This window comes from Mytilus californianus, unplaced genomic scaffold (genome assembly GCF_021869535.1).
Source record: "Mytilus californianus isolate M0D057914Y unplaced genomic scaffold, xbMytCali1.0.p SCAF_3, whole genome shotgun sequence".
Lineage (NCBI taxonomy): Eukaryota > Metazoa > Mollusca > Bivalvia > Mytilida > Mytilidae > Mytilus > Mytilus californianus.
Genome location: NW_026262679.1, coordinates 31,811,241 through 31,938,376, shown reverse-complemented (window position 1 = coordinate 31,938,376; position 127,136 = coordinate 31,811,241). Strand labels below are relative to the sequence as shown.

General features: G+C 33.3%; 4 protein-coding genes across 4 annotated transcripts; 3 read left to right on the top strand and 1 right to left on the bottom strand.

Moving 5' to 3' along the window:
- The first annotated feature begins 7,630 nt into the window (after nucleotides 1–7,630).
- LOC127734399 (purine nucleoside phosphorylase LACC1-like) lies at nucleotides 7,631–11,647 on the top strand. Its single transcript, XM_052244249.1, has 2 exons — nucleotides 7,631–7,760; nucleotides 10,415–11,647. The coding sequence occupies exon 2, from the start codon at nucleotides 10,431–10,433 to the stop codon at nucleotides 11,580–11,582; it is 1,152 nt and encodes a 383-aa protein (XP_052100209.1). The 5' UTR covers nucleotides 7,631–7,760; nucleotides 10,415–10,430; the 3' UTR covers nucleotides 11,583–11,647.
- LOC127734396 (uncharacterized) lies at nucleotides 11,596–67,648 on the bottom strand. The gene is made up of 6 exons (XM_052244236.1): nucleotides 67,551–67,648; nucleotides 30,839–30,927; nucleotides 19,890–20,044; nucleotides 14,331–14,933; nucleotides 13,013–13,169; nucleotides 11,596–12,093 (listed from the first exon to the last, which is right to left on the bottom strand). Exons 3-6 carry the CDS (start codon nucleotides 20,020–20,022, stop codon nucleotides 11,784–11,786), a joined length of 1,203 nt encoding a protein of 400 aa, XP_052100196.1. The 5' UTR covers nucleotides 20,023–20,044; nucleotides 30,839–30,927; nucleotides 67,551–67,648; the 3' UTR covers nucleotides 11,596–11,783.
- On the top strand, nucleotides 63,684–75,608 carry LOC127734386 (fatty acyl-CoA hydrolase precursor, medium chain-like). The gene is made up of 3 exons (XM_052244224.1): nucleotides 63,684–63,733; nucleotides 71,841–73,407; nucleotides 74,713–75,608. Exons 2-3 carry the CDS (start codon nucleotides 71,855–71,857, stop codon nucleotides 74,891–74,893), a joined length of 1,734 nt encoding a protein of 577 aa, XP_052100184.1. The 5' UTR covers nucleotides 63,684–63,733; nucleotides 71,841–71,854; the 3' UTR covers nucleotides 74,894–75,608.
- Nucleotides 75,609–87,318: 11,710 nt separating this feature from the next.
- LOC127734401 (neuronal acetylcholine receptor subunit alpha-10-like) lies at nucleotides 87,319–97,695 on the top strand. The gene is made up of 5 exons (XM_052244257.1): nucleotides 87,319–87,403; nucleotides 92,861–92,970; nucleotides 94,336–94,871; nucleotides 95,178–95,368; nucleotides 96,730–97,695. The coding sequence occupies exons 1-5, from the start codon at nucleotides 87,395–87,397 to the stop codon at nucleotides 96,886–96,888; spliced, it is 1,005 nt and encodes a 334-aa protein (XP_052100217.1). The 5' UTR covers nucleotides 87,319–87,394; the 3' UTR covers nucleotides 96,889–97,695.
- Nucleotides 97,696–127,136: the final 29,441 nt, after the last annotated feature.

The window sequence follows — 127,136 nt, the reverse complement described above, 5'->3', positions numbered from 1 at the left end:
ATGGCATACCGACTTAAAAACTTCTATTTGAAACTGGGCCACCTACCTTCCAACCTATTGCATCGGCAGTTCTGTATGGCTAGGGATTATAGACTCTGCTCTAATAAATAGCTATTGGAAAGAACTACAGTGGGACGGTAAAGAATTTCTGGGGTAAGCATTCTTAAAGGCCGAAAATTTCGCTCGAAACATAGAAATAAAGCCAAATTCGACAAAATAAGCTTTGGGGACACCCACTTTCCGACCCATTGTCTCGGTTGTTCTTTATAGCTAGGGATTATAGAAGCTGCCTTAATTAATAGCTATTGGAAAGTACTACAACGTGAGGATAAAGAATTTCTGGGGTAAGCATTCTGAAAGGCCGAAAATTTCGTCAGTAACATAGAAATAAAGCCAAATTCGACAAAATAAGCTTTGGAGACACCCACTTTCCGACCCATTGTCTCGGTGGTTCTTTATGGCTAGGAATTATAGACGCTGCCTTAATTAATAGCTATTGGAAAGTAATACAACTTGAGGATAAAGAATTTCTGGGGTAAGCATTCTGAAAGGCCGAAAATTTCGTCCGTAACACGGAAAAAAGTCAAATTTGATAAAATACGCATTGGGCACTTTCCAACCTATTGCCTCGGCAGTTCTGTATGGCTAGTGATTATAGACTCTGCTCTAATAAAAAGCTATTGGATAGTACTACAGCGGGAGGGTAAAGAATTTCTGGGGTAAGCGATCTTAAAGGCCGAAAATTTCGCTCGAAACAATGAAATAAAGCCAAATTGGATAAAATACGCGTTGGGGACACCCACTTTCCGACCCATTGTATCGGTTGTTCTTTATGGCTAGGGATTATAGACGCTGCCCTAATTATTATCTATTGGATAGTACTAAAACTAGAGGATAAAGAATTTCTGGGGTAAGCATTCTGAAAGGCCGAAAATTTCGTCCGTAACACGGAAAAAAGTCAGATTTGATAAAATACGCATTGGGCACTTTCCAACCTATTGGCTCGGCTGTTCTGTATAACCAGGGATGATAGACTCTGCTCTAATCAATAGCTATTTGATAGTAATACAGCGGGAGGGTAAAGAATTTCTGGGGTAAGCATTCTTAAAGGCCGAAAATTTCGCTCGAAACATAGAAATAAAGCCAAATTCGATAAAATACTCGTTGGGGACACCCACTTTCCGACCCATTGTCTCGGTTTTTCTTTATGGCTGGGGATTATAGACGCTGCCCTAATAAATTGCTATTGGATAGTACTACAACGTGAGGATAAAGAATTTCTGGACTAAGCATTCTGAAAGGCCGACAATTTCGTCCGTAACACGGAAAAAAGTCAGATTTGATAAAATACTCATTCCAACCTATTGCCACGGCAGTTCTGTATGGCTAGGGATTATAGACTCTGCTCTAATAAATAGCTATTGGATAGTACTACTGCGGGAGGGTAAATAATTTCTGGAGTTCGGATTCTTAAAGGCCGAAAATTTCGCTCGAAACATAGAAATAAAGCCAAATTCGATAAAATACGCGTTGGGGACACCCACTTTCCGACCCATTTGCTCGGTTGTTCTTTATGGCTAGGGATTATAGACGCTGCCCTAATGCATAGCTATTGGATAGTACTTCAACTAGAGGATAAAGAATTTCTGGGGTAAGCATTCTGAAAGGCCGAAAATTTCGTCCGTAACACGGAAAAAAGTCTGATTCGATAAAATACGCATTGGGCACTTTCCAACCTATTGCCTCGGCAGTTCTGTATGGCTAGGGATTAAAGAATCTGCTCTAATAAATAGCTGTTGGATAGTTCTACAGCGAGAGGGTAAAGAATTTCTGGGGTAAGCATTCTTAAGGCCGAAAATTTCGCTCGAAACATAGAAATAAAGCCAAATCGATAAAAGAGGGACGAAAGATACCAGAGGGACATTCAAATCATAGATCGAAACCAAACTGACAACGCCATGGCCAAAATAAAAAGACAAACAGACAAATAATAGTACAGATGACACAACATAGAAAACTAAAGTCTAAGCAACACGAATCCCACCAAAAACTGGGGGTGATCTCAGGTGCTCCGGAAGGGTAAGCAGATCCTGCTCCACATGTGGCACCCGTCGTGTTGCTTATGTTATTACAAATCCGGTAAATAGTCTAATTCGTGAAAAAGGGAAGGGTATTGTAGTTACGACATAAGGAACATATCCGATATCATCTGTGAAACGGTTATTCCATAATGGTCAACCAACTCGTGATGGCGTCCGTAAAATTTACGAAGGGATGATTTCAACTTCACCATTTGGAACTCTTGGTTTAATAGCTTCCTTGTGAGCAGCAATCTTCTATCAAGGAAATCATGATAGGAAATACAAGCCCGGGAATATCAATTGGGAGATATATACTCCGTATGCAGGCGCTGCTGGAATGTTGCTACATAGGAATGGAAAGTTCACAGTTGGGAAGCTGAAATCATCTCTTTTGTCGTAAAGTTTTGTTTTCAACCAACCCTCATTGTCAATTTCTAGATGTAAGTCAAGATATGAAGCAGATTTAACTGTATCTGTAGTATCCTTTATCTCTAGTTCGATGGGATAGATTCGTTCAACATAGTCACCAAATTTTGTATTATTTAGTGAGAGAACATCATCTATATAGCGGAACGTAAAGTTAAAGGATATTGCTAACTTCTTATCTTTCTTCCTAAGAAGTTCCTGTATGAATAATAATAAAGAAACAAGTCGGCAAGAAGAGGGGCACAATTGGTTCCCATTGGAATTCCGACAGTCTGTTGAAAAACACGTCCTCCAAACGTAACAAATATGTTGTCAATCAAGAAATCAAGCATCTTGATAATGTCAATTTAAGTGAATTTTTTGTTTGAATCAGAGTGATTCTTTACAAAGTAGGATCCCTCCCCAAGATAAGATACTTGTATCTACGTTCGCCATTCTTTTTAATGAAACTAAGTAATACCAACTCTTTCAATTTGTCTTTTAGTTTTGAATGGGGAATACCTGTGTAAAGTGTGGAAAAGTCAAATGTTTTAATACTATTGCAAGATGAGAGAGTCTTAGATTGTATGTACTCTAAAAGATCTTTGGAATTTTTTAGTATCCACATCTGATTCACGCGACCTCTAGAATAGGCAGTTTCACAATAACTTTGGAGCCCGGCTTTGATTGCTGATAAAATAGATGTTAATAATTTAGAAAGAGGTTTCTTGGAGCACTTGGAAGACCCAGCAATATACCGTTGTTTGTAAGGACACTTATGTAGTTTAGGTATCCAATACAGTAATGGAAGATCCAGTTCTTCATCTTTGGTTGAAATTCCAAAGGAACATAGAACAGACCTATGATTATCCAGGATTTCCTCTTTGGTAAGTGTCGTGAGGGTATATGTTGAGTTTCCAAATGAATTGTCAATACCTAATTCATTTATCAAGCAGTTTATGTAATGATATTTACACACAAAAACGATGTTGTTTGTGGCTTTATCTGCGGGGACAACAACATATTTGTCATGGAGGTAGGACAAGTGTTTTGCAACATTTGGGTCTTTAAAAATTGACGTAGCGTAGGTATTGATAGACCCATTCAGTTTCTTAATTCGGATTTGTATCAACGACCTCACAGCCTTAAGCCATTCGGAAATAGTATCTACGTCTTCTTTCTCGCGTTTAGCCCATTGCCTGGCATAATCCTCGACTGAATCCATCAGTATTTTGAAGTTGTATTTCCAATTGATGCATTTAAGCTCACGATATTTCGGACCTTTGGATAACAAATTTCGCAGGGAAGTGTTATTGACAATGTTGAGGTCTCTGGTAATAACGTGGCCAGCCGGAATATATGTGAATTTGGAACTAGCACAGGTGCAATCAGGAGGTTTAGACTTGAAGTCGTCAATGTTAAGATCCTGCAAAACGTGTTTGTAATTGAAAATTTTAGTTGCAATTGGTTTGGTATAGGTATAAGAAATTATTGGTACAGACTTATCTTTAAAATAAGGAGGTATTTTTGACTGAATAAAATACGCGTTGATGACACCCACTTTCCGAGGATAAAGAATTTCTGGGGTAAGCATTCTGAAAGGCCGAAAACTTCGTCAGTAACACGGAAAAAAGTCAAATTTGATAAAATACGCATTTGGCACTTTCCAACCTATTGCCTCGGCAGTTCTGTATGGCTAGGGATTATGGACTCTGCTCTAATAAATAGCTATTAGATAGTACTACAGCGGGAGGGTAAAGAATTTCTGGGGTAAGCATTCTTAAAGGCCGAAAATTTCGCTCGAAACATAGAAATAAAGCCAAATTCGATAAAATACGCGTTGGGGACACCCACTTTCCGACCCATTTGCTCGGTTGTTCTTTATGGCTAGGGATTAAAGACGCTGCCCTAATGAATAGCTATTGGATAGTACTACAACGTGAGGATAAAGAATTTCTGGGGTAAGCATTCTGAAAGGCCGAAAATTTCGCTCGAAACATAGAAATAAAGCCAAATTCGACAAAATAAGCTTTGGGGACACCCACTTTCCGACCCATTGTCTCGGTTGTTCTTTATGGCTAGGGATTATAGACGCTGCCTTAATTAATAGCTATTGGATAGTACTACAGCGGGAGGGTAAAGAATGTTTGGGGTGAGGATTCTTAAAGGCCGAACATTTCGCTCGAAACATAGAAATAAAGCCAAATTCGATAAAATACGCATTGGGGTCAACTGAACGGATGTAAAATTAATTGATGATTTTCTTGTATGCCATACATTGATTACAAAAAATAAGCCTACAATCTTATTTATATCAAGCGCAAGCCACTTACACAAAACATGCTTAATACACTCTTTCAGTTTTGTTTACGAGACATTTGCTTTAATACAGATAATATCAGTTGCTCATTTAGCTTAGACATACAATGTATTGCTATTTTTTAGGAACTACTTAACAGAATGCCGAGAGTATGACTGCCAAAATTTATCACTAAAAAGTTATTAGATAATACTACATTCAGATATTAGAGATTTTTTGGCGTAAACATTCCTAAGATGCGAACATTCGAATCTTTGAAATATAGTATGTGCTTGATGAAGATCTACCACACAAAAGACATTAACGTACAGATATGGGATGTACGATCGGTCTTGTAAAGTAGTTCCTAAAAATATGTATAAGTTAAATGAGCAACTGATATTATCTGTATTATAGCAAATGTCTCGTAAAACAAATCTAAACGAGTGTATAACGCATGTTTTGTGTAAGTGGCTTGCGCTTGAATTTAATAAGATAGTGGGTTTATTTTTTTGTAATCAATGTATGGCAATCAAAGAAATCATAGATTAATCTTATTTCCGTTGCAATTGACAATGGCTGGCCCTTATGCTTGTTTTATCGAATTTGGCTTTATTTCTATGTTTAAGACGAAATTTTCGTCCTTTGAGAAGCTATAATCCCTAGCCATAAAAAACTACCGAGACAATGGGTCGGAAAGGGGTGTCCCAAACGCGTATTTTATCGAATTTGGCCTTATTTCCATGTTTCGGACGAAATTTTCGAAATTTCAGGATGCTTACCCAAGAAATTATTTGCCCTCTCGTTGTAGTACTATCCAATAGCTATTCATTAGGACAGCGTCTATAATCCCTAGCCATACAGAACTGCCGAGGCAATGGGTGGGAAAGGGGGTGACCTAAATGCGTATTTTATCAAATTTAACTTTTTTTCCCCGTGTTACAGACGAAGTTTTAAGCCTTTGAGAATGCTTACCCCAGAAATTCTTTACCCTCCCGTTTTAGTACTATCCAATAGCTTTTCATTAGGGCAGCGTCTATAATCCCTATCCATAAAGACACTACCGTGACAATGGGTCGGAAAGTGGGTACCCCAATGCGTATTTTATCGAATTTGGCTTTATTTCCATGTTTCGGACGCAATTTTCGGCCTCTAGGAATGCTTACCCCAGAAATTCTTTGCCCTCTCTTTGTAGTACTATCCAATAACTATTTATTAGAGCAGAGTCTATAATCCCAAGCCATAAAGAACTGCCGAGGCAATGAGTGGGAAAGTGGGTGACCCCAATGCGTATTTTATCAAATTTGGCTTTATTTCCATGTTTCAGACGCAATTTTTGGCCTCTAGGAATGCTTACCCCAGAAATTCTTTGCCCTCTCTTTGTAGTACTATCCAATAGCTATTCATTAGAGCAGAGTCTATAATCCCTAGCCATACAGAACTGCCGAGGCAATGGATGGGAAAGTGTGTGACCTCAATGCGTATTTTATCAAATTTAACTTTTTTTTCCCCGTGTTACAGACGAAGTTTTCGGCCTTTAAGAATGCTTACCCCAGAAATTCTTTTCCCTCCCGTTTTAGTACTATCCAATAGCTTTTCATTAGGGCAGCGTCTATAATCCCTATCCATAAAGACACTACCGAGACAATGGGTCGGAAAGTGGGTACCCCAATGCGTATTTTATCGAATTTGGCTTTATTTCCATGTTTCGGACGCAATTTTCGGCCTCTAGGAATGCTTACCCCAGAAATTCTTTGCCCTCTCTTTGTAGTACTATCCAATAACTATTTATTAGAGCAGAGTCTATAATCCCTAGCCATACAGAACTGCCGATGCAATAGGTTAGAAGGTGGGTGGCCCAGTTTCAAATGGAAGTTTTTAAGTCGTTAAGCCATGAAAAAATTATTTTACTTCAAAATTCTTTATTTTTAGTCGTTAATATGAGTTTTGAAAAAATTGCAAATGTTGATTAAACATGCGTAAATACGAATCACATCCTGTATAATACTTTATTTGAATCGTCATAATGATTTTTTTTTTATTGTAAATGCTTATTACAAAACCGTAAATATGAGTTAGAAATCTGCAAAACTAAAGTTAAAATTTTGTTAATCGGAAAGACAAATCTTTTATTTTCTATATTTATCTTGTTTTCGAACAAAAAAGTCAAAAACTATGATTTCAAAGAAAAATAAAATTGTCGCTCAAGTAGTTTTCCAAACGCAATTGCAGGATGACGAATTGCAGGATAGCTTTTTATAAAGAGAATTGCAGGATGAGAATTGCTGGATAGCTTGACACTAGTTCACTAAACTCCTACTTAAAACCTAGCCAACATCAGTATCATTTCATTTACAGATCGGCTTTAAACACACTGTCAATATGCACCAATGAAATTTACAATGATACAGCCATTTTGGGACGATGTCAATATAGTATACTTGAGCGATGGGTCGCTGACCTTTTTAAGTTATTCAGATAGATATAGATATTAACAGTTCTTTCCTACCTACTTAAAAGCAAGATGAAAGAACTTTTCCATTGTGATCAGTTTCACAGAAAATCTTGCGACTAAAGTTGATCGTTAGTCATGAACAATTCTCTATACTTGCGATCAACTTTAGTCGTAAGATTTTGTTTTTGTGAAACTGATCACAAATCTCTAAATAAGTCATTTCGATCACTACTTTTATATTCAACAAAACGGTTTAAATAAAATATATGTGCCACAATCCTCTTCTTTGTCAGGATCAGAAAGGGGGAAAAGATCAATACAGTTTTGTTTTTTTTTAAATTAAAAGGGTATTATTATTAAATTTTATCAGTCTTTCGATACTTCCGGTAACACAAAATATGTCAAATATTTTATTTATTACTTTTTTTAAATACGGCTTATCGCAACACTTCATAGTACTGATTTTACTTCCGCATTGCTCGTTCTATTTGTTTACATTTTAATTCTGACGGCTGAACAGGTAAGATGTTTTCTTTTAACTAAGTAAACGTTATTTTTTTTTCTGTCGTTCACTCGTTTACAATTTCTATGCACATTCATCGTATAATTTATTTTATATACATGTAATTGTATCGTGTATATGTATGTCAGTATGTCAAGCTCAAAAGCTTAAAAGCTCGCTAAAAAGGAAACTGATGGATGATAAATCTAAATCGATTGTTGTTGACGTTCAGTGGTAAATCGAACATGTTACATCAGGATATTACACTTCTAAAAAGTATCCTGAAAAGTAAGTACATCGGGAAATAGACTGATAGCTTACTAGACAACGTAGGCAGTGTTGGATTCTCTCACAATCTGGTTTTGCAGCAGCTGACAAAGTAGCACAGCACACATAGAACTGAGAGTTAGTTGTAAACGCTTCTTTATGCATTAATTTCCGCTTCAAAAAACTTAAAAAATGGTTTTGAAAATACAGTCCTTGAGTTGGATTGCTGTCTTTCTTTGCATGTAAAGAAATTTTGCCACAATAATTCCCCTTCAAGTTCAATTATTTCAAACGTTTGTTCCGTGGTCTAGGAAAAACTACGTGAAAAAAAAACATGCATAAGAGTGCAGTAAAATCTTGTTACAAAATTGTGAACAAAAGCGTGTGTAGAGACGATGAGACGCAAAACGAATGTATCATAAGGAAAAACGAGAAAAAAAAACAATATGAATTAAACAAGGCTGGGGTAATTTCCATGCAAGTCATGACTTCGACCTTAAAACTGTTACGATGATTCGAATATAATCTTTAAAAAAGCATGTTGTTCTGTCAAAAAAACCAAAAGATTCAAGATAGGAAAAGTAACTATTGTAAAATCATTTTGTCATTTGTCGTATACCTTTGTATTTAACCGTATTTTCCATATTCATTGACGGGAATATGTTCACTTTGCTGTCTTTGTGGTACATGCATCTGGAATAGATTATATATTCTTTCTTTTTTAACTGGTGGTTATTTAGAGATCGAGCATATTCTATGTAACGGAAACTGAGACTAAAAGCATTGGGTCATTTTCTCTCTCTCTCCAACATTGGATGTACTCTTTTTTTTTCTCCTTCAAACATCTTTTTAATATGAATACAAAAAATGAACACGACAAATGACACCTAAGGTCGTTTTAAAACCATAATACTATCAACCGAAGTACTACAAGTACATTATCATCTTGAAGGTCCAGCATACTTACTTTGTCCGTCTCCTATTACTTTTTATTTAAATCAGTTTAGTTGCATCCAGAATATGATTATTGCCGTACTTGTTGTTAGATGTATAGAAAAGAACTTCTTATGGTAAACAAAGCACTAGTCTAGTCAAAATATTTGATTTGAAACTACAAAAGTATGGAAGGATGGACACAAATAAAAAGGAAAAGCACAAACAAACACCTCACTTGAGAGTGAAGTGCTTTCATGTACTGGTTTTCAACGTGAGTTAAGTTTTGTATGATTTTTTACTCTTTTGCGACAAAAAAAAACCGGAGTAGAATTGAATCTTAAAAAGAACAAACTAATTTAACTTTACCAAAATCTGCAGAGCCTATCCCGAGTCATGAAACTCGTCATTAATCATCGTATGTCATATCCTGCACAATGTTTTTCGTTATCTTGTGGAAAATTAGGGGTAAATGGTAGATCCGTGATAGTTTCTGTTAAGTTTGGAGCAGAGTCAATCTCAACTTAAAATCATAATGAGTACTTTTAAGATCTAACAATATTTTGGCCTATATCTAAACAGGTAATCAAATAATAAATGTCCGAAGAATGTTCAAATCTGCAATATTGATTATTTATCTCAAACATGTACAAGAAGAACATCTTTAACCAAAATCAAAACTATGTTGGAAGTAAATCTGTTTATTGTCTTTTGGATACAAATTAATTCATTTTGGTTAACGATATCCTTTGAAGCAAAATTTGACAAAAACACGTAAAATTTGCAGTTTTTTTTTATGAAAATACTTTCAACTACAACATGTAACGCTGAATATGTTTTTTATTTTTTTGAAATATGTAAAGTTGTGAAACACTATTTTAAGTGTATTTTATAGACAATCTTAAATTTAATTTCCAGTAGGATTTTGACTCGGTGAGTGAAACGAGTACAAGGGAAATTGTTCTTACTTGTTACTTCACAAAGCATTGACCGTTATGGAATATCTGTTTCACAGATGGCAACGGATATGTTCCAACTGTAACCAAAATCCCGCCCCCTATTCCCCGAATGTGACCTACCGAATTAGACTTATCACCGGGTTTGTACATACATAAGTAACAAGACAGGTGCCACATGTGGCACAGAATCTGCTTACCCTTCCGGAGCACTGAGATCACTCCCAGTTTTTGTTGGGGTTCGTGTTGCTCAGTCTTTAGTTTTCATGTTGTGTTTTGTGACACTGTTGTCAGTTTTTTTTCTACTTATGAGTTTGGATGTCTCTTTGGTATCTTTCGTATGTTTCCTTCTCAATGTTTTGTTGTTGGGTTGCAGTCTCATTGACGTATAACTCAGATCTTTTATCCATATTAGCTTCCTATAGCTGTCATAATACTCATTACTGTTCTAGGCTAGAAAAGCAATTGCTGTGTTCATGTAAGGCATCCTTGTTATACATGTATTACTTTTTACAGACAGTCGTATCTCATCATGGACAAGAAAACTGTTTTGGTTGATGGTTTTGATGGATACAAAATCGATAATATTGATGAAATAACTGACAGTACTGATGACGTATTACTAATAAAAAATTCCAAAGACAACAATACAGAACAAAATTCCATATCAACTGTTGTTCAAGACTCATCTAGATTAGGAGCATTCTACCAAGTTAAAAAACGGATTGATTCAAATATGTCTTCAGATATAACAATACTGTGTTCCAAAGCAAAAGGCAATTTGTGGTTTACTATTTGTAAGGAGATACTTACAACATCATACAAATTGGAAATAAATACAGGAGACGACTGTGCATCTACATACGACGAAAGCTATTGTTCCGAAATTCAGAAGTTTTTATCCTCGTATGAAACAAAAGATGAAGTAGAAATTTTGAAGTCAAACATCATAAATGACAAATTTATTCACGGTTTCTCTACAAGGAAAGGTGGAATGTCAACGGCAATAGGAGTTTCATCTTTAAATATGACAGCAGCGAGCATTAAACGTGATTCGGAAATGATCGGTAGAGAAAATATACACCGCCTTGGTACAAAAGCAGGATTCAACCCTAAAAACTTTCTTCGCGCTCGTGCAGTCCATGGTAATACCGTGTATGTTGTAGGTAAAGAAGAGCCTAAAGACGGGTATGACTGTATTATATCTAATCAGAAAGATATTACAGTTGCTGCACCAGGAGCCGACTGTGTAACTATGATATTTGCTGACCACGAAACTCCTGCTTTTGGAGCATGTCATTCTGGTTGGAAAGGGACACTGGCAAAAGCTTGCGTCGAAACAGTAAAGAAAATGCAGGATGAATATGGCTCGAAATTGGCGAACATACGAGTAGCACTTGGACCTAGCATTGGTTCATGTTGTTTGGAATTTGCGGAAGAGGATGCTGCTTTGTTTAAAAGCATAAACGAAAACAGCATCAAACGAAAGGAAGGTAAAGTCAAGCCGTTTATAGACTTGCATCTAGTGAACCGGACACTACTCGAATCGCATGGTATTGCACCATCTCATATAGATGATACAAGTGCAACATTGTGTACATCGTGTAATCCAGAATTATTCTTCTCTTATAGAAGAGATGGTATTCCTTTCGGAAACCAAGTTGGATTTATTGGACTTAAGTGAACTAAAAGGTGTGTAAAACAATCAATTGAAAGATTTTTATTATTTTCAATAAAAATACAACTTCAGACTGAAAATAAAATATATATACAAAAACATAACAAAAACAAGAAAATAAACAAACAAAAAAGAAGCAAACAATATATACACGAATAGTAATAAACAAACCAATAATGATGGCTGAAAATTTGTTTTGATTGTATTTTAACTCTTGTCCATTTGCCCAAACGGTGCAAAAGACGACTTTAATTTCATTTGATCGTTTGGGGCGGATTTACTTGGTAGTATGCTCCGATACTCCTTGTAAAGGTCACACACCAAAGCTTCCATTGGAGAAAGATCGATTCTAAAAAATCCATCGAAGGGGCTGTCAAGATCACTGACTGTAAATACCAATAGTGTGATCGATATCACACTGATCAAACATATTGTTAATTCCATTCTGTACGACTGTGCCTTGACCATCAACATGCCGAGAAATGTAAAGCCGCCCAAAGTTTCTAATAATATCCATCTGTAAGACGAATTTACATTTTATAAATACGCATTCATATGTGATCATTACTGAGATTTTTAAAATACAATAGTAAGTGGGTTCATTTAGTATCTAATAAAAGTAACTGTACTACATAACGGATTTCATACATCACAGAGGTTTCATTCACTTACAGTAAACACAAACGTATGTTTATCCCTTTTAATTGTCTTCTCAGCTCTCAATTAACCGAAAAAGAGATTTACCACGATCAATTATGTTTCTGTTAATCACTTTTAAACAAACCAAGGAAAAACCGGTAACGTTTGATACTAATAAGCAAATTTTGTTGTTAAGGAAGTTCGCTACTCTTTCAAAATAACAAGCTTTTTAGAAGACTGTAATAATTATTATACATTGCTAGTATTCCAATAGTGGAACTGAAATAGCAGGAAAAAATGAAGGGTCCGTGTCCTTGTTTCCGATATATAAGCCATTGATAATTTGGCGGGAAATGATTCTCTCTAGAATTATCATACATTTAGCATTGACACCATTTTCCTTTCAAAAACTATGAAAAAGTAACAAGGATTTTATAAGATTTTCAAATATAGCTTTTCAAACTATATATATAATAAAATTATGAAAAGAAAAGTAGAGCAATTTTTTTTAATGGCACTACATGGATAAAACCAGAGGATACAAATATCTGACAAACAAGAGGAGCAAACATTCTTAATCGATTTTAGTCTCTGTTTAATTCACATAAGAATGGCTAACAATGTAATATTTACAACTAAATGATCCCCGATCTTAACTAAGCATTTTTATTACCAATGCGCTCATACCCCCCGATTCCCAATCTTAACTATTCGCTTGTATTACACATGCGCTCATACCCCCTTTTAACCTGTGACAGTATAAGTATCATATATAATAGAAAAAGATAAATACTAACTGCAACGGGTTAATGTGTTCGTACAGTGGTCCGTTGTCTGGAATCAAAGAGAACAGTCGATGTACATTTTCATATACCACCCGTAAAAGTGCTTTTGTAGTTGCAGTCTGTTTCATGCTGCTGTAATTGAGAATATCTGATATTTCCCATACATTCACTGAAATTAAAGATAACGTGATCAGTTTTGTTTTCAGCAATATTTTACGGATGTTCCTGATGACTTTTATAGTATCCCATAAACTTCATCTTAAACTAGCTCTGTTCAATCGAAGAAAAGTATCTATATGGTATCATTTTAAAAAAGTTATTTGTCTAACTACTTTCGTTTCTCACCCGGCAGTGTAACCCATGCTAAAAGAGGCATCCGTTTGTGCGGAATGTATAGCTACGCACCCAAATCTGGTCTGAATTAGGACGTTAAATCGAATGCGCAAATTATGGATTGAACGAGTTAAACGGTTTATACTTACATGAGCAACACGACGGGTGCCATATTTGGAGCAGGATCAGCTTACTCTTCCGGAGCACCTGAGATCACCCCCAGTTTTTGGTGGGGTTCGTGTTGTTCAGCCTTTGGTTTTCTATGTTGTGTTTTATGTACTGTTAGTCTTTTTCTTTTTAGCCATGGCGTTGTCAGTTTATTTTCGACTTGTGAGTTGGAATGTCCCTTTGGTATCTTTCGCCTCTCTTTTAAACAGGTGGTGTATCCAATTCAATTTAAGAGGACCACAATTTTATTTTCCGGAGATGGGGATGTGCAGAATGGTATTTTTGTGTACGGAAAATTCAATCTCACTTGTTGCTAAGCCGGCTTTAGATGTTTCATTTTCACTTTTGCATACAATTATGTATTTTGTGGGACAGAGTATTCATTGTCATCCTGCCTTGGATACGATAATGTTTTAGTTCTTACCAGGCAAGAATATTTATTGCCAGAATTCTACTGACGCCTCCCCCCGAAAATCAAACGCTCGTTTCCTTATATAGAACATCTGTTATTCACACATGGACAAAACAAATTCGACCATTGTTTCGTGAGAACGATCAAGTAAAAAAGCTTATTATAATGGTCTTTATTAAGATAATCAATTTTCAAATACCGTGTATAATCATTTACATAATACTGCAAGCTTAAATAACACATGGAAATGATACTATGAATTACCAAAAATGTTAGACAGTACAACAGACTGTACCAGTCTTTTATAGAATTAATTGAAAAATGCTTGATATAAAAGCTGCATTACACTTCTCATTTCATGGTTATCATACAAAAATTAGTCATCATGCACACTATAAACCTATCTTAAATAATTACCATTTTCGACGCCGTCAAAATTGTTCTGAACTTGCAATATCCTATTCATAATATTAGTCTTCAATATACGACAAAGCGTTTGGCGGACTTTCGACGGTATAGCTTCAATTTGATTGATCAAACATATGATTTCTCTTGACAGAACAACTTCTTCCGACAATCTATCTCGTAATGCAAAATGCTTCTGTTGAACTTCTTCAATTGCATATCCAAAGGTTATAGCATAAACCATACCAGCAGGAACCAGAAAACACCCAAGAGCATCGTTTATATTTGGAGTGGATGAATCACTTGGCCAAAAGTAGTTTGCCATCGGTGAATATATAAACAATGTCATAGGACAAAAAATTAAACCTAAGAATGGCGGGAGTGAAATAAATGCAAGTTTTCTTACGCTGTTTTGGAAATGAGATATTTGCCCCAAAGCGTGAACTTCATATTCCGTAAAGAAAGGGACCTTTGGTAAATCGTTCCTTTCGGGTTCGAAGTCCTCGAGGAACAAGAATGAGTTATCCACCTCCTGAAGTTTTTCATTGCAGTGTATGCGTTTGTCACGTCTGCAACATTTGATCTTTTTAGTAAGTATGTATAACGTCATCAAAACTGAAAACAAAATAATAAACATAAATCATGAAAGGATTATTATCATCAACAGTATTTTTAACATTTGTATATAGGCAACAGTGGTTTGTAGAACTTGCATTCAATGTTTTTTTCAGCTGTTTTTTATTTATAATTCGATAAATTTGTTGTAAATAAATAAACCCTTTCATGACCAAATGTGTACTTAAATATGACGATTTAATAACAATTACATGTACAGTCATTAATGGTCATTTTTCAATTTTTAATTTAAAATTAAAAATAAAAGTTACGTATTCTAAATATAGATTGTAGAATGTCTGTTTGTCTCGTAAAATACAGAAGAAAAGACGTAGGTAAAGCCAAGACAGAAAATAACGACAGGATAGATCTACAGGGAAAACGTTGTACTTTGAACAAATATTGATAGCGATATTATTTATAAGGAATGCCGAAAACATCCCATACCTAATTAAGTAATAAGGAAAATATGAATGCTTCGAAAAAATAAATAGTCGTGTTTTAAATAGAGAACATATATTATGCTAAATGCAAATAACACTATGAATTTCGTGCGTCCGAAGTGCTTTTCTAAATTTACCTTCATCAGAAACGCTCAACCCAAAACATTTAAAAGCCAGGAATGAATAAACACGTAGAAACGTTATGAGCTATACACCAATCTCGAGTTTTTTTATGTATTAGATACAATACAAAGGTAACAAAGAAACAGGCCGGTAACAAGCGTTGCCGGATAGTTTTTCTGCACGAGTAGTCAGGTCAAGGTCCGAGGCGATAGCCGAGGACCTTGACCTGACTACAAGTGCAGAAAAACTATACGGCAGTTTGTTTCCGAACTGTTTTTTGTTACCTTTGTTTTGTATCTGACTTGTACGACGTTTCAAGAAAGAAGTAGTACATTTTTCATTTAGAAGAGGTAGCAAAATTAAACAGATTAGAAACTTAAATGACCATATACAAGTTAATGTAAGTTACAGTTTAAACAAACTTTTTTTTTCACTTACCTTCAGCCGAGAGTTTTTTTTCTCAAGAAATTCAAAAATCTAATAATTTTATAAAAAAGAACCATATCAAGTAAAAGATGAATGTCGTACACATTTGAGACTTTTTTAAATGCAACTTCGCAAGTAAGTAATGTAGGAAAAAGATTTAACAGGTAAGCAAGCTAACATTTGATTTTTATTTGGGGGAAAACGGAAAGGGGGGGGGGGGGGTTAAACATTTAAAATAACAGGCTTGATCCTTTTTTGTTGAAAAAATGCAGGATGTGCCATTCCATTCCCCATTCCCCCTTAAAAAAATAATAAAAATCGTCCGTTTGCTCCCAAATATATGAATTCAATATATATGATTTCAATAACAGTATAAATGTATAAAAAGAACGAAGTTCTTATTTCATTAGTGAATGAAATGTTATGAAAAAATAGATTTTGGCTTGTTATTAGATATATATAGGCATATATTTTGGGTTTTTTTTAAATTTTCATGCTTGTAGGTCTCTAATAGTATTGATCAGGATTAAACACGTGTCACAATTATGATCCAATCGCAGCTTACCGTCCAAAATTGGTGACATAAGTTGAAAGATTTTCTTCAAGATTTGCTGCCTATTTGGACGTGTATTACACGGACACTTATTATTTATAGGATCAATCGTGCATTGGTGAGTTGATAGGGATTTTATCTTTTGATTAGATTTGATTTTTTTATATATATTTACTGTCTTTTATATTGAAATATAAACGTCGGTACCAGCATTTCTTTACTTTCAGCATTGTCCAGAATACTATTCATGTCCATATATTGAAAAAATACATTTACGGACCGACCATTTAGCTTCAAAAGGGGTATGTTTTTTTTCTGAGTAAGAAAATTATTTACCTGTTCAACGCTATCACCAAATATTTTTTTCGAAATTAGCACTTTAATATACTGTACTCGGAAAATCAGGAATCAGAACATTATTTTGTCATCTGCTTGACCACACTATATTTTTTCTCATAAAATTGGGGATCCGAATATTTTTTTTGTGGAAAAAACCGTAACCCCCCTTTTGAAGTTAAATGGTCAATTCCGTAGTGTACTGATATGAATAGTAATATACTGGAATTGTTTGATAAAAATACAGTTATTTGATGCCAACGTAAATATTTTAATAAAAAAGACAGGAAATATGTCGGTGAAACAAAAAGTTCAAATCTAATCGAAATTTAAAGTGCCCATGAACTCACTGATCATGCACGAGTGATTCTATTCATAAAAAGTGTCCGTGTAACAACTAAAAAGTGTCCGTGTATCATCTATAAAGTGTCCGTGTATCATCTATAAAGTGTCCGTGTAACACCCGTTAATGTACTGTTTTTCTATAGCTCTGCTGGGGGCAAAGTCGTACAAGAATGAGTTACACCGGTTGACACGGGTCAATCGGCGTAAACAACGTCATCGAACAATCGGTTCTTATTGTGACGCAATACCAATTAAGTAAGAAAATAAATTTCATGAAAAAAAAATAATATTTAAGGAATGACTGTAATATTTTTTCTGTCTATGAAGAAATAACATCAAAAATGTGGTGCACACTGAATAACCCGCGTAGCGGGTTATTTAAAAGTGTGCACCACATTTTTTAGGTTATTTCGAATAGACAGAAAATATATTACAGTCATTCCTTATAATTCAATTCTAAATTCCATTTTAAAGGAGTAAATTTTGAAAAAAAACGTTGGTGACGTCACGGTCAATGATAAAATTATGTCTATGAGCTGATAGACAAAACACTTTCAGCCAATCAGAAGACGTGTTACATCCAAAATTAAAGTATATACTAATGAACTCAAAATCGTTTTAGTTTAAACATATTTTATTTGCATAAACACAAATTGGATGAGACACAAGTCAAACTGACTTATGAAGTCTTCTCCATTTAACATATCAAACAATACAATATAAGAGCATGCATACATTACATATAATATCAACATTTGTATAAATTGGACAGAAAAATTAAGTGGCACAAAAGAAGTAGAGAGAAAAAGAGAAAAAAAATAATAGAACACAATAAAAACAAGGAAATATATTAATGAAAAAAAACCAAAAAACAGAAACACATAAACATAACAAAACAAACAACACAAAACAAAACAAAACAAAACAAAAAAAAAAACCAAAAAAACAAAACAAAAGCAAAAAACAATAAAAAAACAAAACAAAACCAGCTAAACTTAGATGATGATGATGTGTGTGGTCATGTTTTAATATCTAAACAATAAGGAATCTGTTCGACCCTCTAACAAACTCAAACACATGTTGAAAGATATTTTCATTTTGCTCCTGAGTAAGTCGACTACTTCCCGAGGTTAATAGTTCTATATTTAATGGACAGTTATTTGGGTGCCAGCTAAGATTTTCTAAAAGCTTACTTCGTATTTCTGAATATAATATACATTTAAAAAAGAAATGATGCGAATCTTCGCGATACACACCGCAGCGGCAAGATGCATCAGAAATAATATTAGCTCTAGACAGATCATAATTTAGGAAGGAAGCAGAACATCGAAGAGCTTGTAAAAATATGTAAACCCGTTACTATACGAGCAGCTTGAAGCTGTAATTGTCTCCAGCTTATTAATATTACCCAATCCCATATTATCCCAAACTTCACTGGCATATTCAAATAAAGGTCTTATAAAAACTAGATATAGTTTTTCTAAATTTTTTCTACTTAGTCTATATTTCTGTTTCCTAAGCATATTTATATGTTTAGATACACTTAAAATAATATTGTCAATATGAACATTCCATTGAGCATCATTGCTAAATGTAACCCCCATAGTGTTTATGAATATTAGTTACTGGTATGTTTTTTCCATTAATGTAAAATTCATTTCTGGGATGTCAGCATTCGAAAATAACATAATTTTTGTTTTATCAGGATTAAAAGACATTAACCATTTTTTAGACCATTCTTTCAGCTCATCCAGGTCGTGATTTATAACAGATTCTATCCGCAATTCATCGTGATTTGCATAGCTGACCGACGTGTCATCTGCAAATAGTCTGCAGAGAGAATTAAGAGTTTCCGCAATGTCATTTATGTAAATTATAAAAAGCACTGGTCCGAGGACAGACCCTTGCGGAACCGCAGCAGAAATATTGCAAAGTTTTGAGGAAGACTGTTTAATAACCACTCTTTGTTTCCTATCATTCAGATAGCTTTTAAACCATTTTAATAGATTACCATTTATACCATAAGCCTTCATTTTATGTATAAGTCCATCATGCCAAACTTTATCAAAATCGTAAACTCGCATTTGCGCAGAAATCTCTTTCTTTCTTCCGGTCTCAATTGTCACGAGACTTTGAGTAAAATATAGGAAGGAACATCATTGTTTTTCGCAAATTTATTGTTTTTGATTACCGAAAGAATACTGCCAGTTAAACAATTAAAACAAATCCTCACATTTAAAATGAATCTGGAGCTTATTCAATATACGATTGTATAGCAAACAAAATGTGTTCTCTTGGTAAACTCACCTGATCAATCTATCAGATTTTAGTATCTGATAAGAATAACAAGCCGACTTGGTATCTTCCTCGTTTTAAAGATATAAATTATAACAATTTTATTTAAATAATTCTTTGATATGAAAAAAAACCCGTTTCCTGATGATAGCGTTTCTTTGTTAACCATAAAAATGACGTCACAACAAAAATCCCTAACAACAGAACTAACATCGGGAATATTTCCGTATTTCCGTTTCTTTTTCAACAGATTCGAAGTTAAAATATGCTTGAATTAAAAAAAAATATTTATACGGACTTCTTCCCCTTTCACAGGTAACACCTGCCTCATATTAACATAAGCATTGTGACACAGGAAATTACGGAAAAGTGCACGAATTCAAAAGTCCTCTATATGACCTATTCATCTTAGGTCAGCTTAATACTTGATCTTACCCAGAATTCCACAGAATGCTAGAGCTACTGGTGGAACAATTATTTCTACTGCAGAAGCTTCCGGTTCTGTTTCTGGTTCTGTTTCTGGTTCAGCTCCGGGAGTAGTTGATGTGTTTACAGTGGTACTTGCCATTGTTTAGATACTGAAAAAAAACCTGAAAGAGATGTTCAGCTAAACTAAATTTAGAAATATAAAGTTACAAAAACTCATTACAGATACTAGGTTTATTATTTGGCATACCAAACTCGTCTACATAAAACTCATCAGCCGCGCTCGAATGAAATCTGTTGGAAGACGAAATCAAATACGAACTTGAATAGTGTAGAAAATCAGAATTTACAAAAAAATGTGTCAAATACGGCTAAGGCTATCTATGCCCGGGTATATAAAAACTTTACTGTTTAGAATTAATTTAATATTTCATAAACAGCACTGAACATATCAATAGTATCTCATGTCAGCACACAAACGAGCTGACTACTGGGCTGGTGATACCTTCGGGTACGAAACGTCCACGAACAGTATGAAATAGTTCCACTACTAAAACTCAAAGCCAAATTGTTTTTAAACTTTTATAGAAGCAAATTATTAATCATCTGAATTATCATTAACTTAATGTATGATACAGTGTAATGTTGATTTACTTGTAGCTCTGTCATTTTTGTTGTTGGTACTATTCTCTTTTTTAAAATCACTAACTACATGTATACCGATATTATCAAGATAAGTGTTTTTTTGTTTTTTTTTTGCGAAACTGGGGTAACTGTGCGTTCTTATTTCAGCGACAGAGAAACAAATACAAAAGTTCAGTTATTTCATAGCTGATTTAGCACAACGATGAACTAAGTCAGTTGTTGTCGTTGCTTTTGACAAAGTGTTAGGTCCTCTATCAATTGTTTTGTTATTGGCAGGTTCTTTTTTTCAAATTGTCCTGACGCGTTGACACTGATTTACTATTGAAGATCGTATGATTACCTCTATAATTCTCTTTTTAAACGACTTTTTCAAGTTATAAAATTTTGAAACATGGCAGAAACTAATTCACGAATTATCAACAAAAAATATGTATTTAAAAAGGAAAAATGTAATTTACTCATTGATTCACGAATTATCAACAAAAAAATATGTATTTAAAAAGAAACATGCAATTTACTGATTGAATCAGTTGGATAAATTTAAAGAAAAGAAAAAACACACAACACAATAATATGAGCTCACCTTAGGCACCGAATACTCACAACATTCCAATATTCCATAAATAGTCAAATAGGAGAATACTTTATTTTTATTCTTTAAGCAAATATTATAGTATTTATATAAGAGGTGCAATTAAATATATTTTGTGGACAGAGCGTTTACAATTGATTGAGTAGTTGAGACAGTAAACTGTTCTAGAAGTAATTGGTATTAATATAAGATTGATTGATTAATTGTTGGTTGCTATTAATCTAAGAGAAGTGTCGTCTGTTTACAGAAGATAATTATCAATCGACTTTTCCAAAGATCGAAATTTAATGTTTAATTGTAGCATAAATTTGTTAGACCACTCAAATAGCTCAAATTATCCTTTCAAATAAAAAAAAATTAATAACGGGTGAAATTATTTTTGTGTGTGGACAATACAGCAATGACTCGATTGCTTTTAACTAATTAATGTAATATTTGCCTATTGAATCTGTAAAATATCAAGTAAAAAGATGAAAGTTCAAAATCTGACTTCACAGAATCTATATAAAGAAAATATGAAAACTGCTCAAACGGATTGGCTTATTCCATTTTCAGGATCAAGAGTTGATGAATTTTGCCCAAACCTGGCAATGTCGAGTCTGAATAATGGCGTCGGTGATAAATTTGGGTCAAAGTTATTAAAGCCAGATTAAACTTTGACATCACACGGCTTTATATATCAAATTTTACTAAGAGATTCACAGGATGATTCAAACGAAAGGTTGATAGTATAACTATTTCGGTCTTTGAACATTCATGATGAAATCAAATCAATGAAAGCGCTTAGAGTCAATACATTTGGTATGGTTGACTTCTGAGTCCATACACTTATATAAGCTGCTGAACTCGCGTGGTCCTCCAGAACATTATATATAATACCAACTTACCTGTAATTTAAAACATATGTATTTAGTGTGATCGTATGAGTAGAATATAACGCTATCGTAATAATAGTAAACACCACAACGATCACTAGTGAGGAAGACCCAAAAAATGATAAAATCACGAGAACAGCAAAAATTTAGTACAGTAAATAGCAATGAAAGAAGAAAAGTAGAGCAAGTAGAGTTAATGCCAGGACAATATCAACGTATAAAATCAAGAGACGGTGTAAGGTTATAAAACTCAGGCTGTATGGAATAGGAGTAGACACTTACATGTATACAATAGAGCGAAAATATTGTTTTCAATCTGCAGATAGTCGGTGTCGCTTTTGGTGGACTATAAAGAAAAGTCGGTCATTGCTTTAGGTACTTTTATTTGAATATCGAAATATATGAAATATACATTTATACTGCACTATAGTAACCTCTAATAAATAAACAAAGACACTTCTTCACGTTTTCCCTTCCGTCAATGAATATTCCACTTTCCAGCACCAAACTGCGCGAGGGCAAAATAACTCTTTGGGAATGTGCACGTAGTAAAATAACTTCGGTAACTAGATGTCGTCTTTTTCTCGGGATTTTCTCGCTGTGCTGAAGACCCATTTGTGGCCTTGGGCTGTTTTCTGCTCTTTGTTCGGGTTGTTGTCTCTTTGACACATTCCCCATTTCCATTCTCAATTGTATTGTAAAAATGGAGGAAGCAATATATTCGGTTACAGTTCTGATTTATACAGTAATTATTTTTTAACATAAAGACTCTTAAGACACAAACATACTACAGCAGTAGCAATACATCTTATTAAATTGAGTATAATTGAACAGTTATGATCTTCATAAAAACTTTATATCAAAATGATTAAATCTGTAAAACTTTTTGACCATTTCTCTATTTGAAAAAAAAATTAAACATATATCATTTTGATGTAGGTAATACCGTTATATTACTTTCGTTTGTTTTATTCCAGATATAGCAGATAAAATAAGTAAATTTAAGATATTAATATATAGATTTAACGTAAATATAGTTAGTTTCACCTTTACCTGACAAAAGAACTTAAATCTCTGAAGATCACAAAAACGTGGTATACAATTACTGGTATGTTACTCGTGTTACCACTAAAAGAAATTTAAATAAAGGTTCAATTTATCAATGGTGTTATTTTAAAATCGGCAATGCCAGATAAATGATAGGTAGATCGAAGTAGATCTAATAATTATATTATTATATACATGTACTAGTTTTAAAAATCGTTTAAAATGTATTAGTTAAAAAAACATTTACTTTTCATAACTTTTGAAAGCTTTTGAAAATGCGTATACAATTAAGCATAACCGTGACCACAATGTGAACCACAACTTGATTGGTGAAAGATTATTTAGCACTCATTAAAATTAACAAACGTTTTGTCAATTTAAACATTGATACATTAAAGATAATTTCAGAGAAGCGCTTCGTAAGACAGACATTATTTTATTAGCTACTTTAAGTTACTTGGTCAGTTTAGAACTTTTCTAAAATTCACCAAACTCAGGTTTAATTATAATATTTTATTCACATTTCAAAAAGAAAACTCTTCATCACAAGATGGCATTTAAGCGTTTCAAATTCCTTTACCTCTGCCGAATTTGTTAAACGCACAATCCTTTTTTCATATATAATACATATATATTTAAATAATTTTGTGTCATGTTTAGATTCCGGTATTTGTGATATGTATTGTAATTAGAGCTTGATAATATGTTTACTCGATAAACATAAATCTTAATAATCGTATCAAGTAACACATACAACTAAAAGATAAAGCTAAGAACATTTGCAGTATAAGGAGCATTCTATACATGTATCAAACATAGTTATAACGTCAAGTCTTAGAAGCTTCAAGTCTACCTTTTATTATACAAAACAGAGGAAATATAATTTGGTTCTATCCAATTTACTTCAAAAACTTTCGAAATTAACAAAAAAAATTATTTTTGAAAATATAGTTATTATATAATATATTAATAGAATAAAATTTGATGTCGAAAGTCTTAAAATCTGTTGTTAGTTCTGGAATTTTCATTGTTTTAGACGTGATTTGAATTGACATATATTTCAGTTACAAATAATACATGATTTAAATTAAACATTTAAGATATCACCAACAACTTAATCTTTGTTTTCGACTTTCCCAATGCAGTTAACAATATTACTCTCGTTCCAACCGAACTAATGTTAGATTTTATGAAATAATGTCAAAAGTAATCACTAATTATATGCAAAGTTTAAACTGAAATATCTTTGTAATATTATATAGATACAGGAAGATGTGGTATGAGTGCCAATGAGACAACTCTCCATCCAAGTAACAATTTATAAAAGTAAACCATTATAGGTCAAGGTACGGCCTTCAACACGGAGCATTGGCTCACACCGAACAGTAAGCTATAAAGGGCCCCAAAAATTACTAGTGTAAAACCATTCAAACGAGATGCATATTTATGGAGATTTTACAGTCGAAAGATAGCAGAATTTGCATATTTTAACACATATTTGTAAGTTGAAAATATCGTGCGCATCCAAGTACCACAAAAATATTTACCTGAAAGGTGTTGTTCTTATTTACAAACATTGTTGTAAATTAATGAAATGGTACTCACATGCGCTCTACATTTGCTGGTTCAAAAACTATTTAAATAATGACAAAAACAATGTTTTTTTTCACAGAACACGTAGAAAGGCTTTTGTCGTGACTTCACAGCTGCATATATTGTGATTATATATCATGGGTACAACCTACTCGGTTTTTTTTTATTTTCTAAAATTAAAAGTTCTAATTTCAGTAAAAAATATAGACCAAAATGGCCCTTGTAGTATTCTGTTCAAATTTTTTTCTAGCACTGGATCTATACCACTGCTGGTGAACTGTTAATACCCGAGGGTATCACCATCTCTGTGGTAAGTGCTTCTGTACTAAACATGATGTGTAACATACCTTTCTGAAATTCTCCGTTGATAAATTTAGAAATTATTAAGAAACTACGGTCCAACTCCTCAGGCGAAAATGACCCCACGCTAACTTCTATGTCATTTGGACTCTGTTGGAAGTGTCTTATTGGCAATCATACCACATCATCTTTTTCTAATTTAGATTGATTTTAGCACTTTTTTAGGCTTTCCTAATTATTTTAATAAAGCTTCTCACCTATTCACCTATGTGGTTTACATGTTGTAATGTACTATTATATTATTCATTTATGAATTTATCTGTCCTGAGTGTTCTTGCGTTTATTTGTACTATATTCCTGTCACGTAATGTTGTCATTTTAGCGGTATTTTTAACATTGCCTTATAAGCGGGAGGTTTGGCTAGCAATTAAACCAGGTTCAACCCACAATTTTTTTCTTAAAATGTCCTGTACCAAGTCAGGAATATGGCAATTGTTGTCAAATAATCCGTTTCTATGCATGTTGGCGTTTGTTTTTGTAGCAGTTCAGTGTTTCTGTTGTTCCGTTGTTTTCCTCTTATAGTTGATGTGTTTCCCTCGGTTTTGGCTTGTGACCCTGATTTGTTTTCGCTTATTCGACTTATGACTATTGAACAGCGGTATACTACTGTTGTCTTTCTTTATCTATTCAACACTAATACATCCTTGGCTTTGAAATTTTTAGGTTTGAGTTTACCTGATGAAGGTAAATCAAGGCAATTCGGATGCAGCAAATTCATAAAATGTTATTATCATTGCCGTTATAATTTGATTGTCTTTCCGAATAAAAATAAATTTTGTTTTCTTATCATTGGGTTGAAGTCAGATCATAGTTAACTTATGACTAGACAATTCAAACAATATGTCAGTTTACATGCAATGGGATTTTTAATCAAGAGATATAGACAAGAGACTTCAAATACCATTATATTGTTTAATATGTTTCTTATAAGTCTTATTCCCATCTTGTCTTAGTGCAAATTTTTCCGATTGTCATTAGGCGAAAAGGGAATTTGTATTACTATAAAACTAAATCCAAGTAATGATGATTATTGTGTTTATTGCAAGTATTTCATCTATACTGTATCATAACATGGTTTAATATGTAGACTAATCTAAATAAGATATAAAACATTTAAAGAAATAGATGTATTTATTAGTTTGTTGTAGTGTACATGTTACATACGCACCATTCACTTAAACAATTAAGAATTTGTTTACGAAGAGTTACATAAACTATTTCACAATATAAAATGAAGTCAATATGAAAACACAATGCACCACCGCCGTTAATATGAAACTAAGGTTCATAAATACAACAGAAAAAAGACAAATGCTATACCGTTTAGATAAAAATACGATTTGTCAGCGATTTTGAAGCAATGATTTGCTTCCTCTCAATCGATTTAAGACTTTTGAACACCGGTATACTACTGTTGCCTTTATTTGACAGCAAAGATTCAAGTTCGTAAATGAAAAGAATCGTGAAAATATTTATTTTTCTTTAATCATAAAGAAAAACTATTCTTTAATCCCAAAAAGGTATTTTTATGATACTTGAAAAAAAGTAAAATAACAAAAATACCGAACTCCAAGGAAAATTCAAAACGAAAAGTCCTTATCAAATTGCAAAATCAAAAGCTCGAACACATCAAACGAATGGAAAAACCACTGTCATATTACTGACATTTCCTTATGTAGAAAACCACATAGATGATTTGTTTTAGTTTTCCTTTCTAATGACATTGATGCCCAATGAACATCCTAAAAATGTCAAGGCTCATACTTTTATTTTTAAATTTTGCAGATGATATCAACTCTGATATAAAATAAGGAGATGTGATATTATTGCCAATGAGACAACTTGCCAACAGAGTCCGAATAAAGCGGATTAAAGCACATATAGGTTACAGTACAGCATTCAAAAATTAGCAAAACACATACCGTATATAGTCAGCTTTAGAAGGCATCGACAAGACAAAACGTCCTGTGTGTTGAATTCGTTTTTGTGATAGCATGCCTTTGAAAGTAATAAGTTGTGTGCATTTCATTTAACTCAAAGTATTCAAACTCTCGGTGGTGAACTCCGTCAGATTGAAGATAGCACATGACTTTTTTTGTATGTAATGGGTAGTTTTATGGACGCGATGTGTACGCAAACTTTACTACCTTAACAAATAATGTTGAGATGTACTCGCGAACGTTTAGTTTGATCGGTTATGTTGATGTATATATTTATATATGTATATATGTCGTTATTCACAAATATTTCAGGAGTAGGGGTTGAATATGAAATGGTAACTTTGTAAAAGATATTTGAATATGTATCGTTATTTCTTTTAATATACAGTGGTTTACAAAAATTAACAACCTAAGCAAACACACACAAATACGAGGTTGAATATTTCAATAAAATTATGAATTTGTCAATAGTTTGCTATGATTCAATTATATCTGAAATGTTTAAGTTTTATAAATGTTTTTAAAAAGTCAGGAAAAGATTGATGACATATTTGTTAACTCATCGTTTACGACTCTTAACAAACGAGGAAAATTATATTTGCAAATATTTTGTTGATTCTGTTAGGTTTTAAAAAAAAACGTTTTACCAAGTAAATATGATTTAGAGGACACCTGAGAGGAAGTTTGACGTAAAAAAAAAAAATTTTATATATCAAGGTTTATAACATTTTGTTTGAGTGTATTTTGAACTTCTCGTTTTTCAAATAAGATTGAAGGACACAAACACGTTCCGAAATATTTGTACAATTTGCTTAAAAATATAACAGGTATACCAGATATCTTTTATAATTCATCCCATTCTATTAGTATTCCTTGTCATGGGCAGTGAGTCAGAATTTGCATTAAGCAGACGGATGATTGAATAGAATGCCAACAAACCACTGTATAACACAAAAAAAAATATAAAAAATCCATAAAAAGTCTTCGGACGCACCAAAGTTATGAAATGTATTTTGTATCATTTTTCAGTCTAATTTCCAAGAAGGATATGTATGGAAACTGACTTTTAAAAGCATATATACATGACCCTATGCACAGTCTGAATAATGTTGAAGGAAATCCTTTTCAGTTACACGTACCCGACTATAATTAGGTACACTTTATATAATTCAATGATAAAAATAACTAAGTGGAACACGTGAAAACATTAAAAAAGCTATTTTAAAATAAATGTTCGCATCTTTTAATCTGTGTGCGATAACTCTTCAAAGTTTGAATAATGCTGAAGAAAAAAACTGTCGGAGCAAACTAGATGTTTTATGTTCCACACTAGGGAAGGTTTAAGAAATACTAATAAAGACAACTGTTCAAATATAAGATAAACATATGTATTCTGTGTGCGATAACTGTGTGAAGAATAAATAATGACAACGTACAAATCGAGTGTTCCAGGAAGATAGATTGATTTGAGCGGTAACTAGACCTGCTTTCGCGTGTTGCTACGTAAAAAAAACCCCAAATATTCCTTGGAAAATCAATTGTATTAAATTTGGGTATACACAATTACCTTTAATACAACTGAAAATAATAATAATAATAATAATAATAATAATAATAATAATAATAAATAATAATAATTCATCTTATATATCCAACAAATTAAACTACATCTTTCTTTGTTTTGCACGTGTAAAAATTCTATTTTTCAAAAGTGCTACTACAGCACATTCCAAATCACACACTAGTACAACTTATTAATGTTTACTTGAACAATTTATGAAAGATAACATTGTTCAACTTATCGAAGATTACCTAGTGAAACTCATTAAAGATTACCTAGTACACCTTATCAAAGCTAATCTAGAACAATGTATCGAAGATAACCTAAAATAAATTGTTTGTTTATGAATTTTGAAATTATAAAGAAACTACGGTTTCAACTCCCTCAGACAAATTTGGCCTTATACGGATTTGGCTATTTTTAGGTCCTTTTTGGTCATATAGCTCTTCAACTGTTTCGGTTTTCATAAATATTTGTCTTTGAGAGTTCCTGGTGAAGGTAAATCCAGAAAAAACGCTTCGGACGCATATATTCATAACTTGTTTTCATTTTTATGAAATATTACCGAGTGCAACTTATCAAAGATAACCTAGAAAAATTTATCAAAAGTTACCTAGTACAACTCTTCAAATTTTACCTAGTACAACTTGTCAAATGTTACCTAGTACAACTCTTCAAATTTTACCTAGTACAACTTGTCAAAGAATACCTAGAACAACTCATCAAAGATTACCTAGTACAACTCATCAAAGATTACCTAGTACAACTCTTCAAATTTTACCTAGTACAACTCTTCAAATTTTACCTAGTACAACTCGTGAAAGGTTGCCTAATACAACTGATCAAAGATAATCTAGAGCAACTTATCAAAGGTTACCTAATACAACTGATCAAAGATAATATAGAGCAATTTATCAAAGGTTACTTAGTACAACTTATCAAAGGTTACATAATATAACTGATCAAAGATTATCTAGGGCAACTTATCAAAGATTACCTAATACAACTGATCAAAGATAATCTAGAGCAACTTATCAAAGGTTACCTAGTACAACTTATCAAAGGTTACCTAGTACAACTGATCAAAGATAACCTAGAACAATTTATCAAAGTTTACATGGTACAGCTTATCAAAAGTTACCTAATACAACTGATCAAAGATAACTTAATGCAATTCATCAAAGATTACCTAGTGCAATTTATCAAAGTGTACCTTGAACAACTCATTAACAATGTTCTTCAATTGCCATTAAAAATTATCCAGTAAATGATAACATTCAAAACCTTTAAAATGTAAAATGTAAATCTTTGCATAGAGTTATTTTTCTTTATGAACTTTTTGCAGTTATATAGGTTATTTAAAAACTCATCAGAGAAATCAGGCATATAACTCATTACACCAGATGCGCGTTTCGTTTACATAAAACTCATCAGTTGTGCTCAAATCAAAATATTGGAAATCGATGCTATTTCATGCCAACAAAGAAGTCTTGCCAAGCCAAGTGGGCGGGTGTATACCTCTTGGACGAAATGCCTACCAGCAATTGAATTGACTCATCGGTTCTTGAAACTCATCCACAATATCAGGCTTATAGTTGAGTACCTAGATGCGTCTTTTCATGGTTTTCTGCATAAGATTTGTCAGTGATGATCAACACAATTGATATTTTTAATAGCTCATTGAAAGATTTTCACATCTGAAACAACTTAATTTACATCAAACTTGAATCATTAATATTTACGCATGCCTCAAGAGAACACTCTCAGATTGAGTTCAGTTGTATATGCAAGCTGAGCGATACAGGCTTCTATAAACCCTTTGCATAGTCACTTAAATTATAGTTATCCCTTAATGAGCGCATCAAAACTATTGAACTATCTTGATAGTTGATGAAACACTATATTAGTAGACCGTTTTTGTGAGCACTAAACTACTCCATGGACTATAATGGTATCCAGTTAGGTCTGGTGTTCGTTCAAGTGCTAAAAGTAAACAGCAAAACATCATGTACTGGAAGCCGAAAAATAAGTTTAAAGAAAATATTTAGATGTCAAAACGAAAATATGACGACATGGGATGCACTTGTTATCACTGGGCTTACGGTTAAAATAAGTCATTATCAGACTATAATGAATCGAAACTCAGTAAACAAAGACTGACAGGAACAATAAAATTGAGAATGGAAATGGGGAATGTGTCAAAGAGACAACAACCCGACCAAAGAGCAGAAAGCTATCATATTTGTGCTTTAAAAATTCTTAACAGTTTATTGTGACATAAGGACAACGAAATTAATGTTACAAATAAAAAGTGATCTTGGATTATAAAACATATATTTACTCACCCAGTTTTATTCAACAGTTGCAGATTTCAAAATAATCCTTTGGATAACAGTACTGCTAGCTTGAGTTGGTCACACTGTGGGAGACAAACCTATAATCAAATTCTTGACGATTATTAAACTAGATTGTGACTGATCTTTTTGAAATCATACGCTACTTAAAATAAAGTAAATTATTAAAACAAAAGACTTGACAGTCTGTGTACATACGGTTATTTGAAATCAATTGTTCTTAACAGTTTATGTCGACAAAAGTGGACTAATTACGGCTAATTAAGATAACCTATAAAGCAATATTTGACACCTACTAAAGTTTATTATTTGAAAACTTAAAGCATGGTAAAGGAAATTACAGGCATACTTAACAAAGAGTACGTGACCATGTCAATAATACGATCAACAATAATAACAAAGTAAAGTTTTTGTATATGATATGTATACCTACGTTCTGTTTATGACATTTTAGCTTCATAAAGCTTTGAAAACTTTGAATACGACCATACATGATAAACGTTTTTAATGAAACACACCTAGTGCATATATATATGGTCCAAGGACACAGTTATCGTCCTTTGGTTTTTGTTGTCTACAAATATAGTCCCTAGTGTGAACAGTGTATAACTTGCATTTTTTTTTGATACACTTTCCCAATTTATTTCTTGATATTTTATGCATGAAATATTGAGTAAGGGGATGAAATTACATGTTAAAAAATTTGGGTGCTGAATCTTTATGTTAAGTAGTGATTTGGTCCAGTTAAAAAAGGTCAAAAATTAGAATGTCTGAAGCTGTCAAACTGAATTTTAGCCCCCCTTAACACAGAATTGTCAATATTTTGAGTTAGAGCTGGTAGAAGTTTCTATAATTTTGATATTATTTGTATCAATAGTAGTACACTACACTGTAAAAATCTTTTTGAGATAGAGCAGGTGCGATTTTTTTAATTTGAATTTATTGTCTAAAAGAAATGCACTACGAAATAACTGTGTTCTTGGGCCTAAGAGATGAATTCCGTAAATGTAGATTCTGTACTTTGGCAACTTTCCTGAATGGTTTGCTGGTTTCAATTTGTCAAACTCAATAAAAGTAAAGGATTTACATCTTTGTTTGACAGAAATTCTGTTAAAATGTCCCATTTTGCCATTATACGGCTAAAATAAGCATTTTAAAGCAGTTTCCATTTTATGCCTAAGAGCCATGCTGACTTTCTATCTGACAGCTTTTTATGTTCCTGATATTTGTGTTTCTATGCTTAAATCAAATTTAATTAACCATTTGTGAACTCTGAATCTAAAGAAAAGTAGACTATCACAGAAAAAATGTGCAGAATATTTGTATTTATGTCCCTGGTTAAACGGCCTGTTTGATGTATGTGAAATGTGAATAGCTTTATACATAACATCTGTAGTCCATCACAAATATTTCACTAAATCTGTAAAGAAACTATTTTACAATGATCAGTACACCCTATTCATTTCATAGGCTACCATAATTTTCTTCTTTAGGATAGTAAGTGGTTCAAATATATGCCAATTGAGACTAAAACTACATGCAAGTTTACCATTGAAATGTGAAAAACTGGTCATCAGACCATACTGTCTGCAAAAAAAAGTTGAATTCAAGAGTCCTTTTGCAATTAGACTTCTTGTATCATGACAATTTAGCATAGAAATGAGCAAAAAGTAACAAATTTCCATTTCTTATAGCCTCTGTGTGCATTTTTATATGTAAATATGGGCTACGGCCTAAATCGACTCTAAATAATTCTCAGTCTTACATGGCCTAAGACCATTTTATACTCATGTGGTATGCTTTTTGTAACTTTTCTTTACATTTAAAGTACATTTAATATATATGAAAGAATAATGTATGGTTAAAAAACTTCCAAGACTTCAAATTGGTTGAAAAAAATGCATGTTTATGTAAGGCTTCCCTTAATTCGAAAATCTCTATTTTCAGGCACAGGCTCATATAAATTTGACTTTTGAATAGCTGTAATAGATCTGATAAATCAAATGAGTGTTCCGTTGCTTTTAATACTTATTATATTATATTCAAGAGTATTTAAAAAGCAAATGTTTGCAATATTTAAATTTTTTAGGCCAAAATTTTGACAGTTGAAAATATTTGATTTATACGTCAAAAATAAACATCCAAATTTCAATATTAAAATGGCCCTAGTTTCTATAATATAGATCCTATGGCCATGAAACTTGGCAAACTATCTTATAATTTCCTAAGCTTAGGTCATGCAAAGTTTTATTAAAATTGGTCAAGTCTTTCTATCCTATTAGGTCCAAGGACACAGTTATCGTCCTTTGGTTTTCGTTGTCTACAAATATAGTCCCTAGTGTGAACAGTGTATAACTTGCATTTTTTTTTGATACACTTTCCCAATTTATTTCTTGATATTTTATGCATGAAATATTGAGTAAGGGGATGAAATTACATGTTAAAAAAATTTGGGTGCTGAATCTTTATGTTAAGTAGTGATTTGGTCCAGTTAAAAAAGGTCAAAAATTAGAATGTCTGAAGCTGTCAAACTGAATTTTAGCCCCCCTTAACACAGAATTGTCAATATTTTGAGTTAGAGCTGGTAGAAGTTTCTATAATTTTGATATTATTTGTATCAATAGTAGTACACTACACTGTAAAAATCTTTTTGAGATAGAGCAGGTGCGATTTTTTTAATTTGAATTTATTGTCTAAAAGAAATGCACTACGAAATAACTGTGTTCTCGGGCCTAAGAGATGAATTCCGTAAATGTAGATTCTGTACTTTGGCAACTTTCCTGAATGGTTTGCTGGTTTCAATTTGTCAAACTCAATAAAAGTAAAGGATTTACATCTTTGTTTGACAGAAATTCTGTTAAAATGTCCCATTTTGCCATTATACGGCTAAAATAAGCATTTTAAAGCAGTTTCCATTTTATGCCTAAGAGCCATGCTGACTTTCTATCTGACAGCTTTTTATGTTCCTGATATTTGTGTTTCTATGCTTAAATCAAATTTAATTAACCATTTGTGAACTCTGAATCTAAAGAAAAGTAGACTATCACAGAAAAAATGTGCAGAATATTTGTATTTATGTCCCTGGTTAAACGGCCTGTTTGATGTATGTGAAATGTGAATAGCTTTGTACATAACATCTGTAGTCCATCACAAATATTTCACTAAATCTGTAAAGAAACCATTTTACAATGATCAGTACACCCTATTCATTTCATAGGCTACCATAATTTTCTTCTTTAGGATAGTAAGTGGTTCAAATATATGCCAATTGAGACTAAAACTACATGCAAGTTTACCATTGAAATGTGAAAAACTGGTCATCAGACCATACTCTCTGCAAAAAAAAGTTGAATTCAAGAGTCCTTTTGCAATTAGACTTCTTGTATCATGACAATTTAGCATAGAAATGAGCAAAAAGTAACAAATTTCCATTTCTTATAGCCTCTGTGTGCATTTTTATATGTAAATATGGGCTACGGCCTAAATCGACTCTAAATAATTCTCAGTCTTACATGGCCTAAGACCATTTTATACTCATGTGGTATGCTTTTTGTAACTTTTCTTTACATTTAAAGTACATTTAATATATATGAAAGAATAATGTATGGTTAAAAAACTTCCAAGACTTCAAATTGGTTGAAAAAAATGCATGTTTATGTAAGGCTTCCCTTAATTCGAAAATCTCTATTTTCAGGCACAGGCTCATATAAATTTGACTTTTGAATAGCTGTAATAGATCTGATAAATCAAATGAGTGTTCCGTTGCTTTTAATACTTATTATATTATATTCAAGAGTATTTAAAAAGCAAATGTTTGCAATATTTAAATTTTTTAGGCCAAAATTTTGACAGTTGAAAATATTTGATTTATACGTCAAAAATAAACATCCAAATTTCAATATTAAAATGGCCCTAGTTTCTATAATATAGATCCTATGGCCATGAAACTTGGCAAACTATCTTATAATTTCCTAAGCTTAGGTCATGCAAAGTTTTATTAAAATTGGTCAAGTCTTTCTATCCTATTAGGTCCAAGGACACAGTTATCGTCCTTTGGTTTTCGTTGTCTAACAAATATAGTCCCTAGTGTGAACAGTGTATAACTTGCATTTTTTTTTGATACACTTTCCCAATTTATTTCTTGATATTTTATGCATGAAATATTGAGTAAGGGGATGAAATTACATGTTAAAAAAATTTGGGTGCTGAATCTTTATGTTAAGTAGTGATTTGGTCCAGTTAAAAAAGGTCAAAAATTAGAATGTCTGAAGCTGTCAAACTGAATTTTAGCCCCCCTTAACACAGAATTGTCAATATTTTGAGTTAGAGCTGGTAGAAGTTTCTATAATTTTGATATTATTTGTATCAATAGTAGTACACTACACTGTAAAAATCTTTTTGAGATAGAGCAGGTGCGATTTTTTTAATTTGAATTTATTGTCTAAAAGAAATGCACTACGAAATAACTGTGTTCTCGGGCCTAAGAGATGAATTCCGTAAATGTAGATTCTGTACTTTGGCAACTTTCCTGAATGGTTTGCTGGTTTCAATTTGTCAAACTCAATAAAAGTAAAGGATTTACATCTTTGTTTGACAGAAATTCTGTTAAAATGTCCCATTTTGCCATTATACGGCTAAAATAAGCATTTTAAAGCAGTTTCCATTTTATGCCTAAGAGCCATGCTGACTTTCTATCTGACAGCTTTTTATGTTCCTGATATTTGTGTTTCTATGCTTAAATCAAATTTAATTAACCATTTGTGAACTCTGAATCTAAAGAAAAGTAGACTATCACAGAAAAAATGTGCAGAATATTTGTATTTATGTCCCTGGTTAAACGGCCTGTTTGATGTATGTGAAATGTGAATAGCTTTGTACATAACATCTGTAGTCCATCACAAATATTTCACTAAATCTGTAAAGAAACCATTTTACAATGATCAGTACACCCTATTCATTTCATAGGCTACCATAATTTTCTTCTTTAGGATAGTAAGTGGTTCAAATATATGCCAATTGAGACTAAAACTACATGCAAGTTTACCATTGAAATGTGAAAAACTGGTCATCAGACCATACTCTCTGCAAAAAAAAGTTGAATTCAAGAGTCCTTTTGCAATTAGACTTCTTGTATCATGACAATTTAGCATAGAAATGAGCAAAAAGTAACAAATTTCCATTTCTTATAGCCTCTGTGTGCATTTTTATATGTAAATATGGGCTACGGCCTAAATCGACTCTAAATAATTCTCAGTCTTACATGGCCTAAGACCATTTTATACTCATGTGGTATGCTTTTTGTAACTTTTCTTTACATTTAAAGTACATTTAATATATATGAAAGAATAATGTATGGTTAAAAAACTTCCAAGACTTCAAATTGGTTGAAAAAAATGCATGTTTATGTAAGGCTTCCCTTAATTCGAAAATCTCTATTTTCAGGCACAGGCTCATATAAATTTGACTTTTGAATAGCTGTAATAGATCTGATAAATCAAATGAGTGTTCCGTTGCTTTTAATACTTATTATATTATATTCAAGAGTATTTAAAAAGCAAATGTTTGCAATATTTAAATTTTTTAGGCCAAAATTTTGACAGTTGAAAATATTTGATTTATACGTCAAAAATAAACATCCAAATTTCAATATTAAAATGGCCCTAGTTTCTATAATATAGATCCTATGGCCATGAAACTTGGCAAACTATCTTATAATTTCCTAAGCTTAGGTCATGCAAAGTTTTATTAAAATTGGTCAAGTCTTTCTATCCTATTAGGTCCAAGGACACAGTTATCGTCCTTTGGTTTTCGTTGTCTAACAAATATAGTCCCTAGTGTGAACAGTGTATAACTTGCATTTTTTTTTGATACACTTTCCCAATTTATTTCTTGATATTTTATGCATGAAATATTGAGTAAGGGGATGAAATTACATGTTAAAAAAATTTGGGTGCTGAATCTTTATGTTAAGTAGTGATTTGGTCCAGTTAAAAAAGGTCAAAAATTAGAATGTCTGAAGCTGTCAAACTGAATTTTAGCCCCCCTTAACACAGAATTGTCAATATTTTGAGTTAGAGCTGGTAGAAGTTTCTATAATTTTGATATTATTTGTATCAATAGTAGTACACTACACTGTAAAAATCTTTTTGAGATAGAGCAGGTGCGATTTTTTTAATTTGAATTTATTGTCTAAAAGAAATGCACTACGAAATAACTGTGTTCTCGGGCCTAAGAGATGAATTCCGTAAATGTAGATTCTGTACTTTGGCAACTTTCCTGAATGGTTTGCTGGTTTCAATTTGTCAAACTCAATAAAAGTAAAGGATTTACATCTTTGTTTGACAGAAATTCTGTTAAAATGTCCCATTTTGCCATTATACGGCTAAAATAAGCATTTTAAAGCAGTTTCCATTTTATGCCTAAGAGCCATGCTGACTTTCTATCTGACAGCTTTTTATGTTCCTGATATTTGTGTTTCTATGCTTAAATCAAATTTAATTAACCATTTGTGAACTCTGAATCTAAAGAAAAGTAGACTATCACAGAAAAAATGTGCAGAATATTTGTATTTATGTCCCTGGTTAAACGGCCTGTTTGATGTATGTGAAATGTGAATAGCTTTGTACATAACATCTGTAGTCCATCACAAATATTTCACTAAATCTGTAAAGAAACCATTTTACAATGATCAATACACCCTATTCATTTCATAGGCTACCATAATTTTCTTCTTTAGGATAGTAAGTGGTTCAAATATATGCCAATTGAGACTAAAACTACATGCAAGTTTACCATTGAAATGTGAAAAACTGGTCATCAGACCATACTCTCTGCAAAAAAAAGTTGAATTCAAGAGTCCTTTTGCAATTAGACTTCTTGTATCATGACAATTTAGCATAGAAATGAGCAAAAAGTAACAAATTTCCATTTCTTATAGCCTCTGTGTGCATTTTTATATGTAAATATGGGCTACGGCCTAAATCGACTCTAAATAATTCTCAGTCTTACATGGCCTAAGACCATTTTATACTCATGTGGTATGCTTTTTGTAACTTTTCTTTACATTTAAAGTACATTTAATATATATGAAAGAATAATGTATGGTTAAAAAACTTCCAAGACTTCAAATTGGTTGAAAAAAATGCATGTTTATGTAAGGCTTCCCTTAATTCGAAAATCTCTATTTTCAGGCACAGGCTCATATAAATTTGACTTTTGAATAGCTGTAATAGATCTGATAAATCAAATGAGTGTTCCGTTGCTTTTAATACTTATTATATTATATTCAAAAGTATTTAAAAAGCAAATGTTTGCAATATTTAAATTTTTTAGGCCAAAATTTTGACAGTTGAAAATATTTGATTTATACGTCAAAAATAAACATCCAAATTTCAATATTAAAATGGCCCTAGTTTCTATAATATAGATCCTATGGCCATGAAACTTGGCAAACTATCTTATAATTTCCTAAGCTTAGGTCATGCAAAGTTTTATTAAAATTGGTCAAGTCTTTCTATCCTATTAGGTCCAAGGACACAGTTATCGTCCTTTGGTTTTCGTTGTCTAACAAATATAGTCCCTAGTGTGAACAGTGTATAACTTGCATTTTTTTTTGATACACTTTCCCAATTTATTTCTTGATATTTTATGCATGAAATATTGAGTAAGGGGATGAAATTACATGTTAAAAAAATTTGGGTGCTGAATCTTTATGTTAAGTAGTGATTTGGTCCAGTTAAAAAAGGTCAAAAATTAGAATGTCTGAAGCTGTCAAACTGAATTTTAGCCCCCCTTAACACAGAATTGTCAATATTTTGAGTTAGAGCTGGTAGAAGTTTCTATAATTTTGATATTATTTGTATCAATAGTAGTACACTACACTGTAAAAATCTTTTTGAGATAGAGCAGGTGCGATTTTTTTAATTTGAATTTATTGTCTAAAAGAAATGCACTACGAAATAACTGTGTTCTCGGGCCTAAGAGATGAATTCCGTAAATGTAGATTCTGTACTTTGGCAACTTTCCTGAATGGTTTGCTGGTTTCAATTTGTCAAACTCAATAAAAGTAAAGGATTTACATCTTTGTTTGACAGAAATTCTGTTAAAATGTCCCATTTTGCCATTATACGGCTAAAATAAGCATTTTAAAGCAGTTTCCATTTTATGCCTAAGAGCCATGCTGACTTTCTATCTGACAGCTTTTTATGTTCCTGATATTTGTGTTTCTATGCTTAAATCAAATTTAATTAACCATTTGTGAACTCTGAATCTAAAGAAAAGTAGACTATCACAGAAAAAATGTGCAGAATATTTGTATTTATGTCCCTGGTTAAACGGCCTGTTTGATGTATGTGAAATGTGAATAGCTTTGTACATAACATCTGTAGTCCATCACAAATATTTCACTAAATCTGTAAAGAAACCATTTTACAATGATCAGTACACCCTATTCATTTCATAGGCTACCATAATTTTCTTCTTTAGGATAGTAAGTGGTTCAAATATATGCCAATTGAGACTAAAACTACATGCAAGTTTACCATTGAAATGTGAAAAACTGGTCATCAGACCATACTGTCTGCAAAAAAAAGTTGAATTCAAGAGTCCTTTTGCAATTAGACTTCTTGTATCATGACAATTTAGCATAGAAATGAGCAAAAAGTAACAAATTTCCATTTCTTATAGCCTCTGTGTGCATTTTTATATGTAAATATGGGCTACGGCCTAAATCGACTCTAAATAATTCTCAGTCTTACATGGCCTAAGACCATTTTATACTCATGTGGTATGCTTTTTGTAACTTTTCTTTACATTTAAAGTACATTTAATATATATGAAAGAATAATGTATGGTTAAAAAACTTCCAAGACTTCAAATTGGTTGAAAAAATGCATGTTTATGTAAGGCTTCCCTTAATTCGAAAATCTCTATTTTCAGGCACAGGCTCATATAAATTTGACTTTTGAATAGCTGTAATAGATCTGATAAATCAAATGAGTGTTCCGTTGCTTTTAATACTTATTATATTATATTCAAGAGTATTTAAAAAGCAAATGTTTGCAATATTTAAATTTTTTAGGCCAAAATTTTGACAGTTGAAAATATTTGATTTATACGTCAAAAATAAACATCCAAATTTCAATATTAAAATGGCCCTAGTTTCTATAATATAGATCCTATGGCCATGAAACTTGGCAAACTATCTTATAATTTCCTAAGCTTAGGTCATGCAAAGTTTTATTAAAATTGGTCAAGTCTTTCTATCCTATTAGGTCCAAGGACACAGTTATCGTCCTTTGGTTTTCGTTGTCTAACAAATATAGTCCCTAGTGTGAACAGTGTATAACTTGCATTTTTTTTTGATACACTTTCCCAATTTATTTCTTGATATTTTATGCATGAAATATTGAGTAAGGGGATGAAATTACATGTTAAAAAAATTTGGGTGCTGAATCTTTATGTTAAGTAGTGATTTGGTCCAGTTAAAAAAGGTCAAAAATTAGAATGTCTGAAGCTGTCAAACTGAATTTTAGCCCCCCTTAACACAGAATTGTCAATATTTTGAGTTAGAGCTGGTAGAAGTTTCTATAATTTTGATATTATTTGTATCAATAGTAGTACACTACACTGTAAAAATCTTTTTGAGATAGAGCAGGTGCGATTTTTTTAATTTGAATTTATTGTCTAAAAGAAATGCACTACGAAATAACTGTGTTCTCGGGCCTAAGAGATGAATTCCGTAAATGTAGATTCTGTACTTTGGCAACTTTCCTGAATGGTTTGCTGGTTTCAATTTGTCAAACTCAATAAAAGTAAAGGATTTACATCTTTGTTTGACAGAAATTCTGTTAAAATGTCCCATTTTGCCATTATACGGCTAAAATAAGCATTTTAAAGCAGTTTCCATTTTATGCCTAAGAGCCATGCTGACTTTCTATCTGACAGCTTTTTATGTTCCTGATATTTGTGTTTCTATGCTTAAATCAAATTTAATTAACCATTTGTGAACTCTGAATCTAAAGAAAAGTAGACTATCACAGAAAAAATGTGCAGAATATTTGTATTTATGTCCCTGGTTAAACGGCCTGTTTGATGTATGTGAAATGTGAATAGCTTTGTACATAACATCTGTAGTCCATCACAAATATTTCACTAAATCTGTAAAGAAACCATTTTACAATGATCAGTACACCCTATTCATTTCATAGGCTACCATAATTTTCTTCTTTAGGATAGTAAGTGGTTCAAATATATGCCAATTGAGACTAAAACTACATGCAAGTTTACCATTGAAATGTGAAAAACTGGTCATCAGACCATACTGTCTGCAAAAAAAAGTTGAATTCAAGAGTCCTTTTGCAATTAGACTTCTTGTATCATGACAATTTAGCATAGAAATGAGCAAAAAGTAACAAATTTCCATTTCTTATAGCCTCTGTGTGCATTTTTATATGTAAATATGGGCTACGGCCTAAATCGACTCTAAATAATTCTCAGTCTTACATGGCCTAAGACCATTTTATACTCATGTGGTATGCTTTTTGTAACTTTTCTTTACATTTAAAGTACATTTAATATATATGAAAGAATAATGTATGGTTAAAAAACTTCCAAGACTTCAAATTGGTTGAAAAAATGCATGTTTATGTAAGGCTTCCCTTAATTCGAAAATCTCTATTTTCAGGCACAGGCTCATATAAATTTGACTTTTGAATAGCTGTAATAGATCTGATAAATCAAATGAGTGTTCCGTTGCTTTTAATACTTATTATATTATATTCAAGAGTATTTAAAAAGCAAATGTTTGCAATATTTAAATTTTTTAGGCCAAAATTTTGACAGTTGAAAATATTTGATTTATACGTCAAAAATAAACATCCAAATTTCAATATTAAAATGGCCCTAGTTTCTATAATATAGATCCTATGGCCATGAAACTTGGCAAACTATCTTATAATTTCCTAAGCTTAGGTCATGCAAAGTTTTATTAAAATTGGTCAAGTCTTTCTATCCTATTAGGTCCAAGGACACAGTTATCGTCCTTTGGTTTTCGTTGTCTAACAAATATAGTCCCTAGTGTGAACAGTGTATAACTTGCATTTTTTTTTGATACACTTTCCCAATTTATTTCTTGATATTTTATGCATGAAATATTGAGTAAGGGGATGAAATTACATGTTAAAAAAATTTGGGTGCTGAATCTTTATGTTAAGTAGTGATTTGGTCCAGTTAAAAAAGGTCAAAAATTAGAATGTCTGAAGCTGTCAAACTGAATTTTAGCCCCCCTTAACACAGAATTGTCAATATTTTGAGTTAGAGCTGGTAGAAGTTTCTATAATTTTGATATTATTTGTATCAATAGTAGTACACTACACTGTAAAAATCTTTTTGAGATAGAGCAGGTGCGATTTTTTTAATTTGAATTTATTGTCTAAAAGAAATGCACTACGAAATAACTGTGTTCTCGGGCCTAAGAGATGAATTCCGTAAATGTAGATTCTGTACTTTGGCAACTTTCCTGAATGGTTTGCTGGTTTCAATTTGTCAAACTCAATAAAAGTAAAGGATTTACATCTTTGTTTGACAGAAATTCTGTTAAAATGTCCCATTTTGCCATTATACGGCTAAAATAAGCATTTTAAAGCAGTTTCCATTTTATGCCTAAGAGCCATGCTGACTTTCTATCTGACAGCTTTTTATGTTCCTGATATTTGTGTTTCTATGCTTAAATCAAATTTAATTAACCATTTGTGAACTCTGAATCTAAAGAAAAGTAGACTATCACAGAAAAAATGTGCAGAATATTTGTATTTATGTCCCTGGTTAAACGGCCTGTTTGATGTATGTGAAATGTGAATAGCTTTGTACATAACATCTGTAGTCCATCACAAATATTTCACTAAATCTGTAAAGAAACCATTTTACAATGATCAGTACACCCTATTCATTTCATAGGCTACCATAATTTTCTTCTTTAGGATAGTAAGTGGTTCAAATATATGCCAATTGAGACTAAAACTACATGCAAGTTTACCATTGAAATGTGAAAAACTGGTCATCAGACCATACTGTCTGCAAAAAAAAGTTGAATTCAAGAGTCCTTTTGCAATTAGACTTCTTGTATCATGACAATTTAGCATAGAAATGAGCAAAAAGTAACAAATTTCCATTTCTTATAGCCTCTGTGTGCATTTTTATATGTAAATATGGGCTACGGCCTAAATCGACTCTAAATAATTCTCAGTCTTACATGGCCTAAGACCATTTTATACTCATGTGGTATGCTTTTTGTAACTTTTCTTTACATTTAAAGTACATTTAATATATATGAAAGAATAATGTATGGTTAAAAAACTTCCAAGACTTCAAATTGGTTGAAAAAAATGCATGTTTATGTAAGGCTTCCCTTAATTCGAAAATCTCTATTTTCAGGCACAGGCTCATATAAATTTGACTTTTGAATAGCTGTAATAGATCTGATAAATCAAATGAGTGTTCCGTTGCTTTTAATACTTATTATATTATATTCAAAAGTATTTAAAAAGCAAATGTTTGCAATATTTAAATTTTTTAGGCCAAAATTTTGACAGTTGAAAATATTTGATTTATACGTCAAAAATAAACATCCAAATTTCAATATTAAAATGGCCCTAGTTTCTATAATATAGATCCTATGGCCATGAAACTTGGCAAACTATCTTATAATTTCCTAAGCTTAGGTCATGCAAAGTTTTATTAAAATTGGTCAAGTCTTTCTATCCTATTAGGTCCAAGGACACAGTTATCGTCCTTTGGTTTTCGTTGTCTACAAATATAGTCCCTAGTGTGAACAGTGTATAACTTGCATTTTTTTTTGATACAATTTCCCAATTTATTTCTTGATATTTTATGCATGAAATATTGAGTAAGGGGATGAAATTACATGTTAAAAAAATTTGGGTGCTGAATCTTTATGTTAAGTAGTGATTTGGTCCAGTTAAAAAAGGTCAAAAATTAGAATGTCTGAAGCTGTCAAACTGAATTTTAGCCCCCCTTAACACAGAATTGTCAATATTTTGAGTTAGAGCTGGTAGAAGTTTCTATAATTTTGATATTATTTGTATCAATAGTAGTACACTACACTGTAAAAATCTTTTTGAGATAGAGCAGGTGCGATTTTTTTAATTTGAATTTATTGTCTAAAAGAAATGCACTACGAAATAACTGTGTTCTCGGGCCTAAGAGATGAATTCCGTAAATGTAGATTCTGTACTTTGGCAACTTTCCTGAATGGTTTGCTGGTTTCAATTTGTCAAACTCAATAAAAGTAAAGGATTTACATCTTTGTTTGACAGAAATTCTGTTAAAATGTCCCATTTTGCCATTATACGGCTAAAATAAGCATTTTAAAGCAGTTTCCATTTTATGCCTAAGAGCCATGCTGACTTTCTATCTGACAGCTTTTTATGTTCCTGATATTTGTGTTTCTATGCTTAAATCAAATTTAATTAACCATTTGTGAACTCTGAATCTAAAGAAAAGTAGACTATCACAGAAAAAATGTGCAGAATATTTGTATTTATGTCCCTGGTTAAACGGCCTGTTTGATGTATGTGAAATGTGAATAGCTTTGTACATAACATCTGTAGTCCATCACAAATATTTCACTAAATCTGTAAAGAAACCATTTTACAATGATCAGTACACCCTATTCATTTCATAGGCTACCATAATTTTCTTCTTTAGGATAGTAAGTGGTTCAAATATATGCCAATTGAGACTAAAACTACATGCAAGTTTACCATTGAAATGTGAAAAACTGGTCATCAGACCATACTGTCTGCAAAAAAAAGTTGAATTCAAGAGTCCTTTTGCAATTAGACTTCTTGTATCATGACAATTTAGCATAGAAATGAGCAAAAAGTAACAAATTTCCATTTCTTATAGCCTCTGTGTGCATTTTTATATGTAAATATGGGCTACGGCCTAAATCGACTCTAAATAATTCTCAGTCTTACATGGCCTAAGACCATTTTATACTCATGTGGTATGCTTTTTGTAACTTTTCTTTACATTTAAAGTACATTTAATATATATGAAAGAATAATGTATGGTTAAAAAACTTCCAAGACTTCAAATTGGTTGAAAAAATGCATGTTTATGTAAGGCTTCCCTTAATTCGAAAATCTCTATTTTCAGGCACAGGCTCATATAAATTTGACTTTTGAATAGCTGTAATAGATCTGATAAATCAAATGAGTGTTCCGTTGCTTTTAATACTTATTATATTATATTCAAGAGTATTTAAAAAGCAAATGTTTGCAATATTTAAATTTTTTAGGCCAAAATTTTGACAGTTGAAAATATTTGATTTATACGTCAAAAATAAACATCCAAATTTCAATATTAAAATGGCCCTAGTTTCTATAATATAGATCCTATGGCCATGAAACTTGGCAAACTATCTTATAATTTCCTAAGCTTAGGTCATGCAAAGTTTTATTAAAATTGGTCAAGTCTTTCTATCCTATTAGGTCCAAGGACACAGTTATCGTCCTTTGGTTTTCGTTGTCTAACAAATATAGTCCCTAGTGTGAACAGTGTATAACTTGCATTTTTTTTTGATACACTTTCCCAATTTATTTCTTGATATTTTATGCATGAAATATTGAGTAAGGGGATGAAATTACATGTTAAAAAAATTTGGGTGCTGAATCTTTATGTTAAGTAGTGATTTGGTCCAGTTAAAAAAGGTCAAAAATTAGAATGTCTGAAGCTGTCAAACTGAATTTTAGCCCCCCTTAACACAGAATTGTCAATATTTTGAGTTAGAGCTGGTAGAAGTTTCTATAATTTTGATATTATTTGTATCAATAGTAGTACACTACACTGTAAAAATCTTTTTGAGATAGAGCAGGTGCGATTTTTTTAATTTGAATTTATTGTCTAAAAGAAATGCACTACGAAATAACTGTGTTCTCGGGCCTAAGAGATGAATTCCGTAAATGTAGATTCTGTACTTTGGCAACTTTCCTGAATGGTTTGCTGGTTTCAATTTGTCAAACTCAATAAAAGTAAAGGATTTACATCTTTGTTTGACAGAAATTCTGTTAAAATGTCCCATTTTGCCATTATACGGCTAAAATAAGCATTTTAAAGCAGTTTCCATTTTATGCCTAAGAGCCATGCTGACTTTCTATCTGACAGCTTTTTATGTTCCTGATATTTGTGTTTCTATGCTTAAATCAAATTTAATTAACCATTTGTGAACTCTGAATCTAAAGAAAAGTAGACTATCACAGAAAAAATGTGCAGAATATTTGTATTTATGTCCCTGGTTAAACGGCCTGTTTGATGTATGTGAAATGTGAATAGCTTTGTACATAACATCTGTAGTCCATCACAAATATTTCACTAAATCTGTAAAGAAACCATTTTACAATGATCAGTACACCCTATTCATTTCATAGGCTACCATAATTTTCTTCTTTAGGATAGTAAGTGGTTCAAATATATGCCAATTGAGACTAAAACTACATGCAAGTTTACCATTGAAATGTGAAAAACTGGTCATCAGACCATACTGTCTGCAAAAAAAAGTTGAATTCAAGAGTCCTTTTGCAATTAGACTTCTTGTATCATGACAATTTAGCATAGAAATGAGCAAAAAGTAACAAATTTCCATTTCTTATAGCCTCTGTGTGCATTTTTATATGTAAATATGGGCTACGGCCTAAATCGACTCTAAATAATTCTCAGTCTTACATGGCCTAAGACCATTTTATACTCATGTGGTATGCTTTTTGTAACTTTTCTTTACATTTAAAGTACATTTAATATATATGAAAGAATAATGTATGGTTAAAAAACTTCCAAGACTTCAAATTGGTTGAAAAAAATGCATGTTTATGTAAGGCTTCCCTTAATTCGAAAATCTCTATTTTCAGGCACAGGCTCATATAAATTTGACTTTTGAATAGCTGTAATAGATCTGATAAATCAAATGAGTGTTCCGTTGCTTTTAATACTTATTATATTATATTCAAAAGTATTTAAAAAGCAAATGTTTGCAATATTTAAATTTTTTAGGCCAAAATTTTGACAGTTGAAAATATTTGATTTATACGTCAAAAATAAACATCCAAATTTCAATATTAAAATGGCCCTAGTTTCTATAATATAGATCCTATGGCCATGAAACTTGGCAAACTATCTTATAATTTCCTAAGCTTAGGTCATGCAAAGTTTTATTAAAATTGGTCAAGTCTTTCTATCCTATTAGGTCCAAGGACACAGTTATCGTCCTTTGGTTTTCGTTGTCTAACAAATATAGTCCCTAGTGTGAACAGTGTATAACTTGCATTTTTTTTTGATACAATTTCCCAATTTATTTCTTGATATTTTATGCATGAAATATTGAGTAAGGGGATGAAATTACATGTTAAAAAAATTTGGGTGCTGAATCTTTATGTTAAGTAGTGATTTGGTCCAGTTAAAAAAGGTCAAAAATTAGAATGTCTGAAGCTGTCAAACTGAATTTTAGCCCCCCTTAACACAGAATTGTCAATATTTTGAGTTAGAGCTGGTAGAAGTTTCTATAATTTTGATATTATTTGTATCAATAGTAGTACACTACACTGTAAAAATCTTTTTGAGATAGAGCAGGTGCGATTTTTTTAATTTGAATTTATTGTCTAAAAGAAATGCACTACGAAATAACTGTGTTCTCGGGCCTAAGAGATGAATTCCGTAAATGTAGATTCTGTACTTTGGCAACTTTCCTGAATGGTTTGCTGGTTTCAATTTGTCAAACTCAATAAAAGTAAAGGATTTACATCTTTGTTTGACAGAAATTCTGTTAAAATGTCCCATTTTGCCATTATACGGCTAAAATAAGCATTTTAAAGCAGTTTCCATTTTATGCCTAAGAGCCATGCTGACTTTCTATCTGACAGCTTTTTATGTTCCTGATATTTGTGTTTCTATGCTTAAATCAAATTTAATTAACCATTTGTGAACTCTGAATCTAAAGAAAAGTAGACTATCACAGAAAAAATGTGCAGAATATTTGTATTTATGTCCCTGGTTAAACGGCCTGTTTGATGTATGTGAAATGTGAATAGCTTTGTACATAACATCTGTAGTCCATCACAAATATTTCACTAAATCTGTAAAGAAACCATTTTACAATGATCAGTACACCCTATTCATTTCATAGGCTACCATAATTTTCTTCTTTAGGATAGTAAGTGGTTCAAATATATGCCAATTGAGACTAAAACTACATGCAAGTTTACCATTGAAATGTGAAAAACTGGTCATCAGACCATACTGTCTGCAAAAAAAAGTTGAATTCAAGAGTCCTTTTGCAATTAGACTTCTTGTATCATGACAATTTAGCATAGAAATGAGCAAAAAGTAACAAATTTCCATTTCTTATAGCCTCTGTGTGCATTTTTATATGTAAATATGGGCTACGGCCTAAATCGACTCTAAATAATTCTCAGTCTTACATGGCCTAAGACCATTTTATACTCATGTGGTATGCTTTTTGTAACTTTTCTTTACATTTAAAGTACATTTAATATATATGAAAGAATAATGTATGGTTAAAAAACTTCCAAGACTTCAAATTGGTTGAAAAAAATGCATGTTTATGTAAGGCTTCCCTTAATTCGAAAATCTCTATTTTCAGGCACAGGCTCATATAAATTTGACTTTTGAATAGCTGTAATAGATCTGATAAATCAAATGAGTGTTCCGTTGCTTTTAAAACTTATTATATTATATTCAAGAGTATTTAAAAAGCAAATGTTTGCAATATTTAAATTTTTTAGGCCAAAATTTTGACAGTTGAAAATATTTGATTTATACGTCAAAAATAAACATCCAAATTTCAATATTAAAATGGCCCTAGTTTCTATAATATAGATCCTATGGCCATGAAACTTGGCAAACTATCTTATAATTTCCTAAGCTTAGGTCATGCAAAGTTTTATTAAAATTGGTCAAGTCTTTCTATCCTATTAGGTCCAAGGACACAGTTATCGTCCTTTGGTTTTCGTTGTCTAACAAATATAGTCCCTAGTGTGAACAGTGTATAACTTGCATTTTTTTTTGATACACTTTCCCAATTTATTTCTTGATATTTTATGCATGAAATATTGAGTAAGGGGATGAAATTACATGTTAAAAAAATTTGGGTGCTGAATCTTTATGTTAAGTAGTGATTTGGTCCAGTTAAAAAAGGTCAAAAATTAGAATGTCTGAAGCTGTCAAACTGAATTTTAGCCCCCCTTAACACAGAATTGTCAATATTTTGAGTTAGAGCTGGTAGAAGTTTCTATAATTTTGATATTATTTGTATCAATAGTAGTACACTACACTGTAAAAATCTTTTTGAGATAGAGCAGGTGCGATTTTTTTAATTTGAATTTATTGTCTAAAAGAAATGCACTACGAAATAACTGTGTTCTCGGGCCTAAGAGATGAATTCCGTAAATGTAGATTCTGTACTTTGGCAACTTTCCTGAATGGTTTGCTGGTTTCAATTTGTCAAACTCAATAAAAGTAAAGGATTTACATCTTTGTTTGACAGAAATTCTGTTAAAATGTCCCATTTTGCCATTATACGGCTAAAATAAGCATTTTAAAGCAGTTTCCATTTTATGCCTAAGAGCCATGCTGACTTTCTATCTGACAGCTTTTTATGTTCCTGATATTTGTGTTTCTATGCTTAAATCAAATTTAATTAACCATTTGTGAACTCTGAATCTAAAGAAAAGTAGACTATCACAGAAAAAATGTGCAGAATATTTGTATTTATGTCCCTGGTTAAACGGCCTGTTTGATGTATGTGAAATGTGAATAGCTTTGTACATAACATCTGTAGTCCATCACAAATATTTCACTAAATCTGTAAAGAAACCATTTTACAATGATCAGTACACCCTATTCATTTCATAGGCTACCATAATTTTCTTCTTTAGGATAGTAAGTGGTTCAAATATATGCCAATTGAGACTAAAACTACATGCAAGTTTACCATTGAAATGTGAAAAACTGGTCATCAGACCATACTGTCTGCAAAAAAAAGTTGAATTCAAGAGTCCTTTTGCAATTAGACTTCTTGTATCATGACAATTTAGCATAGAAATGAGCAAAAAGTAACAAATTTCCATTTCTTATAGCCTCTGTGTGCATTTTTATATGTAAATATGGGCTACGGCCTAAATCGACTCTAAATAATTCTCAGTCTTACATGGCCTAAGACCATTTTATACTCATGTGGTATGCTTTTTGTAACTTTTCTTTACATTTAAAGTACATTTAATATATATGAAAGAATAATGTATGGTTAAAAAACTTCCAAGACTTCAAATTGGTTGAAAAAAATGCATGTTTATGTAAGGCTTCCCTTAATTCGAAAATCTCTATTTTCAGGCACAGGCTCATATAAATTTGACTTTTGAATAGCTGTAATAGATCTGATAAATCAAATGAGTGTTCCGTTGCTTTTAATACTTATTATATTATATTCAAAAGTATTTAAAAAGCAAATGTTTGCAATATTTAAATTTTTTAGGCCAAAATTTTGACAGTTGAAAATATTTGATTTATACGTCAAAAATAAACATCCAAATTTCAATATTAAAATGGCCCTAGTTTCTATAATATAGATCCTATGGCCATGAAACTTGGCAAACTATCTTATAATTTCCTAAGCTTAGGTCATGCAAAGTTTTATTAAAATTGGTCAAGTCTTTCTATCCTATTGGGTCCAAGGACACAGTTATCGTCCTTTGGTTTTCGTTGTCTAACAAATATAGTCCCTAGTGTGAACAGTGTATAACTTGCATTTTTTTTTGATACACTTTCCCAATTTATTTCTTGATATTTTATGCATGAAATATTGAGTAAGGGGATGAAATTACATGTTAAAAAAATTTGGGTGCTGAATCTTTATGTTAAGTAGTGATTTGGTCCAGTTAAAAAAGGTCAAAAATTAGAATGTCTGAAGCTGTCAAACTGAATTTTAGCCCCCCTTAACACAGAATTGTCAATATTTTGAGTTAGAGCTGGTAGAAGTTTCTATAATTTTGATATTATTTGTATCAATAGTAGTACACTACACTGTAAAAATCTTTTTGAGATAGAGCAGGTGCGATTTTTTTAATTTGAATTTATTGTCTAAAAGAAATGCACTACGAAATAACTGTGTTCTCGGGCCATATGTAGGACTCAAATCTATGGTGGGTTCCAGATCTATGGCAGATCCCTAATCTTTGGCAAATATGACGACATGCCATCCCAAATCTATGGCAGATTTGTTACAATCCTAATCTATGGCAAGTTTTGTAATTTCCTAATCTATGGCGGATTTTTATTGTTTCCAAATCTATGGCAAATTTTGTGCAAATGGAAAACAATGCAGTACATATACGACCAATGACTTGTCTTAAACAAGTGAAAATGTATGAAAACGGAAGCATGTTTATAAACATTTTTGAAAAAACATTCCTATACCATAATACAGACCTCAGGATTAAAATGATGCACCCCGGAAAAATAAGAATCTGCTCTTTGGTCGGGTTGTTGTCTCTTTGACATATTCCCCATTTCCATTCTCAATTTCATTGATTTTATGGTACCTGATTAGTCTATTTATTAAACCAACTAATAAAAATGGAAGTCCCATGACAAACAAGAAAGCAGTTTTTTATGAAAAGAATTAAACAGTTTAATTTTTCATATAATATTTATTTGAGCGTTAATCAATTTTTTTTTAACTAATGACGATTTAAGTCAAAGTGGTATCCTGTAATTTCATCTCTCACTTTATATACTTTGCCAGGCGTAGATGCTAAAATATTAATTATAACTCCTTTCCTAAAATATCCACTACTAAAAACAGTTGTGCCTTTATTCGTCGCGGGATTCGGACAGTACAGCACATCTTCCTTTAAACCATCCGCAAATTGTTTTTAAAGGGAGAGTGTTTCCCTGTGTTTTTGTTTGTAAAAAAATGAAATCTGTGAGCCCCGTGTAAAATATTTGTTTTTGGTTTACATCATACAATTAAAAGAAAAAAATTATAAATGGTGTTCAAATCTATGCCGGTTCGGCCAACGTTAGCACCGGCGACGACCACGTAATTATGGCGTTATTTAATTGTGACACTATATGTTACTCTTTTCCCTGGAAAATTACGCAATTTCAAGATCTGCAATAGATTTGAAGAAAACAAAAAACTGCCATAGATTTGATTTGTAACGTCATATTTGCCATAGATTAGAAATCTGCCATACATTTGGAACCCACCATATATTTGAGTCCTACATATATGGAAATCAAATGATTTTTTTTCAGATTGCCATATTAAAAGCTATTGGATACATATCTTGACTCTTTAGCAAAAGTCAATAATGTTTCTTTATTGTTCAACAATATAGGCTCTGATGATCATCCAGCAAGTGTTGATTGTCGTTATAGTTATGCTATCGGCGTGTCTCATTTAATATTATAAAAAGACAGACATGCTTTCTTTATACGAAAGTCTCGTCTAGGTGTGAACTCATAGCCCCAAAAAATTCTTCTATGGAGTTGTGAGAAATATTGAATAAAATCAATATGAAAAAATAATTTTACAAGTCCTTGTATGTCTTTCTGTGGTTTGTATCTGTATTATCAAGCTACTAATCTTGTTTACTACGAGACAAGTTTGAAAAAGTAGACAGTTCTAGACAAAAGATAGTTCTACGTCCATTTTTCTTAATACTAGGAGGAACTATTAAAGAGGGTTTCGCTTTAAGTTTTCAATATCTTGATTGATATTTACATTTTTCGTATCAAATATTTCATGTATATTCATGTAGACAGATTCAGGAATATGTAAGGGCGAGAAATTTCGGCTGCCATTGAAAAAAATAATGCATGTAGTAAGGTACAAATGAACGAAGTGCAGAAAGCGTGACACTCTCACCTCACGAGGCATCGTATTCAAAATTGAATTTAAAATCCTAATTCCAACAGGACATGGTTACGTATTTAAACGTCCATAACAGCAAAACAAAAGCACCATCAACGCATGATTTTTAACTGCCGGACAGCATAAATTCAGATAACCAAATTTCTATAACACCGGTACCTTTGGGTGTACTTCTATTATAGTAGTCACTCCAATAAAATAGGCAGGTTTTAGACATTCTAGGACACGGAATTGTTCCAAAAACAACTTATCTGATCTTGAGTTCAAAGATCAAATTCAGAGGTCATTTAGATTCTTGAAATTATGCAACAGTTTTCTAAAATCTAAAAAACCTATTTTGGCCCTCACGCCTTAAGATTAAAGTGTCAAAGGTTGATTTCAAAGGATAAACTATGTCCGTAATTTTTTTTTAAATTGGATCAAAGGGCGAGGTAACAAATTATTTGCCATGCAAGATATGCTCACATGACCAACACATCAAAAGCCTTTGTCAAACGATAAAATGCTATGGCCCGACATGGAATGTCCCACTTAACTTGAGATCAAAGGAAAAGGTTAATTTTCCGACATTTTTTGCCCTGTAATTTAATAAATGATGACATCAATTTTCTAAGCATCAGAAATAAAAATATTTTCAGAAATCTAGAATATAAGCCCAGCATTGATTGCACAATTTGTCTTTAACGTCATAAGCAAGATTGGTTAGATTTCAAGAAAAAAAGGGCTAATTGTAACACCATTTTGTCTAAATTAACATAGCGCACAAGTGTCCCAAAATGATATGTTGTTACTATTGTTAGTGAATAGAAGTCCAAAATACACTTACTGTTTAATATATTTTTGGGCGTTGACTGTGTGCGCATACTACATATTATTTCTAAGCAATTTCAAGTTACATAATTTTGCCATTTTACTGAATTCACTGTCATTTCATGGCTGTTTAACTCATGAAGCACCAGCTCACCATGGCTCCTTATTCACTTTAGGTGTCAGGACATTTTCAATGGCACGCGTCTGATTCTTTTTAAATAGAGCATTTACGGGTTCATTGACAATATCAAAAGTATTTGTCAAAGATAACAATTCATAACCATGAAAAAATAATCCCAAAGAGGCTTTCAAGATCACCTTGAAATTATGATGATACCATGTGTCTTGCTAAAAAAATTGTTCACCCAGGCAAGGATGTTCGAACAAAAAGAACTACAGGTAGAAGAAGAAAACACAACTCGTCCATCTTTGAAAGGGAATCAAAATACTCATATCAAAACAAGAAAATGGGCGGCACTGGGAACTGATCAATTGTAAAATAAAATTCAAAAAATGGCACATGTAGTTTAGCATGAGGTAATTGCATCAGTTATTGTGGTGAAGTTGAAAGGATCTCTTCGAAATTATACGGACGCCATCAAGAGTTGGTTGACCGTCATGGAATATCTGTTTCACAGATGACGACGGATATGTTCCAATTGTTTGTAACCTCAATAAAGTCCTCTATTTCTCGAATGTGACCTACCGAATTAGACTTATCATCGGGTTTGTACTTACCAGAGCACAAAGACGGGTGCCACATGTGGAGCAGAATCTGCTTTCCCTTCCGGAGCAACTGAGACCACACCCGGTTTTTGGTGGGGTTCGTGTTTTCAGTCTTTATTTTTTAATGTTGTGTTTTGTTTACTGTTGTTTGTCTTTTCTTCGTTTTTCGGTTTTTTTTTGGCCATGGCATTGTCAGTTTGTTTTAGACTTATTAGTTTGAATATCCTTTTGATATCTTTCTTCTCTCTTTTATTAAAGAGACATTAATTGTCGAAATGCGCATCTGGTGCATTACAATTGATATCGTTAATGTTATTACTGTTTACTGGTATGTAGTGTTTTGTAAACTGCTGGTTCTCTTTTCATCGTTTTTTATTTTGTTTTGCCATCTCTTTATCGGTCTCTTATCGAGTTTTGTTTTAGATCTCAACCGATAATTGTTAATTTTCTAGATGTGAATCAACATGTTGCAAAGTAAATCAAGATACTTAGCAGTATCCACTGTATAGATGGTAGTAAGCATCCTTCGTTTAAAATACAATACTTCGGGACAACTTCCGTCTCCAAACTTTATACCCAGTCACTGGTCATCACGTATATTACCGGCTTCCTTTCATTCATTATGAGCAGACCCTATATGGAGTGTCTGCCTCATAAAGATAGAAGAGAATGAGAGTTGGTTCTGGTTGAAAACAGACTTTCTGTTGACAAATCACGTACATCAAACGTAACAAATATATCGTCCATTTAAAAAGTATCTTGACGATTTCAGTTTCAGAAAATTTTGTTTCAATCATAATAGATTTTTTTTTACAAAGAACGATTTTATTTCTTTCTGAAAACAAATTTGCATCCACATTATGTTTTAGTAAACACAATTAGACGTTTTGTCCTATTCTAAGACAATATTATAAAATATAATTGTTTTGTAGAACGAGCGATAACTCAAAAACTTTTTTTGTTTTCGTGATGTGTAAATGCCTTTTCTTCTTATGTGTCAATAAGGCACGTTTACCCTTTGCCTATAGCAGGATAAATTAGACTTCACTCTCATACTGTTTCTGTTTAATTGTTATGACAGATACTAAATGATTTGATGTCTTTGGTAAATTCTTTGTAGTCTGTTTAAAAGAATGGAACCAATTGGGTCCATATTTGGCGCAAAATATGAAATTCATTGAATAACTTGAAAATTTCAAAATATTAGATGAGAAATTGTCATACTTTTCCTTCTCAAAATCTATGTAAACTTTGATTGTGGTATTTTCAACATTCATTATGTCCCCCGTGCAACGTACCTTTGTTCATCCATCCCTCCGATTGGTATTGTAAGCGCTGTCACGTGTACAATTCTTGCCAGATTTTTATGACATGCATATCAAAGGTTTATATCAGATATGTCTCAGACAAGGTAGAAAATCAGTGCCAACTTTTTTAACGGAGTTGTGCTCATGGAAATATAAATGATATAAAAATGCATTGTAAAAACTTACATTTTCATTTCTTTATATGATTGTTATGAAAGTTTACGAAAGCGTATTATCGCCACACAACTTTTTTTTTAATATTTCTTCCTATGTTTGCGTTATAACGCAAACATTTGCGTTATAACGCAAACCTTTGCGTTATTACGCAAACATTTGCGATATAACGCAAACCTTTGCGTTATAACGCAAACCTTTGCGATATAACGCAAACCTTTGCGATATAACGCAAACCTTTGCGAAATAACGCAAACATTTGCGATATAACGCAAACATTTTTTTTATCTTATTTCTTATTTAAGATTCAAAGGAAGCAGCAGTTATAAATGGAGGAGGCTGCATACATTAAAATGTATCCTCCTTTGAACTCATAACAAAGAAAATGCTTCAATATTTAGAACATATCATTGACTAATAATGAGTAGGATAATAGATATAAGAAGATGTGGTATGAATGGCAATGAGACAACTCTCCATCCAAGTCACAATTTCTAAAATCAAACCATTTAATATAGGTCAAAGTACGGCCTTCAACACGGAGCCTTGGTTCACATCGAACAGCAAGCTATACAGGGCCACAAAAATTATATACATGATAATACATGTATATATATTACAAAGAAAATTGAGTAAATTGAAGTTGTATCGAAGAATATAAAAAATCAACCCTGCTAATATAGCTATAGCCAAATATAAATATACTTCCAAAGTAAGCTCTCGTTTAAGGATTGTGTAAGGTTGGATAGATCCAAACAAGCTACCTTTTTGCAATAAAATGAAGATGTTTTATTATTTTAATAAAATTATGTTCTCTACATTTAAATTGCTACCAAGTATCTTAAAGTTACTTCACTAGATTGAAATGAAAATTTCATGAATTTCTATCAAAGAATCTTGATCATATTCTGAGATTTAAAAAAAAATCTTGCATCAAAATAAAAAAAAAAATGATGTTTCTTTATTAATAATTCATTTTAAAGCAGAAATATCATTTTGTCTATTTGACTTGAAAGTTTCACAAATGTATGACATTAGTTTTGCTCTTTCAATTAAAATATGCCTATATCATATCTATTTTCTTGTTAAATTATATACTTTCTGATGCACAACATTCTTAATTTATGTATAATTGCACTTCAAGTATTCCATTATTCCTATGCAAATTTATTATAATGAGTTGGCCTTGTATTTATGGTTCTTTTCCTATCTACTAGTAAATCACAACCGAAATTAATGACAGACGGACATATATACAAAACTAAATGAATAATTAAAATCAAGATGCTTGCGTTATATCGCAAATGTTTGCGTTATTTCGCAAAGGTTTGCGTTATATCGCAAATGTTTGCGTTGTAACGCAAACCTTTGCGTTATTTTGCAAATGTTTGCGTTATAACGCAAAAGGTTTGCGTTATTTCGCAAATGTTTGCGTTATAACGCAAAAGGTTTGCGTTATTTCGCAAATGTTTGCGTTATAACGCAAATGTTTGCGTTATTTCGCAAAAGTTTGCGTTATAACGCAATTGTTTGCGTTATTTCGCAAAGGTTTGCATTATAACGCAAAGGTTTATAATAAGCGTAAAAAAACCTCCCACTTATCTGTATCAATTATCTTCAAATAAAGTTGAAACTTCCTTCGCCAAAATAAACATAAAAATAGAAATGAAAACAACACGTTATAAATTTCGTGCGTCCGAGCGCTTTTCTGGACTTACCATCATCATGACCGCTCAAAGCCGAATATCTGAACGCCAAGGATATATATGAACCGAAAAGATCAACTTTGCCGGAGGGAGTTGAATCCTTAGTTTCTTTACAATTCAAATAAATTTAACATTCTATTGTTGGTGCTCGTTTCGGATTTGACGTTTCGACATGGTTTATGTTTTTGTCTTCCTAACATTGGGATCTCAAATGAACTTGATAACAGTCAAGCAAGAAACACGTAAAATTGGTATCATACAATATTGGCACATTATTAATGTATAGATGTAATGAATTTATAATGATGTATCTAAAGAAATATAGAGTTGAAACTTTTGTAAACAGTACACAAACATTTTGCTGTGAATGCATTATTATTTTAAAACAATTTAAACTAGTTTTAAATTTTGAAGGATTTGTTAAGACATATTCTAATGAAAAAAGATGAAAGATTTAATGTATAATAATTGAGTAGAAATTTCCCTCTTAAATATCGTACAGCTAGTCGTCGTTATGTGTTGTGATTGTTTTGAATAACCTTGCAGTTGTTTCACAGAATTACCTCAATTAAAATTGTAAAGCATTTAAGAAAAAATCCCGTGAAAAAGAACTCATGAATAATATGGAAAAACATGTATTCGTTTCGGAGAATAGATTTTTGCTTTTGCGAACAACCCGTCAAACCATCACTTTTTAATTTTCTTTACTATTTTTTTTAATTTCCTTAAGTCTATCAACAAAGTTTTTTCGATATCTTAGAAGTTTAAACTTTTTAGTTTTTATTTTAATTTTAATTAACCTATTTCATTCTTTTGTTCTAAAATCTTCCCTAAGAATTATAATTTCAAAGCCTTATACACTGCGAGGTTTTTGTCAAGTGCTTTTTACTTGTTTTAATATCATCGTCTTTCAGGTATCTAAAATATTTATCTGTCGCGCTTGCATTTTTAAGTCTTCTTTCTTGATTAAATCATAAAATTGTTTGCATAGGCATATTGTATTTCAATAAAGAACTTTCAGTCTGAGACATCCGTCATAAATCAAATAATCCCATAGTTACTTTATTACTTCTTGAGTAGTTTGAACTTGTTTTCATACTTATTCAAATTATTTATCACACATCATCCCTTTTAAATGTACGGAAATAACTCTTAAATTCTCCCAACAAGACAGTTCAATGCAGTTCATTGAATTTATTGTTCACCAGCAATCAACAGTCTCAAATGTAGGAATGTGATCGTAACAGGCTGATATTCACAGAACCAGTTGAAATTAAACAAAAGGAAGGAAAATGGTCAAGCTGATATATTTGAATTGTTTACATCTGTTTCTATGGGCTTTAAAAGTTTGAAGTAGGTGCATAATTTAGGATTTTTTTGCATCTTATATACGTGTGTGTAGTGTAATTATAGTATAGAGTTTCGAGATATTTGTAAACTTTAAAAGTAAAGAAAAAAATTTCACAAAACAGTAGGTGCAAATACATGTGGATCTTTTTTGTGCATAAGCATAAATTCCGCCGAAAAAAATTCCACAGAAAGAAAAAAAGATTGCTCTTTTTAAAGCATTAATTTACGTTCCTGCGCCCGGCAACAATATTTTGGGAAAACAATCATCATCGAAAAGAGAAAGTCGGGTACACCTTTTTATGTTCAGGCATGTTTAAGTTGACTGTTTTGTCTTGAAAAAGTACAAAAGCAAAATTTTTGCTACATCATCTCGTAACACTTTATTGTATATGCTTTACGATAATAACGATTATTATCTTTCAGTCCGAGACATCCGTCATAGGTCGGGAAAAATCCCGTAGTTATTATTACTTCTTGCGTGATTTGTACTTTTCTTATTTAAATCATTCATCTCACTCCATCCCTCTCAAATGTACGGGTACAACTCTTAAATTCTTCCAACAGGATGATTCAATACAGTGCATATTTGATTAATTGTTCACCAGCAATTGATAGTCTATGTATGAATGTGATCGTACACTTTATGAAATTAGATACCTGTAGTTTGCGACAACTGTTTGTTAAACATATATTGTCCTTGGTCCGTGTATATTTGCGTCCATTCGTTTTCCGTTTTGAGGTATCAAAAAACGAACAATAAAAGTGTTTTCAATTTCGTTTTTGATTTCATAAAACAAAAAAAACGAAAATCGAAAGTGTTTTCGTTTTTCATATTAGATTTCTCAAAAACCAACAGGAAAAAAACATGTTATTAATGTCTTAATAGATTAAGTAAGCAACTTGTCAAAATGAGTGTATCATTATACATAAGAAACTTGTCAGAAATTTTTATGGGATGGGTGAGTAAGGTATAACAATAATTTATTGATTAATTATTTGCAAAAACGTGTCGCATGTTACAAAAGTTATCATAGTCAAAAACTATGCCTTAATCGACTCTGTTGAGTGTTAAAATAGCACACAATCATAGAAGGGGCATACATCTATGAAAATAGTTGAATTAATTGTTCATGCTCAGTAGTATATGAACATAATGTAAGTGATCAAGACGCGTACATACACAATTCACATGTGTACGGGATTTATTATAGGAACCTAGTTTCGAGTTGATATGATGCAAATGTTATATGCGCATGCAGGGGCCGATCAAGGCTTTGACGAAAGGTCGCGGAATTGTACGAAACAATCAAAATCTCCCCGAGCGTAGCGTGGCGACTTATTTTAGACCGTTTTGTGAAGGAAAAGAATCCAATCAAAAAGGGAGGGGTATTGTACCCTTTGTGTGTAATATGAGTTTTTAGTGGGTGCGGGTGTATATTTGTATATAGCGCAGTAGCCATCCTACTATGTAGGAGTGCGCCGATCTACAACGGCGATTCATACCTGTAGAAAGAAGTTCGATCTTATGCACCTCCCCCTTAATCCGCCGATGGCATACACTGTGCAGATTATTTAAACAGCATTTTGAATTGTCACTTCGCAGTACACTAAATCTGTGCTGAGGCCACACCAATTTGATTTTTAGTTCTTCGGACAAAAGCTCCAAAAAATATGGGGCGAGCGAGCGAAATTTTTTTGATTGTATTTATTTCTTGAAAATGAGTTTTGTTGAGGCAGGTGCTCTACAAGTGGAGCGAGCGGTATATTTTTTTTTAAATTGTGCGATTTTTAGAATATTTGTACATGTTAAAACTGGGTTACTTCAAAGAAAAGGGAAGATAAACATGCTCTTATGCATATAATTTGATGTATTTGTGCCTGTAGTACAGTCTGTACCATACCCAACTTTTTGGTTCGCTTTGGTTTAGTACAATTTTGATTATTTTAGTCAAATAAGCTTTGACTGCGTGAATTTTCATTTAAATTCATACATGTGTATATATTAAGGAAGCATATCAGATGCAGTTTAGCAAGAGGAATTATGTTAGTTAGGTAAATGAAATGTGTTGAATACAATTAAAATATGTGTATGTATTCCAAAAAAAATGCCCATGAAAAATATTAAATATCTTTTGATATAGTTGTTTTCATTATATGGTAATGATTGTTTATTGGCTGCTTGACATCCAGTTGGAACTATTTATCCATAATAGGATCAACATAATGAGTGAGGTGAATATTTCAACAACATCCTGAGTAAGATAATTATATTGCTATGCATGCAGATCTCAATGTATTAAAACATTTAATCCCGCTGCAAATGTTTGCACCTGTCCTAAGTCAGGAATCTGATGTACAGTAGTTCATACGTGTTTCTCGTTTCTCGTTTTTATATAGATTAGACCGCTGGGTTTCCCGTTTGAATGGTTTTACACTTGTAATTTTTGGGGCCCTTTATAGCTTGCTGTTCGGTGTGAGCCAAGGCTCCGTGTTGAAGGCCGTACCTTGAGCTATAATGGTTTACTTTTATAAATTGTTACTTGGATGGAGAGTTGTCTCATTGGCACTCATACCACATCTTCCTATATCTATTCCCTTAAAATACATTGAACCACATTCACATGCATTTTTCTGACTTAGCAAAATACTTTTTCCTTTTGCCCCTGAAACCTGCAATGTATTTCAAACTGGAAGTGGTTGCACCAGTAACACATCCCTAATTATTATTAGCATGCAAATCCCAATACCACCACTGTGGTCTCAAATGTTGGAACTCTTAAATTTTCCCTTACAAAAGAGTTCTGATTGCATGTCAATAGACTAACAAGGGGATATGGAGTTTTCATTAAAATAAGATAAATCTGCCATTTTTCAAAAATTCACGTGCATTTAATATTAATTTCATCCAAGACAGATAGCTCTAGATATCTATGTCTGTTGTAGTCCGAGATTACTCTGACGTCCAACGGCTGTTTTGCCAGACAAATTAGGACCGTGGGACAACAGCCCCCCCCCCCCCCCCTATCTTGTCTGGCAACAGCTGTTGGACGTCGGAGTAATCTCGGACTATGTCTGTTGAAACAATGATCGGGGATGACAATGGTTCTAACAAGTACTGATGTGTTCGTGGTCATCTAACGAAAGATATTTTTTTATTTTTGTCTCCTAGAACAGGTAAAACGAAATGCATTTCAAGTAATTGTCTGTTAAATAACTACGTGTCATCGGCAATGATCTGACACAACTTCATGTTGGCATCCCGATTTTTGACCTTTTATTTACATTTATCGATTTATCACACGTGCGTTTGAATCGCTCGGAGCAATATATGCACGAGAAAAACGTCTAAGAGAAAAAAAAATGTCAAGGATAAACTAATTTTGGAGCGGCATGCGGCCCAAAAATTGGCGGAAGCGGTAATTATTTTTTTTTATTGAAAAGTCAATTTCTCCAAAACAGGAGCGGGAAAATCCAAAGAACTATTAATCAAATTGGTGTGGCCTGAAATACTTTTTCCTACTCGGGATTTTTTTCTAAATTATGGGATCCCTTATACAATTACAATTACAATACAATATTTTTATTTTTCCAAATTATAGGGCCCATTAAGAGCATAACATTAATAACAAAATGACATAAACATTACAGAGTGATTAAAGAAACATAAAATAATAGTTCAAATGTATGAGGAAAGGGTCAGTGGTCAAGGGGAGATAATTTTGCTATTTATTAGAGTATTTAACTAATTTTCTGATTTTCTAAGTTGCAGGCCTTTATCAAGGTATGCACATAAAATAGATAAAAAAACTGCTATTTTCATTACTCATGATTCATGTAAAAAGATCATTTCTGTTTAAATTAACTAAATTGGGGTATTTTTTGTTATAATCAGTCATATCTCTTCTGAGGTTATTGTAAAGAGGGCATTCCAGAAGAAAGTGCATTTCATTTTCAATAGAATTTGAATTACAATATAAACATATCCTCTCATGTCGAGGTAATATTTCATATTTACCACATACATTGATAAAACGTTCATGTCTGCCAGTTTCTATTCTTAAACAGTGATTGCTGAGTCTGTATTTTGTTAACAAATGTTTTTGGGGGTGCTTTAAATCTAAATAATTTTCATAGTCAAATGACCCGCATTTTCTCCCAATCATTTTGAAAATTTAATTTGAGCTGTTTTTTCAGTAAATTTTTTAATTTATTTTTGCCTAAATTTTTACATATATTTAGGTCAATACCCAATTTTTCGCTGTAGAAAATGATATTAGAGAGCCATGAGTTATTGGAGATACTTATAGCCAATGTTCTATGGATGATAAGGAAATACTGTCACTACTTTACCTCACGTGCAGCAATCACTACTCATGACATTTTGTCATCTTGATTTCAAAATTAAATACAAAAACAAAGAAATAATCAAAAGTATATCCGATATTTATAAAACGTTGAAAGAAAATTTTAAAACACAAAACAGTAATAGCTAAAAGACAGAAATGGCGTTAAAATTTTTCTGTTTTTTGTCAAGGCTTGTTGAAATAAGATTAAAACATCCGATTTATATAAAATCAATATTTAAGTTTTTTAATAAATGATCAAATCAAGTGATCACATTTCATTATTGTCATATGAAACTACTGAAGATCTTGCAACATTCGACTTTTCTTAACTGATGTAATGTCGTGTAGATTTTTCTTCATTTATCATATGATATCACTATCGTCCCTTTATTTGACCTTTAACGGGTTTTCTTTAAAAGTACGTTTATATTATACTGTTTGCACAATATACATATTATACCACGTGTGTACACTTTTATTAAGCGTTCATAACCGGCAAGGTAAGCGATAATAAATTAACAATATTCAATGTATTGCGCTCATCTTTTTCTATATATCTTTATGCATTGTGTGTACTGTACACATTACATTGATATTACCATGAACAGAATGTTAAATGTTGGATGCTGAATGTCCAATCCCTAATTAGAAATAAATGTCTTGCCAATGGGAATGGGAAGAACATGCATTTGTGACACTGTCAGGATGATTTGTTAGTTGTAAATAGACAAGTTGTCAAACGTGTATTATTTTTTTTCCGCCTAACAGAAGTTCTACACAACTGAAAACTTTATTATAAACAATACCGTAATATCTGTTCCTGTTGGAACTAATATTCTATACAATTTATTCCGTATTAAAGGAAGAAATACTGTGATATTTGTTCTAGTGAAAATAATATTCTAGAATCTTTTTTTATCCATTTGGTACTTATATCATGAAGGAACCTCTGTTTCATGACAGAGTAATATACATTTGCCAATACTGTGTCATACAACTATGGATTAGGTTTACAATTACACCTACAGGTAACATTTATAAATCTTGGGTCGTCTCAAAGTGAAATTATAAACGTCATAAACCGTCGTTCCAAAACAATGGCTGATCCCTATGATGTTTTGTGTACACAATAAGTATTGTACATGGTGTTATCAAGGTTGAACATGATGAAAATTTACGGAATCGCAGTGGCTAGGTTGGGAAATTAGAAATTAATTTCAGAAAGACTTAGTGTTAAGAAAGGAACGATCAACTAAGGAGCACGTTGACAATGCTAAATATTTATGCTAAGACATACATTTTTCATTTTTTTGAAAACAGAATGAGGGGAAACAGCGGGTGGGTGTTTAAGATCCTATTTATTCATCATGTCATTTCACTTGAAAAACATAGTACTTCTTTTTATTTTATGACTACTATCGTATCCGTCTTACATGTAACATATGCTTTCTGTCATATTTAGCGCTGTTAGTGTTCGACTATAAATGATGAAATACATACATGTATTGGCTTTTGCTATTTTCAAAGAAATATAGAGCTGTCTTATTCATTGGCCTTCTTTGAGTGAATGGAACAACTTTCCAAATGGGTGGCAAAAACTTCCGTTTGCAGTAGGGGCTATCGACGAAACTTCAACTGAAATTTATTGGCCGATAAAAGAACCACAGGAACAGTATTATTCGGGAAACATACTTTATCAGTGCATTCGCACCAAGTTGTTATATCGAACGAAGGCAGGATATGCGATGTTAAGTCACGTTGATTTCTCTTGACAACTAAACGATGCTCAGCAATATATGATGATGAGAAATATTGGACAAGAACTATACCTTTCCCGGTTGAGATATTTATGCTGTGCGACAAAATAAGTCCGAATATATATACAGTATTGACACATAATAAATCCCAGAATGTGCAGAGAAAGTGTAGAAAATTAAACAGACTTATTACACACACTGGAGTAGAGGTTGAAAACGCCATTGGAAAATTAAAAAAAAAAACACAAAATTATGAGGACTTTGTGGCGACATACACGACAGCAATTAATATCTGTTGTTACCATTAGCGCTGCATTTGTGTGTCGTCGAAAAGACTTATTTACATAATAAACAAGAATGTTTCCATAGTACACGGATGCCCCACTCGCACTATCATTTTCTATGTTCAGTGGACTGTGAAATTGGGATCAAAACTCTAATTTTGCATTAAAATTAGAAAGATCATATCATAGGGAACATGTTTACTAAGTTTCAAGTTGATTGGACTTCAACTTCATAAAAAATTACCTTGACCAAATACTTTAACCTGAAGCGGGACAGACGGAGGAACGGACGGACGATCGAACGGACTCACAGACCGAAAAACATAATGCCCCTCTACTATCGTAGGTGGGGCATAACAAATCATTTGGCTTTACTGTGTTTCTCTATTGTTTTTTTTTATATTTTGAGACCTTGTTTTTGGTCAACCGCAAATTTAAGTGTAATCCTATGTATAACCTAATTTCTGCAAATGTCATGCATTATGCTATATAAAGACTAATCACAAGGAAATCATACTTAGTATTTTGTAGAGCATAACTTTAATATATGCTACATGTATATGCTATGAGACTATTCTGTAAACCCCCATCCACACCCTTATAGATGACATGACAATTGTTTTCTGACACCCAGAGGACTCAGCCATTTTAATATTGTTTACATAAGCAACATTATCACGTTGCTGGTTCCGTGAATGAAAAGAGTAGTTTCTGGAACGGAATATAGCTACAAAGTGATTATTAACCTGTTTGTATAATACTTTTTAATTTATTACTTTAGTTTTATTCTTACTAGATTTACCATATTTTTATTTTTGTCAAATTTTCGATGTGTACGCAACTGCGTTTTTGCGTACGGGTTGCATCGCTCCTGTATCGTGATTGTTCTTCCGGCAAGAACAATTATGTTCAGCACTGAATAAAATTGACAGCTTTTATGTTTAAATAAGTTTTGTTTATTTCTATTCGTAAGTTATCTTTAAAATTGATCTTAATAAACAATATGCGAGACCAACTGTTTTGAGATTTACTGGATAAACCAGATTTTATACATTACATGTTAAAAGTAACAAAAGAAGCACAGAAAAAGGATTTCTAATCATTTTGTAAAACAAACAATGCCAGAAAGCTAGCTGGACACCGAATGAATACATTATCTAAATTAAATTTTACATAAAAAACATGTAATTTCGTCATGCTTAGATTATAACGTTGCAGTTTCTTTCCTTTTTTTTTCATTACATTGTAATTATTCAGACTGTTTTTAGTGTAAATATGCGTTCATTTGACTAATAAAATGCCAGTTTTATATAATACACACTTGAAATTGTATTAATAAAATATGGTATATTCAACTAATGGTAAGATATTTTTGGAATTGAAAAAAAGTCAGATTAGATTTTTCATTTCAATAGTGTCACTTGAATATAAATCGAGCACTTAATTCAAAAGTTTTTTAAGGTAGCAACTATACTTTTAAATTAAACATTTGGTTTATGTCTGACAGCCATACTTTCTGTTGAAAGCCTATTTAATAGTCTATTAGGGGTTAAATTGAAGGCACATTCTTTTCGGGGTGGGGGGGGGGGGGGGGGGGATAAACTCATCATAAATACCAGGATTAAAATTTTGTACGCCAGACGCGCATTTCGTCTAGACAAAAGACTCATCAGTGACGCTCGAATCAAAACAGTTAAACAGGTCTAATAAAGTATGAAGTTGAAGAGCATTGAAGACCAAAAATTCCGAAAAGTTTTCTCATATACAGCTCAGAAAATCCTTAGTATTTCGAAAAAGTTTTGTAAACAGTTAATTTATAATTATAACCATATCGATGATAATTCATGTCAACACAGAAGTGCTGACTACTAGGCTGGTGATGCCCTCGGAGAGGAAACCTCCACCAGCAGTGGTATCGACCTAGTGGTTACAATAAACTCATCATAGATGATCATAGATACAAAATTCGAAATTTCTTTACAACAATACTGCAATCAATTTCACAAAAAAAACTTACGAGAAAAAATACTCTTAAGTCATGATCGTTTCAGTATAACTTACGATCAAGTTTTCACAAAAAAATCTTACGATCAATTTATACTGAAATGATCATGACTTACGAGTATTCTTTCTTCTTACGTAAGATTTTTTTGTGAAATAAGTCGCAGACCTATTACTTTCACTTTCAATTCAGATATTATCAACCTAAAAAATGTAAATAGAAATTGTGTATCATAGTATGGTCAACATATCAAAATTTAACTCACACAACTTACGTTTCAGTGTCCAGTAGCTCAGTCAATAACTGACATTTTAAGCTGGTAATAAGGTCATTGTTAAATACTTTCAAAAGTAAATCCCAACTCCAATAAAAAGATAATTAATTTTTTAAATCTACACCTTATTTTTTAAGCAGAACGAAAATCTGATAAATATAAATTTATTTTTAATATTATATTAAATATTATCTCATGGTCGTCTTACTTTTCTCTCAGTAAAGAAAATATTAGCACGTGATAAAGTACATTTAAACTCTCAATCATTACCTGCAATTTATTTTTTTTATGTACAGCTTGAAAGTATTTGGGTATATTTGATTTGTACAGACAGCTGAAATAATAATGCCTAATTGATATTAATGTAAACGTCCAGTGGCAAATACAGGAATATCACCGACTAAAACATACAATTTAATATACATAAACTCGACCAACACTTGAACTTTTTATCTTGCTTATTACAAGAAAGATACGATATGTTATTCTGACTCCTGGCCAAACAGTATTTGCTCTTAGTTCTAATTTACCATGCTCCGGAAATATTCATCTTTAAGACTGGTCTGACTCGAAGGGGAATCGAACCCAAAACCTCTCGCACTGGAAGCGAGTAACCACGTGACCACAGAGAAAATTAACAACAGTAGTTACAAGAGATATGGCGTAGATGTAACATGCATTGTACAAATAATAGTGCAACTTCAGGAAAGGGTGATTTTCAACTTGTTATTTTAATTGATAATCCGCCATGCTAAATCATACATCATTGTTTACACGAATCTCTTAAGTTTATGTTTCTGTCAGTGATATAGTAAAAAAAAAGAAGACACGGAACGTTTGAATACTAGTATGAGGAAGTCGATATCCGAGTCTTCAAAATGTTTGTATTTGTTTCGTATTAAGGATTAGAAAAAATGAAATGATAAACACATTGTGTGAAATATAAAAAAACAAGAATGTGTCCATAGTACACGGATGCCCCACTCGCACTATCATTTGCTATGTTCATTCAATTGGGGTAAAAACTCTAATTTGGCATTAAAATTAGAAAGATCATATCATAGGTAACATGTGTACTAAGTTTCAAGTTGATTGGACTTCAACTTCATCAAAAACTACCTTGACCAAAAATTTTAACCTGAAGCGTGCACTATCATTTTCTATGTTCAGAGGACTGTGAAATTGGGGTCAAAACTCTAATTTGGCATTAAAATAAGAAAGATCATATCATAGGGAACATGTGTACCAAGTTTCAAGTTGATTGGACTTCAACTTCATCAAATAGATATAAGAAGATGTGGTATGAGTGCCAATGAGACAACTCTCCATCCAAGTCACAATTTGTAAAAGTAAACCATTATAGGTCAAAGTACGGCCTTCAACACGGAGCCTTGGCTCACACCGAACAGCAAAAACTACCTTGACCGAAAAATTTAACCTGAAGGGGGACAGACGGACGGACGAACGGACGAACGAACGGACGAACAAACGAACGGACGCACAAACCGAAAAACATAATGCCCCTAGGTGGGGCATAAAAAGATAGTTTCTATGTGACATACTAGTAAGTAGTTTCTCCTTTTATGACATCAAAATAAATGACGTCATTTAATGTAATTCAAAATTCCCAGTTTCTATCGATTTTTATAATTTAGAGAGAAAATGAAAGTTCTGCTTTAAGAATATCCTTACATGTTATAAGTTGATCATATATTCAGAATAAAGTTACCCAGTAACGAAATGCTCATAAATTGATCTGGAGAATTCGAGTACTAAAAGTCAATTCATTTTCATGTAACGTCATTCTACCGTTGACCTAAATATATCAAAATCGAGAAAAAGCTAATGACTTTTCCATAAATAGATTAACAAATGTTATTAAGAACCTAAATTAAAGGTTTTAATCCCTCAGGTTAAGTTGACCTCGAATGATTTTGGCTGTTTTTAGGTCCCTTTTGGTCGTAAAGATCTTGAAATATTTATACATCCCTGACTTTCAACTTTTAAGAATATGAACCTGGCTTTGTTACATATATAAACTACAAATTCATCACAGAAAGTTTATTATTAGTCCCTGTTTTTCTGACGGAACAGTATTAAGAAGGCCATTTTCCTACTTTTTAATCTATATTCAAATACACAGTTGATCTTACATATACTTGTACATTTTGTGTGTAAGTAGCGCGTTGTTCGTGATTAATCAGCAGATTTTTTTTTTATATCTTGCAAGATGACATAGCTGCTGCCCGAAAATTCACAGTTTCGGGGAGTACTTGCTATTTGGGGAGAGGGGAAAGTGTTATATGGCTTTAATACTAAATATGAATTATATATCATATGCTGATGTTTGGATTTGAAACTAATCATCCCCTTGAAAAATGAAATTTAAGTAATTGATGAAATATTTCAGATGATTCACAGTAAAGAAGTATGGAGTAAATTTGGCAGTATTAGATAATAATATAGAAACATGTTATTACCCTCTGTATTCTAGACAATTACTTGAATATATTGAACAAAATAATGTTTCCTATTAATAAACATATCCTTTTAGTGTGTAAGTGTACTTATGGAATAATATGCTTGATGGGTTTAAAGTAATATGATTCTTCAATTTAAAAAAAAAGAAGTTTAATATGTTTTATATACTTGAATGGCTTAGTTTTACCATAAAACATGCATACATGGACTTGAGTGTAAAAAAAAAAAATCCTTTATCTTATCAAAGTCTTCAGACATTGAGACCTCTCGTTAGAATTTCGGCAACCGAAGAGCGCAAGTGGGAGAGAAAACGTGATGAAAGAAAAGGTAAACAAACGTGCCCTAGGAGCTCGAGGTAGATAGTGTTGATTGTTTCTGAAAAATTAATACACCAAATAATTTATCAACTGTTAAACAAAGTTCAATTAACAAAATGTAAACGCATAGACAATATAAAATATATAAATTAAGATCGCTCTATCAAGTCTTTTATTTTTCACGTGCTCCATGATCATTGTTTATCAAGTTCACGATCGGTCATCTTAATGGATTCGTAATAAATGTAAAAAAGTGCATCAAGGACTTGGTTGAATTTGAAGGATAATATGATTTTAATATTGTCACTTTCCACACATTGTTCCACGAACTGCACTAAAGTAATACTTTACGCACGGACAAAAGGATAATAAGAAAGTGTTGTTTGAGCTTAAATATTATTTATAGGTATGACAGTCCATTAGTCTCGAATTTTCCCCCCTAAATTTGTCACTGCACAATAAAAAAAAAAAATTCTTGAAATAAAAAAAAAATCGAAAATAACGCTACTCCATTTTATTTTAGTTCCTGTAAGGTATTTTAACGATAATTTAAGATAACCGCATCTTAATTAAATATTTTACAAATCTATTCACCTTTTAAACTGAAATTACATTTTATATTCATGAAATTTGACTCCGCATAGAAATATTTAATTAACGAGACGATTTAGATACATGTATTTCATTTATACATACTGTTTTCTCTCAACCTAAGCAAATTAACCACACTTATTCATAATTAGTTATAATAACATTAACGGTACCAATTTTACTGCACCAGATGCACATATCGACAATAATGTCTCTTCAGTAAAGCTCGAGGCCAAAATATTTGAAAAACCAAAACCTATACAAACGTTGATAATATTTGACAACTCGTAATTTGTGAATACAGTATAACATATAGCATTTCTTATTGTGAAATCGTAACTAGCTGGGTTTCCTCTTACGGTAACTCTTTTTTTGCAAAGGTTAAAAAATCACCAGTTCTTACATGTATAAAAGCAATACTTTTGATAGAATATGCACAGTCTTAAATATCTCTGAACTTGACGTGAAGTCAAACGACCAGGTAGGAGTACCAGAGCAAGAGCAGCATTACTTTGAATTGTTTTTATAAGTTTGTTCTTTTCTTCCTTATATCTTTTTATTTCTTCATCTGAATGGTAATCTACATTTTTTCTCGATGTACGTACCGCATAATTGACTTAATTTTATAAAGGAAAATGGTGGTTGAAAATGAAGTAAAAGGGAAGAAAGGCTAGAAAAAGGGAAGAGGAGGAGGAAGAAAGAAAAAAATAAGATTAACAAGAAGGGATTAGTTGAAGAAACGGGAGTTATCAAGATAAAAGAGGAAAAGAGGAAAGAGAAAAAAGTTGAGAGGAAGAAGGAAGAAAAGGAGAAACTTAATATTCTAATATTCTTATGTAAATGTTGCACAAGTAGTAATTTGTTAGATGGTCAGATATACACATTTTAATTTATTTTACAGGCAAGGTTTTTAAGATGGCTGAAAGAACATTGAAAACGCTCTTGGTTATTGGTTTGTTCACGATTGGATCGACAACAGACGAAAAAGATAACATTGTAGTTGATACAAAATTAGGACCAATCAAAGGCACAGTGTGGAAATACGAGCAAACAGGAGAAAACTTATACGAATTTCGTGGAATTCCATATGCAAAACCTACTACAGGTGCAAAAAGATTCACTAAACCTGAACCTGTTGACCCGTGGAAAAATATCTTAGATGCTTCTGCATTTGGTGCATCATGTCCCCAGTATGTTCCAGAGGTAATGGCGGAGTTGAAACCACAAAAAATGGCAGAAGATTGTCTTTTTTTAAATATATTTGTTCCTAGAAAATTGAAGCCAGGAAAAAATTTATCTGTCATGTTTTGGATACACGGTGGTGGACTTATGAATGGAAACGGAGATGCATATGATGGAAGTTTGCTTTCCATGCAAGGCGACGTAATTCTTGTCACAATTAATTATAGACTTGGAATATTTGGATTTCTCGCCTTAGATCATCCGGCCGCAATGGGTAATTACGGGATATGGGACCAAAAACTTGCATTAGAATGGGTTCATGACAATATTGAATCTTTTGGCGGAAATCCAGACTCGGTTACAATTTTTGGTGAATCAGCTGGAGGTTGGAGCGTATCCTTCCAGTCATTAATTCCATCGAACAAAGGCCTTTTCCACAGGGTCATAGCACAAAGTGGAGTTGTTACAAGAGCAGGTGTCCTGAGTAAGCAAATGATTCGAGATGCTTTCAAAGATTTGTCTGAGAAAGTTAGTTGTCCAGTTGATGATATGTACAAATTCACCGACTGTCTTCGGGATACGTCTGTTGAAAAGCTTCTTAATGAAACGAACTTTTTTGCATCGATGTCAAACGAAGTAGCAAAGTTTAACAGTGAGTATCAACCAGCTGTCGATGGAGAACTATTTAAGGAAAATCCTCTCTTTCTATTAGAAGACAGTTCATCGGAAGTATCACAATTTTTCCGTTCTCTAGACTTTATGGCTGGAACTACATCAAATGAAGGAAATTTGGTGCCTATGATAACTCATCCTGGGTTACAAGAACGATACGAGTTTAATGTGAGTGAAGGAATCCCAGCTAAATTTGTCTGCCAAGGAATGTTGAATTCTTATGTTGATAGGAATTTTAACACGGACAAGGAGCAGCTCAAAGAATCTTTATGTCAGTTTTATACTACTGACCATTCAGAAGATGCCCAGAGCTTAAAAGTTACACACTGCTACGCTGATTTGAGTTTCGTCTTTCCAACCCTTAAAATGTTGGAAAACCATGCAGCTGGGACTGGTACAACATACCAATATCAATTTTCTAGAGAAAGTAGTAAACCAATGCATATAGGCGGTCCTCCACCAAAATGGTTCCGTGGTGCTGGTCATGCCGAAGAGCTAAAGTATATGTTTGATATTAGTCGACACTTCAAACATTTAGATGTTGGGTTAACAGACGGAGAGAAGACTCTCTCTCAGAATATTGTTCAATATTGGACTTCCTTTGCAAAAACTGGGTAAGTAAGAATTCGAAATTAACAAAACGAAGGGTAAACAGCTATAAATACATTTAAAGGATATAATGGATATTTGTCAATATGACAGTAACAGAACAACACAACTAAACATGATGACATATGGCGGTCAACATACTACCTTCAACAATAGACATGTTTCTCCATTTGAAATATCTGTGGAAAAATAAGGAAAAAAAAACAACTACTGAGGGTATGATTTTATTTTATTGTGGACTAAGAGGTCGAAGAATCATAAAAAAACGGAGATAACCAACGCAGTCATAGACTGTAGCTAAAACAAGTTGAAGTGTTTTCAAGTTTTGTTTACTGTTTAACCATCTTTTGACACAGACAGTTAAACTCACGAGGTAACAAAAGAACTATTATAATATATAATGGTGTTTTCATATAAATATAAAAAAAAAATGTTTACAATTTTAAGAAAACAATTAAGAAACCTTACAATGTGTTCTTCAATGCACATATGAAGCGTGCTCCACATCTATGAAGAATTCCACTCAAACGGATGCCAGGGGCCTTCTTGATCTAGCAGTGAGGTGAGCGTTTTTGCTCCATGTTGAAGGTCTCACTGTGACCTTTTTTTTATAAATGAACAGCTATTATAGCACTGTTTTGTTTTGTTTCTTATTTTTCAAGTGCGTCTATAGATTTTGTGATATGAATTAATACACCATGTCCTTTATTTTCCATTACTAGTTTGTTTCAACTAACAATTCATGTAAATTGAAATTGGAATGCGACACTAAATTGAGAATGTAAAAAGAAAATATTGAGACAATATTGAAATTAAAAAAAATAAATTCATTTGATTGAAATTGATTACTAATATACAAAATCTTACATTTACACACCATACAAACGAGTAAAAGGAAGTCAATGAATCTTCCGCATAATTTGTATTACACAGTGTCATGGTGAGCTTTAAATTCTGAATCAGTCAAATATAAAGTAAAAACATAAAAAAATGCAAAAAAACAAGAGGAATAAGATGTTAGAATGCGATTTACAACATACAAATAGGGACACAATAAAGGGAAGGCAGACAACTCACATGACTAAAGCTTTTTGCAATACGAGATCTAACAAAATCGCAATATCAGATAAACTATAGAAAGGATACGCACGTCACTCTCATGTCCTTTGAATTTTTTTAAAACAAAATTTATTAAAACAGTCAAACAATATCAATTCCATGGTGCATTTTTTTAATAGAAAAAAACCCAGGCGACTACATTATATTATAGAAAAACAAATGTTAATCATTTTTATACATACTTTTTTCAGACGCCCAGACGCTGGTGAAGAGTCAGTTCAGTGGAAAGAATTTGACCTTCAGGACAGAAGCTATATTGATCTCGATGTACCTACCACAATGAAGAAGTCATTGAAGCCGGACATGTTTAAATTTTTGAACGAAATATTTCCTCCGTTAGCATACGAAAAACATGAACGCGACGAGTTATAGACGATGTTCGTCATTTTTCTTTATTTAAAAGTACATTTGTTTTCATTATTATTTTATAAGAGATCCATGTTCAACAACTTTTCATGTATTTGAGTGAACAGTTACTTATTCTTTCATAATTAGATTTAGTAGTTAATGTCTAAATGTGCCATCAAAGTCCTTTAATATCCAAGCTTTTTTAATACATGGTCAGCTTTATTCAGAGCATGAAAATAGACTTAATGCACAAATTGCACGGTATTGAATTTTATTAAACGTTCTTATATGTTCACATTTTGTATTCCATTGAATAAGATTGAAACAGGTTAGATTGAACACTGAAACATTATTTTAACTCCGTCACATGTCCGTATGTCTGACCGAAGTAAGACATCTCGTTCATAGGGGATTTTTTTTATATCTGTTGACGGCTTTTTTCATACCTTCTGTTATAATTACTAGTATTCAGATTTGTCTCGACTCGGGTCGGTTTAAAGCATAGAAGCTATGAAATAATGCATAAACGTGCACTTGTCTATAAATAATTTTTTAAGAGTTTAAGACCGATGTCTGATTATATATTTTGTGATTTTATGTTTCGTTGGGTTGCTGTCTCATTAACTTTTATCCCACATTTTCTTTAATAAATACTGAATTATAAATGCATGTATCAATTTGTTATTAGAACTTTTATATGTACTGTACACACTTTGAATTAATTACATTGTGAAACAACTTTTATTTTAAGTTGATGTTGAAAACCTAGACATCTCAATGATTTCAGTTTTCCTGATGCTTAGTTGACATTCTTGAGAAATGGTTACATACCATCTGCTGCAGTCCGGCATTTACTTATCTCCTTTCATATAATAAGGAGTCTTTGGTTTGACCCGGCAGTTCTCTAAAGTCGAGCACGGTATTACGAGATCACTGAGGCGTTCATAGAGGTTTACTCTTTGACTAAATAGCAGCAACAAAGTTATGAGATCGATCGACAAATTATTTGGTGACCATCATGAATATGCTTATCTTAGTGAACACTACACTATGAATGTGATGTAGAAATACTTGAATATGTGATGACATTCATGACCAAAAAGGACATAAATTAACAAGCATGTACTATTTGACTATTCTGTGTGGTTGACGAATCCTTTTGCTTTGAACGTTTTATTTATAACTTAAAGGCTTCCTTAACTTTTCTAGAGTGTATCAGAGGTTGGCTATTAAAAATGTTTAGTGCGCGATGGCCATCGCCAGCAGTAATCTGTTTATGCCACTGTGTTGGTTTCGCTGCTAATGGATTGACAGTCCCAGAGTATAGTTTTTCCATGCGCCTTGGTTAATTATATTAAATTTTTTAATGATTTGAAGGTCGTGTTTAATGAAATCGGTATATGTTTATTGAAGAGAAAAACTCTTGACAAGGCTGTCAATAAGTTTGGTTTAAATACTAACGGTCCTGGATTCCATAAAATTACTCGATTCATTACGTAATTTAAGGTACGCTATCGTTAATTCTGTTTTGAAAAATGAGGCAACTCTCCACCAGAAACCTAATGACGTAGAAGTGAGCAACTATTCGCCATTTTATGGCCTTCAACAATAAGCACAAATGATACCGCACAGCAAGCTTTAAAAGACCCCGAAATGACAAATGAAAAACAATTTAAACGTGAAAATTAACGGCTTGATTTATGTACAAAACAATAAACATGTTTGCAGGCGCCCAAACCTCCTCTTAACTTGGGACAGTGGTGCAACAGAACAACACAAGATAACACTACAAAACAACGAAAAACAATTATGATAACGAGCAACTAACTACAACCACCAAGTTACAGGTTCCTGACTTAGGACAGACACATATAGAATGTGGCGGGGTTAAACATTTGTTCAATATCCTGGTAAAATCAAACAAAAATAAATTGCTTGAGGTATCAATGGTCTGTTGGTAATGGCAAAAGCTTTAAGAAAATCTAACACGTTTTGGAATTTAAATAATCTAATTCCTTAAGGCATGCTGTCGCTATAAAAGCTTTCTTTTTTGCGGCCAAATTAGCATGTTTTCTGTTCGCTTTTTTTGTATGGCTTGCTTTTTTCCATATTCTGATTGGTAAATTAAATGTTACAAGCTTGAATTATTGCATTTTAAGAGGGGTCTTAACGTAAACGACTACAATATGTCCAATAATAAAATTGAGAATGGAAATGGGGAATGTGTCAAAAAGACAACAACCCGACCAAAGAGTAGAAAACAGCCGAAGGCACCAATGGGTCTTCAACACAGCGAGAAAATCTCGCACCCGGAGGCGGGCTTCAACTGGCCCCTAAACAAAAATGTGTACTAGTTCAATGAAAGTAGACATCACACTAAACTCCAAAACATATAAATGAACTAAAATTAAAAAAACATACAAGACTAACAAAGGCAAGAGGCTCCTGACTTGGGACAGCCGCAAAAATGCGGCGGGGTTAAACATGTTTTGTGAGATCTCAACCCTCCCCCTATACCTCTAGACAACGTAGAATAAACAAACACATAGCAATACGCACAGTAAAACTCAGTTTAAAAGAAGTCCGAGTCCGATGTCAGAATAGGTAAAAGAAGAAACTAAGCAAAATGACAATGATACATAAATTAACAAAGGACTACTATTAAACTGATTGAAAGATTATGTCTTCAATCAAGCACAATCCCTCCCGTTAGGGGTTTAGTATCATACCATCATAAAATATATGAGAAGAACATAACCCGTATCATGCCAACAACTGGTTTTAGAATAAATGTGTTTATTTCCGATGCAAAGACCCTGAGTGAATCAATATAAATACCAAAATATGCCATCTTTAATGACCTGACAATAGTATCGTAACTATATCTTTTCTGTATAAGTCTGTTTAAAGGTTTGGTTAGCTTTTGAGGTGAATGTCGACATTTTTGTGCTTTGTATCGAATATTACAATAAAAGATTGGATGTGAAATACCTGAACGTATTAGATGTCTGCATGTTGTTTTATATTTACGAATGATGTCCTTATAACGATGATAAAATTTAGTAAATGTTTTGACTAGTTTGTGATATTCAGAGCCCTGGTGTAATAATTTTTCAGTAATACAGAGGTTTCTTTCGTTAAAATCAAATACGTTGTTTCATACGCAAGTGAATCGAACAAATTGAGATATATAAACATCATAAGATGGTGACAAAGGAACATCACCATCTAAAAATCATAAATTTTGGTATTAAGCTTCCCATAAAAGATATAGATATCAAGATCCAGGATAGGGCAGTGTTCATTGTTAGTATTAACTTTATTTAAAGTCAGTTCAGCAGGATAAATCTCTTTAGTGTAGATAATGAAGTCGTCATTATTGAGAGCCAATATTTCATGCAAATATCTAAAAGTGTTATTAAATTTTTGTATCAGATGTTGTTCCGATGGGTCTTTGCTGATTTTAGTCATAAATTGTAACTCATAACAATACAGAAGCAGGTCCGCAATAAGTGGTGCACAGTTAGTCTCCATTGGAATTCCGATAACTTGACGATATACGAAATCTCCATAGCGAACAAAAATGTTATCTAGTAAAAATTCAAGGGCAGTTATCGTATCAAAGCAGGCCCAATTGACATAGTTCTTTTGTCTGTTGTTACTAAAAAATGACCTAATGGAATAATACATGTATTTAGGTCTACACCGCAGTCAGAAAAAGCTCCGAAGCGATCAGTCACAATTCGGCCCGATTTCTCAGAGGACAAATCAATAATTATTGCAAAATAAAAAAAAAAAAAAAAAAAAAATGTATGCACCTGACAGTAAGGGCATTACACTTGAAAACCAAACAGACTAAATACATACAATTGTTATCAAAAAGTGGATAATATGTGACAATAGATCTTAAAAATTATGTTCGCAATCCATCTAGAATGGCAAGACGGAATTTAAAAGGGTATCAACTGTCTATTTAAATAATATTGTTAGGAACTTCAAAGTTAAATTAGAAATGAAATAAGTAATACATTTTTAAGTTAATATATACCTGTAAATAAAAAACAATCTTTGAACTTATGTACCGTTCTACGGATGAACCGTTTGACGGATGAAGATATGAACTTGTCAAAAAGGGTATAATAAATATTGAAGAATAAAAAACTGAGGATTCCAAACTTGTATTTATGATTTATGATATCTCTATAAAATTCAATACAGAATTTAATAATAAAAAAATGTATGTCAGTGACCTAATTTTTTGTTAAAATATGTCATGACTGGAGAAATAACTGTAAGGTGACTATTAAGATAATTTAATGTATATAGAAATTAATTGAAATACTATACTTCCAGAAATTAATGGGGAAAAAAATGAAACCACAGTATTCTAATCGTTTATTTTCGACTTATGAGTTTAAATGTCAGTTTGGTATATTTCGCCTCTCTTTTAAATAAATTTTTAAAATTTAATCATAATTAAAAAAAAACTTAAAATCGTTATTTAGTTCTTCATGCGACATGACCTTGTTTCCTTCTTTCCGTGTTGTAGGGCGTATTACATGTGCGCGGATTCTTGGATGAACGGACATTACTTTCGCGTGAAAAAAAAATTATATTTTCACGATTTTAACCTATTATATATATCTACCTGTATATCCAGAACTAATATATAAATAAGGAGATGAAGTAACATTGCCAATGAGACAACTATCCACCAAAGTTCAAATAAAGTGGATGTAAGCAACTTTATAAAAGTCATATTATATACTTTGCTTGGCAAATATCCATTTAGTTTGCTGGTGTCATTTGGACCATAAGTACGTTTATGATAGAACCAGAACTAGAAATATCGCTCAGAAATAAAGGGAAGAAGTCGTATAAGGCGCAACTTAGAACTGATGAACATTCTACCACCTTTATGTCTGGGACTACTGAAATATAAAGCCACCTGACGAATCCTTGGCAGGAAGGAAACAGTTTGTAACTGTCATATTTACCTGTAAATTACTATGTTTAAATCTACGCAAACGTAAAGAAATTTCTCGCGTAAATGTAACATTCTTTTATTTCCCGCAAATGTAATACAAATTAGCGCATATGTGGTGCATGGCTTGATCATTTAACTTTTGTAGACTGGAGTAAGTCGGGTCAAAAATCTTTTCTTCTATCAATGAATTGGTTATAAACTATATTTCTAGAAACGCCTTAATTTTACATACTTTATAAGGCATCAAAAGTTTTATACCCATTGTAAATACTTCATTTAACGTCAAAACTGAAAACAAATATATTAACATGAACTATTATAAGAGTCTTATAATTATGGGGTGCCCGCCCGCTGCCGCCCCGCCCGCCACTCATCCGCCCCGATAGGGGCGTAGCTACCTTCTAATGAAGTGGAACCACAAACTAAAGGGCGAGGGGTATGGGGGCGCTTAAGGCCCCCAGTAGGTCAAGGTCAAAGTCAGCTCCGCATATTTAGCGTTTCAAAACAATCACAACCGTTATAAAACTTGGACATTTTTGTTGTGTTTTGTAAGTCAACTATTTGTTTAACTTCGAGTCGAATGAAGACTTAAACATTTTTGTTTGCGTTTTTTGTACGTCGCGAGATCTTTTAAAATCACAGAGAATTGTTCCATATGCTAGTAATTGTATTGAGCAAAGTAGGTGTATAAAAACAAACAATAAACATAAACACAATACTACAACACAACTAAATACACAAAAACAATATGTGGAGTTTCTGTTAGCATAAATATCATTGGATACCAAATACTTGGTGGACACATTCTCCAATAGTTTGCTTAACATATGTATTAAGATGTTTAAAAATTGTGTGGTTAAACTCTACAAGAGAGAGATAGGAATTTCTAATTTTACGCAGTTAGGAATTCTCGACTTTGAAATTAATGAACCTTTTCAGAGGTAATGGTACTTTGATCACGATCTTTTTCATGATCTGCGTTTGTTAATTATTCAGCTTATTAACAAATACATATGCATTCGACCAGTTGTATGGCAATATCTAAATTAAAACAGTGAAAATACGTGTATTTAAAGTTTTGTGTATCTTTCGAACAAGAATCAGCAGTTAAGTGTCCGACTTGGACAGAAAATTCATAATAAAATTGAATGAACAAATGGTCCAGTAAAACGAGCTAGAATTAACAATCTATTTAAATGCTTTTACAATCAACCATTCGTATAGCCGGCCAATATAGAAACGACTTCGAATTATCGAACCTATATACAAGATGTTTTTTGGTAAAATAAATAAAAACGTAATACATGTATAACCGGGTTTTTTTCGGCTATAGTAATTCAAAGACGGAATACCAATACTTTAAACTTTATAAGCAAGGTCCGGACAGTACCAGACCTAAGACCTAAACTGACGACATAATAACATACAAATGTATATATAAAAAACAGTATCTATAGAAAAGGATTAGTGTCCAACGGATTAACTTTTTATCGTCAACGTGGTTTCCATTACGAAAAAATATATTTAACAATAGAATTAATTGAACACAAAGAAATGTAAAAGGTTAGATAAACGGATTAACAAATTGTCACTATAGCACTTAAAATATATTGTCTCAATTTGATTTATTTCTAATTCACATTTGTCCAAATCTTCCGGGTTATACATGTACTGGAAAATGTGTACTTTTTTTTAAAATAACAGCAGTTCCAACTTCTTATCTACTAGTATATAGATCCTATTGATTGATTGAATGGTTATTAACGTCCGGTAGCAAATATTACATGCACACCAGTACGAAAATACGCTGACATGATGTAAAATGAACCATTCGCGTGTTGTCAAGACCTACATACTTAGTCAATTTTGAACTAGTTCACAAGGTAACAGTAATTATTCCCAGAAACGAGTTGAAGAGTCTTCGTTCTAGTAAGATGTGTGCTTTGTGGCGAAGCCGAAAATAATAATTTTCAAGTTTTTTTGTTAACCCTTAAGGGATGATGTTTTTTTGCACTCAAGGCGAGTATACGTTATGGTGGTGGTACCGGCAATTACATGTATGTAGGTGGTATTTTCTAAACAATGCCCATAATATAAAAAGTTCCTCTAAGTTTATACACTAGCTGTCTGTATTTATTGTACACATACATGTCTTACAAGAATAGAAATTCCGCTGCATGTGTATTTCTCTTGCTTTAATTCTTTGTGTAGTTTTTAAAATGCATACATAGAAATACCAATTCCTATATTGTTAACTTTCTCTCTCTCTCTCTCTGTTTTTTTTTTTGTGGAAATGACGTGGATGCACGTGCTGTCGTGCCTCCGGGTAGTTACGCCCCTGCTATTATTACGTTTCATAACGAGTTAGAATTGGATATCGCTTGATATCAACTCGAGTTATCTAATTTTAATATGATAATAAACGAGCCTTTGATATCCAATTTTCACGAGCTGTTAAACCCATTTCTCTTAATATGGCCAACACTCGCATTCTGTTAAATTAAGAATTACGGCGAATCGTTGATGTAGTCTTTTGCACATACTGGTATGTCCTGTTCCGGTGTCAAACTTTAACATCAGACATTTTAAAACGTTTTGTTACTTCAGAATTAATAAAATTTGACAAAAAAGAAGATTTTCAGGTAATCACATATGTTCGTTGCCATGAACAAAATGTGCATCGTCTTAACCTTTGAGAGTCATCAATGACCTTATGAATAGTCAATGAAAATGTCGTAATCTCTTATCATGATGCTGGATAAGCCTATCAAATTAACGCAATTTTCGTATCACACTCCGAGAAATATCTGTTCATGCAAGAAATAGATAATTGGCCACAACAATAAGAGAATAGTTTGTTCATGTATCAATTTATATTCCTATTTGAATTGAGTAATCGAATTTTGACCTTTATTTATTTATATAATTTGTATTTTTGACAACTGAAAAGAGTAGCTTAAACGACCCATGAATATCTTGACTCGATTTATTTTGATCCTACTGTGTCGAATCATCATTGATGATTTTATATATTATATTTGATATTACATTTGCACATCACTGGTTTGGAATAAATCCTTGAGGTATTCGAATTATTTTCCAGGAGACAAAATAAAGAACTCTATTAGTAATGCGATGTCACCTGGAACACAAAACGTATAACTAATGAATAATATCAATAGTTTGATTAAATTTCAAAGCAATTAATATTTATGAAGTTTAAAGTAAACACACTATATGACTCTTCGTCATCAGTTCAAAGACATCATTATGCGTGGTAAAAGATAAAGATGGAATTATACTATCATTTAAGGACATTCTGTTTTTTCCGTTATTCATCCATGTACTGAATAACGTTTTTTTTCTCTCTCTCGAATACACATTCGAAAATGGATGTTAAATACTATATTTTGAAGAGCATCATATGTATTTTGGCACTTGCGTATGTTGGTAAGTAACTTTTATTCATCAATTAAATTTTTAATCAATTTATTTATTTAATTGATACTTTTAAATAACATGTACAATATATTTGTTTCATTGATTTAGCTTAATTACTTCAAAGATTTTATACATATTTTGCATCCAAAACACCGGAATCACACGATTATAATACCAGCAGAAAAGTTGTAATCAGAAATAACAGTAGACTTCTAAAGGAGTACCACAAGGGACAGTCTTATGATCTTTTGTGTTCCTTTGTGACATTAACGACCTTCAAGTCGTAAAAAAATCACCATGTGACTGTTTTGCAATATAGAAACAATGAGATGTGGTATGATAGCCAATGAGACAACTATCTATCAGAGACAAAATGACGTCGAGGTAAGTTACTATTTTAGGTCACTGTGTGGCCTTCAACAATGAGCAAAACCCATATCGTATAGTAAGCCATGAAAGGCCCCTATTTGACAAAATGTAAACAATTCAATCGCGTAAACTAACGTCCTCCTTTATGTACATAACAATAAGCAAAAAATCAAAAATGATCGACAGCGATCAACGACAAACACTGATTAACAGACTCCCGACCTGTTTACATTACGAATGATATCCAAGTGTTCACTTGGGTATAAAAATATGGCCATTCCTGGAATTTTCCCTTCAAGCAGTAAACCACATACTAGAGAATGGAATTGGTTTTGCTCTGGGAAATGTATAATGAATATGCAGCGGCCGAAACAGATGGGGAAATTGATTCCGATGTATTGTGAAGTGTCACGCTTTCTGCTCGTTTATGAACCTTTGCAACATTAAGATCGTAGATTGGTTATTGCATGGCAAAATATCTTACCCTATCCTTCATACCTTTAAAAATCCAATGTCCCGTCAACAACCTTGTCTACCCACTTTGGTGACCCTTCATGTACTCCTCATAAATATTCCTGAAATATTTGCTACTGGAGACTAACAACAATCGATCAATCATAACGACTAACGAACAGAGAAATTATTATAGTTCTTTCAACAAAAATAATATGTTTGTCAAATAAGCTTAAATACAATACTTCTGAGTATTTTCACAACATAAATGTGATATCACATGTACCTGTCTATTTTAATGTCTAATTATATGTACAAAATCCATTGCAACCAAATTTGCATTAACTGATCTAACCATCATCGACATATCACAAGACTGTTCGTGTCTTCTCCATTCTCGTATAGTCTTTCTGCAGAGACTATTGCTAGGGACATAAACACAAGGGACAAGTTAGTTGAGTAGCATTGTGGCCACAGTGACCCCTAATAACGAACTGAAAGCTTAAGTTACTGCTGGGTGCTTGGGAGAACTATGCCAAACAGTGGATGACAAGTCAAGGAAAGAGGGCGTTGAAAATACTTTGATTAAATCACCTAAGAAGATCAATGGTCACCAGTGTTATTTAAACCATTATGTTGCCAAAACATCTTTTTACAATGAAAACTCGTTATTATAACTGAAAAGGCTACTGACACAAAAAAAAGAACATTATATTAAATGGCCAATTAAAGAGTTAGACAATACCAGTATACTTGAATACCTCAAATGCTCTTCCACGATTAATCCTATCGCGATTACATATGCTTGTAAATTACAAGCCTGTAACTTTACTGCACATCCAGTTTAACTTTATTTCTGATGTAAAACGGTGTATATTCTTAAAAAGATTAATTAACATTTTATTTATATGTAGACCGGAAGATTTTAGTAGTAATTGTACTCAAGATATTGTTAGAAATCTTGAACTTCAATATGTCTACTGATTTCGTTGGACAGATTTTCCAAAATGGGAATTTGTATTGCAAAAGTTTCTATGATCTGTGTTCGCATGCGTATTGTTTTGTTTTATTCGTAAATCTAGAAGGCTTAGATTGCAGTTTTTTTTCTACCATTCGACATAGTTCATTCGCAATTTCTTATCTAATGTATAATAAGTGAGAAATACATTTTCACCAGTAATGATTATACTAAATGTATAGTTTAGGGTAGACAGTGGAAATGAGGAATGAGTCAAAGGGACAACAACCCAACTAAAGAGCAGAAACAACCCAAGGCCACCAATGGGTCTTCAAAGCAGCAAGAAAATCCCGCACGCGGAGGCGAGCTTCAGCTGGCCCGTACATAATAGTGTACCAGTTCAGCAAATAGACACCACATTAAACTCCGTAAAATACAAAGGAACCGAAATTAATAAAAACCCACACAAGACTAACAAAGGCTAGAGGTTCCTCGAATGGAACAGGCGCAACAATGTGATGGGGTTAAACATGTTTTGTGAGATCTCAACCGTCCTCCTATACCTCTAGCCAACGTGGAATAAACTAACACACAGCAATATGCACAGTAAAACTCAGTTTAAAAGAAGTCCGAGTCCAAACATTTAGCTTACTAAATTTCATTAATAATACTGCCGTTTTATGTTAATCTTAGCAACATGCGGACGCTTTTGATTTTGTGAAAAGGCATTATTTTCTATAATCAAAATTTTGTAGATTGTTCCAGTATTTCTAAGAATATTTCCGATGCCATCTTTGAAGGTTATGATAGTGGACTACGACCAGCATGTGAAAATGTCACACTTGTAAATATGACAATGGGGATAGCCGTACGCCAGGTTATTGGTTTGGTATGCACATTTTAGGCCTATTTTAGTATTAATAATGTTCAAAAGATAGCAATAACAATTGTAGAATTTTACTTTATCTTTTACCGACAATTATTATACGTGCATTATTAAGGACTTTCTGAACGCATGAGTAAGTAAATGTTAGCTATTAACAGGTGTAGATTGATTGGAATAATATTTATGGGCAGCTCTTGTTATGTCAGACATTAAATTGCAATTACGCTTTTAAAAATATTCCAACGAGCAGTTGATAAATGTTTTCAAGGACACAATGGACTATGATAAAATCATTAATGTCATACTGAACGCATATATGGTTCCATTATTTGTCCCAAACAATTCTCTTTTTTTGTCTATTGATGTCAAATATATTATTGTTTTACTATACTCTTGGGCTTATGATTTATGCAATGTTAATATTTTATTAATTAACAATGAACTTAAGATACAATATGTGGAAAATCCTTTTTAATATTCTATTTTCAGATTCTCCATTAATATTGAACTTATTCTAAACCATTTAATTTAAGAAATAGTAATTGGGTTAAAATATCTACCACATTATGAAGAGATCACGACTTTGTAGTGTGAAACATTTACACGACAAAACAAAGACACATTTTATAGGGTAACTAGAATAATCATATTCAGGTCAAGATAATGACATCAGTTTTTACTAAAAGTAACCAGTAAAGTTTATACTGAAAATCAAGCTTGTGTATGTGATGAAATGGTTGATTGTTGTTCTTGTTCATTCAAACGGTCGATTAGTGTTCCTACAGTAAACAAGAACAAACCGGGTCTGGTCCTGTGTCGCTACATGCAATTAGTTGAGACAACATGTATACCAGAGCATAATTAATCATCAAATATCAAAATCATTCACTTCAATAGGAGCCAAAAAAACTTTTCTTGTACAAGGAGTGTTTTAAAATTCAAACTATCGACAAACAGGAAGCGGCTACACGGCACATGTTAAAATTGCTCACTCGCTACATCTCAACATTATCAAGCAGCAGACAAAATGATCAATCAATCCCTTGCATAGAAGCCGAGAACGCTTTGACGAAAATTTTCATTGTACAAAGAGTGTTGTAAAATTTCAAGCTATCGGCAAATAGGAAATGGCTACACGACAGATTAAAAAATTGCTTACTCGCTACAACCCAACATTATCAAGCTACAGATCAAATATGAAATCATTCCCTTCCATAAAAATGTTTATGTTTGACAAAGTGTTCTTTTGGGTGGACAGACGGACGGAGTCGAGCGGTTGTTAGACCTGCCTCCGCCTTCAGCGACGCAGGTAAATCAATCAATAACTTCTCCGTCATCACTTTCCGTACATTGATTAATTGTTTTAAATTTCAACTATTGGTTTTATTTTTCTAGGACGAGCCAAATCAAATTGTCAAGTTAAATCTATGGATGAGATTGGTAAGTAATAATGAAAAATTCAATTGCACTTAGTATAATGAAGGAAGAGAAAACACAAAGGGGATGATCAAAAACCGGAAGTTGAAAAAAAAGAGGCAACACCAGATTCAAAAGGAAACAGACAAACAGCAGAATGAAGGGTAACAGTTTCCCTTCCGACTGTTACCTTGTAAACTATCTTTTGAATAATCAATCTCAGATGGTCGTTCTAGTCAAGGTTTTCCATACTATAGAAAGTCCCTGTTCTAGTGCAAAACTATGTTCATGTTTAAGTCACATTAATATTGTGTTGTCCTTGTAATCGTTGAATTTCCCTTTTTTGCACGTTAAGGTAGATCAAGTGTCTTCCGCCATCTTGGATTGTAAAATAACAGAAAGCAATCGGTCTAGATCTTTAATGAATTGTTTAATAATACTGGAAATACCCAGTAGATGTCAGACGAGGTTCGTTGAAAGTTTAAAGCTTGAATTACGAACAATACAAATAATAAACGAATTCCATTTTTTACTGATACTTTGAAATGAACACATTAATTTCATTTGAGATTTAATGTGTAAAAAACTCTAATGATGCAAGAAGTTAACAATTAAAAAACTCATTATTTTGATTCAGTTTTCCTCTACACAACATAATCACGCTAGATAAATTATTCATTTTATATAAACAAAAATAAAAGGTAATAAATGGCGATTAAGATAACTTTTAATTTCCAAATAAATTCATAATTACGGGAAATTACCATTAGTTTATTAATTCTCTATTTGAAATAATCATAGTTATATCCATGCCAATATTGTTCTTCCAAATATCTATTAAACAAACATAAATTCCCAGTTGTGAATCATATCACATGTCCAATTACTATCTGATTGATGTACAATCATTGTTTTTAAATTATCGTCTGTTATGACACTTCTAAAGTTTACTTTGCAAATTTTATTTATTCGTCCTAAAAATCGTATTTTTGTTGTATTTGGTCCATTGCTCCCCAATTAAGTTTTTGTTATATCAGCCTTAGCTATTGATATTACACACTTTGATGAAGATTCATGGGCGTACAAGTAACATCGACATCAATGATCCCATTGGGTTTACATTCTGCTTCATTGTTTACGTTCGTTTTTATGTCTTCCGATCTATGTAGAATCACTTTGATATAGCTACGATACACTTTGGCCTGTAAAACCAATTCGGAGCATATCACCGGAAAATAATTAAGTTTACATGATAACAGTTAGATAATCATAATAAAAGAACGTGTTCCAATCTCCCCCGAGTTGCATATATTTCATCTGTGCAAAGGCAATAACAAAAAAATAATCTTTTTTTGATGTTTTTTAAAACTTTTTACAGATATCTTGAAGAAATGCATGCTCGAAAGCCCGCACTTAATGCAATTTTCCATATAATTTATATTTCCATGGGGCAGAACTTTTTTTTCCAGTCGATCTGCAATGATTTTTGAAACGGTCCGAGACATTGCTGATATTAACGTCTGATATAAGTTTGATGATAATTTGGCAAGAAATCTTTGATCGTTCCAGATGAAGGTAAATCCAGAAAACGCTTTGGACGCATGACATTTATAAAGTGTTGTTTTCATTTTTTGTAAACGTGAGAGCGCATACCAGTCTTTTACATGTATTTTTTTAAGCGTATGATGAGTTTGTTTTTGTTAGTTTCAGAATATGTTTTGTTTGAATCAGAGTTGTTTTTATAAAGTATGATTTATCCCTCCTTAAAACAAGATATTTGTATCCACGTTGGCCATTCTTTTTTTATGAAACAAAGTTTGAATACTAGAATTAAGGGTAGAGACGTCAAATAATTGAAGAGGAAAGTGACTTTGATTATATGTACTACAACAGATCTTTCGAAATTTTTAGTATCTGCATTTGATTCACACCACCCCTAGAGGAGGTAGTTTCACATTATTTCTTAAAACCGGCTTTGATTGGTGATAAAATTGATATTAATAGTTTTGAGAGAGGTTTTTTAAGCACTTAGCAGACCCAGCATTATAACTTTGTTTGTAAGGACACTATTGTAACACTCCTCTTTGTTTTCAATTCAAATGAAATATAGAACAAACCTATGATTGTTCAGGATTTGCTCTCTGGTAAGTCTCGTGGTTTTGTATGTTGAATTACCAAGTGTATTGTCAATACATCAATTCGGTATCAAGCAGTTTATGTAATGTGATTTACACACAAAAACAATATTATACGGAACATTATCTGAGGAAAACACCATATTTGTCACCGAGGTGAGACAGGTGTTTAGCAACGTTTGGGTCTTTAAAGATAGATGGACAGTTGGATAAATTATGAAGTTAGGAATGCGAAACGAAACTAAAGCAAATACGGAACACGTATTTCCATTTACTTCTGCTAAAGTAATACCACGGCTTGAGAAAATAATAGTTGCAGAAGGTATAATCCGTCATCGGTCATATAACAAACATAAAGGTTAACTTGGTAAATTTTACAGAAATAAAGTTTGGAATTCCTTCAGGTAGAGTTTACCATTATTGGTGTATTTTATGGTATTGACTTTTTTGTTAGGTCCCTTTTAGTGGTACTAGGCTGTGACGACTTTCGAATCGGAGTTCGTTTCCTCTTGATATATAATACTGGGTTAATACCGTTTGTAATAGACTGTACGTCTCCGGAAGTATCAACTACTAGTAAATATGGTCCTACCCCATTTCAATATTTTATTTTACTAGCACTTGATCGATACCACATTTGGTGGACTGTTAGTCCCCAGAGTATCATAAATTAGTTCTCCACTGAAATGCATTATAACATACATTTCTTAACTTTTCCATAGATGAATTAAGAAATTTAAAAAAAACTATGGTTCCATCAAAATTCATTTTAGGTACCTGATTTCTTTTAATGCCGTCTAAACATATATCTCCATACATTTATATAATATACTGTTCGCTTTTAATTTTTGGGTTTTAAGCGTTCCAAATAAAAAAAAAAAACCAGAAAATTGATTCGGACCTATTTTTGTAATATTTTTTTAAATCTCCATCAGAGAAGACGATTTGGAATATTCGGTTTGTTTGCAATTAGTTATGTTTGTGTTTGTACACTGAACCAACAAAAGTAAGGATCATAAACTTAAGACATTTACTATTATAATTACATTAAGGTTCTTAAGATGAAACGATTACTTCAAATTAAGCTATTAAAAGTAAAACTGTTAAAATTTTAATTGCAATGGATTAGGAGAAACTCGGTGGAAAAGTCTATGAATTTGACACTGAAGGTTTTGTTCTTTTTAGGAGAATGCACATGATTAAAATCTGTTTGGCCCAAAATGTTTATCCGTCGGGTAAATGTTCTCAGTTACGATTGATTCTGATAACAAAAGGCAACTTCATTCGAACAGTCGGAGTTGAAAGTTCAAAACCTTAAATTGAAATTACATTAAAAACGCACGTGTCCTTACACACGACGTTATATTGTTTGGTCTTCCAAGCGCTCCACAAAACATCATTCTAAATTATTAACATCAATGTTATCAGCAATCAAAGCCGGACTTCAAAGTTTTTGTGAAACTACCTATTCTAGAGGTAGCGTGAATTATAATGATGTGGATACTAAAAAATCCCAAAGATCTTTTAGAGTACATTCAATCTAATCTAAGACTCTTTCATCTTTCAATAGTATTAAAACATTTGTTTTTTCAACACTTTACACAAGTATTCCCCATTGCAAACTAAAAGACAAATTGAAAGATTTGGTCCGGCTTTGTTTCATAAAAAAGAATTGCCAACGTAGATACAAGTATTTTGTCTTAGGGAGGGAAAAATTGTACTTTGTAAAAAATCACTTTGATTCAAACATATAAATCTCTGAAACACATGATCAAGATGCTTGATTTCTTTGATTGAAAACATATTTGTAATGTTTGGAGGACGCGTTTTCAACAAACAATCGGCATTCCTATGGGAAACAACTGTGCTCCTCTTCTTGCCGACTTGTTCCTTTATTCATATGAGGCTGACTTCATACAGGAACTTCTTAGGAAGAAAGAAAGAAAGAAAAGAAGTTAGCAGTATCCTTTAACTTCACTTTCTATTATATAGATGATGTTCTCTCACTAAATATTCCAAAATTTGGTGACTATGTTGAACGCATCTATCCCACCGAACTTGAGATAAAGGATACACCAGATGCAGTTAAGTCTGCCTCATATCTTGACTTTCATCTAGAAATTTACAATGAGGGTCTGTTGAAAACAGAACTTTACAACAAAAGAGATGATTTCAGCTTCTCAATTGTGAACTTTCCATTTCTATATAGCAACATTCCAGCAGCGCCCTCATACGCAACATTTATCTCCAAGTTGATACAATATTCCAGTGCTTGTATTTCCTATCATGATTTCCTTGATAGAGGGTTGCTGCTCACAAGGAAGCTATTAAACCAAGAGTTCCAAGTAGTGAAGTTGAAATCATCCCTTTGTAAATTTTACGGACGCCATCACGAGTTGGTTGACCGTTATGAAATATCCGTTTCACAGATGACAACGGATAGGTTCCAATTGTCGTAACTACAATACCGTCCCCTTTTCCTCGAATGTGACCTACCGAATTAGACTTATCAACGGGTTTGTACTAACATGAGAAATACGACGAGTGCCACATGTGGAGCAGGATCTGCTTACCCTTCGGTAGCACATGAGATCACCCCCAGTTTTTGGTGGGGTTCGTGTTGCTCAGTCTTTAGTTTTCTATGTTGTGTTTTATGTACTGTTGTGTGTCTGTTTGTCTGTTTTCTTTTTTTTTTTTTTTGCCATGTCATTGTCATTATATTTTCGACTTATAAGTTTGAATGTCCCTTTGGTATCTTTCGCCTATCTTTTTTCCTTCTTATTTTTGAACGTGTCAGGAGAAAAATAATGACATTGATATAAACTGAAATTGGGTATTAGTCGCAAAGAGTCACAATGTCTTCCATTTTGTCATCATATTTGTTCGGTACATAGTTATGGAAATATCTCTTAAGGTCTATTATATTTATTTGATATAAATATTTATTTTGCCGAAAATTTGATTTAATAAAATCATTGTTGTTTGTCGGTTCGTCCTGGTTTTGCTATGGACTTGTTTCAACTTTCTTCGACCTTTGATTTGTTCCCTTTTGTCTGTCACATTATACATATGATAAAATAAATATGTATATATTTAGCTTTAATCATAGTACTTTCTGTGTCAAATAATAACAATTTCACGATTTAAGCTTTAAAAAATATGCATCCTAAAATCTATGTGATATGCAAACAAGTTCCCACATTTATTAAACATTACTAAACATATTTCATTTAAAAGTACCCAAAGTCAAAATAGCATAATCAGTGTTTATATGATGATCTGAACGTGCTTTATTGAATCTTACACATAATATACCTTGTTTAATATTATGTGTGTTATATTTAAGAAATGGAATGACTGCTTGCTAAATTGGGACCCAAAAGATTATGGTGGATTAGACAACATCATAGTGCCAATCAAGAGAGTCTGGATACCAGATCTTACATTATATGACAGGTAAGTACCATGAGTTTAAATGTATATTTTATAAGTCGTATCAAATGTTACTTTGAACTGATTATCACGAGGGTACCCAGTTTGCACCTACTTTGACAGTGTTTTAAACTATAGCAATGTTTATTTAAGAAACAGACAAAATTTTCATTTTGTGTTTATTTTGTAGATGTATCCTTATTTACTATATATTTCCACAAGGGTATTTTTAAATCCATACTGAATTATAGAAAAATAAATTTGAACGGACCTCCAAAATGATTAAAGATTCTGCAATGAGGATCGGAGTACATAAATTGCACTTATGCTCAACTACACACCAATAAGAATCGAATGACTAACGTTTTGTTTCATTCTCCACTTTTTTTGAACAATTTGACAATAGTCTATCCCAACTGTTCAGTTTGTAAGAGATGGATGCCTGTGAATATTTTAATTGTTCATTTTTAAAAGTTGTCTTTTAGTAAACGTCACATGAGACGTTTCGGTTGATTTCACTTTTATTACTGGATACGTCATTTGTTTTTATATAAAGTGACTGTTTGTCAACATTTATATATATTTAGCTACGTTAAAATAGGTGTATAAAGGCAAATTATAAAAATACAAATTGTTTAGTCTCTAAGAAAATCTGTGAGATTTTCGCTGCATTTTTTTGCAAATTTTGGTACTTGGTGCAATTTCAGTACTGTGAAATTACATATTTTACCTCTTGTTCAATTTTGCTGCTTTCATAATACATATTCTTCTCCTTGATTGCATTATTGGAATCTCCATCCCCTATTCTTTGACCCTGTGATTTTTGCGATTTCTGCATTTTGCTGTTTTATTATTTTGTTACTCGTTAAAAATTTTGGCCATTTTGTAGGAGCCTGTTGGCTTTACAATTCCTTATTTATTATACATTTTTCCTCACTGGTGGCTCTTATCAATCAAAATTTTAGTCAATCACTAAGTACATATTGAACTCTCAAAAAAGGGGTACGTTTTAATTCTGATGGTTCACATCATTCCAGTTTGTCTGATTTATAAAGTAATCAGTTCTAATATTCAAAGTTAAAGTCGTGTTCATTCATGTTTTAAACACTTAAATGCAGCATATTTTTCGATTGTTTTGCAGAAGTGATGGACGTTTAAACATGTTTAATGGCAAATGGTCAAATATTATTTTAACATGTCATGTTTCAAAGGGACCACAGATGTATAACTAACAATTTGAAGCTATATTCTACATGTATAGTATTTTTCGATTTATGTGTGCTTAATCATTTATGTGATTTATATTAACTGTGTATTCTTCATTTTCTAAGCAACAACCTGTAATTAAATAATGAGTATGGATTATTTGATTTAATATATCGTTTACAGCACCACTACAGAATTCGGCGGAATTAAAGACTATAGGGCTCTTATTTATTCTGATGGAACAGTTTATTATAACTTCCCAACCGTCCTAGAAGGTCTGTGTCCAATCGATGTCTTAAACTTTCCTTTCGATACTCAAGTATGTGCATTAGTATTTGGCTCCTGGAATCACCATGGACTAGAAATAGACTTATATCCCAGACACAACCCTGGGGATCTCTCAACTTTGAGATCTAACGTTGAATGGTTAGTTCCAAAGGTTGCAGTAGAAAGACACAACATAAAATATACGTGTTGCCCGGCGCCCTATCCAGATCTCACTTTTAATGTACATTTGCAGCGCAAACCTGCTTACTACGTCATCAACATATTGGTACCGTCAGTGATGATAACAGTTTTGGCTATACTAGGATATTTTCTTCCGGTTGATTCTGGAGAAAAGGTTTCACTGGTTATCACAGTAATGCTTGCAATGTCGGTTTTTCAACTGTTAGTTGCAGACAAACTTCCACCATCAGCTGAATCAACACCTTGGATAAGTAAGACATGTTTGAAAAATAATTTAGATACACTTATAGCAACACAATATTTATATATTTCAGTGTCTTAATGTGTTTTTATGTGGTAGCCATTATTTCATTTTAAGAAAGAGTTAAAAAGAAAATAAAAAAACGTTTTGAGTCACCGTACACTGGTATTCAATTCTTTTAACATTAACAATCTTTTGAGAGCACAAAACAAAAAAACCCAATAACATTGTTTGAACTGTTCTTTATACTTGCCTCAATGTTAAGTAAGGCAACAAGATTTATTATTATACACAAATTCATAATTTTAATTTTCAGTGTTTTTCTTCAATTTTATCCTTGGTTTATCAGCGGTATCCACCATACTACAAGTGCTTGTTATAAATTTGTATTACCGCGGTGAAAGAGAGATATCAACATGCCTGAAGTATTACGTCATCAAACCTCTTTGCCATATCACAGGTGTTTCTATACCTGGAGAAGATCCACCGTCTTATTGTAGTAGAAAGGTAAGGAGGGGTACTTTTATATAAGGAACAAATATCCCTTTGTATTATAACAAATAACAAATTAATTTTGTTCATTACATGAATTACATTCACCATTTATTCCCTACAAGAGATACATATGAGTTAACACGGAAGTTTCAGTTAAAGTCAAATTATACTTCTGAATCAATTTTAAAAAAAATTGAATATGTTTTATATACTTGAATTGGTAAGTTTTACTATACAACAAAAGTACGTGGACTATTTTGTAAAAGACAATCCTTTATCATAACAAAATCTACAGAAATATACTCTAATTCGTCAATATTTATCCGTATACATATGCAGTAACCTTAACTACGATACCCCTGGTTAGAAATTCGGCCACCGCACAGCGCAATTGCGTGGGAAAATCCTTGATGAAAGAATGTACAAAAACGTGCACTGGAAGGTAATAAGTAATAGTTGAATCTTAAAGAACAAATTTTATACAGCAAATGATTTAACAATGGTATGGAAAAGTTTGATAAACAAATGGAAACGCATAAAACATATCAAAAGATTAATATCGCTTTAGTAATTCACTTATTTTTCACGTAATCCATGATTCTCTGTTGACTGTTTATCAATGTCACGATCCGGTAAACTTCGGCAACAATCTCGAAAGTTAATTAGCTTGCGATCAACAATCACTGATTAAATAGTATTTGTCGATAATATGTTATAGATTGACAATAAATCTTAAAAACGTGCATAGAGAACTTAGTTTAGTATATATACATGCATTAGTTCACTAATTTCCTTAACATAATAATTACATGAAACTCGTTTCGTATGACTTTAAAATTAAGGTATCATTTCTAAAAAAGCTGGAATATATAAATAAAAGGAAACAGTTATTTGCGTATGTTGTAAACTCGTTAATCTATTTCTAATATATCAACCAAGAGAAAAACGTGAGGAAATCGCAAAAAAACATTCGACCGGAATCATAAAATTGACCGGGTGCTATCCATCATGCATCAACCGAATTCAAGACTACGAAAAATGTCACACAATCGATAAATGTTTAGATCACACGACTATTGTGATGTCATTAGATCCAATATGCCTTTTACTATCGAGTTTACACACCGAAACACCGTGTATCATTCGAGAGAAACAATGGGGAAAAACCAATAATGGACGGAATAGTTCTTGAATAGCAACACAAATGCTACAAACAGTTCTTTGTTACAGATTAACAGTGACCCTAATATTATATTCTTTAAGAAAATAAACACCAAATCTCGCATATTTTGTAATGTTTCCTCCTATCTCTTGTGTTTATTAAAGATTTGATTACTTCTAATCACGATATAAAAAGAAACTTTTTATTTCAGATCCAATGTTCCGATTTTACAAAGCCACAAGAAGCAAAGAATTCAGTGATGTGGCAAAGTTTTTCTATTGCAGTAGATCGGCTTGGCATTGCCTTGTTCTCATTTACTCTTGTTATTGGAATTGCTACTGTATTTAACCAAATGACAGGGAGTTCCTAGACTACGTATTGTGTGAAAGGAACTTACAAATATATTTTGTTTTACTCGATTTACTCAAACCCATTTGTTTATCCTGTTTTAATGAATACTAGAATGTATGTTATTACTACTATTTAATCTTTTAAGTTCAAAGTTCTGCAAAAAACACGACCTTTAACGCAACGATCAAATGCTGAAGCTAAAATTGTCATTTGAAGAGTTATAATAATTCACCACTTTAAAATCTTTAGCACTTTTGGTAAACTTTTAAAAGCGTACACGATTTTTTATATCTCAATGTTCCGGTTTACATGTATTTTCCATTGATGTAGATATTCCTTAACCATATTCTGTGCAATTAAAAGTAGCAATTGTAACATTTGATCTAACCAAGATAGCTGTTTGTTTTTTATACATACATATTTTCCAAAGGATGTGCATGTTTCTACTCATGCTGGTCATTACAATAGCTTTCAAATACACATGTGCATAAATGTACTAAGATAGCTCAACATTCATTTTCCAAAAACGTTGTTCCCATTTTCAGTTATGTCATTTTTAGGAGACAGTCTGCTATTTTGAACGTATACAATGTACATAAATGAATGCATGCTAACAAAAAAAAAAACTCTTCAATAGAAATGGAATCTCATGTTACTTGTAATTGTTTTTTTTAATATAATTAATAATATGTATAGACATCGTTGTCATTTTAATGAATAGGCTGACGTCACAGCAATTATTTATTGTCTCTACTCTCTTTTGCTTATTGAGAATTAGAATATGTTTCAATTGAAACATTCGTAAGAAACAAGTTATATCAGCTGTTGTTGGAATATTATAATGTTATGAATAAATTGAAAGTAATATTGCAAAATTCGTAAAAATTATGTAAACAATTGAATTTAAACAGAATTTTTGTTATGAAGTCATTGTAATTGATCACTTTCAAACATTATTTTTTATTATGTGAAATTTCACAGGAATTCAAAAGGTAAAAAGATTTTGTAATGATTATCAACGTTTATTTGTTTTAAGCATAGACTTGCAATTTTTTTCTTCTTCATTATAATAAAATTGAGAATGGAAATGGGGAATATGTCAAAGAGACAACAACCCGACCATAGAACAGACAACAGCAGAAGGTCACCAACAGGTCTTCAATGCAGCGAGAAATTCCCGCACCCGGAGTCCTTCAGCTGGCCCCTAAACAAATATATATACTAGTTCAGTGATAATGAACGCCATACTAAACTCCAAATTGTACACAAGAAACTAAAATTAAAAATAATACAAGACTAACAAAGGCTAGAGGCTCCTGACTTGGGACAGGCGCAAAAATGCTGCGGGGTTAAACATGTTTATGAGATCTCAACCCTCCCCCTATACCTCTAGCCAATGTAGAAAAGTAAACGCATAACAATACGCACATTAAAATTCAGTTCAAGAGAAGTCCGAGTCGGATGTCAGAAGATGTAACCAAAGAAAATAAACAAAATGACAATAATACATAAATAACAACAGACTACTATCAGTTAACTGACATGCCAGCTTTACCAGTTTACAATAATAAAACTAATAAACGACTGTTGTTACATTGAAAATAACTCCTACTTTTACCAGTCAACATGCCCAACTCATTTATTACAAATTAACAAGGTGATCTTTTGACTTTGAAAATATTGAGGTAAATTTTCAATACATCCTTTATGTAACTGTACTGTACCTAACAGTTTTTATTTTGAAAATATATTTCGCATTCAAACTGTATTGATTCGAACGTTTTACGAAGACGAAACGTGCGTTATAAGCCTGATAATTTTATGACATTTTTCAGCTACTCCCTAAGACAGTTGACATTAAAGGGGCATTAGCTACGTATACGAGATATAAAAAAAATAAAATATGTTTTTTTGTTTGTTCAATCATTAATGAAAGTGAAATAGTGAAATAATACTTCGTTTTTAACAGCCAGTTTGGTTACGTTTGGTCAAAATAAGCAAATAAACATCGCTAATAAACTATTCACTTGCAAGTGAACAATTCGACCTCATTGAATCCGTATTCATGTGAACTTTAATTGATTCCTATAGCTAGAGATGGGTAACGCATGAACTAGGCGTGTTCAGTTATTAAATGGAAAAGAATGTAAACATTGGAAGCGAAACAAGGGTAAACCATTTGGTTGACTGATTCGATCTAGAAAAACTAATTCTTTAACAGGTAAAAACGATTATAAGCATATATTTCAACCTATAATATGAAATCAAACAGGCCTAGAAAAGTCAAATTGCACGAGTTCGCAATCTATTTATATCTATGTGTATGTTTATATCGGGTTATATGACCATAGGCAATCTTCGGAGGTCACCTCGATGATTAATTAGATGACGTCTGGACTAAAATATGCGCGAAATGCTGATACATACTATCGAGTCTATGCATCTTAAATTGTTTATTTTATACTTTTTATAATTTGGATATGCGTTTTAGTATGTTATAAGTCGAATGTAAGAAGTTGAGTCAAATCGGTGAACATGAATTTGACAGCTAATGCTCATTTAAATGATTTTTATTGTTTTACACTTTTATATTTATCTTTAACCGTTAAAAAACTTATAGTAGTACATGCATGGATATTGTTTCAGTTACATATGTGGAGCTAGATCTGCTTACCCTTCTGGAGTCTGAAAAACGCATAACCTTGTGAAATACCAAAATATTAGTAAATAGTATCGACAGGATGTAGGATCACGAGTTGTCATTTCTATACATATATAAAAATATAAATTTAGTTATGTCTTTTTTAAAACGAATTCAATGTTAGTACCTATAAAACAATATTTAAAGATATTACCATTGTGTGAAATTGATAACGTTTAAGAATATGTTGATTCAAAGGGTTAATGAGTTTACAATTAACAATTTACATTAACAATCCAAACTTTTCTGATTGGGTTCCATTAATATATCCCCAAGAACTAGAAATTAAAGAAACAACAGACACGGCTTCCTCTGCCTCATTTTTAGACTTATACCTCGAATTTGACATACACGGTCATCTCAGTACAAGAATCTATGACAACGAGACGATTTTAATTTTGAAATTATCAATTTCCCCCACCTTAGTAGCAATATACCAACTTCACCTGTATATAGGATATACATTTCCCAACTTATTCGGTATTCAATAGCTTGCAGCTGCCACTCAGACTTTGTAAAACGTCACCAGTGTCTGAACAGAAAGTTGATGAACCAGGGGTATGTCAAAGTACGTCTCGTCCTTTTTCTAAAAAAGTTCATCGGAAGATATCAAGACCTTGTTGATAAAAATTCCGTATCAACTTAACAAGTTATACACGATGGTCTTGAAGTATAGATTCTGTGTACTGACGTTGTATATCATCTTAATAACGTGCTATAGTATTCTTTTATTTGTCTTTTTGAATGTTACTTTTACTGTTTAGTTTATTTTTGGTGATATCCATTTGACTTGGCTGTGTAGTTATACATTCCGTTATTGTGCTATGGTAAATTTTTGTATTCTTGTCTTTCATTTTTGCTAATGTGCTTTGTCTATATGCCTTTTTGTGTTTCTTTGTTACATATGACGTGGCTCTGTACTTATACATCCCGTCATTGTGTTATTGTGCTATGGTAAAATTTGGTATTCTTGTCTTTAATTTTTGCTATATGCCTTTATGTGTTTCTTTGATACATATGACGTGGCTCTGTACTTTTACATCTCGTCATTGTGTTATGGTAATTTTTGTATTCTTTTTCTTTAATTTTTGCTAATGTGCTTTGAATATATGCCTTTTTGTGTTTCTTTGTTACATATTTATTTGTTTATATAGTGATTAAAATTATAACACAATGTTGACTGCTGTACCCCAATTTTTGACATTTTTACCTATTGTGTCTATTTGTTTTGTTCACACAACGTTGTCAATATAATGGAATTTTATGCGACTGTCATACAAGTGAGAGGTTTAGCTAGCTATAAAACCAGGTTTAATTCACCATTTTCTACATAAGAAAATGTCTGTACCAAGTCAGGAATATGACAGTTGTTATCCATTCGTTTGATGTGTTTGAGCTTTTGATTAGGGACTTTCCGTTTTGAATTTTCCTCGGAGTTCAGTATTTTTGTGATTTTACTTTTTACATGAAGGTGGATGGGGTGTCTTAATTAGAATCCATAGAATTTTGTAATAATTTGTCAAAATGTAGTTTTTATCATGCTTATTTCCAAAATATAATAAAAAGTATGGATCACCGGACTTTTTTTCACGCTACAGGTTGTGCAAAATTGTCAGATTTTGTATAGATTATGCATGGAAAATCCAATTTTGTGTGATAAAAAGAAAACTACACCATAGAATGTTTAAGATAACATGTGAGAAGATAGCTCTTATAACATGCTTTCAGATAAGAAAAAGAAAAAAATGGGGTCACCGGACTTGTTTTCTTGCTACATATTAAAATAGATAAATTCACAACACTTAAAATTATAAAAATTACCCAAAAGAGTTATCTTTGATAACTATTTACACCACTGGGTCGATGCCACTGCTGGTGGACGTTTCGTCCCCGAGGGTATCACCAGCCAAGTAGTCAACACTTCGGTGTTGACATGAATATTAATTATATGGTCATATATATAAATTTCCTGTTTACAAAACTTTGAATTTTTCGAAAAACTATGGATTTTTTCATCCCAGGCATAGATTACCTTAGCGTATTTGGCACAACTTTTTGGAATTTTGGGTCCTCAATGCTCTTCAACTTTGTACTTGTTTGGCTTTATAACTTTTTTGATCTGAGCGTCACTGATGAGTCTTATGTAGACGAAACTCGCGTCTGGAGTATTTAATTATAATCCTGGTACCTTTGATAACTATTATCTCCCCTTATGTGGCAAAGTTGAAAAAATATGGATCAAACAAAAATATCGTGTTTTTTTTAGAAAATACAGCCATTAATATGATAAAATACATAATTTTCTATATTAACATGAAAAGTCTTACACATGAATTACATACTACTCTCAAAATTTGCACATTTCATTAAAGATCTAGACCAATTGTTATTTGCTACTTCAAAATCCAAGATGGAGGAAGACACCCCAACCAGCTTAAACACAATATTTACCAATGACAGATTTATTTGAAAACAAATGAAATCACTTACAGAAGTTTTTGTATCTCAACTGTTAGTTTATGTAATCAGTCTTGGTAGACTATCTATCGTAAGTCATTGCACGATGTGTTCTTGTATGTGGAATTGAAATAGCGCCATAATTCTAGATCAATAGAAGAAGATGTTTGAAAATACGTAATTTAGACAGCAACCAGACGACAAAATAACTTAAAGACACCAAGAGGAAAACATTCATTTTTCAACAAAAGACAAGTATCTATATATACATAATATATCAAAGTCACTATATAAATAATATAAATAAAATATCAAGTATGAATTAAAATTGCAACAACAGTTATTGATTTTATCTTGAAGTGAACGTATTAAGTGGGGTGTTTTTACAAGTTATTAATTTTCTGTCTTTATTTATAAAAGTATTTAAACTGTATTTCAACTGTAAATATAAATTTAACTACAAAAGATTCACATAAATTGGTCAAATATCATTCTTACATTAAATATTTTTCAATGTCGAATTAATTCAAAAGTACTTGTAACAAAATAAAACAAATGTATATAATCTTCATGTTAAAGAATAAATATCTCATGGATGTCAATCTCGAAAAAAATCCTCAAAGATCTCGAATACTTACAAAATAAGCCGGAGAAAAGAAAGCTCGTAAATGTTATTTTATGAATTATATTAAGAAAAACATTATTGCAGAATTTTATTAAACGGAAATTCATCTGTTCTAAATTGTTTCACATTATGTCATGCAGTGGTCTTTTATACATGTACATGTAGCTTACTATACGATGGGTTTTGATCACTGTTGAATGTCGTACAATGCCCTATAGTTGTTGACGTTCTCGACGATTAGTTTTGGGATCTATGGTGGATAGCTGTTTCATTGCAGTAACACATGTACATGTACATCTTCGTATTTGTTTTTACTAACAATCAAGTCAGCAGGCCTTCGAATTTATCAAAAAAGGTAAATATCCAAATTTTGGTGATGATATACCAATGACCTACACAAATTTATAAAATACTGAAAACCCTTTCTGTAATCCATGCTAAAAAATATACTTTCGTTTCCATGTCATCGAAAAGACGCTATAATTTTAACACCAAATAAGAACAAGTTAAATATTTCGATCTTTAATTTAGTATAGAAAATGAATTTTAACAACAGCCAAATTATTGTAACTGAGTGTATAAACTGATTAAATGCATATTTAAAACTTTAGTAGATAAGAAAAAAGTTACTAATTGTTTGTATTTATTTTGAGAAAAAGTATATAAAACTCATAAAAATAGATTTATAATCCTCTTATTATAAAGCAGTCCAATATGATATATCACTTGCTTTTTATTCATATCATACAAGTGAGAGGTTTAGCTAGCTAAAAAACCAGGTTTAATCCACCATTTTCTACATAAGGAAATGCCTGTACCAATTCAGGAATATGGAAGTGTTTTTCCATTCGTTTGATGTGTTGGAGCTTTTGATTTTGCCATTTGATAAGGGACTTTCCGTTTTGAATTTTCCTTGGAGTTCGGTATTTTTGTTATTTTACTTTTTATTAGAATAATGAATTAAAGGGTTGATTCATGACAGAATATATCGCATTCATCTAAGAATCTTGATAATATGCTGATATGTACGTTATCAGTAATATAATACACATGTATATCAATTTTCCAACGGTAGCCATTTTGAATCCTAAAGACATATGGTATTATTTCTGATGTAAGTAAATTGTAAAATGTAAAATTGATCCACAATTATATTTTCGTCGTTATAAAAAAACTAATAACACGTAAACCAAACCTAAACACAAATCAACAGCAAATAAATAAATAAATAAACTAAAACAAGACAAATAACATTAAAACAAAGCAGAGCAAAATAGAGCAAAACATCATAAAAAATAAACAAGAAAAAAAAAATGATAAAAAATGTAAACGTGTCTTGAAATAAGAACCGAAGATTCATAGGGGTTAACTGAGTAGATTTGAAAGTGCATTTTGTATTTTGCATAAAATCATACTGTCGCTATTTGTTTTCATCGGATACTGGTGCATAATGCAGCAATGATCAGCACGTTTTGTTAGTGCATGTACATGTAATATATTACACTAGATAATTATGGGATGTCAGTTTTTAGACACAGACACAAAAATCGTCGTGTGAATCTTATATTGTTATATGTCCACTTTTGATTAAAATGTAGATAGCTATATATTTGAGCTCCAAGTGCCATGGTATATCTCCTTATACAACTATTATACGAGTTAATGTCAAAACTACACTATTCTATCTCCACCCTCCCATTGGATTATCATGGCTTATTCATTTAGTTAGTGGAGAGAAAAATATTTTAATAGTGTTGTATCTCCACTATTTCTCATATATATTTGCTGTTAAATTATTGTTATCAAAATTATCTTGGTAGTACTATGGTTAAATGGTTGGCATGGTTTGAACTCAATCTATGAGCAATTCTTAGCAAATCCACCAGTACGGAATTGGGGATATTACAAAGTTAAAACTTCCATGGTCTATTTCAAATGGAATTATAGGGATAAATTTCTAAAACTACATTGTTTGTATTGAAATAACCCATCTTCAAAAAAGAGGATTTTTTATTTATCTAAGTTGCTTGTATATTAAAAAAAAAACCAATCGAACAAAGAGTTACTCTTCATGTACTTAAATTCGAATCCTATATAAAAAAAGTAAAATAACAAAAATACCGAACTCCAAGGAAAATTCAAAACGGAAAGTCCTTGATCAATTGGCATAATCAAAAGCTCCAACACATCAAACAAATGGAAAACAACTGTCATATTCCTGACTTGGTACAGGCATTTTCTTATGTAGAAAATGGTGGATTAAACCTGGTCAACCTAAAAGCAGTCAACATTGTGTTATAATCTTAATCACTATAAAAGCAAATAACTATTTCAACAAAGAAAAACAAAATGGCATATAGACACTCCATAGACAAAGTACATAAGCAAGCATGAAAGACAAGAATACAAAAAATGACCAAGGCACAATAACATAATGACGGGATGTATAAATATCTAGCCACACCAAAAGGATATTACCAAAAATGGACTAAACAGTAAATTTGAAAATATACAAAGACAAATAAAAAGAACACTATAACACGTAATTAAGATGATTAACAACGTCAGTACCTAGAACTTTTTATGTCTCAGTCAAATATTCATGATATTGAGCTTTTAAACTTTAATTTAAATTTTTTCCACTATTACCAAATGGGAAATACATCATTTTAAGATTCACACGACGAAATGTCATTTAATTTAAATTCATCAAAAATACTATGGAAAATTTAGCTAAAGATGATATTCTATCACTAAAATGTGATATCTTAAGCTTTGATTTATTGGTCTTTGTATACTGATACATTTAAAACCTTTAAAAAAACCATAATTCGGTCATTTTCAGACCTGAACTACTTCTAATAACCTTTCTACTTTTAACATTCGTAACTATAAACTATAAGATCTTCGTTATAACCAATAAGATAGTAATCAAAAACAAACATATTGAATTTACGATTTAGAATAATTAAAATTTTAAATATTGAAGGGATAATATTTTGTATTATAACATAGAATAGATACTAAAAATGATTCTCACTGGAATTTAATGGAGATTGGACCCCTAAAAATGCAATTTGAGCGAATAAAGATAAAAAGTTCTTTAGGGTTAGCTTTCCTGTGGTTTTCAGGTAAGTACTATTGAAGGCTTTTTATACATTTTACTCGGATGCTCTTATCAGGCAGTCTCAAGTATAAACACATCTTAAAAATATAGTATTAAAGACAATAATGAGATCCCGAGAAATACTATTAAACGTCTTTCTTGAAAATCAAATTATAAAGGAACATTAAGAGTTTTTTGAAAAAAAGGACATGTGGTACGATTGCCAATGAGAAAAGTGAAACTATACATCAGATATATATTGGTTACACACCTATGAGGCACTTTTCTGCTTCCAATAACCAGCAAACCCAATACCGTATGGTAGTCTATAAAAGCCCGATATGACAAAATGTGAAACAATTCAAATGAGAAAACCAAGGACCTGATTAACGATAAAAAACCAAGCGAAAAATAAATAATGCAGACAGCAACCAACGACAAATAATGAATCAAAGGGTCCAGACTTGGACAGGCATATACAGAATATGTCGGGGTTAAACATATGTGCGAGTGTCCAACCTTCACCTAACCCGGGACAGTGATGTAACAGCACAACATAAGAAAATATATATAAATCAGTTGGAATCAGTCTTGACATATCAGATCGACACATGACACACAAAAATCCTAACAAAAAGAGAAAAAAAAATAGTTTCCACTTTTGAATGGTTTCACATTTTATCATGTCGGGGGCTTTTATAGCTGATTATACAGTATTGGTTTTATTCATTGTTAAAGGCCGTACAGTGACTAATAGTTTCTTACATAAACATTATTTTGACTCTTTTCGAGAGTTGTCTGAATGGCAATCATACAGCATCGTCTCATTTTTTTTAAGTTGGCATAAGAGGGATTTTACTTTTCTTTTAAGAACCCCTTTTGTCAAATAGCTCCTCTTGTATTTTTTTTTATTTATTTTGTTATTCCATTTCTTTTTTTGTGTTAAGCCTTTCTGGTGAAAATTATCCCACAGAAGCAAATATATTTATTGGTTTATATATTATATATATTCACAGAATTGTATACTTCATCATGTGATTACATTGTTACTATGAAACACAAATTTTACCGCAGGTTATGAACATCTCCTTCACGTTTTTTCTGATCATTAACTTTTTATACAGAGAAAGAACAAACGTACATAACCATAAGCTGCACTTCTCATCATGGTGCAACACGAAACATATTGGCGCATTGACGTAGTTCCCATAACTGACCTAGATTTTCGTCTCAATTTCTTTTTATTTACTCTCAAATTTGAACTTTAAAAAGTTAAAAAACACTTTAAAATATCGATTTATAAACCGTTATATAAGTGGTGCAGACAAAATGGCAATTGTGTAGGACATTAATGTGTCCAGGCCTCCATATCGCCACATAATAGATGAAAGAGGTATCCGTCTCCTTTTAAAATGGTGAAGATTTGTGGATTATTTTTATGGTTATGATATTGTATCTTTTGGCCAATCCACGCAAAAATGCTAACTCATTATATATTTTTTTGCTTTATTTAAAGCCCTTTAAAGATATTTGTGAGCTCATATAATTTCTTTTAAGACCTATATTGTCACAAGTAATTATGTAATATTCAGATACATCAGATTTATTAATTTACTTGTTCGTCCCACAGGACTCTTGTCTTGAGCCTAAATGGTCCGTCTCATCTCATCTTAGATCGGCCACTGTTTACTTTCGAGTATATCACTGAGTTGTTGCCTTATTTTCTTATCTATTCAGTTCTACATATAATACCTTAAAACACAACTATATAAAACATATAAAACCATTACATAAAAGAATCAAAATTCAGATAAAACACAGATTGTTTGATTTAATTGGTGTCAATTATTTCATGCGTATTCTTGACCAGAACAAATTAACAATTACATGTAATACACAAGGTAGGCCGACCGGGATGAAGGCGGACAATGTTGACTGCCACTGGAAATGAGGATATGTTGAATAGAGACATAAATTGTGCTTTGCAAGAGGTCACAAGTACGGACCCAAGATAAAAGAGACATTGTACATCTATCCTTTGGTTTTTTTTAATAATAAAAAACGTTTTAAAACCCATCAAATACATGAGATATCATAATATCAAGACCAAAATTTATCTATTTGTAAAATTTCTATCTGGTTAATGTGATTATATTCATTTAATTTGTTTATTAATTATACTGTTGGAAAAACAAAACTAAATACCAATTTCTAAGACCTTAAGCGTTCTAAACTTATGGAATAAAGGCCAGATAAATTATTCATCTGACCATGGTTTGATGATCCTGTTTATAACTCGTATTGACCTTATTGAATATCAGTATCATAATTGTATAATAACCTTCTTATTGTCATTTCAGACAGTAATTTCAAAAGGAATAAATAGAAAACAAATAGGAAATTCATTGAAGTGGGCGAAAAAGATAAGTCTAGAATCGCAAAAATAACACACACAAAAAAAATCGAAAAAAAAAACACCTACAACAAATATTAAAAGTCTTTCTGTCCATGCTATATAACAATGTCTTCGTCTGACTCAGACCTAAAGTTAAATTAGTCTAAAGGAATGCCATCTTCGCTTTTACGTTTCCTTGATGGTTAAGGCTCACTAAACAAGATAACGATGTCGATGGTCTTTTGTATTTTTCTCATTGGGAAAGATAAGATGTCGGTTACCTCTAAACTGGTGATGATTCAAAAACAGTAAATCATCTTTCATTATACCCGGACTTAAAATGTACACCTATAATTTTTAGTGCTCTTTTTTGTGTGCATGACTAAATTATGATGTGCTTGTGTTTGCTCGTCCTTATTTTTCTATCACGTTTCGACTATTTTATTTGCCATGCTACACAGTCCTCTTTTAGTGTCTTTCAAATCTAATGCAAGACAACACTATATTAAAGTAATTATCGTTGTAATGTTATAATTATATACATATAAACCAGACAATCAAGGAAAGCAACATTGTCTTTGTTAGGCATACTACTAAATTAGGTTTATCAATATCATATGTCACCATTCTCCTCAATATGCATCATTTGCCACCATTTCGCTCGATGTTTCGCCGTGTGTCACAATTTTGTTCGATAAATAATTGCTCGATATAACAATTCTCCTTATTTTTCCAACGTTTTAATGGCAAAGAGTTTATCACTTGAACATGATGCATGAAATTAAGGTCAAATATTGCAGGATTTATGTATTCCGTTTTTATTTTTGAGTAAGTGACGAGTTCACAAGCAAAGATATCTCGTTTTCAAAGTCACCTGCATATACGTCTAATTTCATAGTGGAATGCCGTATCGGGGGTCTAATGGTATCGTGCTTGCCTTGAGTGCGGGAGGTCGTGGTCGGATCAAACTTAAGACATGAAAATTGGTATTTGCTGCTTCTTCGCTATCGTTGCGGCATGTCTTCCTGCGGACTAGTGCGTTAAAACCGGCTCATCGTGTCGGTTAAGTACAACGAAGGGTTCATATTCATATCACATAAACATGTTCTCGCCCTGAATGTGCTTTAAACATCCAACTGAACGTTAAACAACCATTCATCATCATAATCATCATACTGGAGTATTATATTTATCACACAATGATGCTGATTTATAATTAAAATAAGAATAAGGGAAGATGTTTGGTTATACGTTAATGAAACAGCTATCGACGACACTCAAAAACGCAAGAACATGTGAAAGAAAGTTTATCGTTACAGTTAAAGTACACTATTGTTGATTCTTGACTACTTTTGGCAATGTTTTAATGTTTTGATTTTTTATGTTAATAGCACAGTTTTTACTTTATCGTCGAAAAGGTCTGCTTACAAATTATGTACATTGCAAGTAATCTATAAATATACGTAGCATTTGTTTTTGTTTCACGCGATGAACTGATTCGTAATCTTTCTTGTCGCGTGCTTATATATTTGACGAAAGAGCTGGTTTGAAAGGTCCTGTGCTAGTGACACTACCAAACGGTAAGTATTTTGAGTTCTTAGATATGAATATGTAGTTGATACTACAGAGGGTCTCAGGGTAAAGTTAAAGTAAATGAGTGAAAAAATCAATTATAAGATTGTGCATACAACTTTGGCTGTAAAAACTATAACTCGAAAATGTAATGCATTTATATCTATTTCATGAAATATTATTGACATAATCTGACAAATAGATGTTCATTTGTAGAGAATGCATGTAAAATCAGTAAACAAGGTTTAAGATTGAATGTCTTAAAATCATCATATCCCTAAAACAAAAATGTTTTCTTAGATACCCCTGTTAAATTGAATATAATGAAATTATATTACTGTAACAGCTACAGACTTCGTTCTGTTTAGTATTAAGTGTTCTGGTTCTATGTTCGTAATTTAAAAAAAAAGGCTTTACTGGTTACAACTTGACGCTTAATTTTGTGCTTTTGGATTTTTTTCATCATGAACTGCACTTCAATTTAGTATACACAAAAAATGAAATCGGTGACCCTTTGATACGTTTACCACATTCAAGCGGAAAGTTATCTTGCAAAAAAGTACTGATTTTCAAGAAAAATCTATCAACTATTTATGAAGGAGTAAATACTTTACGTGTAGCCTGTTCAAATGTTAACGATTTAAATATTTTTTTTCAATCATATTACAGAAAATAAAAAAAGTCAAATGATTTATTTTTTCGATTTTCAGTTATATGTCCAGTTCATACGGTAAATCTTACAAATTTCTGACACATCGCCCATTTACTGTTTCTTGAACTTAATCTTGCAATAAGATAATAAGATGAGGACTGACTGACATGATAAACAATCATTTTGAAATATATTTGAAATATGTACCTGGTATTTCCGTTCTTAAATGTATTGAATGACAAATACTAACAACAATGTTAGTTTTAATTCCTTAATGAATTATTGGAAATCGTTTCTTAATTATTTATATGTTCCTTTTACTTTAATATGCATATTCATATTTGCTTTCCATATCGATATTTAACAGTACTGTTCTTTAAGTTCTCTTAGACTTTATTGGCAATAACGAAGAAAATATCTGATATGAAAACTTTAGTTTGCTATATTTTTTACCATGTGGCTTTGATATTTCCATTATCAGGTTAGTAATTTTAATATAAACAAATGTTGCACGGTTACTAACACATCTTATACATTTTTACTTTTTCGTTTATGTTTTTGTTGCTTTCCTTTTATTATTTATAGTTATTTTTTTATTTTTGTGTGTGTGTTTTTTTTTGGTATTCTTATATATTTTTGAGGTAATTTTGGGGGTGTATTTCTTATATGGCATGCATGCTCTTATTGTTATATTATTAATAATTTTCCACCGAAACAAATAGTGTAGAACTTGTTCCATACGGAATAAAGGGAACTTATGTTAGGTGGAACAAATATATGTTGACAACTATGAGTATCATTATTATTTGCTTTGCAAATCAATATATTCACATTTCAGAAATTATAATGTGTTAAGCAGTAAAACATGATTAATTTCTATACTGCAAACAATTATAACCGACTTTTCAAATATCATGCTAAGGAAACGTTTTTTTTATATTCCGTGTGTAAAATAAAAATTACATTTATTTCTTATCAAGCAAGAATCTTAACGTCCCACCCCAGTTCACTCGCGGATAAAATTTTGCCAAAATTTCCCAAATAATTTGCATATTAATTTTTTTTTTTAAATGCAAAATTTACAAAACAAATAAAATTTTGGCAAAAAAAATCAAAATCAAAAAAAAAAAAAAATCCAAAATAAGAATAATAATTTTCCCCATAATTCCTCCTCCCAAAAAAAATTGAAATTAAATAAAAGGTAATATTTGACCATGCGCAGCAACATCGGTGTTTAAAAAATGAGTAATGAAAGTTTTTCTTTCTTTCTTACCCCCCCCCCCCCCCCCCGTATGCAATGAGAAAAGGAACGCGTCATAAGAAATAAATTAGTTATCTTGGTGTAATCAGGGGTGTACTTTTACATCAGTGTTGGAAATGAATTCAACCCGGTGTAAAATTATGTGCAATCCTGATTACACAAAGACAACTAATACATTGTAGTATGTCTTGTATCTTAAAGTAAAACCGAGGACTTTTTTTATGTTTCTGTTCAGGTAATGAACCAGCAAGACTTCAAGATTTTAGTATTATACTCTCAGACACACATTGTGAAACAAGAGGACAGTCAATAAAAATACGTACAGAAACCATGGATAGTGAAGAAAATAGATACATTACTTAAACAATATATAATGGTATATATCAATGTGTCATTAACATTATTAATAATGACCATGTTTTGAGATTAGAACCGGTTTTTGATGGGGTTCGTATTGCTTACTTTTTTTGTTTTCTATGTTGTGTCCGTGTACTGTTGTATGTCTTTTTGTCGTTTTTCGTTTTTTGCCATGTCATTGTCAGTTTATTTTCGATTCATGAGTTTGACTATCCCTTTGGTATCTTTCGCCTCTCTTGTACAATGGCTAGCAGTAACCGATTTTAAATGCAAAGGTTACGTACGCCCTTGTTAATGTAAAACACCGAATCAGATTTGATATAGATTAAAATAAATGTGACAGTAGCCCGGATGACAGAAACAACCAGAATGCAGTCTTCTTCTTATTTATATTCAACAATAAATAGATGTAAACATGATATGGGGTCAGTAAATTCCATATGGGGTGAGAGCGACGCTCGAATCCCCATATGGAATTTACTGACCCCATATATATCGTATTAGGTCACTAGCACACTATGTAACGAATTTATCTTACCGACTATCTTAATTAACATGTGGTATTTAGACTAGTGGCCTATCAAAGTGATCAAGTCTTCAATACCGCTAGTATTAAGAACCTTCTTCCATTGGTATATACAAAAACATTAAGATTTTTCCTCAACACCGTGTTGTTTTTATAAAGGGACGTAACACCACTACTAACCGTGTATTGGAATAAACCCCGCCTACTAACCCAATATGGAACCCTACTAACCCAATATGGAATATACACGGTCTCCACGCGGTTGCTTTTAACCAATCATATTTCTAGAAATGTATAGGAGGTAAGATAATAGAAAAGACATTACGATAGGACATGGTATGATATAGACAACCAATGACCAGTTTCCTGACTTGGGACAGGCACATAAATATGTCGCGGGGTTAAGATAGTTTTCTTAAAGTCTCAACCGGTCTCCCCCTTTTTAATCCCGGTCAGTAGACCAACAAAACGTACATGAAAGTACCACGTGTAAATTAAAAATCTGTTCAGGAATTTAATTGACCCTAAAATAACGGTAAAACAGATAACCCCAAAACATAACAGATAAGAAACAATATTATACCATACTAAAGTATGCGGAGCCTTTTATAGCCGACCATACGGTGTGGGTTAATTTTTCTCATTGTTGAAGGTCGTACGGTTGCTTATAATTGCTTACATCCACTTCATTTCAACTTTGGTGGATAGTTGTCACATTGTCAATCATACCACATCTCCTTATTTTTATATCGTAGTTACTGAAAGTTTGTTGAATACGTTAGTTAGACAGGGCAGTGATACTGAGCAACATTCAATGCTTTTACAATTTTGAAGAGGGATGGATCCAGGATTTTTGAAAGGGGGCGTAATTTGGCTGAAATGGTTATATTAACATATTTGGACGATCTTATGCTAAAAAAATGATCCATTTTACAAACAAAGAGGGGGTGTGCCCTCTACGTTCCCCTGAATCCGCCACTGTCCAAAAAAACCCAAAGAGTTTTGGAAAATCAAACCCTTATTAATCAATAAGATAAATAGTAACAATTAAAATTTACAATTAAAATTTCGTTCAAAGATGTCCCTAACAATTAATTTTAAAGTTTATTCAAGGACGATTTTAAACATTTTTTATATCTTGTATTTTTTTAAGCAATCTTCGAAAACAACTGATACAGGTTTACATCGTGTATCTGCAAACCTCTTCAACGAACACTAGTAAATGAACTTAAAAAATAAATTTATCAAAGCAAATAATGGCACAATAGTTTTAAATGTGATAGTTGCTGTATAATTAGTTTTCTAAGAAAAAATGAAAATTAAATCTAATTCACTATTTGACATTTATTAATTTAGAAATCATCTCTAAGAATCAATTCCAATGTCCCCATGAAAGATGATAGGGTGAAGCTAGCCGTCGATAACAGCCGGCGTTGATATTCATGAGGTCAGCCTTCAATAATATTCATGAGCCATCAATAATATTCATTAGAAAATTTGCATTCGATGAAGTGTTGTAAGAAACTATCGATTATTATGATAAAATAACGTTTTTTGTTTATATTTGATGAGATAACACTATTTTTTTCTAAATACGGCTTATAATTAGCCCTAACATTTGAGTGAGATGTAACAGTTTGAAATTTTAAAAGTGGAAAATTCGATTTTACTATATTTTCATCAGTAAAATAACTTCATTTTAAATGAAAAGATAGACAGCACTAGTATATACAATTCTTTTGTGGCAAAGCTTAATACCAAGAATGAACTACTTTACCAACCTAACTTTCTATAAAGTCTTGTTCTGAACATCATTTATAGATGTTGGAAAGCTGCACAAAATCCATTTTAAATGTATAAAATATGCATTTTAGTACGCAACTGAAAACATAACCTAATTTAATGTATTACTTTTTTTTAACTAACAACGTAAAGCATATTGCATTACCGTTAAGATTCATCGTCGAGAATGTATATGAATGGTATACTCTCCAAAATAACAAAACTAACCTCTAAACAGACGTAAACATAAAATGGATAAAAGGAATCACCCAAAATATTTGACACTACAACCGACTTGGTATAGGCACAACATTTGGTTGAGTTTAACTAGTTTCGCGTGCGTAATAACCCCTCCCTTTCCCTATCTAGACCATATGTCGTAAAACAAAAACAAACAGTAAAAAATCTGCACGGTCCAGCTAACAACAGGATGACCAATAACTTATATATAATAAAAACAGGAAATAAAAAACGGCACATAATTTTGAAAGAAAGGTCAAAATGTTCTCGCTACCATATGAAACTAGGTACTAGCTACAACTGTTTGTTGGATATAATGTCACTCAAGAAAAGTAAATCAGATCAAACGCGCCTAACAGGTTTTATGAAGTCTCATCATACAATTTGATTGAAATCGGCAGTATTTGTGAAAGGCCAGTAAATATTTAAGATCGTTTCGACAAGCATTATGTTTTCAGATAAAATCAGACGACTGTTATTATTAACTTTATTTAGCTGAAAACAGTTGTTCTTTTCGATAAATACAATCAGACCAGACTCAAGCTAGCGAACACTAAGCCAGCGAACAATAAGATGCATCAAGCTAGCGAACAATAAGCCAGCGAACAATAAGAAAACGCGCCAACATGATCATGCCTAAAAACCGAAGACTTGCAATAACACGAAACGTCCTTTTAATTCTAATGAAACTAATTTCCAGTAGGAGAACGAAATGCAATTCCATTTTAACACAGACAAAGTTAATTAGTTATTCGTGTATTTAATACAACTGTTTTTTAACCGGACATCTAAAATTCCTATTAGGTAATCCTTTCTCTTTTTAGTGATGTCTGATTAGAGATGGATTTGTTGTTTTTATAATAATGAAACTAAACTAGTGTACATGTAACGATACAAATAAATCTTCTACTTTACATATGCGTTTGAAAAGAAAAGAAAAATAAATCATCTGATTTTGGAACGTCCAGTATTTTTTGTTAGATTTTCTTTAGAAATAAAAGCATTATACGCAGTTTTCTTCTTTTGTCAAAGAACTAGTTCATTTTTCTAATTATTCAAAAGTATGTCGTCACTCTGGTAATGTATTTACTATATTTCGAAAGGAAGAGCGATAAGTGTAAGAGAGGCACCCAAATAGAACGAAAAAAGAATTGATATAAAGATTTTGGTTCAAAGTTGGGGTAGGGTGACCCTACCACCATCCAATTTTAATTCATAAAAAAGTCCCTACGGCAAAGCTTTTGTCCACACTAGGAACAAATGATAGGCAATTGCCTAAGGTTGCCTGGACCCAAAGACCCAGGTGGGTAAAGTTACGGAACTTTTTTAATTGAGGTCCAAAGTTGGGGTAGGGTGACCCTACCACCATCCAATTTTAATTCATAAAAAAGTCCCTACATCAAAACTTTTGTCCACACTAGGTACAAATGATAAACAATTGCCTAAGGTTGCCTGGACCCAAAGAACCAGGTGAGTTAAGTTATGGAACTTGTTTAACTGAGGTCCAAAGTTGGGGTAGGGTGACAAGGTACAAATGATAGGCAATTGCGTAAGGTTGCCTGGACCTAAAGACCTATGTGGGTAAAGTTACGGACTTTTAATATTGAGATCCAAAGTTGGGATATGGTGACCCAACCCCCTCCCTTCTTTAATTCATAAAAACTACCCTACGGCAAAGCTTTTGTCCACACTAGGTACAAATGATAGGCAATTGCCTAAGGTTGCCTGGAACCAAAGACCCAGGTGGGTAAAGTTACGGAACTTTTTAAATTGAGGTATTGAGGTCCAAAGTTGGGGTACGGTGACCCTTACCACCACCAAATTTTAATTCATAAAAAAGTCCCTACGGCAAAGCTTTTGTCCACACTAGGTACAAATGATAGGCAATTGCCTAAGGTTGCCTGGACCTAAAACCCAGGTGGGTAAAGTTACGGAACTTTTTTAATTTAGGTCCAAAGTTGGGGTAGGGTGACCCAACCCCCTCCCTTCTTTAATTCATAAAAAAGTCCCTACGGCAAAGCTTTTGTCCACATTAGGTACAAATGATAGGCAATTGCCTAAGGTTGCCTGGACCCAAAGACCCAGGTGGGTAAAGTTACGGAACTTTTATAATTGAGGTCCAAAGTTGGGATATGGTGACCCAACCCCCTCCCTTCTTTAACTCATTAAAAAGTCCCTACGGCAAAGCTTTTGTCCACACTAGGTACAAATGATAGGCAATTGCCTAAGGTTGCCTGGACCTAAGGACCCAGGTGGGTCAAGTTACGGAACTTTTTTAATTGAGGTCCAAAGTTGGGGTAGGGTGACCCTATCACCACCCAATTTTAATTCATAAAAAAGTCCCTACGGCAAAGCTTTTGTCAACACTAGGTACAAATGATAAGCAATTGCCTAAGGTTGCCTGGACCCAAAGACCCAGCTGGGTAAAGTTACGGAATTTTTTTAATTGGGGTCCAAAGTTGGGGTAGGGTGACCCAACCCCCTCCCTTCTTTAATTCATAAAAAAGTCCCTACGGCAAAGCTTTTGTCCACACTAGGTACAAATGATAGGCAATTGCCTAAGGTTGCCTGGACCCAAAGACCCAGGTGGGTAAAGTTACGGAACTTTTTTAATTGAGGTCCAAAGTTGGGGTAGGGTGACCCTACCACCATCCAATTTTAATTCATAAAAAAGTCCCTACATCAAAACTTTTGTCCACACTAGGTACAAATGATAAACAATTGCCTAAGGTTGCCTGGACCCAAAAACCCAGGTGGGTAAAGTTACGGAACTTTTTTAATTGAGGTCCAAAGTTGGGGTAGGGTGACCAAACCCCCTCCCTTCTTTAATTCATAAAAAATACCCTACGGCAAAGCTTTTGTCCACACTAGAAACAAATGATAGGCAATTGCCTAAGGGTCCCTGGACCTAAAGACCCAGGTGGGTAAAGTTACGGAACTTTTTTAATTAAGGTCCAAAGTTGGGGTAGGGTGACCCAACCCCCTCCCTTCTTTAATTCATAAAAAAAGTCCCTACGGCAAAGCTTTTGTCCACACTAGGTACAAATGATAGGCAATTGCCTAAGGTTGCCTGGACCTAAAAACCCAGATGGGTAAAGTTACGGAACTTTTTTAATTGAGGTCCAAAGTTGGGGTAGGGTGACCCAACCCCTCCCTTCTTTAATTCATTAAAAAGTCCCTACGGCAAAGCTTTTGTCCACACTAGGTACAAATGATAGGCAATTGCCTAAGGTTGCCTGGACCCAAAGACCCAGGTGGGTAAAGTTAGGGAACTTTTTTAATTGAGGTCCAAAGTTGGGATATGATGACCCAACCCCCTCCCTTCTTTAATTCATTAAAAATTTCCTACGGCAAAGCTTTTGTCCACACTAGGCACAAATGATAGGCAATTGCCTAATGTTGTCTGGACCTAAAGACCCAGGTGGGTAAAGTTACGGAACGTTTTTAATTGAGGTCCAAAGTTGGGGTAGGGTGACCCTACCACCATCCAATTTTAATTCATAAAAAAGTCCCTACATCAAAACTTTTGTCCACATTAGGTACAAATGATAAACAATTGCCTAAGGTTGCCTGGACCCAAAGACCCAGGTGGGTAAAGTTACGGAACTTTTTTGATTAGGTCCAAAGTTGGGGTAGGGTGACCCAACCCCCTCCCTTCTTTATATCATAAAAAAGTCCCTACGGCAAAGCTTTTGTCCACACTAGGAACAAATGATAGGCAATTGCCTAAGGTTGCCTGGACCCAAAGACCCAGGTGGGTAAAGTTACGGAACTTTTTTAATTGAGGTTCAAAGTTGGGGTAGGGTGACCCTACCACCACCAAATTTTAATTCATAAAAAAGTCCCTACGGCAAAGCTTTTGTCCACACTAGGTATAAATGATAGGCAATTGCCTAAGGTTGCCTGGACCCAAAGACCCAGGTGGGTAAAGTTACGGAACTTTTTAAATTGAGGTCCAAAGTTGGGGTAGGGTGACCCAACCCCCTCCCTTCTTTAATTCATAAAAAATTTCCTACGGCAAAACTTTTATCCACGTTAGGTACAAATGATAGGCAATTGCCTAAGGTTGCCTGGACCTAAAGACCCAGGTGGGTAAAGTTACAGAACTTTTTAAATTGAGGTCCAAAGTTGGGGTAGGGTGACCCTACCACCACCCAATTTTAATTCATAAAAAAGTCCCTACGGCAAAGCTTTTGTTCACACTAGGCACAAATGATAGGCAATTGCCTAAGGTTGCCTGGACCCAAAGACCTAGGTGGGTAAAGTTACGGACTTTTATTATTGAGGTCCAAAGTTGGGATATGGTGACCCAACCCCCTCCCTTCTTTAATTCATAAAAAAGTCCCTACGGCAAAGCTTTTGTCCACACTAGGTATAAATGATAGGCAATTGCCTAAGGTTGCCTGAACCCAAAGACCCAGGTGGGTAAAGTTACGGAACTTTTATAGTTGAGGTCCAAAGTTGGGATATGGTGACCCAACTCCCTCCCTCCTTTAATTCATTAAAAACTTCCTACGGCGAAGCTTTAATCAACACTAGGCGCACATGATAGGCAATTGCCTAAGGTTGCCTGGACCCAAAGACCCAGGTGGATAAAGTTACGGAACTTTTTTAATTGAGGTCCAAAGTTGGGGTAGGGTGACCCAACCCCCACCCAATTTTAATTCATAAAAAAGTCCCTACGGCAAAGCTTTTGTCAACACTAGGTACAAATGATAAGCAATTGCCTAAGGTTGCCTGGACCCAAAGACCCAGGTGGTTAAAGTTACGGAACTTTTTTAATTGAGGTCCAAAGTTGGGATATGGTGACCCAACCCCCTCCCTTCTTTAATTCATAAAAAATACCCTACGGCAAAGCTTTTGTCCACACTAGGTACAAATGATAGGCGATTGCCTAAGGTTGCCTGGACCTACAGACCCAGGTGGGTAAAGTTACGGAACTTTTTAAATTGAGGTCTAAAGTTGGGATATGGTGACCCAACCCCCTCCCTTCTTTAATTCATAAAAAATTTCCTACGGCAAAGCTTTTGTCCACGCTAGGTACAAATGATAGGCAATTGCCTAAGGTTGCCTGGACCCAAAGACCCAGGTGGGTAAAGTTACAGAACTTTTTAGATTGAGGTCCAAAGTTGGGATAGGGTGACCAAACCCCCTCCCTTCTTTAATTCATAAAAAATTTCCTACGGCAAAACTTTTGTCCACGTTAGGTACAAATGATAGGCAATTGCCTAAGGTTGCCTGGACCCAAAGACCCAGGTGGGTAAATTTACGGAACTTTTATAGTTGAGGTCCAAACTTGGGATATGGTGACCCAACCCCCTCCCTTCTTTAATTCATTAAAAACTTCCTACGGCGAAACTTTTATCAACACTAGGCGCACATGATAGGCAATTGCCTAAGGTTGCCTGGACCCAAAGACCCAGGTGGATAAAGTTACGGAACTTTTTTAATTGAGGTCCAAAGTTGGGGTAGGGAGACCCAACCCCCACCCAATTTTAATTCATAAAAAAGTCCCTACGGCAAAGCTTTTGTCAACACTAGGTACAAATGATAAGCAATTGCCTAAGGTTGCCTGGACCCAAAGACCCAGGTGGTTAAAGTTACGGAACTTTTTTAATTGAGGTCCAAAGTCGGGATATGGTGACCCAACCCCCTCCCTTCTTTAATTCATAAAAAATACCCTACGGCAAAGCTTTTGTCCACACTAGGTACAAATGATAGGCAATTGCCTAAGGTTGCCTGGACCTACAGACCCAGGTGGGTAAAGTTACGGAACTTTTTAAATTGAGGTCTAAAGTTGGGATATGGTGACCCAACCCCCTCCCTTCTTTAATTCATTAAAAATTTCCTACGGCAAAGCTTTTGTCCACGCTAGGTACAAATGATAGGCAATTGCCTAAGGTTGCCTGGACCCAAAGACCCAGGTGGGTAAAGTTACAGAACTTTTTAGATTGAGGTCAAAAGTTGGGGTAGGGAGACCCAACCCCACCCAATATTAATTCATAAAAAAGTCCCTACGGCAAAGCTTTTGTCCACACTAGGTATAAAGGATAGGCAATTGCCTATCATTTGTACCTAGTGTGGACAAAAGCTTTGCCGTAGGGACTTTTTTATGAATTAAAGAAGGGAGGGGGATGGGTCACCCTACCCCAACTTTGGACCTCAATTAAAAAAGTTCCGTAACTTTACCCACCTGGGTCTTTGGGTCCAGGCAACCTTAGGCAATTGCCTATCATTTGTACCTAGTGTGGACAAAAGCTTTGCCGTAGGGACTTTTTTATGAATTAAAGAAGGGAGGGGGATGGGTCACCCTACCCCAACTTTGGACCTCAATTAAAAAAGTTCCGTAACTTTACCCACCTGGGTCTTTGGGTCCAGGCAACCTTAGGCAATTGCCTATCATTTGTACCTAGTGTGGACAAAAGCTTTGCCGTAGGGACTTTTTTTATGAATTAAAGAAGGGAGGGGGATGGGTCACCCTACCCCAACTTTGGACCTCAATTAAAAAAGTTCCGTAACTTTACCCACCTGGGTCTTTGGGTCCAGGCAACCTTAGGCAATTGCCTATCATTTGTACCTAGTGTGGACAAAAGCTTTGCCGTAGGGACTTTTTTATGAATTAAAGAAGGGAGGGGGATGGGTCACCCTACCCCAACTTTGGACCTCAATTAAAAAAGTTCCGTAACTTTACCCACCTGGGTCTTTGGGTCCAGGCAACCTTAGGCAATTGCCTATCATTTGTACCTAGTGTGGACAAAAGCTTTGCCGTAGGGACTTTTTTATGAATTAAAGAAGGGAGGGGGATGGGTCACCCTACCCCAACTTTGGACCTCAATTAAAAAAGTTCCGTAACTTTACCCACCTGGGTCTTTGGGTCCAGGCAACCTTAGGCAATTGCCTATCATTTGTACCTAGTGTGGACAAAAGCTTTGCCGTAGGGACTTTTTTATGAATTAAAGAAGGGAGGGGGATGGGTCACCCTACCCCAACTTTGGACCTCAATTAAAAAAGTTCCGTAACTTTACCCACCTGGGTCTTTGGGTCCAGGCAACCTTAGGCAATTGCCTATCATTTGTACCTAGTGTGGACAAAAGCTTTGCCGTAGGGACTTTTTTATGAATTAAAGAAGGGAGGGGGATGGGTCACCCTACCCCAACTTTGGACCTCAATTAAAAAAGTTCCGTAACTTTACCCACCTGGGTCTTTGGGTCCAGGCAACCTTAGGCAATTGCCTATCATTTGTACCTAGTGTGGACAAAAGCTTTGCCGTAGGGACTTTTTTATGAATTAAAGAAGGGAGGGGGATGGGTCACCCTACCCCAACTTTGGACCTCAATTAAAAAAGTTCCGTAACTTTACCCACCTGGGTCTTTGGGTCCAGGCAACCTTAGGCAATTGCCTATCATTTGTACCTAGTGTGGACAAAAGCTTTGCCGTAGGGACTTTTTTATGAATTAAAGAAGGGAGGGGGATGGGTCACCCTACCCCAACTTTGGACCTCAATTAAAAAAGTTCCGTAACTTTACCCACCTGGGTCTTTGGGTCCAGGCAACCTTAGGCAATTGCCTATCATTTGTACCTAGTGTGGACAAAAGCTTTGCCGTAGGGACTTTTTTATGAATTAAAGAAGGGAGGGGGATGGGTCACCCTACCCCAACTTTGGACCTCAATTAAAAAAGTTCCGTAACTTTACCCACCTGGGTCTTTGGGTCCAGGCAACCTTAGGCAATTGCCTATCATTTGTACCTAGTGTGGACAAAAGCTTTGCCGTAGGGACTTTTTTTATGAATTAAAGAAGGGAGGGGGATGGGTCACCCTACCCCAACTTTGGACCTCAATTAAAAAAGTTCCGTAACTTTACCCACCTGGGTCTTTGGGTCCAGGCAACCTTAGGCAATTGCCTATCATTTGTACCTAGTGTGGACAAAAGCTTTGCCGTAGGGACTTTTTTTATGAATTAAAGAAGGGAGGGGGATGGGTCACCCTACCCCAACTTTGGACCTCAATTAAAAAAGTTCCGTAACTTTACCCACCTGGGTCTTTGGGTCCAGGCAACCTTAGGCAATTGCCTATCATTTGTACCTAGTGTGGACAAAAGCTTTGCCGTAGGGACTTTTTTATGAATTAAAGAAGGGAGGGGGATGGGTCACCCTACCCCAACTTTGGACCTCAATTAAAAAAGTTCCGTAACTTTACCCACCTGGGTCTTTGGGTCCAGGCAACCTTAGGCAATTGCCTATCATTTGTACCTAGTGTGGACAAAAGCTTTGCCGTAGGGACTTTTTTATGAATTAAAGAAGGGAGGGGGATGGGTCACCCTACCCCAACTTTGGACCTCAATTAAAAAAGTTCCGTAACTTTACCCACCTGGGTCTTTGGGTCCAGGCAACCTTAGGCAATTGCCTATCATTTGTACCTAGTGTGGACAAAAGCTTTGCCGTAGGGACTTTTTTATGAATTAAAGAAGGGAGGGGGATGGGTCACCCTACCCCAACTTTGGACCTCAATTAAAAAAGTTCCGTAACTTTACCCACCTGGGTCTTTGGGTCCAGGCAACCTTAGGCAATTGCCTATCATTTGTACCTAGTGTGGACAAAAGCTTTGCCGTAGGGACTTTTTTATGAATTAAAGAAGGGAGGGGGATGGGTCACCCTACCCCAACTTTGGACCTCAATTAAAAAAGTTCCGTAACTTTACCCACCTGGGTCTTTGGGTCCAGGCAACCTTAGGCAATTGCCTATCATTTGTACCTAGTGTGGACAAAAGCTTTGCCGTAGGGACTTTTTTATGAATTAAAGAAGGGAGGGGGATGGGTCACCCTACCCCAACTTTGGACCTCAATTAAAAAAGTTCCGTAACTTTACCCACCTGGGTCTTTGGGTCCAGGCAACCTTAGGCAATTGCCTATCATTTGTACCTAGTGTGGACAAAAGCTTTGCCGTAGGGACTTTTTTATGAATTAAAGAAGGGAGGGGGATGGGTCACCCTACCCCAACTTTGGACCTCAATTAAAAAAGTTCCGTAACTTTACCCACCTGGGTCTTTGGGTCCAGGCAACCTTAGGCAATTGCCTATCATTTGTACCTAGTGTGGACAAAAGCTTTGCCGTAGGGACTTTTTTATGAATTAAAGAAGGGAGGGGGATGGGTCACCCTACCCCAACTTTGGACCTCAATTAAAAAAGTTCCGTAACTTTACCCACCTGGGTCTTTGGGTCCAGGCAACCTTAGGCAATTGCCTATCATTTGTACCTAGTGTGGACAAAAGCTTTGCCGTAGGGACTTTTTTTATGAATTAAAGAAGGGAGGGGGATGGGTCACCCTACCCCAACTTTGGACCTCAATTAAAAAAGTTCCGTAACTTTACCCACCTGGGTCTTTGGGTCCAGGCAACCTTAGGCAATTGCCTATCATTTGTACCTAGTGTGGACAAAAGCTTTGCCGTAGGGACTTTTTTTATGAATTAAAGAAGGGAGGGGGATGGGTCACCCTACCCCAACTTTGGACCTCAATTAAAAAAGTTCCGTAACTTTACCCACCTGGGTCTTTGGGTCCAGGCAACCTTAGGCAATTGCCTATCATTTGTACCTAGTGTGGACAAAAGCTTTGCCGTAGGGACTTTTTTATGAATTAAAGAAGGGAGGGGGATGGGTCACCCTACCCCAACTTTGGACCTCAATTAAAAAAGTTCCGTAACTTTACCCACCTGGGTCTTTGGGTCCAGGCAACCTTAGGCAATTGCCTATCATTTGTACCTAGTGTGGACAAAAGCTTTGCCGTAGGGACTTTTTTATGAATTAAAGAAGGGAGGGGGATGGGTCACCCTACCCCAACTTTGGACCTCAATTAAAAAAGTTCCGTAACTTTACCCACCTGGGTCTTTGGGTCCAGGCAACCTTAGGCAATTGCCTATCATTTGTACCTAGTGTGGACAAAAGCTTTGCCGTAGGGACTTTTTTATGAATTAAAGAAGGGAGGGGGATGGGTCACCCTACCCCAACTTTGGACCTCAATTAAAAAAGTTCCGTAACTTTACCCACCTGGGTCTTTGGGTCCAGGCAACCTTAGGCAATTGCCTATCATTTGTACCTAGTGTGGACAAAAGCTTTGCCGTAGGGACTTTTTTATGAATTAAAGAAGGGAGGGGGATGGGTCACCCTACCCCAACTTTGGACCTCAATTAAAAAAGTTCCGTAACTTTACCCACCTGGGTCTTTGGGTCCAGGCAACCTTAGGCAATTGCCTATCATTTGTACCTAGTGTGGACAAAAGCTTTGCCGTAGGGACTTTTTTATGAATTAAAGAAGGGAGGGGGATGGGTCACCCTACCCCAACTTTGGACCTCAATTAAAAAAGTTCCGTAACTTTACCCACCTGGGTCTTTGGGTCCAGGCAACCTTAGGCAATTGCCTATCATTTGTACCTAGTGTGGACAAAAGCTTTGCCGTAGGGACTTTTTTATGAATTAAAGAAGGGAGGGGGATGGGTCACCCTACCCCAACTTTGGACCTCAATTAAAAAAGTTCCGTAACTTTACCCACCTGGGTCTTTGGGTCCAGGCAACCTTAGGCAATTGCCTATCATTTGTACCTAGTGTGGACAAAAGCTTTGCCGTAGGGACTTTTTTATGAATTAAAGAAGGGAGGGGGATGGGTCACCCTACCCCAACTTTGGACCTCAATTAAAAAAGTTCCGTAACTTTACCCACCTGGGTCTTTGGGTCCAGGCAACCTTAGGCAATTGCCTATCATTTGTACCTAGTGTGGACAAAAGCTTTGCCGTAGGGACTTTTTTTATGAATTAAAGAAGGGAGGGGGATGGGTCACCCTACCCCAACTTTGGACCTCAATTAAAAAAGTTCCGTAACTTTACCCACCTGGGTCTTTGGGTCCAGGCAACCTTAGGCAATTGCCTATCATTTGTACCTAGTGTGGACAAAAGCTTTGCCGTAGGGACTTTTTTATGAATTAAAGAAGGGAGGGGGATGGGTCACCCTACCCCAACTTTGGACCTCAATTAAAAAAGTTCCGTAACTTTACCCACCTGGGTCTTTGGGTCCAGGCAACCTTAGGCAATTGCCTATCATTTGTACCTAGTGTGGACAAAAGCTTTGCCGTAGGGACTTTTTTATGAATTAAAGAAGGGAGGGGGATGGGTCACCCTACCCCAACTTTGGACCTCAATTAAAAAAGTTCCGTAACTTTACCCACCTGGGTCTTTGGGTCCAGGCAACCTTAGGCAATTGCCTATCATTTGTACCTAGTGTGGACAAAAGCTTTGCCGTAGGGACTTTTTTATGAATTAAAGAAGGGAGGGGGATGGGTCACCCTACCCCAACTTTGGACCTCAATTAAAAAAGTTCCGTAACTTTACCCACCTGGGTCTTTGGGTCCAGGCAACCTTAGGCAATTGCCTATCATTTGTACCTAGTGTGGACAAAAGCTTTGCCGTAGGGACTTTTTTATGAATTAAAGAAGGGAGGGGGATGGGTCACCCTACCCCAACTTTGGACCTCAATTAAAAAAGTTCCGTAACTTTACCCACCTGGGTCTTTGGGTCCAGGCAACCTTAGGCAATTGCCTATCATTTGTACCTAGTGTGGACAAAAGCTTTGCCGTAGGGACTTTTTTATGAATTAAAGAAGGGAGGGGGATGGGTCACCCTACCCCAACTTTGGACCTCAATTAAAAAAGTTCCGTAACTTTACCCACCTGGGTCTTTGGGTCCAGGCAACCTTAGGCAATTGCCTATCATTTGTACCTAGTGTGGACAAAAGCTTTGCCGTAGGGACTTTTTTATGAATTAAAGAAGGGAGGGGGATGGGTCACCCTACCCCAACTTTGGACCTCAATTAAAAAAGTTCCGTAACTTTACCCACCTGGGTCTTTGGGTCCAGGCAACCTTAGGCAATTGCCTATCATTTGTACCTAGTGTGGACAAAAGCTTTGCCGTAGGGACTTTTTTATGAATTAAAGAAGGGACGGGGATGGGTCACCCTACCCCAACTTTGGACCTCAATTAAAAAAGTTCCGTAACTTTACCCACCTGGGTCTTTGGGTCCAGGCAACCTTAGGCAATTGCCTATCATTTGTACCTAGTGTGGACAAAAGCTTTGCCGTAGGGACTTTTTTATGAATTAAAGAAGGGAGGGGGATGGGTCACCCTACCCCAACTTTGGACCTCAATTAAAAAAGTTCCGTAACTTTACCCACCTGGGTCTTTGGGTCCAGGCAACCTTAGGCAATTGCCTATCATTTGTACCTAGTGTGGACAAAAGCTTTGCCGTAGGGACTTTTTTATGAATTAAAGAAGGGAGGGGGATGGGTCACCCTACCCCAACTTTGGACCTCAATTAAAAAAGTTCCGTAACTTTACCCACCTGGGTCTTTGGGTCCAGGCAACCTTAGGCAATTGCCTATCATTTGTACCTAGTGTGGACAAAAGCTTTGCCGTAGGGACTTTTTTTATGAATTAAAGAAGGGAGGGGGATGGGTCACCCTACCCCAACTTTGGACCTCAATTAAAAAAGTTCCGTAACTTTACCCACCTGGGTCTTTGGGTCCAGGCAACCTTAGGCAATTGCCTATCATTTGT

Coding starts and splice junctions, on each gene's coding strand:
- LOC127734396 (XM_052244236.1), bottom strand. CDS start 20,022: ATGGCAAGTACCACTGTAAACACATCAACTACTCCCGGAGCTGAACCA. Junction 13,170..14,330: donor TTTTGACGGCGTCGAAAATG/GTAATTATTTAA, acceptor CTTTAATTTCAG/TGAATGTATGGGAAATATCA. Junction 12,094..13,012: donor GAACACATTAACCCGTTGCA/GTTAGTATTTAT, acceptor TTCGTCTTACAG/ATGGATATTATTAGAAACTT.
- LOC127734399 (XM_052244249.1), top strand. CDS start 10,431: ATGGACAAGAAAACTGTTTTGGTTGATGGTTTTGATGGATACAAAATC.
- LOC127734401 (XM_052244257.1), top strand. Junction 94,872..95,177: donor TGAATCAACACCTTGGATAA/GTAAGACATGTT, acceptor TTTAATTTTCAG/TGTTTTTCTTCAATTTTATC. Junction 95,369..96,729: donor CGTCTTATTGTAGTAGAAAG/GTAAGGAGGGGT, acceptor TTTTTATTTCAG/ATCCAATGTTCCGATTTTAC.
- LOC127734386 (XM_052244224.1), top strand. CDS start 71,855: ATGGCTGAAAGAACATTGAAAACGCTCTTGGTTATTGGTTTGTTCACG. Junction 73,408..74,712: donor ACTTCCTTTGCAAAAACTGG/GTAAGTAAGAAT, acceptor TACTTTTTTCAG/ACGCCCAGACGCTGGTGAAG.